A 137720-nucleotide genomic window follows, 5' to 3' on the forward strand; every position below is an offset into this window, starting at 1 on the left:
GTTGTCTGAGATACTGAAGTCCTGAGGCAACAGAGCCACTATGTGGCCCATGTGATTCTGTGCTGGTTTTCATCTCATTGCTCTGGCAACTCTCCTACAGGCTGAAACAAAATTCTTAGCAACAGTAAACACATATGTTACTCTAAATATCTTGAACAAGGAACATTGTCTTGTTTTAACATATTGCTCAAAGTAGTCATACCAAGACAAAAATGTAACTACAAAACATTGACTAGTTAAGTCATTGAATGGAATTGACACAGGAACGTTTTTTCCTGAAGGCTGAAGACAACTGTTCTCTAATATCCCCAGTCTCATCATTAAGCCAATAAGAGGGTGTTATTTAAGACAATGTTTTCATTTCCACTCTAATTTCTTTGAAAACAAGGACGCAAATCCCTGTCCCACCAAAGTGAAAGTATTGACTGAAGGTTCATGTGTCAAGAAGCTGAGGAAAGCTCTCCAACAGATGTTTCAATTCTAAGTGCTGCAAGTGCCTCAGCACTGCTGGCAGCCAGCGGCACAGAGCACTCAAGTTTTATTCACAACTATTTGCCATCATAACCCAATACTCTCTCTGAGCTGACTTTATTTTTTTCCACAAGAGTCCTCCACAAAACATGGAGGAAGTTGACCTCTAAAAGACCAGGAAAGTGTCTAGAAGATTTAGAAACACTTTCAGAATTAAGGATTCCAACCCAATAAGGCAGTGTTAAAGGCCACACACATGTAGATTTCCAGTTCTTCTACAACAAATACTTGCAATGACCTTTCTATTCTGCAACATCGAAGAAATCCAACACATGGATTGAGACTTAGTACCTGTTGCAGGTGATTTAAGAGAAGTCATCATTATGGAGTTAACTAAAAGGGTTTTATTAATGATTAAAGGATGATCAAATGATAATTAATTGATGACTGGAAATTAAATGGTAATCAAACAGTGATTAAGTGATCACTGAATGGTAATTAAACAGTGATTTGACAGTGATTTAAACGATGATTTAAACAATAATTTAGACAGCAGTGAAACCTCTACTACTTACTATGTTTTCATATATATCCCAGTATAGCTTAATTATTACATGTCGCTAGCATACAATAGACTTTCAGACCAAATGTAAGAAGGCTGCTTACCTCGCTGTAGATATCAGGTGCCGGCTAATGGATCTCTCAGCCTCGAGAAGTAACCTTGAGAGCGTTTCTGCTGAAGAGGAGATCACTGCTGTGCAGCCTGCTGCCGTGCAGCCTGCTGCCACGCAGGAGAGCTCAACGGGCTTGAGGAGGCTACAGGTATTTATAGTGTGAAGTGATGGACTGTAGTCAAACCCCGCCTTGGTGTCTGAGTAAGTCTGTAGCAGGGGCAGCTTTAGTTTTGTCTAGTCTCAGCTCAGGCTGATGCTGTTATCTCCCGATAAGATGTAGCCCAGAATCCTTGGTGCCCGAGATCTGGCCTCGCACTGTTCTCACAGTTTGCACCACAGGGCTCGTATCAGTCAGGCTTGCTTGTTGGTGATGCCTGAACCAAAGAACTGCTCACTCAGCCAGACTGGGGGCAGCCATCACAGTATCATTTACAGACTTAACAGTATACACATATGCTGCACCAACCTATACTGAATTATTACTTAAGTATTGTTGCCAACACAGAACTTGCATTTAGTAGCCACTTACATAGAGATTTGTCTGAATATTCGTTAGAGAAAATATAACAGTTATTAAGAATTACGGAGGTTTACCCAGAAAAAAAAAATCTCACGTTTCTCAAATATTACATACACTGTTGAAGATTTACCAGCAAGTTCTCAAACTGTTTTACAGGAAGGTTTTCAATTCAGATCTTGTATTCTCCTAATGTGAAAAGGGTTATTTTATTCCACTTCTTTACACCTTCCATACATGTTGCACTTAAAAGATCCATAACGAAAAAGAGATCTTGGCAACAGACCAGTATTACCTTACCTTGCACCAGGCCTCTCATCCTAAATGCAGTATTGATCGACGATGCCTATGGAAGTATACTAGCAATGACTCAAGCAGAAATGTAACCAGATGCAAAACAGAACTGATTATCTAAACAATGTATTAATTACAGAATTATAAATTATTATAAATATAAATCTCAATCCTCTTGAAGACAAAACCACACAAAATAGAATGTTTAAGCTAAGTGTCCATCCAAATTTGACTTCAATAAAATAAATACACCAAAACTCTAAAAAAGCCATTTGTGCGCTTGATATTAGCAGACTGCTAATACCAAGGCTTTGAGGCAATACTGACCTAAAGCAGATCAAACTCACTGTCCAAAGCACACAGCAGCCTCTTTGTCCATGAACATCCACACAAAAGTTAACAGGTTCTTCCTTCAGCCAAGGATGCGAATTCCATCTGTGGAAGGCTCCAAAGTTCTCAGCCTCACAGAAATTTACCTATTCAGCTAAGATGAATGCATCAAAGTATCAAAAGCACAAATAAAACCAATTTAAACCTACATATTGGTATAGATTCAATTTTCTTTAAAAATTTTGTGGGGCTAAACATAGCATTTATCTAGGCAGATTTCTTTTTTAGTAAGTCATTGCTATAACTTTTCCAAAAATACTGCATAAAAAATAGCACATCTTATGAACTCATGTTTGAACAGAAGCAGTTCCAAGTTTAAGCTTAATGTTTTTTAACAGCTTTGGGTTTAGTTTTTTCCTACAAAATGAGAAACTATTCTACAGGGCGACCTGCTTATTGGATGAGGGAAAGGATGTGGATATAAGCATGTATAATAATTGTGTATGAAACAGTTCTTCTTTAGGTAACAAGTAATGGTGATGTAAAAAAAACCCAACTTACCCTTTCTTTACTTCAGCAGTTTTTCCCTCATTAACTTCCACCCAAGTGAACTGATAACCAACAGTAGTCCACTAGGCATGCTGGCCAAGGTGGCATAAAATGTTTTTCTTACTTAACCTTATCAAATACACCTCATTCACCATCCCATCAATGACAAGTATATGGATTCATTGAAAGCAAAAAGAAAGTACAATGAAAACCAAATTAAGCAGTTTTTACAAAAAATTATACATTTTTGTGCAATGAAGCATAGAACAGCTGTCACCTAGTTCTCAGCCTTTAAGTTACTTCTATGACTAACGGCATGTCCCTCTGCTCACAAGACAGCATGATTTAAACCTTCCCTGATAAACCATCAGTAAGCCAAGGACCATTTATTTCAGTTCTTCAGAGGTCTTCACACATTTACATAACAATATTGACAGCAGGGAACATACAGACTTGATACACAACAGGAAAAACATTGCCTATCAGATCGCTCTTACACACACAGTCAGAACAGATACAGCCAAAGATGAATCCTATCTCTAAGTGGATGTCAGTGAATGAGAAATAGTAAGACATGATGACCCTCCATCAACTCCAAACTCCATTTCTTCCCTTTGAGTCAGACATGTTTCTGTGGCTATAAATTGCTAAACTAATCAAAATTAATTGAAGAAAAACCTGTTAGGTTCAAGGCCACAGTCTGTTAATCCACTCCCTACAAATTGGTCACAGCAAGCACATGAAAAATAAATACCCTTCATAAAGAAGCCTACACTGACCTAATTGACCAATGATAATAAATGGGTGAGATTTTTTCTACCTAATCCATTGTTACACTTACTGTCAGATCAGAAAAACTCCACTGGAAAATATGATCAGCCATTTTCTTAACAGTAGTGACTTACCAGGTGCTTTCCTTCTGTTTGATGTTTGAAAGTGTATTTTTATCTGCTGCGTCCACATTAACATGACACTTGTTTTTCTACCATGGTGGAAAACTTCTATCCCGCTGGGCTACAGTCAAGCCACCACTCGCAAACACAGACCAAGTATGATTAAGTTTTCAAATTTCCAGATTACAATATTTGCAAGAAACAAACAGCAGTTTCCATAAGAATTTAAGAAGTTTTAGTGCTGCTGAATTTCTATTAAAAATAACACTACATCAACTGAAGTCTTCATTTATTTTCAAGTGTTCAAATTGTTATTACACATATGCCATTTAACTATTTTTTATTTGAACATTAAGGTAATTACAGTTGGAGGGCTCATATTTCCAGTGGGCTCTCTGCAGTAGATACCACCAGAGCAAAACATGAAACATTCCACACGGTTAACAATATGACATTTGAGTTACCGGAATTACAGTCATCAATTTTTTTGTTAACATATCACATAAGTACGTAACTGAGGCATTTCCTTTAACAGAAATATCAAATGGTACTGCAGTTGTTTCATTTCAATATGAACATCTCTACATAAGAGCAACATCGTACATGACAGTTTGATTTATCACACATAAGGTACTTTGGCAGTTCTAACTGTGATGTGTTTTTCCTCCCAAGCTCCATAGTAGGTTTAATTTATAAAACATATTGCTAATATGCCCTGCATAAACCTCAAGAATCAAACGCATCTTTCTTTTGCCACTTCAGTGGGAAAGAGAGCAGTGTTTTTATCTCATATTACACAGCCTTTTCAAACATGCACGATTTTCTTCCATGGACACTTCTACATGTACCCTAACTACCATTTTGTCTTCAAGAAAATAATCTTTATTAAAAAATCTGAATTTTCTTCTCAAATTAGAAAGACTACAGCTGTAGACAATTACAAGACAAATCACTACCAACTATTTATTTGAAAGTAACATTGAATGTGTCAAGTTTTTATCAAGTAACAAGCAGAGTCATCTGAGGTACAATGAATTCCCTCACAATTCAATTCATCCCATTTTGAGTTCATTTGGGAAACTGACTGGTTTATTTAGTTACCTTTTTTGTAGGACAATCATGCAGATGTTAAGGTTGGCTCAGGTAAAATACATGATATTTTATCATTATTAGAAGCAGAAACGTAACTGGAAGATATAAAACTATTTTTAAACAGACAAGTTAAGTAAAATCAAACTGCCCCAAGTTTTATCAAGTAAGGTGGGATAAACAGTTCCAGTTATTATCACCACATATTCAGCAAGGGGGTTATCTATAATAGGCAGTAATAGATCTTGGTTAATAAATACTAATTTCTTTGAACACCTCTACCATCAGTTTCCACATGAGAAACTAATTACTGTATTAAAACTTTCACTTACTCCCAAGGGAATGTATTTAATTCTCCACCTTTCTGTACACAATTATATTGTACTCTGATACGCAACTGCCATCCAATGACCTACTAGCACAGTAATCTGAGAACAATGTTCCCTCTAATATAATCATGCACTTTAAAGTAGCCACATGAAAGCTTTCAGGTAAAATGGGTGAAATCTAGTTGCAAAATTTCGTATTTAAAGGAAAAAAATCATATATATACATCACAAATAAAAAACGCCTACGACCTGTCAATAGTGATCTGAAGCAATTTATTTCATTCACTCATCTGTGAAGTTTTACCAAATATTTCATATTTATTCTGTTTGGTCCAAATATCCCTACATGCCCTTAGGAGTCATGCAAAAAAAAAAATGTTGTGCTCAAAAAGGCATCTGCTACCACAAAATATCTCTTCACCCTTTTATTCACCCTCAAGCAGTTTGTATAAACTCAAGATTTCCTAAGCTATATAAAAACAGATCTTAACTTTATCTGTATTATGTCAACAAAGGGTAAGTTGAAAACCAGGTGGAGGTATCTGACATAACATTTAAATTAAATCATATGTATTTAACTTGATGAAGTCACCCTTTCATATGTATTTGTATCGAATTATAAACTCTGCAGCACAGAAACAGTGTATGGCACTTCCATGCATGTCCGCAATATAAACAATTAAGATATTCCAAAATTAAACAAATAGTCAAATTTGTCTATCCATAGAAAATTTTAAAACTACTTTAACATCAAATGGGATAATTACAGCTGAACCAATAAAGTTGTACATTCACTACAAAGTCTTGAAACATCAATTTTCATGAAGTTGTTTCATCTTCTTCCTTTAACTGAATTATGGCAGAAAATGAACTCTTCTCCAATTCTGCTAACATACATTTCTTCACTGTAGTCATTATGTGTCAGCTAACATTGATCTTTCACCTTTAACTTCCATACTGGCATGCCCCTTATCTCTCCAAGTTCTACTCAAACATCATATGCTCCCTTCTTCATTCCATCGTTTGTGACACTTACCAAGAAGCCCTTCAACTAGGGCAGCATCTAGTCTACTAGAGCTTCCACTGGACAGAAGCTTTTAACAGAATAGTACAATGTTCGACAAGCGAAGTTCGCTAGAGTCATGATCCACTATGTATCAGCGCTCCACCATAAGCGCTAAGTATCTCTGTACAAAAGATAAAACAGCTGTACACATGTAAGCCACACAAAGCAAGCCAAGTTAAGTGGTCTGGGCAGGCAGTGTGGACAGGACAGAAGCATGATAGCCAGATACTTTGGCTGAAGCAATTTTAACCCTGTGACTGTTTAACCTGTGTTACAGCCTAGTTTAAGCATCATTGTTTACACAATACTCTCAAACGAACAAAAGCCCTACAAAGACAGGTTAACTGTTCTTTTCTATAGAATAACTAGTTAGTATGTGTTCAAGAATTAATTTAATGCAAAGCTTGGAAAGGGTACCTAACTAATAACCACATTTGGAGCTTTTAAATACTATCTTACTCTGAGGTATATGTCTATTACTGTACAAGTTTATGCATCACATTCTAGAAGTCTAGGGTCAAAGAAAAAAGGCTAATTGTATTTTCTAAGTCAAGCAAGCTATAGAAAAATGGGAAGAAATCGCATGTGGCTTGTGTTCAAGTGTTATATTTAGCATAACACTTCATGCAAGTAATGCAAAAAAGTCTATATAACCAGGACTGTTTACATCTGAATAAACAGGGTAAATTAGCAAATACAGTATTTAAAATTATCTACAAAAATGTGTTTTACCAAGTATTCACTGTATCAAGTCTTAAAGCAGAAAGCTATCAGGGCAATACCAAAGAGTATGAAATAAAACAAAAAATTAAACTGAGACATTTTAAGAAATCTCCTCTGAAAACAAATTTATATTAACTGTTATCTGAACTGAAACAAAGACTAAAGCTATTAGGTGGCCTTATTAAACACCTTCAATCAAAAGGCCATAAACAAATATGCTTTACATATTATTTGATTTGTTTATTATACACCACGAGGTGAAAGCAACACATCTCCTTTTAGTAAAGTATGCACAAATAGCCTCACTCAGAATACACTTTTAATGCACATAAAAAAAGTATTCATCTTACAAATTGTTTTGCAATCCAAATATACAATAGCTTGGAAAACAATATTTTAGAAAACAAAAGCCAATGTAAAAAGACCTCTTGAAACAACTAAAGTGATAGAAGTTCCTGTATGGCTCTGTCTTTACAGTTTTCTTACTGCATCATCAATATCAGAAATTTGTTCCTTCAGCTGGTTCCACTGTTCTGGATTTAAAGAAATACCTGAAATGCATTAAAAATAAACACTTAAGACAAAAAGAAAATTGTGGTGCAGGACCTTGCATAATTACTATGAAGGCTGGTTTCATTATGTCGTAACTATTAATGCTTGAGCTACTTCAACAATCATCTCAGTTACAAACTGAAACTACTCATTCAGAACACTTTGGTTTAACTTTAGACTTCAGCTCATCTCTGGACAAATTGAAATTACAAAGAAAATGAGCACAATCTAACAAATTCATTCAAAAGTATTAAGCTAAACACAGGAGGGAAATACAGCTCTGGCCTTGATAGAAGGCAGAACAAAACCCCTGGGAGCAAAGTAGGAAATCATTTGAATTCCTATTGGCTCCTAAAAGCCATACCTCTGTGGCCTGAACTTCTACACACTTTTAAAGTACCATATTTCTGAGGGTTTCTTCCTCCTGTTTCTTAAAGAACTCCCTAGCACTCACAAACCAACACTGAAGTTATGTTTTTCCTTCCAAGTTTACTCTAGTTTCTAGTGACTTTCAATCAATAATGATTTAGTGCCCCATAACCCACCTCCTCAGCTCTAAATTTGTACTTCCTCAAGCTTGAGTCCAGGCACATTTTGCTTTGTGGTCCTCATTCTTTCCCTGTAATCTCTACACCAGCTCTATGCAAGTACAGACTCACAGGCCTACATATCACACACTCTCCAGCCAGGTTCTTTTACTATTTACCCCCAACTCTCACCCCTCAGTGATCAGGCTTCCTTCACTGCTTTCTCCCTGTACGTGGAGCAGGACCTGAAAACAGGTGAAACTTTGAATTCCACTTTTGGGGCTCATTGCCTTTTTCTTCTTCTACCATCACTGAGCACCCACCATAACTCTGAGCAGCAAACCAGTCTGCATGGAGCTACTCTAGGCTGTTTTCCACCAGTCTTTAGAGGGCAGGTTTCTTTTGAAAAAAGTTAGGTCAGGTGCGCTAACCATTTAGGGGATCAAACATTATCAAGATGTCCCTGAACCACATACCAGATGAACTGCACGCAGTTCAGACCTGCTCTGACACAATTTAAACTGTTGGATTTTTTTTATTATACAATTTCAACTGCTTATACTGTTGTCATGAGCTGCTTATCTAGCTAACCTAAGTGCATCAACAGAACATCAGACTCATATACGCTATCAGATCATTAATTTTATCTTAATAAAATTCAGATCCTTTTGCCACATGGACAAATATTTCTATCTACATCATGTAATTTTTGTCACTTGGTCTACCCATAAAATCTCAAACTGCATACACTTTTGACTTCCACATCAAAATACAGCAGGTTAGAGCCTTAGACATTAGAGGAATCTTTTTTATGAAGTAGCAACAACAAATCCAAAACAAGAAATTTTCCTGTACAGTACCAATACACCTGTTCATACAAACCTATTCTCAACAGTTATTTAAGAAATGCTGAAAATGCTTCTCAAGCTTTCCATATGTCTATTCACTGAATTGCTCCTGGACAGACCAGAGGAATGTAACAAACCTTATGCTGATTGTACATTAAATGCCTTCAATCTCCAGGGCAGAATGTTTCATGCCTACCTCCTTCCTTGCCACAATATGATAACTAATTAAAAGCAGGCTTTTCTAAGAGAAGCAACATGATGTTAAGGAAAGCACTACTACTGCAACCATCCCTGCATCCTCATCTTACAGGTGGCAAAATTCTGAAACTGGTTCAGTGAAGGCATGCCATACAAAACAGGTATGGCAGCAGCAATTAAAGGTACAATGGCTTATGCTGTGCTGCAGGTTAGAAACACAGTACCAAAACATGAACGCTCAAGCTATTTCCACCTCAACTAGAATCTTGACATGGTTTTCCCCAAATTAGTCACATTAGATGTCTTTATTATTTTAATCTAAAATTTGATAGAAATTGAAGGACATAATTGTTCTAAAGACATAAACATCTTATCACAAGTGAGTAAATGTAATAGAAGAAAGAAACTGCATTAAGTTAATCAATGGGGGGGAAAAAAAAAGTATGGCTATGCTTATAACTCCCATACCAAATTTACTTGTATTTGGTGCCTTGTCTTGCATAAATCATGGAGGATCCATTTAGGAAAACAGACTCCGGCCAATGAACCCACTTTGCTTTTGTTTATAATCTACAGATAAAACCAACCATTTATTAAAACACAAAAAATTATTATTAAAAATTTATTAAAATATAAAAAGTAAAAATATTACTCTAAAAACGTCATGTAGCAACAAAGTATAAAAATCTGACACACAAAATTCTCCAGCAAACTACAGACAATGTTTTAATACAAAATAACATGAAACAGAACAATACCTTTTCTGCCAGGCTTCATTTCACCTTCTTGATCCATCCAATATTCTCTAATATCAATTAAGACTTTTCCTTTAAAGTCACGAACACTGACATACCTCATTTTGCCGATCTGTCAAAACACATATAAGGGTATTTTACATATTACAGCAATCATTTTTCCCAGCAGTATCAGACTCAGACATGTGACACTGCACACTGCATCTTATTTTAGACACCAGAGAAACAGCCAGATCAAAAGCTTAATCCAGAATAGTCACTAGGCTAATAAGTAATGGCAGTATAAACACATGAACGACTTAAAACAAGTTGACCATTCAATGCTCAACGCAAAAGTAGTTCTCCTAGAATAAAAACACCCATATTCTTAACACACTTACTTCTTACAAAATTTACTGTTTTATGAAATAAAAGTTTTGCCTCTATTATAACCATCTTTGTTTGCAGCAGTTATAAACAAACAGGGAAAGAGGGAGCTCTACTCCCAAATCTAAATTTTAGTCCATTCCAGATGTACAGAAAGCAAATGAGATATTCAGATAAGATAACCACAATTTCTAGATGGGTGTTTGTTTTTTTTTTTTCTTTTTTTAAACACAGTAAATACAGATGGCAATGAAAGTTAGCCAACTCTCCCATGCCTGCTCCCAAGTCCTCAGCACATCACTAGAACTGTGGTTAAAAGACTATCGCATTGTACCAGATGTTCCAAAAAAACATTCAAAACCTTTAAGTTTACCAGCATCTAGCGTAGTATAAAATGACTTCCGCATTCCGTAATTCCTGCACCACAGTGGCTTAACTGAATTATAAGGGTGAGTTACAAGGGGCGGGGGAAGCAATCACACTAACAGCTATGTATTACACTACATATTTAGGCTCATTAAAGACCTTTCCAAGTTTGATACAAAAATGTTTGTTCACATAAATTCAAAGTATAATGTGGACTTGAGAATCAGAAATTATATAATAAAACCAAATACAGTTCATGTAAGAAAATCTTAGAATTCTGTACGCACCTTCTGGATACACTATATGGAGAAAGAACACATCCTAAAGCAAGCAATTTTAAATCAGAATATTCGTTCCTGATAAAACATTTAGTTCACACATCTTGTCTTTTGATACAACTTAATGAAGGTCCAAACACACCTTACTAGCATTAAGTCTGACCAGAAAGGTTGAACAACTCTCCATAAACTAAAATCATCCACAGAAAAACGTTTGAGTCATAAGCTGTTATCTCACAAAACAGATACAAAAAAGGAACTTTTATGTTCACTTAAAGTCATTTTTCTTCTTCTACAGATCATGTTAAATTAATCCTAAAATTGATTTTTAAAGCAATCAGGATATCTTTACATACCACAAGCCTGAAGCAGTTTTCCTACTTCAAAGCTTCCTTTAAAATAAGTAGAACATTACAGTTTATAAGATAGTTATTTTTTGATTGATTTATTAAATACTTTCACCGTACTACAAATTTAGCATTCAAAAATAAGGTATGTCGTCATGGTAGCTTAGTTCTTTCAGACCAAACTTGGGACCATGCCCAGGTCCACCAGCACTGCTGGCAAAGTATATCCTAAATAGCCTAACACAAACAACATTTCTTGGTTTTACCCTCTAACACTTCAGTGACTTTTAAGGCCACCTCTGGGAACAGCTTCAAGTAGTATACCCTGCAACACTTTTTTTTCCAGGGCTATCAAAGAATATTAGTGCATTGTCAGGTAATTCAAGATTTGCTTTAGGATTTTAAGGATAAGACTATATGTCTTAACTTGACTACAGTAAGGCAAGGGGCAATAATGCAAAGTTCACATTTAGTCAGTAAGTCTAGCTTAAATGGAAGCAGCTCCATAGGAAAATGTCAAAATTAAATTAGGTTTTACATCACTATCTAGATTTCAGCTGAATGTTCACATTTAATTTTGAATGTTCAGTTGAACTCTACGCAAAAGCTGCCACTGCTAAAAGCTTTAAATAGGCTGTTCTAAAATACAGCTTTCAATTAACATCTCAGGTTAAAAACCTCAACCAAAATCTAGCTTTAACTATTTAAGTAAACTGATGTTTCCTGATGTTCAGTTACCTGCAATTGTGGCACAGATCCATTTCTGAACCATTCTTTTCACACAGCAACTGATAGTCCTAGAATAATTTCACTGATCTAAGACATCTTTGTATCCCTATAACCACAGCAGTGATCCAAGGGTTGTAATCATTTATAGCAGCACAGTTACTAGAGCTCAACCTTCACAGACAAGTGCATATGCTTCTTACTAAATATTACACCTCCTTATTCTACTCTATTGAATTACATAAATGAGAAGACATTAAAACCATTATTTCCAGGTTTCTGTTTCTTAGAATAAAACACACTGAACTGTGTCTCAGTTCCTTTCACTATGCAACTGACTTCCTGTGTAAGTTTCACCAACGACCTTCTTCACTCTGATTTCCAGTTTGTCTTGATTAAACTGTACACACACTGTGGAAACACAAACAGCAAAAAACCATCCTTCTTTCTTAACTATATGGATAGCATTAGAGTGAACACAATAGAGAGTCCTGTTAACAGTCAGATCTGCAAACCAGCAAATTGATTGTGAAATGCATTGGTGACCCCCTAAGTTTCAGAATTAATATGCTAAACCAATCACCTCCGTGAGGGACTGAGTTAATGCCTCAAACATTGTGGCTGCATAGTGCCATGAGCCACAGGTGGAGGAGAGGGGGCACAGGCACCAGGCAGACAGCTCACACCTGGCACAGGGAGATTGGTTCCACATAACTGGGCAAAAACAACTCAGTGTTTATCTGAGGAAGGAGCTCCACAACCCGCCCCAGTGGCACCTGCACAGCAGACTGAGTTACATAAACTGAACAGGTGTTCCAGAGCCATGTAAGGCCTCAAGGGGCCTGACTGCACAGACCAAGTAATCAGCACACAAAGTGAGACTAGAGGCTGGGACTGGCACCTGAACCCCACCCTCCCTCACCTCACATGTAAATGAGCCCAGGAAAGCCCACCCTTTTCCTCTCCTCACATGTAAATGAGCACAAAAGGATCCACTCCACCCCGCCTCATATGCAAGTGAGCCAACATATTTACAAAACAGAGAGCCATACCTCCATGTACACCCACCACCATCACCAACAAGACCACAAACTGGACCAGAGACCTCGCTGGAACTCAGGGTGGTGATTCAGATCTCTACCTCTATTTTTCTATCCTTCTCCCTTTCTTATGTTACAGAACATTCAGTTCTTTTTCAAAGTAACAGAGTTTACTATCCACTGGTGAAAACCGTTTCTAGAGTTCTAACAGAGTTTAGTTACCTCTACAAAGGTTGAATTGGCTCCTGTTAAGATACAGCTTCTGCTGTTAATAATTCTTCAATCAATCCTTTGGTGTTACATCATCTTAATTTAGCCCAAGGGTATCTCAAGTCCTCTCTGGCACTAGCTGGCCTACGTATTAAGAGATAGGCCCAGCCATCCCTAGCCCCTCTAATCTTTGAGGACTGGATAGAATGCAAGGCAATCCATCTCTTATAAAATTGATTTATTGCTACGAATGCAACATTAATTGGCATCACAGACAGGATACCCTTGTTTGTGCTGAAACAATCGACTGGACCAGGGTCCTTAGCATGACACCTGAGAAGTGTCATACTCTGTGGAGAAACAGTGGAGTAGCCCTCTGAGGGTTATTAAGTTATGTGATCCATAAACTCATAGGTTTTACCATGGCCTCCCTGGGAGGTTTAACCATGGATTGTACTCCTCTCCTGGAGAAATTAGAGGGCGACAGTGTCCAACCTTCTCCCCCTGGAATGGTTTGGGCCCAAAATAACCAGCATAATCCACAGGCAGTAGCTGACAGAATCACCATCTTAGCTAAAGAGCAGAGGCTGAGATGGGGAAAAGGAAAAGCACTGGTCTTGTGCAGTATTGGGGGCTGCTTTAGTCACTGCCCACAAAATAGACACATAAACCAACAGATCTCAAGTCAAACAATGAAATCACTACAAGACATAGTTAAAGTTCTGCAAGAACAACTAAGAAATGAGTAACTAATGAATAACTAATCAGAAGCTGCATACTGCCTTGGCAGAATCACTGGAAAAAGAAAACATGCTAAGCAAGCAATTAGATGAAACCCGCTCCGAAGCTGATGTAGAAGCCATGAATGCAGATCCTGACAAGGGAAAAGAATCACAATTGTCATACCCCCTTAAAGACCTAGACCATATAAGAAAAATACTTCCCCTTGGGTGTGGGGGGTGCTGCACAGACAGAGCACCCAAGGCACTGAGCTCTGCTCTGCCACCCTGCTCAAGACAGGGGCCACTCCTGTTTAACATCTTAATTGATGATCTAGACGAGGGGATCGAGTGCACCCTCAGTAAGTTTGCAGATGACACCAAGTTGGGTGGGAGTGTTGATCTGCTCGAGGGTAGGGAGGCTCTGCAGAGAGACCTGGACAGGCTGGAGCGATGGGCTGAGGCCAACTGTATGAGCTTCAATAAGGCCAAATGCCGGGTGCTGCACTTGGGCCACAACAACCCCCAGCAGCGCTACAGGCTTGGGGAGGAGTGGCTGGAGAGCTGCCAGTCAGAGAGGGACCTGGGGGTGTTGATTGACAGCTGGCTGAACAGGAGCCAGCAGTGTGCCCAGGTGGCCAAGAAGGCCAACGGTATCCTGGCTTGCATCAGAAATAGCGTGGCCAGCAGGGACAGGGAAGTGATCTTACACCTGTACTCAGCACTGGTGAGGCCACACCTCGATTACTGTGTTCAGTTTTGGGCCCCTCACTACAAAAAGGACATTGAATGACTCGAGTGTGTCCAGAGAAGGGCAACGAAGCTGGTGCAGGGTCTGGAGCACATGTCGTACCGAGGAGCAGCTGAGGGAACTGGGGTTGTTTAGTCTGGAGAAGAGGAGGCTGAGGGGAGACCTCATCGCCCTCTACCTGAAAGGAGGTTGCAGAGAGCTGGGGATGAGCCTCTTTAACCAAGTAACAAGTGATAGGACAAGAGGGAATGGCCTCAAGTGGCCAGGGAAGGTTTAGACTAGATATTAGGAAGCATTTCTTTACAGAACGGGTAGTTAGGCGTTGGAATGGGCTGCCCAGGGAGGTGGTGGCACCCCAATCCCTGGAGGTGTTCAAGAGGCAGGCTGACATAGCGCTGAGGGATCTGGTGTAGTTGGGAACTGTCAATGTTAGGTTAATGGTTGGACTAGATGATCTTCAAAGTCTTTTCCAACGTAGACAATTCTGTGATACCTGCACCTGAATGCCAATACAGGTCCCTTAACGGCCACTGTGCCAAATATAGCAGAACTGATTGCAACCATTCAGGAACAAGCCCACAGAATTTTGGCCACCACTGACGTAAAAGATACGGTTTTTATGGTTCCCTTGCAGGATATGGTCAGACAGTGTTTTGTTTTCACCTGTGAAGGCGTACAATACACATTTCCCATCTCCCCCAGGGATATTGTCATTCACTGACTATTGCCCACTATGCTTTAGCACAAGAGCTTGCCCAAATTATCCCCAGGGAAGGGAGTTACAAGTATATCTGTATATTGATGACATGTTGATTGGTGACTCCAATGTCTCTGTGGTAGGACAGACTCAAAAGGATATAATTACAACTCCCATCCTCTGAGATAAAACTTTTAGGCACCTGGTGGAGGGGAGGGACAATGTGTATTCCTCCCCAAATTTTAATTACCCATGAACAGGCGAAAGTGCCCAGGAACAAGAACTCTAACATGCTTTAGGCCTATTGGTATATTGGAGAAAACACATTCCAAATTTTTCTATCATAATTCAACCTCTGTATGATCTAACAAAAAGAAAGACATCTTGGACATGGACCCCCGTCTACAAGGAAGCCTTAAAATTGCTGATTTTTGAAGCCAGGGTATACGAGGCCCTAGGGCCAATACACCCAACCAACCGCCTCCAAACTGATTAGGGCATTGCAACCCATGGGCTTTCAATTTGTATGTGGCAACATGGACCTGAAGGCCCCACTTGCCCCACTGAAATTTACTCCTGAAGTTTCAGAGGTGCCAAAAAGCACTACTCTACCTGAGAAAAGGGTCTTTTTATAATCAATCTAGTCTTACAGAAGGCTGACAAAATTATAAAGTGGCAATCAATTATTCTGCGAGGGCCCTTCAAAGCCCTAAGCTCTGTAACTACCAGCACTCCACCTCCTGCTAGAGGAGCACAAAGGGAGACTGAGAAAATGGTACACAAATAGATCGCTATTGTCATACCCACAAAGTAGGGGAAGGAACACCTAAAATCCTTCCCCTACAACAACCAACAGATGCTAAATCAGATGAGAAACACCCTTCATCCCCCATTAAGCCCAATGACCAATTTAAAGAACATATTGTTTACTGATGCATCCTCTGAGAGAAGGAAAAGTGTGGAAATATTGAGCAGTAGCACTGCATATTGATTCATGAAACCAAGTTGTAACTGAGGGGGAAGGAAGCGCACAGGTGGGAGAACTGACAGCAGTATGGAGTGCAATAAAAAGGGGAGTGAAAAACAAGGATCCGCTATACATTTATACAGACTCCTATGCAGTGTTTAAAAGGTGTACAGAATTGCTTCCCTTTTGGGAGCAGAATCAGTGGGAAGTTAACTGGGTGCCAGTATGGCAAAATGATAAATAGGAAGAAATTCTGGACATCGCTAAGCATAAGCCTATTTTAGTGGGGTGGGTTGCAGTCCATCAGAAAGGAAGCAATCAAGCTCGCCTTCTTAATAACGAAGTGGATTTCCTGACTCACTTGGCAGTGATGGCGATGACAGAAGGGAGAGGAGAAGTGGGAACCTATACTAGAGTGATCACACGTTAATCATGGCCACTCAGGAATTAAAGATCTCCTTAGAGAAGCGCGGAGTTGAGGGTGGCCCATGAGCTATGTGGTACTGTTATTTCCACATGTGGTTAATGTCACACACATCTTGATCACTATCCCCCACAAGACCCCCCACTTCATGGGAGCAATAACAAGGGTCTATGGGAAACACGGCAAGTAGATTACATAGGTCCTTTCAGAAAATCAGAATGAAAACAATATATTTTAGTTGGGGTAGAAGTCGTCTTACATCTCATTCAAGCCAAAGCAGTGGCACAAGCCACTGAATACAATGAAAGTGTTGAAGCAGTGGTTCGGTTATTTATCTAAACATGAATCTATTCAATCCAACAATGGTAGCCATTTCACTGGCAAGGTGGTCCAAGAATGGCCGAAAGATGAGGAAATTCAATGGGTACTTGATACCCACTACTATCCCCAAGCTATTGGGATAGTTGGAAAAACAAATGGATTATTAAAACCTGTCCTCAAGTTACACAGCACCAGGTGGCCTGCAAGACTTCTGGATGCTATGGCAAAGGTTAGTAACAGGTGGGGTTAAAACATGGGTGTCCTAAACTGCTTTCTATCCTGAACCCCCTTCCTTCTTAGCAGAAGACAAAGATCTGGCAAAACCCCTTCACTATCTGGGACAGCCAGCCCTAGTTGATATGCCAACTATAGGAGAAGTACCCACTGAATCTTTATGCATAGGTAGCTACCAATGCAGACAGAAAAGACCGTCATATTCATACTCTTAAGGATCAGAAGGATGGAATTCTTCATACGTTTTGTATATGTATATATTACAGGTTATCAGAAGAAGCAATGTGGGATCTACGTTAACTTGAACTATATTAATCATTGTGTGTCTCTTTTGTTTGATTACATTTGTGATTTTTGTGTGTTATAGGGAAAGATGTTTAGGGCAACCATCCTCATCACCTTCAACCTTGTTAGTAGTATACAAGGGGAGGGATCCCAAAATCTAGCTTGGGAATTGACACAAGGATTTATAAGTGTGTGGAACTACACAGACCAATGGGTATGTCTGACCATCCCTAGGTCAGCTGAGGAGGGGATTGGGATGTGACTGCTTTCCATAAGTCTCACTCATTTCCTACTGCAAATGGAATGGAGAAATTCATCCCCGATTCTACCACCCATGTTAAATATTAATGGTAAAAAGCAATCACATAAGACATGGAATGGATGGTTAAGGCTCACAAGAAAAGATTTAGAATGGACCCCCTCCCTCTAATATCTCCCTAGACAACTTACAGAATAGAACACAGTGCCATGTCTCGTGGCCATCAATGCAAAGGAACATTCCAGGTGGTAGGGCAGACTTATTCACAGGAACTGCTCTTGAACAATGTACAAATTATCCCTGGAATCCTCAAGAAAACCCCATTACAACCAGTTACGAATTTGTGTTTGACTAACTTCAAATGGAACTCTGCGTGGTGCACCCAACTCCCACATGTCTATAACTGGACCCCTTCTAGGGACAGGACACAGTACCAGTACCAGTGGACCTGTCCATGAAACAAATTAAACAAAACCAAACACAACAAATAGATGCACTCCCCAACTTGAGACCAACACCCCCAAATAACCCCCTATTTAATTGCAAGCAAGTTATAAATTGTACCCATGGTCCTGGGGATCCTGCAGAGACATGGTACCTCACAGAACTTGGAATTTTCATCTGATATATGTGTATATGCTGGGGGTATCCCTCTATGGAATTTGAAAACTCTGACCCACATTGTAATGGGACAACAAGGAACAAAAATGGTGGTAGCCTAGAAGCATGCAGAATACCTTTCATGTACCCTCCTGAAGAAGGAGCACCAGCAGGTAAGATCACCGATGCCATTAATCAGCACACAAAGTGAGACTAGAGGCTGGGACTGGCACCTGAATCCCACCCTCCCTCACCTCACATGTAAATGAGCCCAGGAAAGCCCACCCTTTTCCTCTCCTCACATGTAAATGAGCACAAAAGGATCCACCCCACCCCGCCTCATATGCAAGTGAGCCAACATATTTACAAAACAGAGCCATACCTCCATGTACACCCACCACCATCACCAACAAGACCACAAAATGGACCAGAGACGTCACTGGAACTCAAGGGTGGTAATCCAGATCTCTCTCTACCTCTATTTTTTTATCCTTCTCCCTCTCCCTTTCTTATGTTACAGAACATTCAGTTCTTTTTCAAAGTTACAGAGTTTACTATCCACTGGTGAAAACCATTTCTAGAGTTCTAACAGAGTTTAGTTACCTTTAAAAGGTTGAAATGGCTCCTCTTAAAATACAGCTTCTGCTGCTAATAAGTTTGGTGTTATGTCATCTTAATTTAACCCAAGCGTATCTCTAACATCAAATATCGGAGTCAGTTGTCCAGGACAGCCCTCTCCAGCAGTAAATGGCCCACCTATTAAGAGACAGATCCAGACACCCCTAGCCCCTCTAATCTTTGAGGACTGGATAGAACTCAAGGCGATTCATCACCTTGAACACAACAGCCTTTCCAGAGCATCATAAACTTATATATTTATGTGCTTTCAGGAGCCTATAATAAAGACATTACACTGGGAAACCGAAGAACTTATTTCTCCCAAGTCAAAAAGCAAATAAGATCCCAGGGAGGCAGGATCACACACAGATGGACAACTTTTGAAGTAACAATTTCAGTGAAATGCTTGATCATGCGATGTGGTTCCACTCTGGGTAGTCATTAATACTGCATCCTGACATCATTAACAAACCTCACCCAAATCACGCATAGGTAGGTGACAGCATTTGTCAAGCTAACCAAAGCACATGATGCAGAGCTCACGTTGGCTTGAGGAATCCAACCAACACTAAACTTTTCCATGTTAACATGAGTAACACTTGTCCTTAGGGACTGTAGTAATACATCACAAATGGGAGTAAGATAAACTTCTGCAGCCCAGCTGCACACAAATCCTGTAACAAATCACAAAGTATACTAGGCTACCTATAAAACTTAAAAAGGCCAAGACATTTAAATAAATACAATTAAATAAAGACAATAAATAAATTGGGGTTTTATACTGAATTAATTCCCTGCTACTTATATTTATACTATTCTTCATAATTAGTTTCAAGAATAGGATTACACCAACATTAGTCTCAAACAAAAATAATAAGATGTAGATCTTTTATGAAAACGCTGAATCTTCTGAATTCAGCAGTCACAATGAGCTCTATATTAAGGAAAGCTGTATACTTTGAGAATACAGCCTGAGGGCGTAGAACAAGAAGCCTCCAAGTTTCACACCATTTGCTGTCACTCCCACACACAATATGGACACCACAGAACTTCTGACTATCCTATGAATGCTTTACAGGCTGATTTCCATCAATTGATGCCACACTTGTAAGTTATACTGCAAAGTCACTTGCACATCAGATCATTTTACTGCCATGGGAAAGCAGAAATGGAGTTTCTAGTATTACTAACAGTCCCAGGACAAACAAAAGCATACCTAAAAAATTAACACGCAACTAGATCTTCTAGCAAGCTCTCGGGGGCGGGGGGGGCAGAGAGGGGAAGTATCCTCAGACCTACAGTGCTATTCCTACACTGAAACAGTTGAAACTTAGTTAATGCACATAAGCTGATGCAGCATGAAAAAACTCAGAACAATAACCATCTAAAAAAAGTTGTTGATTAACTCAAAGGCAGGCAGAGACTAAGTAACACTGATGGTTTAGGTCAAGGTGATATTCAAGTATTTTTTCTGTATTATACTCAATACTGGAAGAATTCTGCTCTTATCAGACTAACAGAAGTCCTCTACTGTCTGTTTTTAGTAATTTTATTATCTTAGGTCAAAAAGGTTGACAGAAATGAGAGCATGCAAATACTTTTGCTTTTGTTTGAAAGGGTTTGGATTTTTTTGCATCAGGAGAGCACAAAAAATGCTTGGAACTTACTACAAGCATAGCATAAAGTTTACACACAGCTTTTTTTGAGTTCTAACTGCAGTTCACTGCTTAAGATCTAGAAGACACTATCTCATTCTTCCTATATGGTTCAAAGCATGCCTCATCAGAAATAAAAATATTATATTCTTCCTTCAATGGGGAAGTCAGGCATTGCCTTCAACTGAAGCTCTCCCTCCCAACTAAGTGAAGAGGAAAGTGAAAACTGATACATTAAAAATAACTGCCCTGTATTACACTATCAGTTAAGCCAGTCTTCTCTCTAGAAAAGCCTTCTTTTTTTGCTATATTACTTTGCACAGCTACAGCCCAAAACTATTTCTTTTGCTTTACTCAGTGTTGGGGCCATCTTATCAGGCACCTCTCCCATACCCTTTCAAACTTAAGAATCAAAGTCTAAGAATTTAAATTCCAGCCAGCTAGAGACATTTAGTAAGTCTTGATTCACACCCCTAAAATGGGAAATTCTGAGCTACCTATTTCTTGCACAGCTTTCAGCTCACACTGCTACTGACTCTGCTAACCCCACAAATTCACTGCAATACCCTTAATTCACAAATGCACCTTGCTACTGAAAAATGTACATTCATCTTATCTCAAAAACAAAGGACAAAGCCAAAAATAACAACCTTTCTGGATGTTCAGTGAGAAAAACCTGCATCATAAAACAAAGCTACCAGCAAAATGTATTCCAAGACACTGTCTCATTTATAACACAGGAGCCAAGTTGCCCTTGACCTGGTTAAATTAGAAATGAAGAGTGCATACTTTGTTTCCAAGAACCTTTCTTTCCAGAGCCCTAACTAAAAAACATTTTCATGTAGAGAGAGTCCTAATCCAATATGTACAGTATACCCACAGTAAGTGCTGTACATACCAACAAAATGACTACCCAGAGTTATCATGGGCAAAGACATGAGGGTTAGATCAATTGCTACAACTCAGATTCTTTTACTCTGCTGAAGCCTGACAACATTTCTTCTGAGCATCTCATCTGCATGCTAGCATCATAATCCCCTTTGGCCAAGGCTTCAGGAGACCAAGCACTATGCTGTCAAGATACTCAGATCACCTCATAAAATTCATAGTGAATATGATGTAACATGTTACCTTAACCAGGCTCTAAGAGTCATCAATTTTACCTGAAACATATTCTCGTCTCTGTTACTGCTTTGCTTAGAAGAAGCTGCACCTTTTGAACTTTCACCAGTCTTTTGTTTCTTTACAGGCTTTTCTGGAGCTGCTTGCTTTTTCCGCTTTGCCTTGGAGCAAGAATAAAAAAGTAAAGCATGAAATAACTCCTATAAGTTACAGAACAGTTTATGTTAGAGGTCACAAACTACTACTATGCAATGCACATTATCACCTTCCTGCTGTGAAGACAGGAATCCAGTACTGTACATTTAGACTGGAATTTTAAAAAAATAATCTTTAAACAAGGCCTAATTCTTCTTGTCAGTGAGGTTTGCCATAACACTCTGGCTTTAAAGAGAACTGAACTAGACCAAAATAGATTTCAAAAATCCTACTCTTTCTGCACAGTAATACTGTCAGTTCAGAAGTTTTGTAAAAAAATGTAAAGTCTGATGGAAGTTTCACCTTCCTTTCCACTGAGTGCAACAAAAAATGCAGGACAGCTTACAACTCTTCTAAAAAAAAAGATGATATAATGAAGAAAGGATCTAGGTATCACCTCCATTGGACAAATTTTTTTCTAAATCAGTGCCAAGTCTCTGTCCATAGCATGATAAATTAAACATGTTTTTAAAACATTCAGACAATATCATCTGTAAATCAGATTACCTGCAGATGCTACAAAGTTACTATTTCTACTAATGGTTATCTAGTAACAATGCCTGCCCGCAAGAAAGAGTAATACAAAGACACCAAAAATTAATCTCACCTGATAGAATCATACTGTGGAGAACCTCTTTTAAAGACAAACAGTTCCAACAAATATGGGAGGTTATAACAGAAAAAAAACCAACAACCTACTGCCCGTTAAACAGATGGTTAAGACTGCTTTTTCAGGAATACAGTTACCTCAAAAAAAAAAATCAACCTACCATTTTCTCTTATATTAAAATCTGACAGAACACCTGATTTGCAAAGTGCAACCAAGTCACATTTGAACTAATTCAGTAAAGCGGACTGAAGTCTGTTCACATACTACATTAAAAGACCTGATGTCTGCGTTACCACCTAGCATTTCTTAAAAAGATAAATGCACTGTTTTTTTCTGGCTTTGTTTGCAATGTCTGGTACATCTATACAAACTTGCAAATTAAAAAACTGTTAAAAATAAATGACAACACTCAATTTATACATTTAAAACAGTCGACATGTTAAAATTAATCAACTCAGAGTCATGCAGGTTGGCTCAGCTTTTAAGTGAGAAACTAGCAGATAGTATTACAGTAAAGGTAAGAATCAGAGAAAAAGAACATGCAAACAAGGTAAGCCAGTGGCACAAGGAGGACAAGGCAAGTGTAAGTTTTTTATTTTGGACAAGTAATCCAGATACTAAAATGGGGGTAGAGAGGGAGTGTGTGTGTCCTCAAAATTAGTCCAAATTCTTGACACCAGGGGCAGCTTATACAGAAACCTATCACTTGCCAAAAAGGAGCAAAGAATTCCAGGAAGCTTGTGGTAAGATACATCATATGGAAAATCCTGAAGAGAGCAAAATGCAGCTTAAGAAAAAAGTTTACTGCAAGGCAAAAAGCTTCCTATGCATCCCAACCCTAATCTTGGGAGTGGGGTTTTTTTGTTGTAGTATGGGGGGAGAGGTGAATTTTGGATTAAGTGATAAATTGTATGGAATGACATGCATGTTGTGATGTAATGCTCACCTAATTCCTTGACCCCAGCCTGAAATACAAGGTTAATACAGTAGTAATAAACTGCATATAATGTTCACCTTTTTGTCAACTTCACTATCTGAATCACTGGCAGATGAGCTTGAAGACACAAGTTCCTTTGATTTCGGCATTCTAGGAAGAGAATAACATGAGAACACTATACAAGAAATACATCCCATTACAGCTGGAAAGGCATCTTCAAACATGTTTGTAAAGGCTCAACTTACTAAAAAACCTCCTAAAGACCTTCCTGCCTTTTCATATAAGCTTTAATACACATTGTAGATGCGATCTCACTTTTCCCTCTTATATCTCTTACCATTTTTGCTGCAACTGCATTAAATGCAGTGGTTTAGTTTTTGAACTGTTTACAAAGGGACAATTTTTCACCAGTTTTATATACCCCAGATATGACAAAAACCATAATGTAAAAAATACAATACTGTCCTCCAGTGGAATTCTTTATATTACATTCAAAAATATAAACTACCAAAGCCCTAGCATTATCTATACTCTCACATGGGTATTTCACCCAGTTGGATTTGCAAGCAACACGCTGCATAATTGTCATACATGAAGCTAAAGTTGCCACCAATAATACAAAAGTCTGAAAAACACCTCAGTTAGAGTGAACCACAGTATTGCAGTTAATATTTCCACTGCAGCTTCAACACATCAGTCACTCGAGTCTATTCATTCACCAGACAAGTGGATATTCAACTTTCCTTGAATGCTGCTGCCAGGTGTGCTTCTACATCTCTAGTATTCAAACATGTGATTAGATATAGCAGTTGCACATCTTGCCTGCTACTAGAAACTCTTTGCAACAAGTAAGTAGCTCATCTGTTCTTTCAGAATAAAAATAAGCATCCCAGAGAAAAACTATATAAAATTACCTACAGTTAAGAAAGGCCAAGAAAAGATTAAAGAGTGTATCTCAGGAAAAAAAAAAAAGGAATAGCAGTGTTTTTAAGCTGGCAGTGAAAAAAACATCTGTAAAAGAAAAAACAGAGTCTGAATAATGCTAATGGATCGACGTGGTTCTAAAGTAGGGTAAGTTCTTGCCGTGATAACTTGGAGCACGATAGAAGCTGTAGTGCTGAAAATTAAACAGGGCATGGGGAAGCACGCATAAGCCACGCTGCAGGATGGAGGCAGAAGAGCGCTGGAATGGGACAATATAAAAAAAGCACAGCGACAACATGTAAATCAGGGAGCCGAACAAGACAAGACTGATTCGCAGAAGGCATGGGCATCAGCAGGGGACAACCTCGGGGTCCGCATCAGTATGAGGGAGTGACAATATGGAGGAAGGTGGAAGCGGAAACTGGAGAAAAAAGAAACGGGGGGTGGTGGGTGCCCTCGGGAGAGACTGGCAGGCAGAGCGTGAGGAGACACCGCAGCACCGGTGAGAGCGAGGGCGGAATGAGACGGGCCAAGCGAGGACGAGGGAAAGATAGAGGAGAAGGACAAGCCAAGAGGAGCTAAGAACCAGCCGCCATTTTCCTCCCCTATTTCTCTTTTCCACGGCTCGTGCCGCCCCCCAAGAGAAAGGAACGAGAACTGGGGGGTGGGCAAGGACGCCCAGGTCCTCCCAGAGCAGGGTGACAGCAAGCGGGCTACAGGTCACCGGCGGCGGAGGAGAGAAAAGGCAGCACAAAAAAAAACGGTGGGGGGTCCTCAGCGGGCAGGGTCAGATCCCAGCGTGGGGGGAACAGAGCCGGGCGGTTCCCCGCCGCCATTTTCTCCCTCGCACAAATCCTCTTTGCCCCCCCAACATGGCAGCTTCTCCTCGACAGCAGCTCCTCCTCCCGCCCCAGGCCCGCTCCGCAGCGGGGCATCCCTCCCGCAGGGCACACCGGGCAGTCGAGGAATAGGGGAAGCCTCGCCACACGGCCGCCCAGCGCGCCCCCCGCCCCGCGCCGACCAGGAGACGGCAAAGCCCCCGCAGTCGGCGACAGGGTCGAGGGACAGAGAAAATGGCGGCAGCCCCGATGGGGCGTAAGGGGGGGACCCCAACACTCACGTCCTACTCCGCACTAGGCTCCTCTACCGCACGAACGAAACGGAACTGACGCACCGCGGAATCCCCGCCTTTGTCTTGCACCACGTGGGAGGGGGCGGGGGAAGTCTTTAAAGGGGACGCGACGGTCAGCTACTGGTCGCTGGCTTGTCGTCCCGGTACGGGCAGGGGAGGTTCGGGTAGGCGGCGGCAAACGCCTCCCGCGGGGCCGGTCCCCGTGTCTGCTCCAACCTCCCGCCAACCAAGCACTGCTCTTGCCTCCCGCCAACCAAGCACTGAAGGGACAGAAATGCGTCCTCCGGAAGGAAACCTGTGGAGCTGACGGTAGGGCCCTGCCCGCCTTGTGGCCCGGCCGGCAGCCCTCGGGGCTGCGGCCCCGCTGAGGGAAGGCGCCGCCGGGGCCGACCCTTCAACCTGACCTCCGCTGAGAGGCTGCGAGAGGGGGTCGGGAGGTGGACCGTTAATGCTCGAAAGGAACCCTTAAAACAAAAACAAAAAAAATCTGTAAATGGCTGTTTTCTGTCGCACGCTGTAGCGGTTCCTCGACCTCGCTGGGAGCCGCCCGGCCAGCAGCCGTGCTCGAAGAAACGCCGAGCGGCAGTTGTCGCTGCGGTGGCTTTGCATACCGAAACCGCAGCCCCGGGTGGCACCTGAAGCGCAGTTTAGGAAAGCGCCGGTTCCCCTTTCTCTTACCGGCTGACTTGGGTTTCATTTTCTTCCTACAGGGCTTTGCGGCTGGGGGCGGGGGGGCGAGTATTAGGGCTCCCATCTTGGCAGCCACCTTGGGTCAAGCGCAGGTCTGAAGCGCTGCGGTCTGAAGGTTAAACGAATCTTTACTCTTACTTTAAACACCTGCTTTGTAAAAGCCTTCTAAGAACAATAAAAACAACTTGAAAATATAATTTTACAATTTTGCCTATTTTTGTAGCATGTTTACACCAAAACGCTGCACTAGAAGCACCCTGCTGATGCCGTCTCCTGCATCAGAACTTGAAGAGGGTCTGTTCGTCTAAACAAGTATGTAACAGCTTCTGAGATAAACGAAAATGCTAAATAATAACCAAAGGGTCCCTCTTTGGAGGGGAGGTGGGGAAAGGGTCCTTTGCCCCCAAATTTGTGAGAGAACTGCAGTAGGCCAACCATGCTGTCAGAGCACAAGTGGTTTCATGTTGTGTCTTCCTGTGGTACCTGTTTGAGCCTATACTTTCAGTTTATGATGAGGTTTCTTAACATTAAACTATTATTGTAGTCAATACAACTTCACACAAAACTAGCACTGCCTGTCATTGTTTGCTTATCACTATTTGCACCCATGGGTCATGTAATTGTGCTGTAAGCATGGCAGGATGCCAGTGCTTTCCATTATTGGTTTAAATACCCATTAACAGTTTAGTCCTTTCTCATTGTTGTTAGCTCTAGACCTGTGCTTTTGCTATCATGACAATGAAAGTTTTTTGTAAAAAGTGCAGGCAAACTATAATAGAAAGTGGACTCTAGTCCCAACCCTAGCTTCCAGATAAAGCTATTGTTGGTACAGATGGAGTAGGGTGGTGGGCAATCAGCCTCTGTAGTTTCAAGAGCAAACACCTGTGAATTAATATTGAAAGTCTTGGGCTTTTTAAAATTCCAGAGATCCCTTTTCATTAACATGAGCCTGAAAGATAAATATAATGTTTCAAGAGGGGGTAATCCCCCAAAATCATCATGAGAAGCTGCAAGTGCTAAGCAGTGTTTCTGAAAAAATACTTACAGGGTAATGAGGTTTTCAGAAGGGATCAGTGAGGTCTTTATAGCCCTGGCCGTGAACTGAGGTAAACTGGGTCTCACCATGAGAGCCAGTTCTACACTTTTTCACTTTAGTAGCAGGAAAACAGGAAGCTAATACCAGAAATTAGATGTGCACTTCTCTAACTAATTCTTGGAAATTGGCTGTTTCGTAACATTACATATCTTGCAAAAGAAAAAGAAATTTGTAAAAATATACAGTTCTTATTATATGCCTGACTTTTGGAAAATAAAACTATGGTTGTTTATACAGAATCAAAGCACAGTGAATCATACTCAAGCAAATATAGTAATTATCACCACTGTGCAAGTATCAGGCTTGTCAAGCCATATAACTGTGGAAGGTGAACAGGTGATCTTTTAATACTTAATGCTTAACTCCAACGACAACAAAAAAATTGAAAACTATTCCACTCAGTTTCCACATGTGAAATATTAATTTGAAAATACATAGCTCTTCTTTTCAAGGCTTATACTAACTTCTCATATTTGAGTAGTAATGGCAGTTCAGGTCTTTGTAATCCATATCTGCTTTGCTTTCTTACAGGCCAACACCTGGTATACAAAGAATGCTAAGGTTTTTGGAGCATCACATTCAAATTGATAATTCTTTATGCATTGTTAATCACATCCTTCAGCCTTGAAATAAAATTACTAAAAGAGATTTTTCTGCTGGATCTTAAAAGAGTTAATTTCTCCCACCTACAGCATTTCCTCCAAAGCTAGCACCAAATTTATTTTTAGAGCTGAATTCCCAAATAACAGGACAGTGAGGGGAAGGGAGTGTTTGCCACAACTGGGGATTTCATGTTCTGTTTTTCAGTAATGATAGGGTTCTTTGAGAATTATTGTGGTTTTTGAGGGTAGTGGCTGTTTGAGCTTTTTGGTAAATGACTCCTACTGTATTTTATTCTGTTTAAAAAAGAAGAGGATACTAAGAAAAAATGCTGGCTTTAGAAGAGTGTGAAAGGAGTCTTAATTTTTCCAAGCTAAATTTCTTCTGTTACCTTCTGAGTCATCTGTCCCCCCAAGGGGTATAGTTCATTTTCTGAGCTCTTAAAATAGATTTTTGTAATGGGTTTGTTCCCTCATCAGACACTTTGATTCTGTAGCTGCCTTAAAAGGGCTTAAATTCTTCTAGTTACTGCCTGATTACCTCATTTCATATCACACATGTCTTTGGCTTTTTTTTCAAAGAGAAATCTTAGCATACAGATTTGAATGGGAATGCTGAAAAGTACAAGCTCGTGCTTCTGATCACATAGCAATTACTAACTGCAATGGTTGACTCCAGTTACAAATAATAGAGCTGATAGGAAGCACATTTTGGGGCAAGCAGAATGAGGGGCAGTTCTTCAAAATTTTAGTATTCAGTGCTTATTAGTTTAAAAGGTGGATGAAGAAATCTGCTGAGGAAGGGAAGGTTAGCCTATAATATGGTCACTAATTTTGCTAAAGTCTCAGGAAAGAAAGATTAAGGATACTGCCAGACAGTATTTTCGCTTCTCTACTGTAACTGGTTCATTTCTCACGTGAGTATGATGTGTAATTTGAGTTTGCATTAACACTTGCATAATTTTGTATTATGTGTGGGTTTGGGTGGTGGGGTTTTTTGTGTTGCACTTTGGTATTCTAAACACTGATAGCTTCCATTTGTGGTTTAATAAATTACTTTTATTAACACTTCTGTTGCTACAGTCACTGTTCAACGTCTAAACCTTGTTGTTAAAAGGTAACTCTAATCACTTGAAATGTTGGTGAAAACATCGGATCTTTGTCTTCACAGCTTAAAAAATGTAATTTCACTTTAAAATAAGAAGGTTGGTAATGTCTTGTCTCTAGCTATCTGAAATAATTTCCAGGTGAGAAGATAGCATTGGACTCCTTGAGTCCCATTGAGGCCGCACCTCGATTCCTGTGTTCAGTTTTGGGCCCCTCACTACAAAAAGGACATTGAATTACTCGAGCGTGTCCAGAGAAGGGCAACGAAGCTGGTGCAGGGTCTGGAGCACAGGTCGTACGAGGAGCGGCTGAGGGAACTGGGGTTGTTTAGTCTGGAGAAGAGGAGGCTGAGGGGAGACCTCATCGCCCTCTACAACTACCTGAAAGGAGGCTGCAGAGAGCTGGGGATGAGTCTCTTTAACCAAGTAACAAGTGATAGGACAAGAGGGAATGGCCTCAAGTGGCCAGGGAAGGTTTAGACTAGATATTAGGAAGCGTTTCTTTCCAGAACGGGTTGTTAGGCATTGGAATGGGCTGCCCAGGGAAGTGGTGGAGTCCCCATCCCTGGAGGTGTTTAAGAGGCGGGTTGACATGGTGCTTGGGGATGTGGTGTAGTTGGGATCTGTCAGTGCTAGGTTAATGGTTGGACTAGATGATCTTCAAGGTCCTTTCCAACCTAGATGATTCTGTGATTCCTTACACCGATTTTAAACCCTTTCCTATCTAGGGCTTTGACAAAGAGAGCACTAAGTATTAAATTACCTTTTCAGGAAATAGAAGTGCCACTTTTGTTAACATGGTCTGTACTCATATTGTGTAGGAAAGCTTTAATCTTCTGCTACATCTGCCCTGCCCTCTGGTGGTCACACTAAGGCCAGCTGAGAGTCTGGTTTTAAATAGACTGGAAGGTTGCCCCTGAGAAATCTTACCTCCATCTGCTACCAAAAAAAAAAAAAGAAAAATCTATGTTTACTCACTTTTAGAGGTTTACAGAGAAGGTACAAAAGATTTGGAGTTTTCCCCATTGTGTTTCAGATACAGCTTTGAACTCCTGTGGCAGCAGCAGAGATGTGCGCCTTGGACATTAAAGTAAAATAGTAAGATTGATGAGACTGCATGTTATATGGTGCTTTCTTCTCACCATATTTTAGAGATCTCCTTTCATACAGTTGAAATGAATGTCAAAGATTTGTTGTTCTGAATGCTAGCTTGCCATTTTTGTCTGCGATATTTTTAGATGCGTTGAACTTTGCACAAATAGAGTAGCTGTACTATTTAATTCCAAATTAAAGTTTTGTGTTCCAGTGCGTTTTCATTCTGGACATTTTTGGCTGTTCTTCCGTAATCTTAATAGGAACAGAGATGGAGAAGTTTTTTTCCTATTTAAAAAAAAAAAATCTTTTGAATGTTTCACTAAAGCTTTTCTGCCTTTCTCCCTCTGCCACATGATTTGCACTTTATCACTCCATTTATTTTCCCTCCAGTTAAGGATACTCAAATCGGTAAAGTTCAGAATGCCCTAAAGGATCTAATCTGAATTTATTGCTGTTTCATTTTGAAGCAAATCTGATACACGTCTTACAGAGATACAATCTTGTTTTATAACGCACTGAGGTTTTTTAAGTATAGGCTATGAATCTGATCCTGTGAGCTAGTAGTAACATAAATAGATGTTATGTAATGGTTCACAAAGTCACCAGGAAGCATCAGGTTCTTATTAGGAAGCTGCTGAGGGAAATACTTGTATAATACTACTAGGGTTTTTTTCCAAGAAAAGGAAACATTGTTGATTTTTTTTTTTTTTGGTCACACTTAGTAAGTGTGACTTCTCATAAAGTACGTTGTAATCTTTTTAAAGTGATATATGCACTGAAGATTCCATATGCAAAATTCACCCAGAAAAGTAATCTGAAACTTCTGCTGAAATTGCAGCGGAATCCAGCTGCCAAATGGGAGCTTATGCTCAGACATATGCAGGGCTGAAATCACAAAATATGGGGTGGAATATTTGAATTAGAACTACTAGAAATTGTTTGAACAAAACAAGTTATAAAACCTAAGACAGAAATCTGTATTGTGAATAAGAAGGTGTTTTTTTCCCTCAGCTTGTGGAGCCAAAGGCTGAAAAGAGTAAATATTCCAAGTTTACCTCCTCAAGAAGCAATAAGCAATTGCAGGCCTACCCACTTCCAAAATATAGCTTTAGTGATACACTGTTAAAAGGTGTGTGAGGAATGTCTATTTGTGTATATAGATGCTTATATTTTTAATTAAATGTGTATTGATTACTGTATATTTATCAGTATATTGGAAGGCTTATAACTGAAAAAACTTGAAAGACAGTGGAGCAAAGAAAACTTCCATTTCATTCTTGTCCAAGCACCATAATCCAGTGGTCCAATTATGAACAATTTTTAAGAAAAATAAGGAGGGGAGAGTATAGCTATCTCTCATTTGTGTATCCTGAGTCCATTGAGGTTCTCATGGCAGAGGTCATGCCCTGCAAGTTCTTCTGTAGAAGATTTGTGTAGAGCCCTCTCCTGAAGTACTCTTGTATGTTGCTTCAACATTAGGGCTTTTGTTTTTAAAAACTAGCAATTAAATATCTTCACCCAATAGCTGGTTTCTTCACAGAGAAGCACTTTGAGTGGAAGTGCACCACAGAGGTTGGAAATTCATTCATTTTCCCATGCAGGTTCCTTTTCCTACTGTGCTTGATTAGGATAAGAAGGAACAAGAGGTACAGTACTATTTAGTTCCTATCTAAAACTAATAATAATGATGAACAAATGATGTTCAATGAATTGGCAAGGATGTTTGGCATCTTAAGTGACTGTATTTCATATGCAGCTGCAATAATCTAAGCTTTAGATGAGAAAGGACTTTCCTCTTCTCATTTGTTTTGTGAACAATAGTATCTTTGTTGAAGTCTTTCTGCCTAAGATGACTGCGGGTACTGTGGGATAAGGGAAGCCCTTATGCTGTTGTGAGGACTGCAGGAGATCCCAAGCAGTTTTGAATAGGTGTGGCTTGCAGAAAACAAATACTTCTAAAATGATCACTTTTTAATTAATCCAGAATTGTTTTATAAGTCTTGATTAGTTTATGGCAAATGCACATCATAACACAGATGAAGTACACAAATGAGATGCAAGTATTTAAGGTTTTAAGTTTTGCTTTGTTCAGAGCTTTGAGAAGCATCTGCTGCTCAGAAAGGTTGCGTAAAGGCGGAACATAGTCACGGGGAACAGATGCAAATCCAGTCACTTTCAACGGGAGGTTACTGCACTGGCTGCAATATGCTGCCCAACGGTTTTTAGGACTGCTGGTGCCTAGAAACTGCTGATGGACTGCTGGTGTGTAGAAACTTGAGGTGAATGGGTCCTGTATGGGTGAGGCTTTACGTCACATGAGCAATAAGCACATGGGAACTATTGCAGAATTAATTTGTGGATGTGTCCCCACTGTGGTGCCTTGGGGATGGGTCGGACCACGTGCACATGGCTTTAGTTGGATCACAGCAACACTGCTCTTCACGTGTGTGGTTGTGGTGGTGCAGCTGGGGGCCCAGGTGAACCTAAAACTGGTTTTAAATGTAGACAAGCCGTAGGTCCTGCTGTGAACTCTGCACGCGTGCACTAACTGCAGCTGCTGCCTTTCAGCTCCGTGGCCTTGCAAGAGTGCCAATTATGTACCTGCTGTGTATGCCAGGCTTCAGCTGACCACGTGCTTGCACGGGAAAGCCGGTGAATACTGACACGTGCAGCAGGTGCGTGGGGACAAACACCAGAATGCGGCAAGAGCGGTGACCCGCTTCACCTGGACGACTGTTACCAGAGCTACCTACTGCGACTCGTTGTGCCTGTGCGAGCAAGAACAAGAAACCAACCCAATCTTTGCAATATGAGTCGGCGGCTAGGGGTGTGGTGTGGCTACGGGCGCGGAACGGGGGATGATGGCGGGAGGAGGGGGACAGGCAGGCCTACAGGCAGCGCAGCCCTCGGCGCGACTCTCCATCCCGCCTGGGCCTCGGGGCGGCGGACTACCGCTCCCAAGAGCCTTTGCGACATCCCGCGCCTGCGCACAGGAGGGCTGGCGCCTCGCGCGCGGCGGCCAGCGCGCGCTCCTGCGGGCGGGGGTAGGGAGCCGCCACGGCCGGACTACAGCTCCCAGCAGCCCCTCGCACATCCCGCGCATGCGCACGGCGGCGGCCCGGCCGCACTTCGCCGTTGTCGCCGTAGGTGGGTGGGTGGGGGGAAGGGAGCGAGCGCGGCGGTGAGGAGGGAGGGGGGGGTGAGAGTTGAGAGTTCAGCTGCCGCTGTTGCTGCCATTAAGGACTCATGATTCCCATATGCCCCGTAGTTTCGTTCACCTATGGTAAGTAACGGCGTCCGGTATATATATATGTGTGGGCGGGGAGGGGTAGGCGATGTGGCCTACCCGCAGGGCGGGGGAGTGGGGTGGGGGTCGTCCTGAGGAGCTGTGTCTGACCAGGCGCTCGCGCGCTCTTTCTGTCCCGTGTCTGCCTATTCCCTTCTCTTCCTTCCCCCGTCCCTTTCTTCGCCCCCCCCCTTCTGCTGGGCCTACTGTCATGGCCCCAACCGTCACCGCCGTCGCCGCTGCTGCCGTCGCCGCTTTTTGGTTACCGTCGCCACAGTGCCCAGCCGGCTGGGAGAAGATGCCAAAATGGCCACCGGCAACTACTTTGGATTCACCCATAGCGGGGCTGCTGCCCAGTATAGGTAACCACCGCGACCCCTCCCTGCCCTGCCCCGCCCCGCCTCTCCCTCTGTCCGGGCCCGCTGCTCCATTTCCCCTCTTCGACTCCAGTCCCGCGTCCCTGACCGGGATCTCCGTGGTCCCTCGGGGTGAGGTCTCGGGACGGTTCCCATCCCCCGCCCCGTGCGGAGGCCTCTTCTGCACCCCGCTCCGCCGGGATGGTTCTGCCTGGGACCCTGCTACTTAGCTGTCCTGCCCACGGGTGTGTTTTCTTCCCTTCCTAGTAAGGACCTCCCTGTATCCCCAGTGGTGTGAGGGTGGGGAGGTGAAGCTGGGCACCACGGTGGTGGAAGAGAATCAGCGGCAGCATCAGGTCCAAGGCCGTTAAATTAAAATGGCCACTTGCAGTCAACATCACCAGCGAGTTAACTGTCTGCTGCCCTGGCTCTTCTCCTCCTTCAGCCTTAGAGAAGATAGGGCTTGCTCCCCACGTCCTTGCCCCTACTTGTATCAGTGTGGGAGGACAGAATCCTTTTTAACATAGGCTGGAAAACTACCTATGGGAGTCTGTATAGATAAGGGAAGAGCTGAGGCACCAGAAAATACAGGGGACCTGATTCCATTGAAGCAATGTTATAATTAATGTCTCTGATTCCACTGAAGCGATGTTATAATTAATGTTTCTGAGAAAGTAGAGAAGATACTTTAAGTGTCAGACACCTTTTAAAAAGATTTCCTACTTTGATATCTAAGAGCAGGAGCAGGTCTTCTAGTGGGGCTCAGGGACCTGTAACTGTATATCTTGTACAGGCGCACTGCCATAAGTCTTTATCTTTGTAGTGTTTGTGTGTCCAAATTATGTATCAGAGTGCTAAAAAGTAATTGGTAGCATTTATTATCTCACATTTTCTGAAATCAGATTACTTAATTTGGCAAAACCCAGATACAGTTAGGAACATCTTCACATTTTTGGCTTGTATTGGAGTAGCACCTTAAAGTCCACATTTGAATCTACGTTACTGATTTCATAAATCTGTAATAAACACCTTCTTTGACACCTAAGTCTTGGTTAATGGGAAAAACAGGAGAATAAATCAAATATATGAGGGGTTATTAAAAAATGAATGCAGATGTGTGCTACTGTTAACTAGCTAATAAAAACTGCATACCTGACATAGTTTCAGGAATGTGCAATTTTTTGAAGGTCTTGGAATGACTCCGAATCTATTCTTTCTATCTATTTTTTCCTGGAAATGGTCAGAAACTAAATTACATTTTGTTTACTCCAATGTTTAATAGTTAAAGGAGAGGATTAAATTTAGCTTGTCTTCTAGTTCTTTTAAGATTAGGTGCTCACAGTATGTTTGTATTTTACTTGACTGTTACAGTGAAACTTGAAACTGAGTTGCCATGGGGTATGAAGGAGCCTTTAAGTGAATAATAAACCGAGATCCTTATGTCTGCAGTTTTGAAGTGGAGATGAATTTTTAACATTATTATTCCTTTTATTGTGTAGCTGAGGTGGTCTCTAGACTTACAAACCTGAACAACTCGTTTGAAATTTCCTTTTGAATTGCAATATAAAAGCATATAATTGGAGTAACGTTCAAGTTCAAAACTTGTTTGCATAGTTAATCCTAAATGTGTCCTTGAGAATGGAAAACTGATAAAAAGAAGCTTTTTCCTTTGCTATCGCAAGTGCAAGATACTATTTCATTCACTATCAGTAAAAGAAACTACATCCTATAAATGGTTGATTTACCACATCTGAAAGCGAAGAGAGACAGTGATCAGTGTTAAAGCAGCCCTTTCATAAGAATGAATTTACTCTTTTGAGCAGAAAACACAGGAGCTTAAAATGTCTGAAAGGGAGCTTACCTTCATGAAGCAGACTTGGCAGGTCCTTACTAGTTTGTTTATAGAGTGCTACAAAATGTATATTTCACTCCAGTATATTTGAGAAAGATGGTGGTGACAGGATTTCTCAGTTTCCCATGGTCTGCCTGCAGACAGGTGTACAAGGGGAGACTATCACCAGGACAGCTGACCTGGATTAGCCAAAGGGATATCCCGTAGCATAGGAGGTTATGCTCAGTACGTAAACTGGGGGGGTTGCCTGGGGGCTGATGTCTGCACAGGCATCCATCAGTGGGTGGTGGGCAATTGGGTTGTGCATCAGTTTTCTTTTCTTGGGTTTTATTTCTCCTTTTGTTCTATTCCTTTCCATTACTATTACTATTCTATTTTATTATTATTGTTATTTTATTTTAGTTATTAAACTGTTCTTATCTCAACCCATGAGTTTTACTTTTTTATTCGATTCCCCTCCCCATCCTACTGGGAGAGGGGAGGAGCGAGCGAGTGGCTGCTGGTGCTTAGTTGCCGGCTGGTGTTAAACCACAACACTGCTGTAACAGTGTAAGCAGTATAGTTCCCTGAATTGACTAGATAAGGAAGGGAATAGATGTCTATCTTATTAGTTCTTAAATACTACTTTTCATAAAACACATTTGAAATCTTGTTTCATATTTAATCAAAGGCACCAAAAGAGCTTTAAACCTGTAAATAATGGATTAGAAGCATTCTTGTTCCTTTCAGTGTTGTCACTGCAGAAAATTTCCTGCTGCCCTGCTCATCAAAATTCTTTGTGTGCACTACCCAGTAATAATATCGTGACTTAATGAGAGAACCATTAGATTATGCAAATACTAATACAGGAAATTTCTCTGAATACTGCAATACCTTTACAATTTGTGCTTTTTGCTAGTGGTAGTATTAGGGCCTAAGGTTATAAATCTGCATGCGATGCAAACTTCACCTGTTACTTATTTAAGTAACTGCATTAATCCCCCTATTTAGGAGCCTGAAATAAATGTGGAATTTGGTTATAGGAATCCTCTTTTCTTTGTGTGTATGTGCTCTGTAGGTCACCTGAACCACTGTGTGTCTGTTCAGTTTGAAACAAACAGCCTAATACTGGCTTGTCTTTCATGTGTAAAAAATATTCTTGATTCGGTGCTGAAGAGAGGCATAGTTATGCTTGTATTCTAAAGCTGGCTGATTGAAATGTGAGGGTGCTGGTGGAGAGATAGGAGCATTGAGAAATGTTTGGACAGAGAAGTGTGCAAATGTGGTAATCTCATTTAATTAACCTTGTGTTAAGATTTCAGTTTCTGTTAAAAAGCTGAAGATGCTCTAAGTGTCTGAGTTTCATCCTAGTGATATTCATACTATGTCCTTGCTCTAATGAGACAGAACACAGATGGGACTTTCTTGGGTAGTTAGGAGTCACTTGTTAACTTTGCATTACCTTCAAGTAGTGAGACTATTACTATGTATGGTGAGCCTTTCACAGATAAAGGCAATTTTAGCAGTTCAGGTCCAGAGCAGATCACAGTGCCTGTGATCTTAGGTTAAGATGCAATCTTCTAGGTGGTCATATGGAAGTAAACTCTTGCAATCATAGTTTGTTTGGAATTCAAGTGCGTTGCACTATGTTACAGGATATTTGAGGCTGGTGGAGAACAGCAAAGGAAGGTGAAATTCTGTGGATGGTTAAGTTGGCTATTGAGTATTGTTTGGCGGTAGAGTGTTTGTTTCCCACATTTGCTAGTACTTCTCATTTACTTTTGTCTTCAGTGTCTGCCCCAGTTACCTCTTCTTCATCTAGATATTGGTTTCAAAAGTATGCAGTCTTTCAGAGACATTAGGGCTGTGATTCACACAGGCTGCCTAGCCCAAGCTTAAAGTATCACTAAACACAATTCAGATTTTTACTGGTGGACAACAGGAAGATAACGGTAATAGTGAATAGGACTTACAGCTTCTTCTGAAGTGGAAATGTACTACTAGACTTAAACCTATGTTAGGAAAAACATTTACTTATCTTACAGTATTGTGTTATATGCACCCCACTGTAAAATGCAGGAGCAATAAAGGTAATCATAGTTTTATTGTAGGATGGAGGTACCTGTATCATAGTATAAAAACTCCAAATACTTCCTTTCTGCAGATTTTATGCCCGTGCTATCTTGAGTTGCATAACACGTTGAAGCATATGTGTTCTTAGCAAAAGAGACTTCACTGAATATGATAAAGCTGCGTGGTGCTGATGCTCATGTTCAACCAATGTTAGTCTTAAGTGCTATCCTAAACATGCTGTTCTAGCTTACTTAATGTATGCAAGAAGCCTTCAGCAGGTTACTGCTGTTTATAAGAAGATTTTGATAGACTTATTTTCAAATCAGTGAGGTCCCACTCTCAAAGGAGGTATGTCAACATTAGAAAGGCAATAAGGAGCTCTGAGTTTGTTAACCTGGGCTCTCTGCCAGTATTGCAATTGACCAATGGTGAGGAGACAGAGGAGGGGATGGTAACTGGGGAGGAAAGGTGCCTCACTCATCAGAGAAGCCTTTGCCGTTTTTAGGGAGGAAGTCTGCTAACTAGCTGAAGTTTGCAGCAGGCTCATGTCTTTAGGAATGGAGTACTTAACGAAGCTTTTCTGTTAATGGTATAGTTATGTCCTTCATAGTTGTAACTTCAAAATGGGTTGACAGAGTCTTAACTCTGGAGTGTTAAATTATGTGTAAAATTTTGCTACTACAATGCAACAATGGTAGGTTGAAGTGCAGTTGTAGTATTGGTACTAGAAAAGCAAAGTAGTAGCTTAAGTCAGGAAACATAGAATGTTTTAAGACTTGTATACAGTCTTCCATACTAGTGAAGTTTCTTTCCTTTTGTAGAGAACTTGCCAATTTTAGCATTTTTTCTGTTTAATATCTTCATTAATGATCTGGATGATGAAGCAGAATGTACCTTCAGCAAGTTGCCCAGGGAAGTTGTGGAGTCCCCAACCTCAGAGATAGTCAAAAGCAGTCTGGACACAGTCCTGGGTGACTGGATGTAGGTGGCCCTGCTTGAGTGGGGTTGGACCTCCAGATGTCTTCCAGAGGGCCTTTCTAACCTCAGCCAATCTTTGATTCTGTGATTTTGACAGGGAAAATCTTAGTAGTTGGTACTTTTTCAGGCAGACATAACATCTCAAGCTCAGTTCCTTTTGTGTGTTATCATTGTGAACATGTCTGTTGACTAGATGAATAAAATCCATGTTTTGATAATGAAGAAAGTACAGGCAATAAGCTGTCCATTTTGTGCAACTGAGTAAAGGAGAGTAGATACAGAGCATATATTACACTCTTAAGACACTTGCAGTTATGTTGTGATGTACAGTGAGGAAAACGTTGAAGATTTTTATTGGATTTAAATCAGGTCATGAGACTAAATGTGAAGATTACAAAGCACTAAGGGTGTATTGAAAACATGAGGATATTAATCTTTGAGGCGAGTTATTGGTAATATATGGTTTAGCTCTCTAGTAGCAATCAGTATTTTTTGTTTGTAATGGAATGATGCAAGGATGTTTTTAAAAACAAGGAAGAGGAAAGGAAACTCAAAATTGCTACGAAGAACTTTTTTAGGCCTTATTTAGTTAAACTGTAGAATATGTTATTAGGAACTGTTGAAATTTAACAGAATTCAAGAGGGGATTGCACATATGCACGCCTTCAGGCCCCTCTTTGGATTCTTAGTGAATTGCGTTACAAACTGTTCTGTTCACAAAAGTGTGATAATAGGAAATAATTTTTGTTAAAGTTCTGAAAAGATACTTTATGCCCATAGTGAGTCATAGGCTCTAGAAAAACAGAAGTCACTTCTAAAGTACAACTTACTGGGTGTGATATTTCACCATTTTATGCTGTTTATTGTCAGGTGTGTTTAGGAGGGAAAAAGCTAACTTGATTTGTTATTATTAATTTTGTTTTTACTTTGCCCAGGTTCCATTAACACTCCTGAAACTTCATCTGACCAGTTACTCAGTAGTGCCTCTTCCTAGGTTAGGATCTGAACAAGCAGCAGACTGTAGTGGTGCTTTCAGTTTTTGTAGAGTTAATTCATACTTGTTTTAGTCTTCATATCCCTGAAAGAAAAACTGCAAAACTGTATTTTTGCTATTCTGCTACTAATAGAGTAATCTATGAAGCTCTGAGAAATCTGGCAGTTAGGTGTCGACAAGTATGGTTTCCTTAATACTAAAATGTTCAGATGTTCTTAAAAGTTAGAATTCAAGAAATAAGTCTTAATTTTTTTAGTTCAAGATATTTCTATTTTAAAAATTATTTTAAAAGTAGCTTAAATGTTGTGCTAAGCTAGCCTGAAAATCACTTCTTTAAATGAAAAAAAAGCCTGCAAGAAATGTGTTTTAAAAGTTGTAATTTCTGAGGAAACTTGTAGTCTGGATAGACACAAAATTGGTTTTAGTCCTGATCTTAACTTTTGTATCAAAATAGCACTCTTCAGAAAACTAAACCAAAAAACTTTAAAATGTTCTTTACTTCTAGGAAGACAGTTTTCAGTGTTCAGCACCCTAAAAGAGCTGGAATACCAGCAGTGTTAATGCGTGTGTAATGGGTGTTAGTACGGAGATGCACTGGAGATCAGCATTTTTGTTTTTCTTTGGCTTACATGTACATGAGTTACAATTTGGTTTTGTTTTTGAATTAAATCAGTCAGTGTAATGGAAAGCAAGGCTAATAGGGAAACTTTTATGTGCTTCCTCTATATGTATCTTTTAATGCTATATATGTTATATGGAAATAGACTGCTTTTTCCTGAAAATGTATTCCTCAGACAATAATTGCTACAGATACCTTATTAAATTTCTTAACATGTGACTTACTCCATAAATATCTTAATGTGGAAAAGAAATCTCTTACAATTTTAAGTTACTTGAACCTATTACCTGGCAAAATAGATATCAAGAAAATACAAAGCTTTGATATAATGCTATTGTTAACATGCAAAAAATAAAGCTTTCTACTTTCAATTTAGTTTTTTACAAAAAAAACCTCAACACTTTTTTACTAGAAAAGGCCAATAGCTGGAAATGAAAAAGGACATGAGCTGAGTGTTCTATGTAAGAGAATTCAGTATTTGTTTCTTAATTACTCTTAATTCTCTGTCATTCTTGGGCCGATAAATCACAGGAAATCAAGACCTTCTATCAGTGTTGCTATATAAAAGTAACTAGCAAGTGAGGATTCTGCTATATTAGGTCTAATAGTTACAACACAAGTTCTCATCTAAGGTTTTTTGTGAAAATACGTTGCTCCTTTGCAAACCTACATTATATAGCTATTTAAGTTAAACCTGTGTGGTTTTGGAACAGGAAAACAATGTTTTGCTAAGTGGACACCAGTACTTCTTTTGAGCAGCGATTTCTGCCTCCTAGCCAGTTTCGGACTTAATAATTTTAACTGTGCTGTCCGCATTTTTTAACTTGGGAAGTCCTTATTTCTTTTTCTATATCAGAAACACTGCTACACTTTCCTTGTTGAAAATCTTTGTGCAGTTCAGAAAAGGTTTTTAATTGCTGCTTGAATATTCTGGGTTTTGACAAGGGGAATAAAAATTACTGACAGAATTAGAAAATTAATCTGTTTATTTTAATAACTAATATAGAGTAGTGATAACTAACCCTTGTTTTGAGAGCTTGTTCTCAAGGTGTGGACTTTTTGTTGCTGGTGTTTTAATACAACTTTGGCAAATGCAAGTGTTCAGGCTGGAATTTTCCTGGCTAAGTATCTACCTAGAATTTCACTTTTTTGAGAAGCTATAGTAATAGCTTAATTGATTTTGTGGTGTAGAATTGGGCAGGGAGATCTTCATAACTCTTTGATGCTTCAGTGTTTTTGAATGGAGACTTTCAAAATGAGAAAAAGATTTTTACATATTATACAGTTCTCAGTGTACACAGCAGTATCAAATGTTGATGCAATGAAAGCAGCTGCAGTCTTAGTCTTATGTCCAGCTTGCAGAGTGTCGGGACAAAACATGCACCTGCCTTGGGAAAACGTATTTTCACTTAGTGAAAGGCGTTTTATACACCAGACAGCAACGTGGACAAGGCCAATTTTTGCTGTGGCCTTTGTTCTGGGATGAAATCTGCAAGACTGTGAGCCACTGTGGCCACTCGCCCTCTCCCCAGAAAACCAGATTGATAGGGAATTGGAGGTTAGTGTGGAGAAAGATACATGGTCACAGCTCACTGCAGTCAGTCTTACCTAGGAGGTTTAATATGATAGTGATATTTCATAAAATATGGCATTTGTTTTAATACTAATGCATCAGAAAGATTAGTATATCTCATCATTAATGACAGCAGAATTTAGAATTTGTGTTATTCAAAGATTTGAGTCAAAGGTGTTTTACAAAAAATACTTTTTTCATGCACTGTAATACAATAACTGTGAATACAGAATTAATTATCTCAGTCTTGAGGTTACTTAAGTAGGATGTGGAACATGAGGACAAGGTAGGTATACACTGCGGTGTAAAACTTTGAATAGAAGCAAACTTATTTGGGAGGAGGAGGCAAAGAGCATGGGGAAATAGCAGTATGGATGTAGCAGTTTAAAACAGAGAAAGAAAACACACATAAGGTACTCAAAGAGAACTTCGGTAGCTGACTGAAACATACATCCACAGAACCTGGAGCAGGACAATTGAGCGCAACATGTAGACTGTAAACTGGCTCTGGCTGGGATAGTGAAAACAGTGAAATAGAAATCTGAGCTGGAAGATGAGTGTTGAAGAATGTGTGTTGTTCCTAGAAAATAGAAACTAAAGTCAGCTTGGTGGGGAAGTACTGTTGATATTATGATCAGATAAAGAAACAGGTGTGGTATGAATAAAGTGTATTATTTTTGAATGAAAATTTCTGGCACAAGAGCTAATGTGATAGCAATACAGCAGAATACAATTTGAAGCTGCCAAGTCCTTCACTCACTTCTTTAAGAACGGTGTTTATTTTGATAGTAAGTTAAAACACTATATCAATTGTAATTGAAGCTGCAGTGAATGGAATGATCACAAACTGGGTTTGCCTTATATAAATGTTGGTCTAGAGCTCGTTTTGTTCTGAAACTGAAGCTTTTATAAACTAAGGCAAAAATAGTTGACAGTGAGGGTGCTCAAACACTGGAACCAGTTCTCTGGAGCAGTCTTGCAGTTTCCATTTGTTGGAGATGATCAGAACCTGCCTGGACGAAACCCTGAGAAACCTAATGTAACTTTGAAATTAGCTGTGCTTTGAGCACTGGGTTAGAACAGATGAGTTCCAAATCTTTGTTTCAAACGCAATTACTCTGTGATTTTTTTAAGCTCCACCTAGTTAATAAAGCTGGTTGAACTGAGTATCTTTCCATATGAAGAGAGCTGGAATTCCTTGAACTCAAAGATGCTAATAAGAATATCAGAATTTATTTTGGGGAAGAAAATTATTGATCTACAAATAAAACTGGCTGAGTTACCAAGTCAGTAAGTTAATTTCTCTGTCTGCGGTGCTGCAGTACCTGTTTGCATGTCCTTAGCCCATAGAACATACAGAGGAATTAGGTTCAAGTTTTTCCCACTGTGTTGGGGAATTAAACGAAATTGAATTACTTCCTTTGTTGTGGTGAAAAACACACACGTGGTTTGTTGCCATAGCTCAGCTGACATACTGTATTTCATTGTTGCTCTGATAACTTGATCATATGCCTAAATCTTTTGGAGTTTTATTTATTGGGACTAAGTTGAAATACTTGATGTGGTGCAGTATGGAAAATTATTACTTAAAGTAGAGATTAGTAAAAGAATTGTAGAGAAGGAGCTGGTAGATGTGATAGAATTAGAAGAGTGGTTATCAGATAGGAATAATTGCAGTGGAGTTACCTAGGGATTGGTTCTGAGTCTTACTTGCTATTTGTATTAGTATGATGTGTCATGATGCTTGATGTAAGGAAAATATTGTTAATACACAGGTAACTTTACAAGAATCTGCCCTGAAGAAGCTAGGCTGTTTGGAAAGAAAGCAGTGTCTGGAGCAGAGTGGGTAGCACACCTAAAACTTCATCTGAATGATGCATACGGTTCTTGCCATCTGTAGTCAAGTAAGAAGAATAGATAATACTAGGATAGGTGCACAGATGAACTGCAAGAAAGATCAATGGAATAGGGAGTCTGGCAAAATAATCCAGGGGGTGGTAAGTTCATCTCAGCGGATGTGATGAGGCAGTAATCACCAAATAAGGATAAAAACTCTTGTAAGTTAAATGAAGTTGGCATGAAAATCTTTTCATGTAAATTAATTACATGAAAATTATCATCTTAATGTTAAAATGTTTCAGTAAGACCATGGAGAGAAAAAGGAATGTCATAAATTCAGAAAAGATGTCATCATGAATTTCTATAACATGATGTAACATAACTTTTTAAAAGGAGGAAGCAGTCAATTCTAGAATATTTTTCTTGCAGTCTTGCAAACTCGATCACTAGCTCTGCATGATGTTGCAGAAGCAAGGGGAACAGGTTTGCTAAAGTAAACATGGTCATAGAACTGTATTAGCCTTAGAAATCAAAGTATTTGGGCTGTTCATTCTATACCATGATAAGGAATTTCTATACAAAAATAGCCAGAAGAAATTAAACTCTCTGTACCAGAATCTTCTTAATGGTCTTCCTGATAATGATCATACTTAAAACTGTCAGGTAACTTTAATCATATTCTGAGAACAAAAGCATATTTTTTGATAAACTGGCTGGTACTGTTACTTCATAGTGTGTTGTGAGCACTGTATCATGTTTTGTAGTAGTAATTTAAGTACAGTTTCATGAAACTTGGAAGACCCAAGTTAATGCTTCCTGGACAAGTCCATGTTCCTTTTCCTCCTCCCATTTTTTTCCCCCCCGTTTCGCTGGGTATAACAGTGTGGACTCTGGCACTCAGCAGAGTTGTTTTTTAAGCTCCAATGTTTCTAATATTTCTACCATGTTAGAAAACATGCCCAGCAAAAAAAAAAAAGTCTCATTTTCTGCTGGATTAATGAGTTAAATCAGTGCACTGAATAGCTTGACAAGTAGCAGAACTAGCACCAGGGATGGAATAGGATGGCATTGTCAGGTTTGGTATATGAGAGGGACGAGTAAGAGTGGGGATAAGGTGGAGCAAGACTTTCCTTGTTGGCAATATTGGACTGCTGATGTGTTCCACTGCAGTCTGAGTTAAACAGTCTGCTGTCTCTTTTCTCAAGTTAAATGTGTTTTTAGTGGATATATATGATAATGATAATTACTTCAAAATTTGTGAATATTTTACACTTCTGTACTGTTAGTTTTGTAGATAATGCAGCATAATTGTATAGACTGTGATTAATTTCTACCATCATAAAACAGTCTTCCTGAATTTTCTGGTGGAGTGCAATTTCTCACCTTAAATTGACAAAACACCAGAATCTTCCTATGTATGTCAAGTAGAAGGAATTGTTTCAAGTGGTGATGGGAGCTACACCAAAGTGGTTTAGATCTTTTCCTTCTACTGTTATGCTAAGAAATTGAAAATAAAATGAAACATAATTGTGAGTACAACTCACAACTGAATTAAATTTGGATGGAATGCAAGTGGTCTTTTAGGCAATCAAGGGTCTACAATGGGAAGAAGGTAGAGTGCCAGCATAGAGGTCCAATGGTAATACATTTTCTCTGTTTCTGCTCTAATACTGTTTTTTTAATACACTGAAGTTCATGGGTTCTGCTGTAATTAAAATGATGAAATCAGTTTTCCTATAAATAAATAACAATTTCTAAATGCAAGGGAGTTATGGAAATGTCTTTTGCAAAAATAGTATGTATAGTTAAGGTGCTTTGTTTGTGGTAGTTACGTCAGAGAGAATATTGCAGACTTTAGGAAAAAATACTATAACTTCTTCCTTTTGGTTTTGAGTATAACCAGACTGCAATTCCATTATGCCACTGAGTATGTTTGCTTCAAGTGAGATTTTATTTTCCTATTTTCTTCTGAAAAATAGGAGATACTGCCTTCTTGACAGCATGGAGTTGGTTTTGAATAATTTTCTAATGGTGCTGTGGAGATGTGAAACCCTATAAAGATTCTTAAATATTATTGAACAACAGTGCAGGAAGTGTACTAAAAAATTGAGAATAAACATTTGATCAGGACTTGATATCACTGTTCCAGATAGTGATATTTCACCCGGCTCACTTTATTTGTTTAAAAATCAGAATAACTATTCTAAGTTTCTAATCATAATGGAGTTACATACACATCAGTATAGGACAGTGTAATGCACAGTCACCCATCAATATAGGACAATAATATTAGTTTCTGTTCAAATAATTAAACCTTTGAGGCCATCATTTTTTATTTTCGCTGTTAATATTTACTCATCCTTAGTAAGGAGCCACATGCTAATGTCCTACCTGCAAACTTTATAGAGGCAGATTAGTCTCAGCACGTGCTTGAAAGATTGCCAGAGCTTTGGTAGCAGTCGTCTTGCTTGATCTGATTGTTCTTTGGATGCTCCATGTTGTGAACTTCTGTACAAGTGAGTGGGGCCAGCTTTTATAATTCTAAACTTTTGTGAGAGAAGTCCCCTATCAGAGATGTGTGTTTAAAATGTCTCTGCCTTAAATGTAAGAGTTCTGAGCTAGTTTTCATGGAAGTCTTTAAAATATCATTACTTTAATATGGTTTATTGAAAAACTTCATGCAAGTGCAGGTCAGTAATGAGCTCTCACAGAAAAGTAGTATTTTTCTTAATTTGACAGGTATGTCAGTTTTACTGAGGAACTACTAAAGCATTTAAGAACTAGTCAGCCATGAAGAGATAACAGTTTAAGACTTCTGTATTATTTTGAATGAAAGACTTGTGAATGAGTGAAAGACTTCCACTGCTTGAAAAAAAACAACAGAAACACCTCCCCTTGCTAAGAAAATCATCACCTGCATGATATGTGTGCATCCACAGAAACTTCAAAATGATACATTCTTTTTAATGAGGGTGGAAGAGAGGTAATGAAAGCCATTAAAGTGTATGCATAGATAGCTGCTCCAGGTCTGTTTGTAGCACAGACAAGTATTAATCAAATCTGGGATTTTGAAATGTGTAGGCATTATCTTAGTATGTTGGATCAATCTAATTATTTACTTACTGTCTTTTTTCAATATAGCCAGCAGCCAGCTTCGGGTGTAGCCTATTCCCATCCAACTACAGTTGCTAGCTACACTGTCCACCAGGCACCAGTTGCTGCACACACTGTTACTGCAGCCTATGCTCCAGCAGCAGCTACAGTTGCAGTAGCCAGGCCTGCTCCAGTAGCTGTTGCAGCTGCTGCAACAGCTGCGGCGTATGGAGGCTATCCTACAGCACACACAGCTACAGATTATGGTTATACGCAGAGGCAACAAGAAGCTCCACCACCACCACCTCCTGTCACTACGCAGAACTACCAGGTGGGTTCCAAAAAAAATTACAGAATCATAGATTCATTCAGGTTGGAAAAAGACCCTTGGGATCATCGAGTCCAACCATCAGCTGTACTCTACAAAGTTCTCCCAAACTTACTTCTGTTGTATGATTTTTAAAAGATATATTAAAAGGGAGAAGCCTGTTTGGATGGAATAATGTGATGCTATTTGTATTTTTTTCTTCTGTGAATCAGTTTGAGTGCAATTCAAATTACTTAGTAGTGAAAACTGATAGAATCTGAGGTGACTGCAGTGTCATATGACCCATATAGAGGAATATCAGCACTGGTACTGCAGGAACCAGGATTTAGACATGGACACAATAAGCAATGAACTGGTGTTTACCTCCAAGTGATTTTGTGAAACTACTGCTGAAAGGAGTAGTACTGTGTTGTCTCAGCTAGCTTAGATGTTCAAGTGGCATGCAGTAAACTGGGTCATGGAACTGGTGCAGCTGAAAAAAACATTCCAATAGAAATTTTCAGTGGATATGGAAATAGTTCCCTTGTAAGATTCCTGGGTGCCACAAACATACAAGGATGGAAGATTGCCCTAGGAGCGAAACTACCCTTTGAGTAGTTTTTGGGTACCCTTTGTGAGATCAGTGCCTAACTTCATGTGGGTTCAGGCTTCTGCAAAAGGAAACTGTGATCAGTTTTCATCTTGGATGTGGAAATAGTATGTCTCTCGTAATAATTTTTTAACTTTTTAGTCCTAAACTTATCAAGGCATTATCTAGATTCTAAATAGTATTTTAGTTTGTTTAAAAGAACTGTTCTATTGCTGCATGTTCTCAATTCTTTTGTACAGCTTTTTAATTCGTTACATATAGTAATGAATTGTAATGTACAAGGCTTTCCAGTAGCATGTGTACTCATAATTATGAGGTCAGTTATTAGATTCATTCAGACAGAAAAGAGAGTCCCCTAAACTAAATAAAAATAATTGCAGTTTACACAGGTTGGATGGAAAAAAGATTCTATTGTTATTTCTTGGAAATAAGAATTTTTATACACTAGTACATTTCAGCTATAGTAGTTCATGCCTTGCTACCCCTCAGTTGATCAACTCCTTACCCTTTGCCATAAATATGGTGAAGATGAGAGAATATATGTACATACATATATGTGTACATACATTATACATATGTGTACATACATATGTACATTCCAGGCCTTCCCCTTCTAAGCTTACTAGCTATCTCACGAGTTCTAGAGGTGTGAAATGAGCTACTTGCCTTGCCATTATAGACTACATGTGGTTCTCTAATGGACTAGTTGATACACCAAAAAGTGAAGAACGCTTTAAAAGTATCACTTCCATACTCTAAAAAATATAACCAAGAAAAGTATAGTTAATGATGGGATTTTTAAAGCCAATATAGAGCCGTGTTTGTAAACTAGTGTATTTATTATGGTCTGTAGAAATTCACATTTTGTGGAGATCTGTGATGGTTTTTCCCTTAATATTTTACAGACATGTAATCTGATACAGTCATCATGAAAAACTAGTGAGAGTAGTTGCTTTTCAGTAACAAAAATAATTTGTTAGGGAAAGAGATTTAATAGTGTGAAGTTAATTCCTGTACTGAGTCTGAAAAAGACCAGCAGGGTGGTTTTCAGGCCTGAGGTATCTGTAAAGATAAATTTAATGTCTTTAATGCATTTGTTTGTATCTACTGTATCTGTAAATACTCTTTTAATTCGTGGACCAGAAGAAAATACACTGTTTCTTTGGCTGTGCTAATGACTTTTATTACTCCAGGTATATACTTAAAGGAGAAATTTGCTGGTTTTTCTTTTCTGAATTTTTAGGATTCCTATTCTTATGTTCGCTCTACCGCCCCAGCTGTAGCTTATGACAGCAAACAATACTATCAACAGCCAACAGCGACTGCAGCGGCTGTGGCTGCTGCTGCCCAGCCTCAACCTTCAGTAGCTGAATCGTACTACCAGACAGGTAGGTGGCATGATTCAAACTGCTGTCATCATACAGTCTGTGTACTACTTTAATACCATAAAATTTTTTTTGAATATTTCACATATCCAGATGATACTTTTTTTTAGTTTTGTCATGTAATCACTCTCAGTGTATAGAAGAATTTGCTGCACCTAGAACTTGAACATTATTTTGACATTGCCATAAGTATCTGTCTATGAGGTTACTAAATACACTCAAAACATACTTCTAGGCAAGCTTCTTGTTGATTTGTCTAGAAACCTTGCTGAAGTAGGTTCAAGTAGTCAGTGGTGGGTTCAGATGATAACTGGATTATAAGGACTTTTTAAGTTCTTAGTTCTTTTTTGGTATGATTGCAACAAAGCATAAATCCTATTTACTTTTAATTAGAAATAATAGGAAAGTTTAGCTGTACTTTCGTTTAGTGTACTCTAGTAAAACCATTGAATGAGAAGGTTGTTTAAGAACATGGCAGCACAGTTAAAAATAAATAAATCTGAGGCTTACTAGTGTGAGCTGTGTATTAAACAGTTGTGTGATACATTGTACACAGTGCATAACCATGACTGTAAAAAAAAAAAAACCAACAAAACAACAAACCACAACACAAACCCAAACAAAAACCAAACCCAAACAAAGACCGCTTGTTATGTATTTATTCCCCAGCATGTTGATAAGTATCACTTAATACAGTTTGCATTTCATTCAGCAAAAGCATATCAATGTTCGTACACTTTTATTTTCTATCCTAATTAGCTCCAAAAGCAGGATATAGCCAAGGGGCAACTCAGTATACCCAAGCCCAGCAAACACGACAAGTGACAGCTATAAAACCTGCAACCCCAAGTCCAGCAACTACTACGTTTTCTATATATCCAGTATCATCTACTGTGCAGCCAGTGGCAGCTGCAGCTACTGTTGTTCCATCCTATACTCAAAGTGCAACATACAGTACAACAGCGGTTACTTACTCTGGTAAGAATTTTGCATATTATGTCTCTGGGATCTTTGCAGTTGCTACAGGAGAGGCTTTAAATACTGAGAATTTTAACAGTTCAATTAGATCATAGTCTACAAAAAAGTATCAACCAGTTCAGTCATTATAATGGCAAAATATTTTGCTCTTTCTTCAAAAAAGGTTTGATGTTTATATGTGCCTGTTTTCTTGCATGTGAGAATATGCAAAGTGTTGGCATCGCTACATGCGTGGTGTTTTGTGACTCACTGTAAGGTTTGGAAAGAAAAGATGGGGGATATTAAAAATAAGGAAATTCATCCACACAAATATTACTCAGGGAAATTGGAAGGGAGCATGCTGCCATCAAACAGCAGTTAGAGACAGGAAAGAGCAGTCCAATATAAATCTTGTAAGCTTGGGCTGTCTTGACTGAAAATGTGAGGAGAATGGGTGCTGAAAAAAAGAATTTTCTTCAAACATTAGAAATCCAAAAAGTAGTTGAAGATGAGATGTTGTTAACTTTATGGCCAGATGGTAATCAACTGGCATGTTATAGCTACTTTGAACTTCTTGTTTTGTTTTCTGTTTAAAAAGGGATTTTAAGACTTCCCTGAGACAGAACCTGATCAGAGGATTAAACTAGTTGAACCAGTAGATGTAGAAAGTTTATGGGAAAACTGACATAAAGGTGTGAGCGCCCAGTTTTCTTGATTTATTCAACTTTGATACTAGAAATCAAGGAATGCATAGGAAGGTTTTAGCGGGCAAGCAGTTTCTCTCTACTAAAACAAATCAGTGAAATAGAATGTAATAGCACTAGCTGTTCTGTGCTTTATCTTCATTTTTTTTCCCCTTCCTCTACATGATGTCTGTCCTCCTTGCCATTTGGAAACTTGAACAGCAAACCTGGTTCTAGAAGACTGCTTACTTCAAGTGGCCCTTGATAAATCTTTTATTAAAATTCTTGTTACATCATACTCAGTCTTACCAGGTGTACCAGGAAATTTCACATATTCTTTAGGGATGTTTTGATGTATCTAAAGTAACTACATGTCTGCAAAGGTGTGTCTAAAATCAAATATATTCCTGATACAATAGGTAGCTATTTACTAGTGTTATATGAAACATGAATAAAAATTCATATTGCCTAACAAGATCTCAATAAATTGTTCATATCCTGCTCTGCCCCACCCCCAACTATTATGCAACATGTTTTGAATTGGTGTATTATGTAATTGATACATGATGTACAGTGATGTAACAATTATTTTATTTTGATCTTTGAGGTACCTCTTATTCTGGCTATGAAGCCGCAGTGTATTCAGCTGCATCGTCCTATTACCAGCAGCAGCAGCAGCAACAGAAACAGGCAGCGGCAGCAGCTGCTGCTGCTGCAGCAACAGCTGCTTGGACAGGGACCACCTTTACTAAAAAGGCACCATTCCAAAATAAGCAACTGAAACCAAAACAACCTCCCAAACCACCCCAGATCCACTACTGTGATGTTTGTAAGATCAGCTGTGCTGGACCACAGGTACCCGTATTATGTAATACTCTGCTATACACTTTAGTCATAATTTCTTCAGCTAAAAAACGGACCCTTTTAAGAATATTTATTAATTTTTAAAAACATAATTCTGTACTTCTATTAAAGGAATAATTAAATGAAAATGCGTGCTATTGTAGAAAGAGTTCCTGTGAGAAGCCAAAAAGGTACATCCCCTGAGCTTCAGCAGAGAAGCTTCAGCTGTGCTTTGGACTTCAGAAATATGCTGAACTTTGAATTTGATTTACTTTTTTAGCATAGCAAACTTCTTAGAAAATACTTTTTTTCAAAACTATGGAATTACATAAATTTTGTGAATGGTAAGCCTGAAAGTTTATTCTTCATTGTATTCCAGTATCCCAGTTTAGTTTTGTAGTGGGTGCAAGTGAGTAGAAAGTAGGTATTAGCTCATGCAGAGTGTTAATGTGTATGCCTGACCAAACAACAGCTCTTACTCTTTAGGTAAACTTGTCATTATTTCCCACCCTGTCTGCTCTCTAGATTGCCAGTGTTGGTATAGGAACAAATACCAACTTCCGCATTTCATTTTCAGCACAGCTTTATTTGTACACTACCTTCCTTAGAACTGATTTTTTTTTTTAAGTTCTCTAGATACACTTGATCACTGTGATCTTGTAGTTTGAGGAAAATTGAAACTCAAGAATAATTGAATGCAATGCAGGAAACTGCAATTTTCTAATCATATCAGGTTTTCAGTGGTAATACCTGTTGACCAGTACTTGATTGAGGATTTGAGAAGAGAAGAAAAGCCCATATTTTATTACCTAGAAGGGAATCCTGGTGGTGGAAAAGAAAACTTCTTGGTCTTAGAAGTGTCTAAGGCTAATGCCTTAGAGCATGTCATATGGAAGAAATGCTCAGTGTAGGATGTATTTCTTACACAAAGCATGTGTTTTATGCTATGATCTGTATTACATATATTCACATGAATGATGAACGAGCAGTACAAAGACAGCTTATTGTGTGTGTATTGTTTATTTAAACAGACTTACAAAGAGCACTTAGAAGGCCAGAAACACAAAAAGAAAGAAGCAGCATTAAAAGCTTCCCAGAACACCAATAACAGCAGCACTTCTGCTCGTGGAACTCAGAATCAGTTGCGCTGTGAGCTTTGTGATGTGTCTTGCACAGGGGCAGATGCTTATGCTGCCCATATCCGTGGAGCCAAGCACCAGAAAGTAAGAGTTTTCTCTTGTTCGTACTACACAAGTCAGTTGTATATCTCATTATTTTTTTCTCATCTTTGAGAAGAGAAAATATGCAGAAACAATATAATTTGAATTGTTTAAAGACATTTAGTTCTGCTTTTTGTTTCAAACTTATCTTTAAGCTCACTATTAGAAGGGTCTTGTTGGGGGAAAGCAGGGAAAAATACTGCCATGGTATCAATGAGAAGACAATGAATTGGGGAAAGTATGTAAATCGTAGGAAGAAGGTGTGTAGAGTAAGATGAGGAAAAGAGTCAATGAGGACATGCAGTAGCATGCTTGTACCCCCTGATGCTTTTCAAGACTTTCTTGACATATGTCTTATTTGTCTGGTGCTGTGAAGCTTTCAGTGTACTTTGAAACACCATAAGCTGAGTCAGTGCCAAGTGCCAGGACTATTATGCATCACTCCCTGGTATTTCTTGCAAAGCAAATTGGCATATGGGAGCAAGAAATAGTGTCCTGTAGTAGACTTTATAATGAGTATGTTTGAAAGACTTTCAGTAAGCGTGCTTTTCCCTACTGTTTGGGTGCAGTTAGATGGACATTCTGAAACAAAGACTGTAGGCTCACACCCCTGTGACCTGTGTTTTAAATTTGGCCATACAATAGTAAATGCAATGGCAGTGTAGAATGTGTATTTAGATATTACAGATTTTCGTCATACCTCTGGAAAGATTAATGTCAGTAACAAATACAGTATTAATATTCAACTCTTACATATTTGGATGTAGCTTTCTCTTCTTCATAGGTAGTTGCTAGCCACTGCTACTTTAGGTTGTCATCAGTGTAAAAATGAAGAGGACTCTTATTTCTGTGGTACACTGAAGAATCTTGTGCGTTCCACTGGGAAAAAGTAATTTTGAAGAGTTGCTTGAACTTAAATTCGTAGTATTGTGTGACACTAATATGTCTGTATTCAGATGGGCAACATGCTTTAAAAAATAAGAACAGAAGTCTAAGAAGTGTATGTATACAGTTGTGTGCATGTCATGACTACGTACATGTGTTTACATTAAAGGCAGGTCTCGCGGATTTGTATTTTTTTACTGCTATTTTCAAAACGCAGTCTTTAGTTTTGATTTTGCATGTTTTGTGCTTATAGACTACAAGCACTACTTTTTCAGGTGATGGTCAGCTGTCACCAAGAAGTCCTCTATCTCAAGCATGTTGTGGAGAGGCCTCTGCTTATTACTTCTAAGAATAAACATGTACCTCTTGACTTCTTATGAGATTACTAAAGAGCTCTGAAATAAGCCTCTCATATCCTCCTTAACTATCCTTGCAGATGTGTTCTGGTTTTTTTAAAAAAAAAAAAAAACCTTTGGCTAAGGAATCTTTTCAATTTTGCTAGGTAACCTGGAAATTCTTTCAATATGAATACTCTTAAAATGTACTGATCAAAAGAGGCACTGTTGTTCAATCTGAATTAAATAAATCTTTACAAATGCTATTTGGAACTAAAATTATCCCATCTACTACACTTATGGAGGGAGAGTAAAAAGCAACCAGGCAACAAACCATCACATTGAAACAGTTGAAGCGAAATGTTTCCTTGAGTTGTACTGGCTTGTGAGTTTATTGGCTTTCTGTTCTCATCTACGCAGCTTTTGGAGTAAATGTCTGAATTTCTAATGGAAATAAGCAATGTAAGACAACTATTAACTGTTTCCTTATTACAGATGACAAGAGCTTTTACGTGTCCATCTTTTTTTTTTTCCCCCCCAAGATCACTTTTTGTAAAGAAGCAATAGCTGACTTTGTAGTTATATTGACTTTTTTAGTTATATTGATGTTTGTGTATCATCAATTTTTATAGCTATCCGAGGCAGATCATATTATGAATTTCTCTCATTCTTGCAGGTAGTAAAGTTGCACACAAAACTTGGCAAACCCATTCCTTCAACTGAACCAAATGTGGTTACCCAAGCTACTTCCTCAACATCCACATCTGCTTCCAAAGCAACTGCCTCTGCTTCAAATATAGCAACTAGCAGCAGTACTGTGAACTCTTCTGTTGCATCCTCTGCAGTGAAGATCCTTACTCCCACGGCAAACACACCACTTAACACTGCGTCCAACAACAAAACATCTTCAACTGCTGCTAATATAGCTGTAAAGAAAATATCTACACCGAAAATAAACTTTGTTGGCAAGTACAGAAGTCAGTCTTTATTTTGAAACCTAACCTATTCTATAGTGGTTTTTTTAAGACTTAGTGCAGCAAATACAAATGTATTTAGTGAACTTTATGCATGAGTAACTGTGTTTAAGAGAATTACTGACAGGTGAAAATAAGAATGTGTATAAATGTTTTGCTTCAAAATCTATGGTGTTTTCTGCCTGGTTGTCTCCACCTGACCTCTCTGGCAGCTTCTCCCACCTTCATAAGAAGCCTCCCACCTTTGGTTTCTTATGTAGTAGCAGCTGGAATATTGCAGTTTATTGTCCAGTTGGTCCTAATTTCAGTTTACAGCCTGGACTGTTAAGGCAACCTGCAGTAGCTTGGCAGTTGATAATTGGGTAACTGAAACATCCCTGTGACAGTGGAAATCTAACAGTGGAAACTTTTGAAATGAGCATGACAGATGTTTAGAGATGGGAAACAGCTTTTCACAATAAGCTATCCTCCTCTTGAAGGAAAGACTTACGCAGTTGCAACACTGAGAGTATACTACCTTTATTAGTACAAACGTTACAAAGTTTTGAAGTACTTTTTTTCATCCATTTACCAAAAAAAAATTCTCTGATGACAAAAAAGAGATTATTAAAATATATTCAGTGACTTGGTCCCATTCAGTCCTACCTTTTTGAAAAGACATGAAAATGAACAATGAAAATTGCAATTACATAAAGCAATAGTTTTTCTTATTAAAATAAAAAACTGAAGTGTTTAAATAACTTGAATGTTATTAAACTTATTTTAAAAAATCCTTAATTATATTTAAAATATGTTTAAGTTTTAACTAATTTTAAAAGACTGATAATGCTTTGGCCAGAACATTGATGTTTGCAAATAAAGTCTTCAGCTTGCAGATCATGTGTAATCACATTCTCATTTTATAAAAGTTAACAATTTAACTTTTTAAATTTGTAGGTGGCAATAAGCTTCAGACAACAGGAAGTAAACTGGAAGAAATGAAATCAGCTGAAAGTGTTAAAACAACTCCTGCTGCTACAGTACAAACACAAGAAGTAAAACCAGACACAGCAGCCGAACCAGTGACTCCCACAACTCTTGCTGCCTTGCAAAGTGATGTCCAGCCAGTGGGCCATGACTATGTGGAAGAGGTATTGATATGAAAATGTGTATTACTTTTTAACTATTTTAGTGAAAATTTGTTCAACATGAAACAGAATCGTAGAGGGGTTGAGGTTGGCATGGACCTCTGGAGGTCATCTGGTTCCAACCCCTCTCCTCAAGCAGGGCCACCTAGACCCGTTGCCCAGGACCATGTCCAGACAGTTTTTCAATATCTCTGAGGATGGACATTCCACAGCTTCCCTGGGCAATCTGTGCCAGTGCTCAGTCACTTTCATAGTAAAAAAGTGTTTCCCAATGTTCAGGCGGAGCCTCCCATGTGTCAGTTTGTGCTCATTGCCTCTGGTCCTGACACTTGGCACCATTGAAAAAAGCCTGGCTCTGTCCTCTTCGTACCCTTCCTTCAGGTATTTATATATGTTAAGAAGCAACCCCTCAGCCTTCTCATCTCTAGGCTAGACAGTCCCAGCAATCTCAGCCTTTCCTCATAGGAGAGATGCTGCAGTCCATCATCTTTGTGGGTGCTTTGTTGGACTCTCTCCAGTATGTCCATATCTTTCGTATACTGGGAGCCCAGAACTGGACACAGGACTCCAGGTGTGGCCTCAGCAGTGCTGAGTTAAGAGGGGAAGGATCACCTCCCTCAACCTGCTGGCAGTACTTTTTCTAATGCAGCCCAGGATGCCATTAACCTTCTTTGCTGAAAAGGCACATTGCTGGATCATGTTCAATGTGGGTGTCCACCAGGTCCCCTAGGTCCTTTTCTACCAAGCTGCTTTCCAGCAGGATGACCCCCATCATATATTGGTGCAAGGGATTGTTCCTCCCTGGGTACAGAACTTTGCACTTCCCCTTACTGAACTTCATGAGGTTCCTGTGAGACCATTTCTCCAGCCCCTTAAGGTCCCTCTGGATGTCAACGCGACCCTCTGGCATATCAGCCACTCCGAGTTTTGTGTCATGAGCAAACTTGTTGAGTGTACACCCTGCCCCATCATCCAGATTATTAATGAAGATGTTAAACAGGACTGGACTAAGTACTAACCCCTGGGGTACACTGTTAGTTACTAGCCTCCAACTGGGCTTCATTCTACTGATCACCACCCTCTGGGCTTGGCTATTGAAGCAGTTTTCCGTTCACCTCACTGTATGCTTATCCAGCTCATACACCAGCAGCTTGTGTATGAGGATATTATGATGAGACTGTGTCAGTGACCTTACTGCAGTCCACGTAGACAATATCGACTGCTCTCCCCTCATCTACCAGGCCAGTCATTTCATTGCAGAAGTTTATCAGGTTGATCAAGCATGACTTCCCCTTCATGAAGCCATGCTGACTCTCCTGATGATTTTCTTGTCCTTAATGTGCCTGGAAATGGTTTCCAAGATCAGCTGCTCCATCGCCTTCCCAGGGATCGAGGTGAGGCTGACAGACCTGTAATTCCCTGGGTCCTCCTTGAAGATAAGAATGACAAGGCATTGAACCTGCAAAGAGCTGTGCATATGGTTACATTTTTGTATTGTTCACATTTCTTTTATGCTCAGTGGGGCATTCTTCATGTGGATGTCATGAGATACGTGGATGAAGTCTGACGTAAATTTTTCATGATTGCAGGTTTGGAATTATTCAGCTCAGTATGTTCAGGCTCAAGTTTAAAGCTGTGGGCTCTTTGGAATGGAAGAACCCTCTTCTTTGTTTATTATCAAGCACAATGGTGTGTCTGTCAGAATTGAAAGTTCTACTTTGCCTTCTTTCAGTTATTGTGTGAACTTTTTAGCATGTTTTGAGACAGGAAGACATTATTCACTGTCACTGAATTAGATTTGGTTTTACATCAGCTTTGGTTTTTTTTTTTTTTGAAAAGAAAAGCCAAATGTGTTAACTTTATTTTCCAGGTAAGAAATGATGAAGGAAAGGTGATCCGCTTTCACTGTAAACTTTGTGAATGCAGTTTTAATGATCCCAATGCCAAGGAGATGCACTTAAAAGGGAGGCGGCACAGACTTCAGTATAAGGTTAGTAGAAATGGTAGTGCTTCTGTCTGAAAATCCATCAGATGTCAGCTGACTGATGATACATTCTTACATTTAAAGACTAGATAAAAGTAGTTACTCTGAGTAAACAGCATATAAAAAAAGGTAGATAAATATATTTATTAGGGAATATAGTCTTTAAAGAAGTAATGCAGACTGTGAAACTGTGTTTTGGTTTGGTTTTTTTTAAACATTTTGAACATTGCTCCCAGGCAACCTTTGCAACATTAAAATATGGTACAACGTATGCAAACAACAGTAGATTCTTTATGTTGTTAACCGTGAATTTCAAGTAGTGTAAAATAGTAGTGCTCAATGTTTTTGGCAGGATAAACCACACAAACCCTTTGTGGACACATTTGAGAAACAAATGTTGAAGATTTTTTAGTCATGAATGGAGACAGCTGTACTGACATATGGTGTGCATTTTGATTATTGTAAGATTATACTGAATGAATCTAATGTGGTGGTGTGGTTTAGCCCCAGTCAGCAATTAAGCACCACACAGCCGCTTGCTCACTCCTTCCCCCTCCCAGGGGATGGGGAGGAGAATTGGAAAAAAAGTAAAACTCGTGGGTTGAGATAAGAACAGTTTAATAAATAAAATATAATAATAATAATAAATATTGTAATAATAATTGCAATGAAAAGAAATATAGCAAAAAGAAAAATAAAACCCAAGAAAAGACAAGTGATGCACAATGCAATGTGCTCTCAAAATTGTTCTCATGTAAGTGAAGAGGGAACTCATGCTATGTGTAATATGTTGCTATTTCTTTAAAATACTGGACACATATTTTTTTCTTTAACTACTCATTCAATGCAGTTCTAAAACTGCATTTTACTCCCCTTGATTTTATCATAGACCCATAGTATGTATTAAATATGTCAAAAGAACTCTGTAATCTTGAGAAGAAGAAAAACAGCATTTCATTCATTATTTTTCTGAACTAGAAAAAAGTAAACCCAGACTTACAAGTAGAAGTAAAGCCCAGTATTCGAGCAAGAAAAATTCAAGAAGAGAAGATGAGGAAACAGATGCAGAAAGAAGAATACTGGAGAAGGCGAGAAGAGGAAGAACGCTGGAGGATGGAAATGAGGTAATGCGTTCTGTTTTATCAATGAATGAGACAAAGCTGCAGTCAGATTATCTAAAACTAACTCCGCTTCTGTAGTTACTTCTTCTGAATACTTGTTTTGGAAACTCTGTACTGTCTTGTTTTAAATTGTCATTATCCTTCTGGGGTTTTCATTTGTTAGTGTTCAATCCCCCTGAGGAATGCAGGCTAATTAGAATTATCTGTTATAAATTCAGACCCAGTTTCAAAATAACCATTCATTTCAGTTACCCTCTGGAGTTCACTGGTATTTGCTTATAACTATTAGAAATGAGTTAGTGAGGACATACAGGAATTCATTTAGAATGGTTGCAAATATTAACTGCTATATAAAGAACACTTTGATTGGTGCACTTCAGGCGATACGAAGAAGACATGTACTGGAGGAGAATGGAGGAAGAGCAGCATCACTGGGATGACCGTCGCAGAATACCAGATGGAGGATATCCTCATGGTCCTCCTGGACCTCTAGGCCTGCTGGGAGTTAGACCAGGAATGCCTCCTCAGCCCCAAGGACCAGCTGTGAGTTTCTTAACCTGAGGAAAAAAAGTGAAGTCATACTTAACAGGAGGCACAGTTAAGAACTATAATTTATTCAGTGCTACTTCAGTTGTCTCCAGTGCTTCTTAATAAAAGATTTGGGAAAGTGAAGAAGAAATTACATGCTAATGAAACTGTGTAGATGGACCTGTCTTCCAAAATACGTCCACTGAAATGACAAAAAGATGCCTTAAAGACAAACATTGTTTCCTCTGAAATACAGGTCACTCTGGATTTGTGTACTACTTTTTTATTTTACCTATTTGCATTATACAGCATTATTTATCTAATTGTGGACAAATGGATGGAGAAAAACTTGTTGGATCGTCAGTCCCAGAGGACAGTGGTTAGTGGTGGGTTGTACTCTACCTGGAGGTCAGTAAAAAGTGCAGTACCACATGGGTTTATCCTGGGTTTTGTCTCAACACCTTATCAGTGATCTGAAAGGTGATGTTGTGAGTGCACACTCACAAGGTTTGCAGCTAGCATGAAATTGAATCAGCTTCCGGTGGGGAGAATAGTTGCTGTCTTTGAGGGCAGGGCTGCCATCCAGAGAGAGACCTAGGCAGACTGGAGGAATGGACCAGCAGGAACTTTACGGAATTCTGCAAGGACAAATGCCTAATGCTGCACTTGGGAAGGAATAACCCCTTGCACTGGTATAGGCTGGGAAATGACAGGCTGGATAGCAGCCCTTCTGAAAGGGAACTGGGGATCTTGGCGGGTAACAAGCCAAACATGAGTCAACAGTGTGCCCTGGCAGTAATGAAGGCCAACAGCGTGCTGGGTTATATTAGCAGGAACGTGATCAGTAGATGAAGGATCATCTTTGATTAGACCCAAACTGCAATACTACATTCAGATACTATAAACCATAGGAGGCTCAGTGTGGGGCTACTGGGATGATCAGGGGTCTGGAACACATGCCCTGTGAGGAGAGACTGAGGGACCTTGACTTCTTCAGCCTGGAGAAGAGAGAGCTTCAGTGGGAGATAATAGCCTTCTAGTACCTGTGCATTTTAAAGACAGTGGAGCCAGGCTTTTTACGGTCATGAGAGGGTGAGATACAACCAGCTTAAGCTGAGACCAAAGAGGTTCAGATTGAATACAGGAAATAATTTTTTTCACACAGCTGTTGTGCTGCCTCCATCTCTGGCAGTTTTCAAGAATCAGCTGCATCAAGTCCCTGAGCAACATGATGTAGTCTTACTAGCTGACCACGGTTTGCACAGGAGATTGGACTAGAGGACCTCCTGAGGTCCCTTCCTGTTTGAATTCTCCTGTGATTGTATGAAAGCAATCCTGGATACTTTATTTTGCAGCAATATGCAAGTATTTCCCACTTGACAGAAAGACAATGCATATTTATGTTGGGGAGATACTTTTGATCCTGGGATTTTGCAATTTGTTTAATTTTGATATATTTCATCTTTTTTTAGATGTGATTGATTGTGGCCAGTGTAAGTTGTTAAGGACACTTCAGTTCATGTTTTGTTAAATTTCAGCAATTTGAGGTTTGAATATTCTGTTTAGCTGAATGTTTGGGTTTTGGTCACTTATTATTTGCGAACTTGGAAGTGTACCCAAATTTCAGAAATACGCTTTTTCATCTGTGTAGCCTCTACGCCGCCCTGACTCCTCTGATGACCGCTATGTGATGACCAAACATGCTGCTATATATCCAACAGAGGAGGAACTTCAAGCAGTCCAAAAAATTGTTTCAATTACTGAGCGTGCTTTGAAACTTGTTTCTGACAACATGACTGATCATGAAAAAAGCAAGAACAAAGAGGGAGATGACAAAAAAGATGGCAGTAAAGACAGGTATATTTTCTTTATTACTTTTTAAGAATTTCATCATTTGTTTCTGAAGTTTTTCCTTACACTGTTACCAGTGCTTCCAGGGATTCTGTTCTTTTTGGGTTTTGATGTGGTGCATGTCACTATGGCCCCAAAAGTATGTGGAATACTCCTATTTTATTGCACTTTTATATCTTCAGGATTAGTTTTAAGGTTTTTATATTATTTTAAAATGCAACTTCTAACTATGATTCACAGAGCTTTGAAAGGAGTTTTACGGGTAGGCGTTTTGGCTAAAGGTTTGCTACTCCGTGGAGACCGAAACGTCAATCTTGTTTTGTTATGTGCTGAAAAGCCTTCAAAGACGTTACTCAGTCGTATTGCTGAAAGTCTTCCCAAACAACTTGCAGTAAGTAGAATTTAGATTTTTGGATTAAAATTTTTTAAAAATACTGTAAGAATCTGTCCTCACTGTGCTGCGTTTCATAGCTCAGGTTCAGTTCCTTTCTGTTTTCTGAGTGTTTCCTTCTGAATTCAGGCACTATGCTGCATGTTTTGCTTTCTGTATATTGTATTCATACAAGTGTCTGGGTGTTTACGCTAGGGGTGTAGTATCAGTCATCATTGAATAGATTTCATTTAATCAAGGAACAGAAATGAACAGAAGAAGGGCTATTACCCAGTTACCAGCAGCTATAGAGCTAATTTGTGCAGTGTTGCAGGAAGCTTGCTACCTGAAGGTCAAAGTTCTCCACTGATGCCAACCTGTTTGTACTTATATCTTGTTTCCAATTTTTAATGTCAGTGCTTTGTAGTTCCACAGTTAGTTAACTAAGTCTTGTGTGTTTGTGTTTTTTAATTTGGCACTTCTTTAAAAAAAAAAAAAGTACAGGCAGTCTTAGACCATTCAGTGGAATTCATATAAACTATTTGCTGTATTTCCCCAAGAAATGAAAGTATGGAATAAAGTCCTTGCTCTCTGCTGAACAAAGCCTGTCCACCATCATTATAGAATGCTTGTTATAGCATTAGAGTATCAATACTGTCTGGTAAAATGTTTGACAGAATTGATGACGTGGTAGAGCTTTAGCAGGATCAGATTAATTAGAAAATAATCTTGAGTTGGCTCTTATTTGAAGAAAATTTTAAAACTGCACACCTTTGACTTTGTGGAGAAGTCACGTGTCTTCTAGCTTGTGGAAGAAGGTGACAGGTGCCTACAGCTTCCTTTTTGGGGTGTTTAGAATTATTAAATCTAGTTGCAAGAAGCAATTCTGAATAACCATCTTGTTAGTTACTCTTTTTTTTTTTCCCTGGTGTTTATCTTGCCCTTTGTTCTTAGCATGTTGTGACAGACAAGTATAGAATGTACCTACCAGTACCCATCCTGTAACTGCGAGCTTGAAGAGCAGCCACTGCATCTTTGTGGTTTTTAAAGGCTCCGATGTTCCAGTGAGAAACATATTCAGCTGACATTTTAAGTGGCACTGAGGCTTTTCTTTATCTCAAACACTGTCAAGGTTCTTATTATGTAACTTGTATATGAATTTATTTTCTGGGTATTTTTTTTTTGTTTTGCATGCTTGGTGACCGCTGTGTATTTTCATTAATGATTTGGAAACAGATGCAAGTCCATGTATATGTATCTTAATTGTGTATACGGTGGTCTCTTTGAATACAGAGGTATCTGCTTCATATAATTATACTGCATTTCTATCTTTCTGTTAAAAAGACTATGTGGAAATCCGTTTTCTTCCCTATACTTTTGTTGGCCACATGCTAACAGAAATTTCTGTTTCTCCGTATTTAGGTAATAAGTCCTGAGAAATATGATATCAAGTGTGCAGTCCCAGAAGCAGCAATAATTTTAAATTCATGTGTGGAACCCAAAATGCAAGTTACTATCACACTGACATCTCCAGTCATTCGGGAAGAGAACATGAGGGATGGAGGTTGGGAAGTTGTTAAAAATGTTCCTTCTTTCTCACCCATCTTATTTTTTTGTTTATCTATTCTGCTTAAGATGGCATTAAGGTCCTGGAAGGCAACATGCTGGCACATGTATTTGATCGAAACCTTGTTTTCCAACAACCAGTCTTGGTAGAGAACAGTTGGTTAAAATAAATGCTTCTATAATGCGTTTAACTTTTAAAATTTCTAACTTTATATCCAACCTCAGCTTTCTGGAAAAGGTACAAATGACTATTTTTTCCCCTCTTTTAAAATTATGTGGAAAACTATGTGTTTTATAGCAAGTGGCTATAAACTGGCTTTCTAGAGCAGTCTTGCCCTAAGAGAAAGATTGTATGGTTTTAGAAAATCAAATCACAGGTTTTTGGGTTTAAACTGGATCAGTATTACTATCACTTATACATTCCAAATAGCAGCACCACTTAAAATGCACTTTTATAATATTTTTGATGGTAACAGTGCTTCTAACTTTAAAAAACGATGCGATTTTTTCCAGCTCTCTGAGGTTGCTTTTTGGTCTGGAGTGCTTTTTGAGTATATTTAGGCTCCTGGTATTAAAATTAGTCTTCGATCCAACTGGCAAACCCAGACTAGTACAATAAGAAATGGCTTTGTCATTGAGCTGAAGCAGAAGGTGAAGCTTGTAAATCAATTTACATTTGTGAAGTCCACAGTTTCTCTGGTGCCAGCAGTGTTGCTTTAGGGTCTGTTCTGTAACACTTTCAAAGCTCCAAAAGCTTTTAAGCCAACAAGCATGATTAATGTCTGCAGTACATTGGTTCATTTTGTTTATGGGTCAGATAAAACTAACTTTTGTTTCCTTTTAATCCTGTATTTTCATAGTTGAAAGAGATCATAGCAAACTGGGTTGTGGTGTTTGACAGTGAACCTACAAATAGGAAATTTGAGGCTATCTTAACACTTCTCATATGCAGGCTGAAAAAAATTGTATGTGTATATGTATACCTGTGCTTGTGTATATACGTATTTATATAAGCCACGGAGGTTTTTTTATTTCATCTCATTATTACATGTCCTCTAAAATACTTAAGGTTTTTATATTGCATTAGTGAATGTCCTGTAGCTGTGACTAGTGCATTGTAACCAAGCTGTGTTAACAAAGTCATCCTACATAATCAGAAAGAAAAATTTCAAGATGCATTCTCTGGTTTGGATGACTTCTGAAGCGTCTTTAAGAGTGCTTTGTACATGATTTTTAAGCTATGCATATTATTCGTAGCTATAAAGGCTTTGTACATGTACTGTCACACCCAACTGATTTTACTTGTTTTTTGACAACCTAAGTGTAAAAGACTTCTGGTTTGTCTGTGCTGAATACAACTTCACATATTATTTAAGCTAATAAAGAATACTTCAACTTAAATTTGATTATTCAATTAGATTAACTATTAAATGAAGTTAACTTTAAACACCATGTTAATTTCTTAATGTACTATGTAATAGTGTAATATTGATTCCTGCCACAATACTCAATTAAGTGGTTTCTGGCCTAAAATTCTATAATGTGGGCTAAAATAAATTTCAAATTGCTACCATGAATCCCTTAATTTATGCCACCTAAAGGAAACAAATCTGTATTTTTGTCTGACCCACACTTGAGTTAAAATGATCTTTATGAGTTTACTCACTGCTGAATGCAGTACTGCCTCTAGGCAAGCAAAATCAAGTTAGATTTCTCTTCAAGACACTGAGCAGTATAAAATGGATGTGCAGAAAAGTTCGCTTTTGGAACTAGAGCAAATAGAAGACTGAATTGCAAATTATTGCAGCAAAGAAGGCCTTGTTACGAAGACTGCTGCTTATTTGCTGCAGAGTTACAGTATGTGTTTGTGTTTTTTCTTACTGCAGCTTCTCATGCTCTGTGTCTTACAATGGTGTAAAGTTTTCATTTTCTTCAGCCCGCTTGGGAAGCTAGTTCAGGTGATAAGGAAGGCTTTACCGGAAGAACCAGTTTGAGGAAAGATGAGACTGAGACTTGCATGTGGAGTAGAATCATGTTTGATGTGTAATAAACCTATTACATGATGAAAAGGCTAAAATAAAAATACAGTGAAATCAAATTGTTAACCGCATAGCTACTGTTTCTTACAGTATTGTGCGTCTGACAGTTTACTGAATCTGATATATTCGAAGTGCTCTAACCCCTGCTGTGGAATCTTTCCTTCAGCAAAGGAAGTGTACATACTTACAAACGCATAGATGTGTGCGCGCATGACTTTTTTATCCTTAGCTTGCAGCTCCGGTCCAAAGCCTTCTAGCAGAGGGACTTGATTTCTGTCAGGGGTTGCTGCCAAGACATTGGAAGGATTTTTGACCAAGGTTTTCTAAGGCTCAGTGTCACACCTGCCATGCTTTACAAAGGAGGGGGTTTGGATGCATAGTCCTAGCATCTACTGTTACTTTGTGTTTGTTTTTTTTTTTTTCTTTTCGTCTTTGTCTCTCCCCTAGAATTAAGCAGTGTTCACACTAGTCTTGAAATAGTTGACTGGGTAAAATGTATTTCACACAATAAAACTTAACAAAATTGATATACCTGTTAACTTTTGATGAAGAGGTAGTGTGGACACAGCATATCTAACTGAAGATTAACCCCTTATATTTAGGCTAGTAATAAAGTTATGTAGGTTAAGAATTCATGCTTGTATTTAGTAAATTAATTCAGTTTTTTGTCTTAGCTTAACAGTGTGGTAGGTTAGGCATCTGAATTTAGTTAAATAGTCTTTAAGGGGTTAATCCTGAAATGTGAAACAGATGCAAAAATCCACAGATTAAATATTACAAGAGTTTCCTTGATACATTTTTTCAGTCAATGTATTCTCAGTGCAATAGGTGCCTTGGCAACTTCTGACTTCTAGAGTCTTTTTAAGTTTCAAGGTATTCATATGAAATCTATTAGTAGCACGCTTTAGATTGACATTTCCAGCACTGAGTAAGATTTTCTTCTGTACATTTAAACTGTAATTCTCTTTAGAAAAATTATTTTCCAAATTGAAGTTTTTCAGAGTTAAAAGTAGTTTGAGCTTCAAATTCTGTAATGAATTACTGTGCTATAAGTTTGCACAATTTCACCTATTTGGATATTAGTTTTAGAAGGTTATAAATAATTGACTGGTTAGGCTACTAGTCCCAACAACCCATATTTTTATTTTCAATTTCTCAACCTTACTTTGCCACTTCTTCCCTGCTGTGGGTTTCCTCTAAATGTACTCTTTGTCTCTTATATCCAGCTTGTACTCATTTCATCAGTTATCTTACCTGGCACATCTCCTGTATAGGTTTGGGTTTGTTTGGGTTTTCTTGGTTTTGTTTTATTTTAAAGGAAATACCACTTTAAATGTCTTCATTTGCTCTGTAAAAGCTTTGTTAGTGCAGATTTTCATCTTTGCACTTTAACATATAGTCCATTCTTTTGAATATCTGTGTGGGAAGATACCTGTGTTCTTCTCAGCTTTATTTTTATTTTGAAATCCTCCCCCTTTTAGCCATGTGCAGAGCAATGGGACTATTCTGCAAAAATGCTCAAATCTGAATGTAGTACTTCAGACTAAATTTAATTACTATATTGCAGAGTTGTACCACCATGTTCATTCATGGCTTTCTAGCTTCTCTGTATAGTGAAGTATCCTACTATTTATTTTACATTTGTGTAAAGTAGGTGGTTTCAGAGCTGTTTTCTGCAGCATCACTAAAAGCCTCTCATTGCTTGCATGTTTCATTAGTCTCAATATATTTTTTTTTTTTAATTTTGTTCTCTGACTTACCTAAGTTTATATCTTACTGGAGTAAACTGTATTGTTCCATACAGCTAGCTCCTGTGAAATGAGTGCCATTGAGTGAGGGCTTTTTGTTTCATCTTACCTGGTGTATCACCAGTTATGCTACCGATGTACTTTGTTACTAGTCACAATAGCAATTTTCATAATTATTAAAACAAAGAACTTTTAAAGGTGATCACTACATTATATTTTTCACTAACTTGAGGATACCATTTCACATTATCCAGTGGTTTGAGTTTCATTGATTAAACCACTTCCAAAAGTGCCTGTGGTCTCTTCATTTTTGCTAACAAAGCAATTAGCTTGGTAATTAAATCCTTTTCTGAACAATTAAATATACAAGATCTACTGTATTTTCTTTCTTTTGGGCATTCTGCTTTGTTTTTAAACTATTCTTTTCTTTTTCCTGCTGAATCTTAAGTAAAGCAGGCCCTTTTCAGATCCTTTCTTGCATCCTGAACAATACTGGAGCACGTACATTATGACCTGGGAAATTTTATTTATATAAGTATGAGACAGGGTACTAGAAAGTAATGGAACTCTGTAATATTTAAGAACATTTCACCTTCCTTTAGTCAGGTTTTTAAAACAAAATAATTTCAAGTTTAAGGTATGATAAAAATAACACCATTACTAAACATCTAGCGCTTTTAAGATTTGTTCTACTTAGTTTTCCTTTTAATTATAAGTCCCAAATAACACATGACCATTCAAATCTACAAGAAACTAAGTTTAAATGTTTCTACTTGGTTAAAGTGGATTTTTGTGTTCCTTCTGTCTTGTGTTCTCTGTGCTGGTGCACTGTGTCCAACCATCCTTCCTTCAGTATTTAATTTTAGGGGATATGTGTTTTTCCAGTGTTAGCTTAAATACAGAAGTACTACGCATTGCACAATTCGCAATGCATTTGAAAATAATCTCAGAGCTGAAGTATAATATGCTCTTGATCTTCATACGGGGTTGATGCCCTAGTCCTAATTGAATGGCTTTTGTTGAACACTTAGATTTGTTGTTCAAGGGTTTAAATTTTAAATGGCATGTGTGACATTGAAGCTACTTTAAGGAAGTGTCTTGCTCACCTGGTCAAACACCCATTCCTCACTGCATTTTGCCAATTCAATCCATTTTAGATGTAACCTCGGGTATGGTGAAAGACCCACCGGACGTCTTGGACAGGCAAAAATGCCTTGACGCTCTGGCTGCTCTACGCCACGCTAAGTGGTTCCAGGTTCGGAACATCATTTTACTTTTTTTTTTGTAGCCTTATGAGAGATTAGTTCAGTTGCAATATAAATGTTTAATTGTGTGAAAACACTCAGCGTTGTTCATGCTAATAATACTTAATATTTTTCTGGTCCCTAAATTTAAATGTAGAAGGTTAAGTACGGAGGAACTGCTTTATGCAGTTATTGCTCATTTGACATTTTTTTTTTCTGGTCATTGAGAAGGCGACGTTGAAAGCTTGACTCGCTTGGGGTGATCATATGTTGTATATTTGTTATATATTCCATAAGGCTGCAGAGTAACTTTGCTTTAAATAATGGAATATGTGTTTAAAGCTTTACGTTTAGATTTAAGACTTTTTTTCCTATTTCTTTAAGTGCATTAAGTGTAGGGAATGGAAGGCGAGAAGCAACTGTTTGGTTTAGTGACTTTGCATTCTGGCAAAGGCACAATAAAGAAACCAAACAGATTCCCTTGACCTTTCAGTCTCTATACCTATTTCTTAGATCTTTACTTTATCCTTTTTATTTCTAATATAGAAAGATACTGTATTTATTGTTACAAGTGAACATAGGTCAAAGTGTACAGGGAATCAAGAAACGTTATTCTTGTATAACCTGTGCACTTTGACTTCTACCACCTTAAATTACTAACCCTGTATAAAATACTGCTGTAAATGGCAGCTCATGGAATAAAGTTGTAGAATGATTTGTTTCAATCCTGTATCTGAGCTTCCATTGAACAGTGGTGTTTTAGTCTTTCAACAAGTCCTATGTGCTGTAGGTGCTAGGATTAATTAATTTGATTTTGTATTGCTCCCAAGGCTAGAGCTAATGGTCTGCAGTCCTGTGTGATTATCATACGTATTCTTCGTGATCTCTGTCAGCGGGTTCCAACTTGGTCTGATTTTCCAAGCTGGGTAAGTAATGTTCTTTTGAATGACTCTTTTTAATACACATGGTACTGCAAATAAAGTACAGGGAAGTGTTACTACAGTTTTTAAATGTAGACTTTCTCAAGAAGTAATGCGGGGGTTTTTTGTCCCCGTGTCCCATCCCCCCCCCCCTAGTAATCCAGATTCCCTCTAAAAATGTAATTTTCTGAGGTTTTGTCATCTGGAGCTGGAATTTATTTTTTTTTCCCAGAAGGAATTTTATTGTTCTTTTGTATTCTTTGTGGGTAGCATTCTTATTCTAGATTTTAGTGCTTTTTTCCTTTACTCTGTTTAAAAGAATCTAGTATTTTCTAACCACCTACTCTGATTGCTTGGGGCTTACTGAAAATTATTTAGAATAATGTCAGCTGTGCCCAGATAGTTCTCTGATAATAGAAGGGCTACTTGAAAGATAAACCACAGTAATTCCTGTGACCATTAATATGTCTCTTCTGCAAAATGAATTACCACAGTACTTCAGTGCAATCTGTGGATGTGTCACCATTAGCATTTTAATCAGTGTCACTTAAATCTCTGGGTTGTACCAGGTTACCTTTATTCTTGCAGCCAGTTGTTCTTGGAGCGTTCCTTTTGCATTGACTATCTTAAATGATGCTCTCCAGGAGTTCAACTTGTGCTCCAAATATTAACAGATGTTCAGTCTGTGGACTGGACAAAGTTAGTCTGAAACAAAATCTCTGAAGCATGTATCTGACTGGTCTGTTTCACAGACCAAATCCTATTGCACTGCATGCTGCTTCCTTTTCAGTTTTGACAGGAAGAGCACTAATATTGTCAAGACAGTTTGAGCAGTTGGTGTTATTTCAATGAGAAATGTTTTACAACTGTACTACGTTTGCAGACAGTTTTATTAAATTACTTCTGATATTTATTGCTTCTGGAAAAATGTGGAGCACTTATTTCTGGTTTTTAAATATTTAAAGTAAAAAAAAAAATAGTGTCAGTTTCTGTGCTACATTTCCTGAGATACACTGTACAAATATAGCTTAAAAGAAGCTAAGAAGTATGTAAGTGCCCTCTTATGTCACTATGATACTGAGTTGCCAAAGAATAAACGCCAGCATACTTTTAGAAAAGCATCCTTAGAACTATTGCAACACACAGCAGGCGCATAGATGAAGAACAAGGAATGTTGTTTCTTATTTCTCTGTTCTAAGGCACATCCAGAGGGGGAGAGAGGTATGAAGCAGTGTATCAGGCCTAGCTGTGTCTCATTTATCTCCAAAAGTGATTCCTGATTTGCTCCTGGTACCTGATGAATTGTTAGTGACATGGGTCAACATTGTTTAGTCACCTGTTCTTTTGGCCTGATGAAAATGGGGATAGATGTAATCTCTGCCAGTCACAGATGGAATTTCATAGATTGAAGAGATAGATTTTTCTGGATACAGAACTTCTCCTAACATGTATGCTAGAAGCCTGTTACAAACCAAAATGATGCCAGAGCTTTTCAAAAAGAACCGAAGTAGTTGTAAAAATAGAAGATATTAGGAAGTCTAAATACAGACATTAGTAGCACCCTCTTTACGTGCCTAAAAATAAAATCTAAATTAGAAGAATTTTGTCAAGTTCCTACAAGTTAGAAGGAACTATTATTCAAGGTTGATTTTTTTTAAACTTGAAATCCAGCCTTTAGTGCACATAAACATCAGGGCATCCTAATTCGCATTTTCCTAGGATTAAGTTGTAGACTTTAGTGTATTATATAAGGATCCAAAAGAACTAGACTTGAATAAATGCAAAAACATGATCTGCTTTTTTTCTTCCCTGCTTCATACTTGAAAACAACTAAATTACTGTTACTAAATTCTGAGTGATACAGTGAGAGTATGGAAATACCATGCTCAGGAATTGAAATTTGTCAGTTAAATGGAGCAGAAATAGAAAGGAATGGGCACTCTTAGTGAAGGACTGTGATCAATATTGCCTGTAGTTATTTGCATGCATCAGAATAGGCATTTACTCCTGGAGAGTAAAAATAAAAGGCAACATTTGAACACCTGTAAACTCGGTGGGGAAGGGAAGGACCAAAATATAACACCCACCCCCCACCCACCCCCCCCAAAAAACCACACCAATAAACAGGAGAGATCCATTGTTTGAGAATTAAACTTGTCAAAGAGGTAGTATTGAAACATCCATTAAATGCTGAAAAAAACCCTAAGGAAAGCTATTATCTACTTTTACAAATAACTTTTATAGATTTTTCTGGAAAAAATAGTGTATAATAACAATGGAAATATTCACAGAAAAAAAAAGTATTTAAAATACAGCTAATCATTTAAACCATTTTAACTAATACCAAAAAATCTATAAATTTTAGAAAACCTGTTTATCATCAATGTTATTGTACACTTGTTTAACATCTGAGTTAGTGTTAGCCTATATCCAGGAGAAAAGTTGCTGTGAACTTCAGTTTTGGTAAACTGAAGAACTAGTAGCCACTTAAAAATGTAATGATCTTTTAACATTTGATGATTTAAGTTTCTCTGCTTCTATAGAAATTATTTTACTATAGCATCCTGTTAATTTCATTAGATATGCCTTGTGCTGTTCATTCATGTGGCTGGCAGATTTAGGTGACACGCCATGTTTCATACTCTCTCAAAAAATGGCTGGACAAGTTGTCTACCTGCATATGCACAGTAGGCTACTACTGCATCAATTTCTAGAAAACTTATGAGTTTGTAATGAGAAGAAGCATATCAGTATCACTACTCAATGTTAATCTTGCACCAGCTTTCTTTTTATTCATCTTTATAAAATATCTGGGTTTTTTTTTCATTTTAACTGAAAGTGTTTTATGATGTATAATGTTCTTCAAAAGTTCTATATTGACAACAGTAGCAGCTTTTTTCAATATTTTTCAGTCTTCTAAATTGGCTGGATTTTCTTGTTGGTCTAGGCTATGGAGTTGCTTGTGGAAAAAGCAATTAGCAGCGCTACTGGACCACAGAGTCCTGGGGATGCACTGAGAAGAGTTTTTGAGTGTATATCTTCAGGAATCATCCTTAAAGGCAAGTTGCATTTGATCACTGTCTGTATGCTTATGCTTATCTAATATAAAATCTATAATCTTGGTTAAGTAAGGTAGAGATGTGCTACTAATTAGCCTAACCATTGTAGGTGGTCCTGGCCTTCTGGACCCTTGTGAAAAAGATCCTTTTGATACACTTGCTGTAATGACAGATCAGCAACGAGAGGATATTACTTCAAGTGCACAGGTAAGGAAATATATGTGTAAAGTAACTAAATTTTGATGGCTGGTTTTTGGCGTGGTTTTCGTTTTGTGGGGTTTTTTTTTTAATGGAGCTATATGGTTTACATGAATTTTCCTTTCTTATAATACAGTCCAGTTTTATCAGTCTTAAGCTAGGCAATGTACATGTCACAACAGGGGATGTATAATACTGTTCATTTTTGCACTAAAATTAACATCTTTTCCTGAAAAGTTTGAAGCACTCGCATCTGTATATATCTGTAAAGATGCTCACTCAACGGCAGTATGTTATTAGATTTAAAATTACCTTGGCATTTAATATTTTATAAAAAAGTCTCTATAAGTTTAATTTTTAATATTTATTGTATCCACTTACAGTATTGACCATTCATGCTTGCAACCTAAGAGGTTACTGCCCCTACCTCTTCATTTGATCCTTTTGCTAAAGATTGGACATGTGACGAGCCTTGGCTGCTTCAGTGCGAGTCCAACAGTTGAAACACATGCACATTATTTCTAAGCCTTAATGTACTTTGTGCAGAAGCAGCAAATGTGACATACACATTTTATTGTGTTGACTTCGTTGTGGGAAGGAAGGAGGGGATTATGAGAGCTAAGAATAATATCATACAACACTGATGTTCTTCATTAATTGTTTGATAAAGTACTCAAAATTGACATTTGTTTGTAACAAATACCTTCTTTTTACCCTTTTTCCAGTTTGCACTGAGACTCCTTGCATTCCGTCAAATACACAAAGTTTTAGGAATGGATCCATTACCACAGATGAATCAACGCTTCAACATCCATAATAATCGTAAAAGGAGAAGGGACAGTGATGGAGTTGATGGATTTGAAGCAGAGGGAAAAAAAGACAAAAAAGATTATGATAACTTTTAAAAATGTTTGTCATCAGTGCTAAGATTGAAGGCGATAAAAAGTCCATTTGTTGCCTTGCTTTTACTTCATTCATAATGATGTCTGTTTAAAACATACAAAACCAACTCGGGAATTGGATTTGGAAGAGAACAACCTAGCTCTTCTATGAAATTCTGAATATTTTAATGGATGTACTTTACCAGACAAATTATGGATGGAAAGACTGCAAATGGAAACTCTGTTGTCAAAAAAAAAAAGCTTTCCCTCATTGCATTTTCTTTAAATGTGTTTCTAACTTTAGTAACTTTTCTTTTTTTGTCTTTTTTATTAACAAGTGCGTTATCTTTTCATCTTGATTGTATTTAATGCAGCATTTGTGCTTCTGTTGCTATGTGTATTTTGACTTTTTATTTAGAAGTTTTTTTGTTTGCCTTTGACACTAGTTGTGTAAGTTACTTTGTGTTAGATAGTTTAAACTGTTCCCCTCCGAATTAATATTTTACAGAACTTTTTTTTGTAAAGTGAGACTGCAGGATTATGTTTTTTTCTAAATGTGAAGGGGTTACAACACATAATTATCCTGCCATTTTAGTGCTCAGAATTAAATGTTTTTGCCAATCTTGTGGCATTTGTCTCCTTAGTGTGATATAACGGTGTAATTAAGACAAATTTGTGTTAATCTAATCAAGTTTGCTGTTAGTTGTGCATTAGCAGTATAAAAGCTAATATATACAGTATGGTCTTGCAACAGTTTGGAAGCAGCTGCATAATTGATCAAAGTTTTGCATGATGTTTTTGTTTAAATAGAAGGGCTTTTACAACCATCGTTTTGGATTAAATGCATAGGTCTTTGTATGATTGACTTCGTGACATAGCAAGGCCAAAAAATAACTTTCTGAATTTCTTTTCTCAACATACAAGCAAAAATGGGCATTTCCCATTTAGACAAAGTTAGTCATTCTTCTCAGTCAACTTTGTCAATATGATATTAATGCCTCTCAGCCCTTAAAATAAATGTTTGTCATATCAGTGCCTGTGAGGTTATTCCTTATAGCTATTCCTGTATAAACTTTCTGTGAGTTTTTTCAATAATTCAAATTTAAAAGTGAAGTATTACTGAAAAAGTGAAGGTTATCAAAGAAAAAAAACAGAAAATTATTTGATGTGGCCATAGTGTATGCTTATGTCTCTTTCAAAAAGCTAAATATAGCAGTGGTGTAAGTAAAGTTACATCATACTGTTGATGTATGCTCTGGTACACAGGTGTGATTTGTTGTCACAGCACTACAGTGGAATACACAAATAAAAACTAAAATTTATTAAATGACTAAAATTCATTATACACTGCAAACTGGAGTTTCACTCATTCTGTTCAATGTGTATTATGCTTTGTTGCAAACCCATAAAACACAGATTAACAGACTAACATTCCAGTAACTACTTATCAATGGCTGTAGGAAAGTATCACACATTACAAAGATCATTTGTTAGTTCTGGTACCATTTATTAAAAAGAACGTTTGTTCTATTTTGAGATCAAATTTATCTTTGACCTTCTTAATGAGTAACTCTTGGAGTAGGGGGATGTTTCTGTTTGCAACACCTACTGCTGACAGCTTGGGCCTATGGAATAAAAATACAGTATTTTAGAGAAACAGTCTAAAGACTTAAAGAAAAAATTCAATACAGTGTTCTTCAAGCATCAGCATGCAATTTTTAAGGGAGTGATTATTAGTGGTTATCAAATAAAAGGAAAGCTCTCTGGTTGTAGAAAAGATTTCTTACTAATTTCAGCATCAGAAATAGAGAAAGCAGAAATGCTTTAAAGTTACTTTAAAAAAAAGATTACACTAGTTTATGTTGTCCAGCCTTCATGCACAGCTCTAAGCATATGCTTGTTCTTAGTCTTTTTTTTAAGAGGATATCTTGCTGCCTAGTGGTGTCTAGTTAGCCATTATTTCTTTTGGAAGCTACAGGTGCTATTCATGTGGCTAGTTAACTCCATACCAAAGTTTCTTTCCTTGTAAAGCAAAATGGTTTATTCAGGCATGTGACCCTAAAATTTAGGATTAAAGAGGGCAAAAATCTATTTTGGATTTCCTGCTTTTTGTTCTACTGGCTTTTAACTCTTAGCCAGTTTCTGGATCTTTTGAAATACTGTGTATAGCTAAAGTGGTTCTACATTTAATATGAAGCTGTGACCATGATTTTTTTCTGTGTAGTGAAGAGTGATTTTGCAGTTTGTTTCTGGTTTTCCTGCCCATTTTAATGCGCTATTTCAGGTAATTTCTAACTCCTGTTAATCTAAGAAGAATGGAAAAATAAGGTTTTAAAAAGTACAAAGCTACCTTTGACTTCAAGTCTTACACTGCACTTAGGAAGGCAAAACCAAGACCAAGTAATCAATTTATGAACAAATAATCACTTTAATATCCTGTGTTTTGGTAATGCTGGAGTTTACTAATTAGCATCATTTGCCTTTTTTGTTCATCAATGCTGTGTGTTAAATCTCAAAATCCTGAACACCATAGTGATCATGCGCAGAAGAGAAATGTATGCAGCAAGAATTTTCCACTCAGTGCTCACCTTAGAGGAACAGTTTGTGAAAGTGTGAGCTGCTCTGTTTTGAAGCTTTATCAGATTTGACTTGTCTGCCTAGTTTATAAGTGTGTCCTGTCTCTGAGCAGCATGGTTTCACATGGATTCCTGTATAGAGGCATTGCTAGAAAACAGTCTGTTGGACATAGTCCATCAACTTGCCCTTTTATGAAATTTTAGATGAACTGCTAATCTTACAGAGCTATTGAATATGATGGGTTCATTTGCTGCTTGTATTTTTAGGCCTATTTCACTACTCAGAACTAGTTTATTAGTACTAAAATTGTTGTACCTAGCAAATTTCTGAGAGTTGGAATCAACTTTAAATATTCCTACAATTTGTGTGCATATTTAACATTCTCATTGCTGGTTGAATATCTGCTGATCATCTGTTAAGTATTTACACATTGCAAATTCATTTCTTTATTAAACAATTAAGACTTGTTTAGACTACCCGAATGGAGTTTAATAGCATAGCATTAGTAATTGGAAAAAAAAGTAGTAGGCACAATTTGCAATCTGTTTTTTTTCCACTTACATTTTAGGTTTACAAAGTACAGTGATAGATTCAACAAAAACATCTGTTTTCCATTTGTTGGGTTTTTTTCTGACAGCTGTAAGCCAAAGAGCTTTCTAGCCAAAAAGGCAAGCAAATACAGTTTCTCCTGAGAGATTCTTTTATAAATCTTCTCAAGAGTTCTTTTTTTCCTTCAGCATGGTATTTCTCAGCCTTTTTAAAATGAAACAGATAAGTGATCTTTTGGGGAGGAAAAAAATCCAAGGAGTGTTATCTACAGAGTTACTACAATAGTTTTGATTTACATCCAAATAAAAATCAGCCTTCATTGTGTAAATATCTTAATTTGTATTCTCCCATTTTGTTTCACTTTCTCACTTGGATTATGAAAATGTGCATATATATTCCTAGTGCTGAGAGAAGTTTGCTGTTGTTTATTGAACTGCTTTCTGATGTTTTACAGTTTGCATTTTAAGAAATGACCTAATAACACTTGGCAAGTGTAAAGTTCCTAATGGGGTGAAGGTCGTTGTCTTTCATGGGGACATGATTGGCAGCTGTTCCTGGGGATTTTTATCCTGCACCATGCAGACTTTCCCATTTAACGTAGCCTTAACATAGCTGAGTTAGCAGGGGTCATTGTTAAGAGTCATATTCTTTAATACATGTGTTCTCTCAAACTATTTTGTAAAGCCATTGCCATTAATATTTATTCTGAAGCCAGTGATGCATTTATTGCAGGGTAGTTTAAAGCCTATCAGCTTTTAGAGGCTCAGCCTAGCTTAAACACTTTCACACATATTCTACATCAATCCTATTTCAGGTTGATATCCTAAATCCAAGCAAATGTAGAATGGCATCAAGAAACCTCTATGGATTTTCTAAGTTTCCTATGTTTAAAAATCTAAGATTGCAGAATGGAATAGCTGACCAAGAGAAAATAGAACTTTTTCTACAGTAAAAGCTTACTTTAAAACAGACAAGAAGCTTCTTGTTTCTACATGAGAATCACACACCTTGCGCCTTATATAAGCTTTTTTCTTTCCTATTCTGCATTCTGTTTGTATTAATTGTATGCATATGTGATTAGGAAGTTCTGTCCAGAATATGCAAGACATCCTTATCACAGACTTAACTTCTGGCATACATTTAAATTTGCCAGTAATTTGCTGGATATACAAGTTAATGTTTTCTTACCAAGACAGTAAGCTGAGCTGCATTACTAACAATGCAAGTCAAAGAAAAGTGGAAGAGATGAAGGTGCCTGAATACAGGGATTTACTGTCATTTTGCATGCTCCTAGGGTACGTGCTGTTCCAAAAGGGGACGGGTTTCTTAGAGGTCCAGGCCCATAGCTGCCAGCCCCATATGGATACCTCACTATGCCTTAGGATGTCTAAAATGGCATTGTTGAGGTGACTACCGTGTATTTATGTGTGTGAAAGAAAAGTGCAGGTACTTTTAAAAATTGGAGCCAGTGTGATCCAAAGTATTGCCAATATAGCCATATGAAACTGCAGCTTCAGGAAGGTGGGATAATCATGAAGGAAGCATTGTGGTATCAGCAATAGTGTGCTTGTTGCAGTGCATGCAGTACTTGAAGTTATGAAGTTACCCTGGTAACTTAAATAATTTTTTTTTAGTGTGTTTTGTAAGTGGAGATGGAATAGAATAGACTAGACTATTTCAGTTGGAAGGGACCTACAACAATCATGTAGTCCAACTGCCTGACCACTTTCACGCTGACCAAAAGTTAAAGCATGTTGTTAACGGCTTTGTCCAAATGCCTCTTAAACACTGACAGGCTTGGAGCATCGACCACATCTCTAGGAAGCCGGTTCCAGTGTGTGACCACCCTCTCGGTAAAGAAATGCTTCCTGATGTCCAGCCTAAACCTCCCCTGGTGCAGCTTTGAGCCATTCCTGTGTGTCCTGTCACTAGATACCAGGGACAAGAGACCAGCATCTCCCTCTCCACTTCCCCTCCTCAGGAAGCTGTAGAGAGCAATGAGGTCGCCCCTCAGCCTCCTTTTCTTTAAACGAGACAAGCCCAGAGTCCTCAGCCACTCGTCACAGGACACGCCTTCCAGCCCTCCCACCAGCTTTGCTGCCCTCCTCTGGATGTATTCAAGGACCTGCACATCCTCCTTAAACTGTGGGGCCCAGCACTGCCCACAGCACTCAAGGTGAGGCCGCACCAGCACTGAACACAGCGGGATAATCACCGCTTTTGACCGGCTGGTCATGCTGTGTCTGATGCACCCCAGGCTGCGGTTTGCCCTCTTGGCTGCCAGGGCACACTGCTGGCTCACCGTGAGCCTGCTGTCAGCCAGCACCCCCAGATCCCTTTCTGCAGGGCTGCTCTCCAGCCACTCTTCTCCCAATTTGTATCTGAGCCCAGACTTACTCCAACCTAAGTGCAGAATCTGGCATTTCTTCTTGTTAAATTTCATCCCATTAATCACTGCCCAATGCTCCGATCTATCTGTATCCCTCTGCAAGGCCTCTTGTCCCTCAAGAGAGTCAACAGCACCTCCCAGTTTGGATCATCAGCCAACTTGCTAATGGTGCATTCAATTGTGCATCCAGATTGTTGATTAAAATTGAACAGAACTGTGTGTACATGACTTTTCCCTTCTTTCTTACATGGAGCAACCTGCTTTCTATGGCTGTAAGTATCAAGAATGTCACCCAACACATTTTCATTCCCAAATGTATTGGTTTTGATAATGTATCCTGTTTCAAATTCATTATAATTTTGGTGGTGTTTTACAGAACCAAGGGCACACACATTTTTGAAGGAAGATGTCTAAATGTCTGCTCTTTCCAGCCTTCTTCCCTTTGATGGTCAGTCATCTCAATAGCTGCATTTTTTCAGTGAAAAGTAGTCTTTGAGTGAATTACAACTTTGTGAAGAGAGAAGAAAGGGAAAAGAAAAAAAAAAAAAAAACAGGAAAAATGGTATCAGAAAGAAGACCAGAACTGACTAAATGGGTCCAGCTGAAGAAATCACAGAATTGTCTAGGTTGGAAAAGACGTTGAAGATCATCCAGTCCAACCATTAATCCAACATTAACAGTTCCCAACTACACCAGATCCCTCAGCGCTATGTCGACCTGACTCTTAAACACCTCCAGGGATGGGGACTCCACCACCTCCCTGGGCAGCCCATTCCAACACCTAACAACCCGTTCTGTAAAGAAATACTTCCTAATATCTAGTCTAAACCTTCCCTGGTGCAACTTGAGGCCATTCCCCATTACCTCTTGTCATAACATGAGGAAAGTCATTAGAGAGCTACAAATCAAAGCTAATAAAAAATTAAGTTACATCAAGTAATAAAGCAGTCAACTACAAACTACAAAAACAGTGTGAGAAAATTAAGAGAAAGGCTTTATTTCATGCAGAGAGAAGACCTAGTCCAGTACGTGATTTGTCACCCATGCAGCAAGTGCAGTGCTCCACAAAAACACAAAAGACAAAAAGAAGTGCCAGGTGACTGAGGAGGTTGAGACTGAAATGATTTAGGCTGATTGTGACTGAAATGTTACATGAAATGTCATTGCAAATGAGCTGGGAGGAAAGGTGAAGGGAAAGATGAAAGGCATGAACTGACCTTTCATTCATCTGTCCTACTTCACAGACAAAACTGTACATCTAGTGTCCATGCCTTGCTCTCTTACATGTGAATGAAGAGGAGACCGTCAAAGAATGTGTGAGCACAGTTCTCCAAACACTTGGAAATCAAAATGCATGCTGCACAGCCAAAAAAAAAAAAAAACCAACCAAAAAAAACCACTGCAGTTTTATGCAGCAAATCAACAGGCTTAGCTGGGCTAATTGAAATGTCTCTGTGTGCTCACAGCAGCAGAGAGCGCTGTGTCGCTAGCAGCAGCTTCCTTTCAGAAAGGCAGAGTTAATTTTCACCTTGCTATGACAAGAACAAAGTGAAAAATGTGATGTTTTAGCTACTCCAGTGTTCCCCTCTATTGTCAAAGAATGTATTTTAAAAGAATTTTAAAATAAATAAATAAATAAAGTTGCCATGGCAGCAAAATCCAATATAAAACCTCTGCTAGTGCGTAAGAAGAGAGCAGTGGTTGGAAACACAATCAGCACTATCCTATGAATAAATTAGAAGGAAATACTTTTGGGAGTAAAGAAATGAAACATTTCAGTGTAGGCATAGGAGAAGAGAGAAGATAAATTCAATTTGTCCAGAGTCACTGCAGGGCTGCAAAGACAAAATGAGCTATAGAACTTCTCTGAGGCAGAGATTCCCACTGAGAAAGGCAGCCTGAGAAAGAAGTTATAAAGGAACACTTGATAAAATGTTTGTCAGAAGATATGGCAAATCATTGAGAACAAGAGGAAAGGGATATTTCAGATGCAACTCTTGGGTGAGCATTTTTGCTTTCTTGAATCCATTTCTTAGGAAACTTCTTGCAGCTGCCCCCAGAGGTGACTTCAGGGCAAGAGATTCAGGATAAGTATTCCTCATATGGCAGCGGTAAATCATAAACCAGGATTCTGGATGTTTTAACTAATGTACCCAGCATGTTCTCCAGCATATCCAAAGGCATAAGATGTGACAATTTACAAGCTATGTGACCAGTTCAGAGCTCCTATTACAGGAGTAGCCAGGGCTGAAGTGTTTCCCAAGGAGCAGTGAAGCAGAGTGAGAGAAAACAGATCTGAAAGCCAAGGTCTTGGAACAAAGTCCACACAAGAAATTTCCACCAACCCTCTGCTCATTTATATATTCTCCCTGAGGAATAGTACCTCTACAAATGTCACCCATGCATCAGAAAAGAGTAGAAGAGTTAAAATAACGTATCCCCGTGGAAAAACCTTCTGGCATTCTGGAAGCACGGGTTAGTTCTGGAGTCCCCAAGACAAATGTTTCCGAATACCCATCTGACATTCAGGCATGCCAATTCCCATGCAGGCATCAGTGTGAATATGTTTTAATTCTAGAAAGTTTGGTCAAGAAACTTTCCAAAGTCCTGGAGCTGAAAACCACAGCAATTCTGGAGAAAAATGTTCTAGCAAATCAAAGACAGTTGTTAACAGGGAAGAACATATGGGTTTATGAGATTTCTTTTACAAGATTTGCTGCTTCTACAAAGTTTGCTTCTTCAAAGATTCATTTGTCTTAGCCAAATAAAGGTTTACCGGACTCAGACAAAGGCCTTTCTGGAGTCAGGGACAAAAATGGGAAGCTAGAGCCAGCCTCTAGTCTCCCATTTGTGTTTTACCATTAGTTTCTGCTAAGGAGCATGTAGCTTTCCTTAAGGGGTAGGTTTGTGCCTGTTTCTTAAATTATCTGGGCTGGATTTTTTAGTTACAGCAGCTGTATGGAAACTGGGTACGACAGCATGAGCATTTAGCTGGATGGCTTCTCTCAATACCCGACATCCACGATTAGTGACTCACACATGCATATTTCATTAGAAAATAAAGCCAAGAGTATGTCAAGGGCCTGGTAAGCAAAGTAAAACAAGCACATTTTTTACTGCAGTTATGCACTAGATACAATTTTCACTGCTAAAGGAAAGAACAGAAGAGACAGGACCCCGCTAGCAAAAGCTTCATGACTCTGTGTACTTTTTTTAAAAAGAGAAGGGGCTATCGTCTAGGCATAATACCGAATATTTCTCCCTACGGATACGCTGGAACCTGCCTGTCCTGTACTCCGTGAGTTAGATGCTGGATGGTTCTCACTAGCTTCTCTTTTCCCAGAGCAGGAGTCCTTATGCCCAGTAGGAAGAGTCCTGCAGGGAACGGCTATTTAACTAGATGCTTTCCACTGGTGATGGATAGCTGGAAACCTTCCCCCAGGACTTTCCATCCACACTGTGTTTGGAGAAGTTACTTGGGCAGAAAGAATCAGGGCCACCCAGTAACTCCAGCATGGATGCCTTGGCAGCTTTTTCCACCACCCAGCCTAGAGATTGGCATCCAAACTGGGAGCTGAACATTGCTCTTTTCTTTCCTGGGGTTCATTCCAAGACAGAAGAGGCAATTCAAGCTCTTTGATATCAGGATGACCATATAACTATTTACCATTCTTGTTTTCTAAGAGCTCATGATCTTTAGTACCTCCCTTTGAACTGCAGGTTGAGAACTGAGGGTGAGAGGTGAGCCCTGATTTAACTCTGCCTCACATCCAGCCGTGGTGTAGGCTTTCTCCTGATATGGATGGGGTTTGGCTCACCTTTTGGGTACTGTTAAGAAGCCTCCAGCCTGAAGTAATCAGGATTCACAGCCCTTTGGAGAATAAAAGGAAGAGGTTTACCACACAACAAAGAAGTCTGTGTGTGCCCATGAACAAGTAATTGTGCTTGCTTTCAAGAGAGCTAAAAAAAGGTGGGGAACTTCTGTTACTGATACCCATGCTTCCTTGGGTGAGTAGAGTTATTAGTTACTCACTTCCTCTTCTCCCACTTGTAGCTAAGAAAAGAAGGTAATTTTGCTGTTAGATGTGAGGTGCTTTGTTCCCTCAGTTTTCACAGCTTTCATAGCAATTCTTTGTTTTTCATCCTCAAGTATAAAACAGCTGCATCTCTATGACTAAAGTAAACACTCTGGTCCAGGGTGTGTTCTCAGCAGTTAATGCCTCTGTCCTACTCTTCATTATGTACTTGTTAATTTGGTCTTGCACTCTTCTGCATTCATGTTTTGGCACTATATGCCCCAAATGGCAGATCAACCTTTCTGGTAAATGGTGGGATGCCCCCATGGCCCCTCTCTACAACCTTTTGATATCTAGACTATCACTTGACTGAGACTTTAAATTTCAGTTTGCTCATTAGCTCTGGAAGGCCCTTGTAGAACAAAAACATTCAGTAATTAGGGGATAGACATTAAATTGCAATGGTCTGTATTGCTGCCACTGAAGGAACCTCTGTTTGCCATCTGAGTCATGAACTGGACACATGGGACCTCCCAGACAGCTTTACTTAGAGAAATAAAATGCATCTCTTCAACCACCTTCAGGGAGGAACTGGGCACATCATGTCCCAGGACTGAGACATGGGATGGTACAGGAGTCAGAGCCAGAGGTTTCAGCTGAGGAAAGCTAGTATAGAGCTGCTTTCCCTTTACTTGGGAGATTTACATGAAACCTCTCCAAAGAAATTATGTTCTCACAACAATGAATAGAAAACTCTGCTTAAAAAATCAAAATGCACAATATAGTCAGTAAAGAAAGAACACTGCAACAAAGATAAAAGATGAAGAATTCATATAGGACAGTATTACACAATCTCTGACTATATACTTAGTAAATGAGAATGAAAACAAACGGTTATATTCCACAGCTCTAAATACTAGCTTGGAGTTCACTATGAAGATGTCAGACTGTAAAGGATGAAATCTGAACCGAGTTAGGAGGCTAACTCCCAAAGGACACCTGAAACTACCAGCAGATGAAAATGTCAATGTGAATTCAGTGCTAAAAGCATCATCTTAGCCCTTTTTTAATCTTCCTTTTTTTTTAATATAGAATTGCCTTAATTTGCATAAAGCTAACTTACATGATGTTCAGTAGGAAATTATCTTAACCTGTGTAAAGCCGAGATAGCTGCCGGTTGTTTATAGGCAGACTGATTTGCTGACCTTTCCCCGAAGGACATCACAGTACATTCCTCATTTCCAGTTTTTATTTTGAGAGTTTCCAGTAATCTGACTTCCAGCTTTGTCTTAAGTCTTCTACATTTCTTGTATACTGATTTCAGCTACTTTAATGTGGTCTCATACTGTTTAATATACTAAGCCCTAAACTGAGTTTTTTAACTGAACCACAGAAATAGGGAGTATCAGACCCAGCATACATGGCTGATCTCTGTATACCTGAGGTAAATCCAACACTTTTGGGACACCTCCTACCTTCTGAGCATGCATTGGCCATTTGTGATGCTCTGGGAAGTGTCAGGCTAATTATGCATATACTACAGTAATACCACAATTTCTACATCTAAGGGCAATTGTTCTGGTAATGCCCAGAGAAGTGTAAAAAAAAGAAAAATCTTCAATTTCTACCCAGGTAGCTTTTCTGGATAGAAGAGGAGAATTGGGAAACCTTGACAAATGGTAATTTTGAGGGATTCTCTTCCCAGCTGCTACTTCAAAATCTTTACCTGTATCAACTTTGAAAGTGCATTTACTAAAAGCAGTCTCCAGACCTGGATCCAGCCATCATGAGGGGTCAAAGGGGAAGCACAGCCTCAGAGCCCTGCCAATGATTTACCACCCTGGAATGGAAGCTCTGTACACACCTGTGCCTTTGCAGGGCAAAGATTCCTTTTATTTACTTCAAAAAGAGGAAATAGGGAGTAGAAAATCAGATGTAGTCATGCAAGTTTGCTCAATACTCAGGAATGGCTTTTAACACTTAATTCACTACACTTGCCCAACCTACACCAAAGTGCCCACAACACACAGTTGACCTGCAAACCCTGCCCATCCGAGCACCTTTGGGACTCCTCAAGGCACCAAAGGTTTACAGAGTCCAAGGCTCAGAAAAGCTGAAATGTGATACAAAGCTGTGTTCAGTGGTCACCAAAGCTCTCGGTGCTCTGTAATCTGTTGGGGCACAGTGTCTGTGTTGCAGCTGGCCTTTTCAGATACAAATGTACTTTTCTGAGGTAAGTTAACTTGCATGTGTGGTAGCTTTGTTTCTTCCATTCCAGAAAAGATGAACACACTGACTGATGAAGTAGGAATCTGGATCCAGCCCTCAAATTCCAGGAAGAGGTCTTCAAATCTCTTCCACAATGGGTTCAGCCCAGCACATTTGGCAGCCTGGGGACCAAACCCCAGGAAGGGGCACTCCCTGCCCATTACCAGGAACATGACATGGGGCCATGTGGATATTCTGCTGATGAAGAATAGCTGTTACATTCCAATTTTTTGCATGTAGAGCTTTTTTTGATGAGATGTTGCAGAATGAATTCCCATGTGCTATGTGGGAATTAAAGCTCCTTTTGCACTTCCCATTGGAGTTAAGACTCTGGCCTGGTGTCAAAACATCCCTTCCTCTCTGATATGTGCTATTCCAATAAGTAGCTGCTTTTTGCCTTAGTCTGCTGTAAATTTCAGGGCATGCTTGGGGGTAATCCTGCTGTTGCCACTGCAAATTCAGATGCTTTCAAAGATTAAGTTTTTATAGTGCTATTCTCTTTCTTTGTGTATTATAATACACTGGTGAGTGTGGAGGTGCTCTCCTAATTTTCTCCTCACCCTAGATTCACACCAACGTAATCTCATGGGCTGTGCTTTTGACCTATACAGCTGAGGTTGGATGCAATGTAAAAGAATTATGTGGAAGCAGCTGTGGAGTGAAACGTGAGAGCTCATCTGCATGGGATCCCACACCAGAATAGCCTCTGTTGTGAAACTACTAAATAAACTTAATCTCTGAGTCTTCTTTTTTTCAGGCAGAAGGTGATTAAATCCAAAAGACTTGTCATTCCTTGAGTTTGAGACTGAAACTAGGGCAATTAATGTATTTATGAGTTAAAACAGTCACTCCATTTTATTTTTATACATGCTGTCTTATGACTCCATGTACCTCTTCCTCCTTTAGTTTTCCTAGGTCTGGTTTGGACCAAGGTAAATAAAGTAAAATATTACAAGAAAAAGAGGGGGAGTGATATGAAAAGTGCTTATAAATAATATTTGAAGGAGCTATTTATTTTCACCTCCTGTGGTCTATTGAAGTTTGTAAAATATGTTTTATTTTTGTAAAAATATTTCCATAAAGCCTACTCTGTACGCAAATTGTCGCCTGGGTTACCATTCATCATTTAAATTGCTGGGTAGTCCTGCTGCATTGCCACAGGCAGCTGACAGTATTTGCATTGTTCTGTATCCACATAAAAGTTAAGCTTTTAAAAGTAACCTAGATACCTGGTAAACCTGGTGTTTATTTACAGCTCTGATTATACAGTGTCCAAAGACAACATTCCGGGGAGGCTGTGACTGTGACACTTTAACAGACATTGAGCAGAGGACATCTTGGGGTGTATCAGCAGTCAGGTTTTTGAGGACTTAGAAGGTTATTTAATGGAGAGCTTGTTTCATGTCATTTTCCTTGCACCTCTCCTGCTGAATAAAACTCAGCGTCTCAATGCTTTCTTTAGATTTTACCTAACAGAGAGTTTTCTTACGAGCGTGCATGTATACAACACAGGCACTTTGCGGCTGAGTAAGAACCTGTGCGATGGACGATTTAAAGAAAGAGACAACTTGACCACAGAACAGGCAAGAGCGGGCAGTCTGCACAGTGATGCAAAATAGACGCGGTTACCCTGGAATGAAAACTTTTCAGTGGGAACCCGGTGAGCTCGACCCGTGCAGCGCAGGCCGAGGGAAGCGCGGCGCAGGACGCGCTGCCGTCACAGGCAGGCACCCGGCAGCAGGCAGAGCGGCGGGGGTACCCCGCGGGAGAAACCGGAGGCCGCGGCTGCTCCCTCACCGCCGCTCACGCGCTGCCGCCACCCCGCGCGGGTGCGAAGAGCGGGTGCTCATCACCAGCACGGGCACAGACACGGCTGCCTCAAGCGCACCCGGTGCTGGGCGACGCCGCTCCCAGCCCTGCGGCGGCTGCCCCCGGCGGCCCGGCCCGGGGATAGACGCCGCCGCCGCCGCCGCCGCCCCACATCGCGCTCCCTCTCCTCCGGCCACCGACCCGCCTCCTCCAGGCGCACTGCCTCGCGGCCAATAGGAAGTGGGGCGCACTTATGACTGACAGCGGATTCGCCCAATGAAGAGGGGGGCGGTGGGGAGGCGGTGCTCCAGAAATGGCCGGCGGCAGGGCGAGTGGGTAGGCGCCGGGTATGGGCGGGGTCGATTGCGTGTGCCGGATACTGCAGCGCGTGCTGCCGGCTCTCTCCCGCCGCGGCCCCCCGGAGGAGGAGCCGCCCTGCTAAGCGGTGCCGCCGCCGGCCGGTGCCGCCGCGGGCTCCAGGAGCAGACGGGAGGCGGCCGGAGCCATGTTGGGCAGCGGGGCCAAGGCGGCCAAGCCCTCCTTCGTGTCCTACATCAGCCCGGAGGTGCGGGGCGGGCGGGCGGGCGCGGCCTCCGCCGCTGAGGGGGGCTGCGGCGGGGCGCCGCAAGGGAGCGGGCCGCGGGAGGTGCGGGCGGGGGGAGCTGTCAGGCCGCCGCATCCCCGGCCCGCAGGGCGGCGGGGAGCCCTGCGCGGGCCGGCTGGCGGTCTCGTCAGAGCCGCGGGAGCCGCCGTGCACGGTCGGGCCGGGCGGGAGGGGTGAGTGGGCCGTGGGGGGGAACTGCGCGGGCTCCACCCGTGCTGCCGCTCCCCTCGCCCCTCTCCCGGGTTTCGCAGTCTTCTGCGGGGGGCTCTGAAGAGCTCGGTGGTGGGACGGGGGCGGGCGTGCGGCTGGAGCAGGGCTGGTGCGAGTGTTGTTAGGGCTTGTATGTCTGGTGCCTCGAAGGTGCTTCCCCGAGGACGAGGGGGAAACCTCTTGCTTGTTGCTTCTCGAGGAAGCTTAAAAAATGTAGTTGACTGGTCAGTCTTAAGCTGGCAGTTTTTCTGGTACTTCGCTTGCATTGTTTTTTGTAAGCAGTGACCAGATGTCAGGCGGCTGTTGTGACTGTCAGATTGTATTTCTTAATGACCCTCAACATCACTCCCAATGTATGCTCTCTTTGTAAACTCCTTCTTTTCGGTTTTGTCCCTGTAAAGCCCTGAGTCTCTTTCCTTAGCAGCTTGATGTTGAACTCTTGGCCGTGCATATCTTTCATATTGTTCTTCCTGTTGTCCTTTCACTTATTTATTGAACCTTATGTTGGTAGTTTGATTGAAGTGGCTTTAGACTCAATTTACTGAGCTCATGTTGTTAGCAGATGGTATTAGATTAGTATTGTTACTCAGTACTCCTTCATTCTTATTCCTGTTTTCTAGGAAGACCAATCTTCATGAAAACTAGCCATTTGTGGGCTTGTTTTTTTTCCCCCTCTGTAGTTCTTTATAATCTGTGTCAAACTGCTTGTTCTTAATTTTTCAGTGCTCTTGAGAGCTTCTTGAGGAAGAGATTTTTGTTTGTTTTTTTTAATTAGTATGGAGTTTCTCACTGATAGGTCGTTGGAGAATCTGCTGGTTTTATTTTTCACTGAATCTGACATAATGCAGAGTTACTATGGCTTAAGTCATCTGTGCTGTTTAAAACTTAGGTCCTTATTTTGTGGTAGCAACTCTGGTTTTATATGTTGTTCAGCCCTGCTGACTTGTAGGTTTCATCAGTTTGTCAAAAGTTTTCAGTCATGTGACTTGTATTTCCCAGTGTAAATGGATGTAAATGGTAGGTGCAAATATTTCTGGAGTCAGCTAATATATCTGTGTGAAGTCAGCCTTTCACATTAGCAAAGTACGTTGTATACAAAAAGGTGTGTGCTCAAGGAATGGAATTTTGTGAAGGCAAGAACTTCACTTGTTGGACTTACTGAAAGACACTTCAGTGTTTAAATGAGCATACTGGATGATTAAAGCTTGCTAGGAAAAAAATGGCTAGTGGGAAAAGGTGCAAGTCAAATATATGTAGTGCAGTAAGATACCAAATAATAAAGACTATTTTAACTTGATTATAACTACAGTAATGTAACTCTTCAAGTATGATCCTGATAGCTGCAGGTAGAATAACAAAGGTATTTATTAATGGAAGATGAAGCTCTTAATGGAATATCCTGATCCACTGGAGCTTGCAGTCATTCACTCTATATATTCATGCTGCTTTTAACCGTCTCCTTTATGCGCTTAAAATTAACAATTTAATGGACTTTTGCAGCAGAAGCTTTGAAATATCGACCTGACTTGTGCCATAGAATTGATGTCTCTTTTGCACCTTCAAAAGCTTAGTGTAACTGAGGTCTGATGCCAGTAGAAAGTAAAGCAGGATAACTCTTTGCTTTGTTAGGTATTCTCTTTTGACAGCCTATGACTTGCCTTAATGGGATGGTTACACAGGAAGCTGAAGACTTCAGTGGGTTTTATGAAAATTAAAAATGAAATTTTAGATATACAATGAAACCTGTGAGGCTATTTGGGGATCTGGAAAAAGCACGTTGATTAGATAATCCTAAAATAAGCAGAAGTGAGCATCTCTCAAGGAGCTGTATTCTATATGTACCTGAGAAAAATAGCTTTCTGAACACAAATTTCCTGTACATGTTAACTTTAATGTAGCTGAGTTATCAAATTGGAGCTAGACCGATCAAACAGTGGAAATACTTGACCAAACTATGTTCCACATAAGATGGATTAACTGGGAACTTTCATCAAGATAGCATAACTGCCAGATGCCTGGGGAAGAGTACAGGTGGCAGGTATGTTCAGTGTGATGTTTCTTCTGGTAGATGCTGTCAAAAGGTGGGAAACAGCACCTCCGGGACTTCATGAGCTCAAGGTTACATCTAGACAGCATTTGGGTTAATGGTGGACTTGTCAGTGAATTAATGGAGCCTTGCCTTGAATCTCTTTATACTTCTGACTTGCAGCAAGGTTTTCTGTCAACCACTATGCAATACAGAGCAATATAGTAATGTTATGCTGTAGTCCCCCTTGCTTGCAACCTCCAGATTCTTTGGGCTTGTCCTTGTTTGCCTGGAAGGTTGTTTGAGATCTTAAGGGTTAGGAGAGCCCTATAATAAGAAAATGCAGCAGGCAGAGCCGAGTTTTGTTCTAGCCCCATCTTGTTTAGTCCATCCTCAGATACCTGAGAGACACACTAGGGTAATGTTCAGAAAAATATGATGAAGCTAGCTTTAAACTGCTTTTGGGCTTGGTTTGTTTGAATATGAAAAGAAACAGGAACTGTATTCATGTTAATATATTGCAAGGTGGAAGTAAGGAGTGAACAGAAAATGTTGTTTACTAAAGGAACAGAAGTAATTGCTGCTGCAAAGCCCCAGAATGTCTGGAGAAGCAGCGTTTTTGACATCTGACTAAATATAACCTAGTTATGCTCTGCTATATGGAACCACAGATCAATCAGTGGTCTGTTGAGAGCGAGACCGTAGGATGTTGATATTAATGACACACTTCCCCTCAGGACAGACTTGGCTACCCTGCAGGAAGTGGGGTGAATACTCATGTATAAAGTCAATGTTTTGACATGTCTGATCATAGACTAATATTTGTCTGTAGAAACATAGAAACAAGAACCAGTAAATTACTTCGTGATTTCTAACTCTTAATATTTCAAAACTGAAAGCAGTTACAAAGTTAACAAGCAGGATCATATTTTCCTTCAAAAGTTTTCCTTTGAATAAAAATGTAGATATTAAACTTGATTTGAAATTTAATGTTACTTTTTGTGCATGATTTCTTAAAAGTTAAACCCTTCATGTTTGTTCTTACAGGATATTAGTTCTTGTATTAGCCCTTAAACTTTAAGAGTTTGTTCTACTTCGTGCTGCTTATCCCTGAAATCTGGGGTACACATCAGGCTGCTGACTTGTGAGGGTAACTTTCATACCTCTTGTGCTTTGTCTCTCAAATTGTGCATTGTTCTTAGCTCATAACCACTATGAATACTTGTTGTTTTTAAATCTTGGGACAATACTGTGTGTTCTGTAGTGACAGCTTTTAAAATAGTATGGTGCTCCTAAATTGGAGTGATGGAATTGAAGGGTGGTATGAGGAATGGGAGTTAAAATGGACAGCTGGACTCTGGACTGACATGGGAGAAGCTGGGGGTTGAAGTCAGAGGAGATGGACAGGACAATGTAAGGAAAGAGGAAATGATAAAAGATGAAACGGACATGGAAAACATGTGCTATGATCTAATTGGTTAATGTAGTGTGAAAGGAAGGAGAACAAGCAGTTAAGAGATTATTTGCAGCACTGTTATTAAAGTGTAGTAAGTATCTCTTCTGGATTGTATGGCATACAACATGGGATTAGGCTTGTTTGACCAAGAAAGTCTTTCAGAAAATACCAAGTATGTGTTGTGGTTTGTTTCTGAATACATAATATATGCTCAGCAGGTGCACAGGTATTTCCTCTTTTGCATGAAATTCCATGCTGTTAGACAAAAGTTTGATTTATTTTACGCAGGAAGACTATATTCACTTGTTGGAGCACCACAACTAACTTGCAAATATTTCAGTATACAGTTTTTTACAACTGCTAAAGATTAATGTTTAGTTAAGAAAATGATCTTGGCCCTCTGTTAGTCTTTTATTGAAGTATAAGTAAATGAGAAAAAAATATTCACAGCAAGCCTCATGATGATGTAGAGCTTCCCTGTGCAGATATTACTTGTGGAAAGCTATATATCAACATATATCCTCTGTTCTCATAGCCCTACTATTTGGTGTCAGCTTTGGAAGAATGTTTTAGCCAGTGCTTCTGAAGCCCTGGAAGTGATAACTGGTTCCTTCATTACTTGGATCTAATAAACAGTGTTTTTTTCCAGTATGTTTACTAAAAATCTTGTTGTCGATTGTGGGAATTATCTCTAGCACAAATGTCTAGCTATCGATAAATGGAAACGTGACCCTGGGGTAAGGTAGCTTCAGAGTTCACAGCATATAATTTGGAGCAGCAGACTGTATACACAGTCTCTGCTGAGAGTGATGAGCTACATCCAGTATGAATCGGTCAATATACATATTTTGCAATACCGATTTAAAAAAATCCAAAGTCTCTGACAAGATCTGGTTTCTGGCATGTAGGGAATGTGTTTCACTTTTTACTCCTTTTCTGTCCAGTCCACAGTTGTTTACCTTCCTGTGGAGTGGGAGGCAAGGAATTGCTCTCAGTTGTGGTGAGGCTCTAGGACAAAGAGCAGGAATTATTTGGTATCTCTCTCCTGCCCTATTAGGGGATATGGTGCAGTTGGGAACTGTCAGTGTTAGGTTAATGGCTGGACTAGATGATCTTCAGGGTCTTTTCCAACCTAAATAATTCTGTGACTCTGTTAATATAGCGTAACTGCTACTTGACCTTCCTGCCTTCAACTCAGTGGTGAGGCTTTTTTATGCTTCAGCACTTGGGGAAGACATGTCTTCCCAGACAGACTTGGGGAGTATATTTTAGCCCCTTTAAATAGAGAGCTGAATGTAGTCCCTGGGTATTGCAAACTGTGCAGTTGTTCCCTATACTCAGGTAAAAACCAGGAAGAAAATAAGAGGTGAGCCTTTCCTTAAGAATAACAGTTTCTCTATTGTGTTGTCTCCCTCCCATTGAAGCAGAGAATCTGCAAGGAGCGTGGTGTCTCCTTTCCCCGGCACTTCATGGTTTCATAGTGCTATCAGCTGAAGTCAGTTTGAACGAACAAGAAGGAAGATGCAGTATGAACTAGTATGGTGTGACATGTCAGCCTGAAGTTTTTGTATGATATGGTAGTCTGTGCTGTTACGGGGTGTTGCTGTATTGCCTGTTGCTGTTTGATAGCCTGAAAAAGGGATGTTGCACAAGGTAAGTGCACAGGTGAGAAGCATCTCTGAGAAAGAAGTTTCTGAAACCTTCAGCAAAATTGAGGTCTTTGTTTCTATCATTTCTGAGGCAATCTGAAGTTAATTTTTGTCATTTACATGGTGTCCTACGGGTATCTGATTTTAGCTATTGCTAGTAGTAGGGTTTCCTGTGTTGTATCTTGAGTAAGAAGTCCCACGATGCTGCTTGGGGCCTTCAGAATGGCGAAGCTACAGATGAAGTATTTATCTAGAGGTGTGCATGGCTTTCAGTGGTCATATATGGAAAGTGCTTGCATGCTTAACTTCCACAAATGCTCAGAGGGTGAAGTTTCCTGAGGTCTCGGTGGATTTAGTTGCTTGTGGAAAGAGACAGACTTGCTTCTGCTGCTTCCCTTTCTTTTGTTTCTGCGCTCACCTGACCTGTTGATGAGCCAGTTTTGTTAACAATAGGCCATAACAACAAAGCCAAATGTAGCACAAGTACAGACTTCCCAGCTGATATTATGAACCAAATTACCTCATCATGTAGTCAGACAAAGCCAGGGATGAAAGGGGTGGGTGGGTGAGTATGAACTGTGTGACGGATTAAAGGGGTGTTGAGAAGCATGGTTGTAATGTCAGCAGGCTATTAAGTTAGTCCTAAGATCTGTGTTGCCCCAAAACTGAAATCTGTTAGAAAATAAAGTTGAAACAGAATAGAGATGTTAGCTAAATTTACAGGTTCCTACACAATTTGCACTGACTAACAATGAGTTAACAACTTTTCTTTGTAAAGATCTTTGCCTTCTCTCTTAAAAGAGCAAATACAAAATGTGACATTAGTAGAATATCATGTATTTTAATATCCTCCCTTGGAAAATGAGCATAGCAGCACAGACTCTTCAGCGATGTTCATGGCTTCCATTCTGGCTATCCATAGTGCATATGTATGAAAACTGTTTTTAAAATATTTATGATTTTATTTTGGGAATATAAATGTTGACTTTCAAATAGAACTCTTCTGGAGGCTCAGCTCTTGGAAGTTGTTGTATCTTTTAGGAATTTTGCCCATAGTAAGCACTTCAATGTCTGTGGGTTTTTGTCAACAAAGAGTGAAACTGGATTTTACAAGCTGATCTCAGTGTTTGGATGGAGGTCTCTATTCTGCTGTGATGCTATTTAATTAAAATTCTAATTCCTTTCAGAAGATAACCAATTTAACTTGCAACCAAAACAGAAACCACTTGTTCAAAATTACTTGCCTCTGATACCTGTTATAAAAGCTTCACTGCATTTTAACAAATGAGTATAAGCTCAAAGAACTTCTTTGGGGTCAAATATTTTTTTTACTCGGGTCTTATCTGCCAACACTAGCATAAACTGGTACACATGACACTAAGTACTAACATTCAAGCAGTATATATACACAAACAGTAGTTTTTACATGCCTTATGATACCTCTCAAAATAAAAGTTACTACAAAAGCACCTAGTATACTGCTTTACTGTTCTGGAGCAGTGATGGTTGATGTATACCTTGTAAGCAAACAGTGTTGCATTTAGTTGCACACAAATAGTGAGAGTAGAAGGTATAGCTATATGCTGTAGAAGCTACATTGTTATAGAAGGCATTAGTAAACCCAGTGTTTAGCTTAAAGCTACCAGTGGTGAAGAGACAACATTGGGAAAACGTGTATGTATGTCTTCTCTGAATGCAGCAGTGTTGAGCTTGAGTTTATTTAGCTGACAAGCGTGAACTTTGATTAAAATTCACTTGTACAACATCCACACTTAGAAGTTGAAGGCAGCAAACTGTTTTGTTTTCTGCATTAGCTGCCAGCTCTAGTTAACAGATTTCTTTCTTCACACCACCACCACTTTCATTTTATAACCATTGCCTCTTTTCAACCTGTCTTGAACATCTCTGCTGTTCTTATGACATGGTTTTCTGGTGGTTTTAGTTTTGCCGTGCAGCCTTCAAGCTTTGTTTTGGGTCTCTGGGTGCTTAGAGCAAGTGTTTATATGAATTGGCTAAGGGGGATTATCTCAGGGGCTTTTGTTTCTCTGTGTTTAATCCAGCAAAACTGTTATTGCTTATGTGTCCTTTTGATTGCTTGCCTTGATTTGCAATATCTGGCTCTGGATGCTGGTGGCAAACTAAAATTAGCTTGCTTACTGCTGTGGCCCCAGGGGGGTTTCCAGTTAACTAATAGTTTTCCAGAAAGACTCCAATGCATGAAGTGATTTGGACTTGGAGGAGGAAGTTATGAACTGGCTGAGCAGGAAGGGTGTAGCATGTCCTCTAGTTTAATAGTTTTTCGACTGGAGATTTTAGCCTGTCAGTGCCTCAAGGCTAGAATAAGTGATACTGAGAGTTTAATAGGTTGTTTTGTGGAATTTGGGTCCAAACTAAAGGATATCCTGTGAGTGGTTTTACGTTTTGGCTCTGAGATTCTGAAATGCCTTTCTCTATAATGTTGGTAGTACTGTTTAAGTAACTTCAGTACTTTGATTGCAGTAATATGTGTAAGAAAATCAGAAACACATAGTGAAGGATGAGGCTTGAAAAACTGTGAAGGGTACATTAGAAACAAATGTTAAGTCATATGTGGAAAAGCTTATGAATGAATTCTGGGAGATGGTGTTGTAATACTAAGTTTATGCTTACCCGTTTCAATGTGCTGAGAGAACTCAAAGTATTAGTAATGCTTTATTTCCCTCAGTTACTTATACAAATAACGCATTTCCTTTTTTACCTTTGCAACAGCATGTAACTGACACTGTGGGTAACAAACCAGTGAATTAGCTAGTAGACTACTGACCTTTAGTGGAAGGAGCACACTGCAACCTTATTAATTTTGGAAGTTTTTTACTTAATTTTAATTTGCCTGTTTGCTAGAATGTGAGGAATTTGAGAGGGAGAGTACTGCTATTTACAGCATGTGTTGAAGGTACGATCTTTGCAAAGTAATAATTACTTTTTCTCTCTTTAGGAAATACACATAAAAGAACCCATAGAAAAGGAAGTAAATCCTCACTTATTACCAGGTAACTGTTGAATATAGTATTATTAGAATTAAATAATACAAAATCATGGAAACAATATTAAATTGTATTTAATAAATAAATTTAATAATAAATTGTAATCATGTAAACAAAATTAAATAAAAATTATGTCCGCAGCAAACACTTATGTGACATCATTGTCCCAGGTAGTAAAACAGAGTGGTGTAACAACCCACACAGCTTGAAATGTTTTGAATACGTGTATCTACCTGAGCTGTTGAGAAACTCTATAAAAATTGAAATTTTTATGTAGTACAGTATCTTCAGGTAAGTTGCGTGTGGAGAACTGTCTATATTCCAGTTTGCCCTGTTTCTTAAAGTAAGTTGGGTCATTTTTTGTTTGTTTGGGAGCTGCAGACCAAGAACTAGTGGAAACTCGCTTTCTAGTTGTTTTGTTTCTGCTATGAGTTACTTAGGCCTTCTGATGACTAGGTAAATAAAAAAAAACCCTTTTACTTTTTTAAGTTTTCCAAGATCAGGAAAGATGAGATCACCAAGGTAAAATGCAAATAAAAGCTTAGAATAAACTAGTATTGTTCTGTTGGGTTTTCTGCACTTTATAGGAAAGACTAAGAGTCTGGCTGATCATACCTATTAAAACCTGGTTTTACTTTCTTAAACTTGAAGTTCAGTTCCTGCTGATTTGAAGATTAGAACTTCATTGACCATTGTTTATGCAAACTTGTGTTTGAGAACTTTGCAATAGCGATGGGATCTGTAAAATAAGCAACATCTCCAGTCAAAGCTATGAAACACTGTGATGAACTTGTAATGATCAACTCAAATATTTCAGCAGTTTAGAGTTTAGCAGTAAAGCAAATTGGAACAGTTTTCAACTTGTTTATTGACTGCATAAACTATTCTTGGGCTTTTTTTTTTTGAGTATATGCTTGTATGGTTGCTCTTTGCAACTCCATGTGTTTTTCTCCTACCACTTAGAGTAGGCCATGATACAGGTGCCTCTGGTTACGGAACTCCTAAACATGTGCAGTTGAACAGTCCATCCTGATGTTAATAACCTGGAAGGCTCTCAGCGTACTGATTCTAGGAGCTGTCTCTTAGTCTGTTTGTATAACAGCGATGAAGTATCTTCAGGCATACAGTTACGAGAAGCTGTCAGGAAATTAATGCTGAGTTTAAGATAACAGTTGAAATAATGCAATTATAAATGTCAGTTATGTTGCAAGTCAGTGTTTCTTTTATACAGGTGAACTGCTGCTTTGCGAGGCAAGCACGGTATACAAGTATATACAAGAAGATGGGTCAAATCGTGGCACCTGTGGGAAACTTGTATGCACAAACTTCAAGATTGCTTTCCTTGATGATGATTCTGCTTCAGATGATAATGTAGGAAGCCAAATCTTCTAATTATGACCAAACAGGCTCTGAAGACATAGTGTCTCTGATTAAATAATATCTTTCCCTTATATAAGCATACAGAATGAATATAGATTTATAAAGAAGTTTTAATGGGTGCAGACTAATTTTAATCAAGTCTGCATCTGCTTGGTCTGTGCAGATCCTGCCTCAAGCCCGAATGAGTATTTAAGTAAAAATGGTGCAAGCCTGTATGTGGACGCTTACATTAGATGTAGTTTGCAACTCTTCGTATCTTGTGAGTTGGTAATTTTGTGAAGCTTAAGTTAAAAGAATGACTTAGTTTGAAAATTAAATCAACAGTTTCTTTAAACCTGATTTCTGACTGCTTGTCTAGTAGCATGTGTGAATGTCAAACATACTTAAAATGCTGTGTAACCTCTGTCTGACTTGACTTTGGGCAACATCTGCAGGACCATTTCAGAGCTGCACAAGACTGAGTAAACTAGTGGAAATCCTCTAGATAATTCTGTGTGGCTCAGTAAAGCTCTGAATTATTCCATTCTAAGTCAGGTGTTGACTGTAAAGATTTAAAAACCTGGTACTGTTGAATGGCAAACATTTAAAAAGCTAAGATGTTCCCCCAATCTTGGAAATTAGTTGAATTTTGTTTCCTTTGTTTCAGGTGCTCAAATTGAGCTGTCAAAGGGAAACAGTAATGCCACACCTTTTTTGATGTGTTTAAGCATCTGGAACTGTCTGGTTCTTTTAGGTGATAAAATTGAAGGAGAGCCTATTATATGGCTCTGAGTGCAAAGTGGTCTTGACATTGAAGAATGAGAAGAATAAGATTTGACACATGTTGATTGTAGTTGGAAGCTTCTTGGGGTAAAATTTCAGAGAGTTTAAATGTTAAACTAAGGCTTCTGCAAGCAAAAAAGGGTTTTTTTGACCTTCTGAAATTAATTGGGACAAAGCTGCAGAGCTGTTTCCACAGATCACATGAAATTTATGCTAAAGTTGGTAGAGACCATGCTAATTTCTCTTCCATCGCTAACTTTGAATCTTGGGTCTATAGCATGACAAATAGACTGTGTTTCTCTTAACAAAAGTTCAGTATTAGTCACCTTATTCAGAGTACTGCAGATCTGGAAATAACTTGAATGAGGTTAACTCTTCTCACAGCTGCCTTCAAGTAAAATGTAATCTGCTGATGTAGTGTACATCAGCTTTCTGCTAATAATATTTAACTTCATGTTAATTGTGCTGTTGCTCAAATGTCATTTTTAACTCCGAGCTCATGAAATGATAAAAGTGAAGGGAGCCCCAAATCACTTCCAAGTTTGGCAGAACAGTAGACAAAAGAATTGCGTTTTGTGTGTCTTCATTTTAGCCAGTGATAAATCTGGCTGTTACGTTGGAATATTCTTGAGATACTTGTTCTTTTAAGAAACTTTCTATTTCCTGCCAGGTTCACATAGCAAGGAAACTTGTCATAAAAGGTCTTGGATTACATCAAGTTACTGTATTTCCTGTTTACTGTGATGATTCTAATTTGAAAAGTGATTCTCAGTAGAAGTGCATGCTTTGAAGCTATTTGAAAAGTAAAAACTCTATCTACATTTCAAGCGTGACTGAGACTTAAATGAAACTGGATCTGCCATTTATAAACTATGCCTACGTAACCTGCATCTGTCAGTTTTAATAACTGTTCTTCAGTGTTCTGCTTTATGTAGCTTATGAGAACAAGAAGTAATGCTGATATTAAAATATGTACTGAATACATCCTTTACTTGTGAGAAGGTGCTACTGTTTAGTAGTGTGATATTTCCAATGATTTTTTTCATGTTCTAGGAGCCACAATTTAAGAATAAGATTGTAGGAGAAAATGACATAACCCTGCAATGTGTAGACCAAATCTATGGAGGTAGGTCAGCTTTCTCCTCTTGCTTTAATGTGCCTCACACTTCTAAGTGTCTTTGTGCATGTGCTGGTGCTCTTTGTACACATATATCCTCTTTGGAAGACTGATTGAGTTGTCACTCTGGAAACTAGGATTGAGTAGTCTAGAAAAAACAGCTGCAGTTATGTTTAATGATTGACAGATAAGAGATCTCTCAGAACCCAGTCTTATCCCTCAAGCTTGTCAGAGCTACATTCTGATCAATTACCTTGCTGGGACAGACAAAACAATTCCTTCAAAATGCCATGATTCAAAGCAGAGTGTACTGTGAAAAGCCTCTAATTAAGATTGGTGCAGTATATAAACTACTTGTACAAGGCCAGGTTGGACGGGGCTTTGAGCAACCTGGTCTAGTGGAAGGTGTCCCTGCCTATGGCAGGGAGGTTGGAACTAGATGATCTTTACGGTCCCTTCCAACCCAAACTGTTCTGTGATTCTATAAATACAGAGCTATTCACTTCACTTGAGTCATAGCACTGCAGAGCAGTACAAGTACCAAATTCCCAGACAATACCTTTTGTTTGTTTAAGGGAATTTTGTCTTATGAGATTCATGATGTCTTCAAAATATCAAAGGAGATAGAAAACAAGGTTTTCATTTACAAGTTACTCAATGAGTGTTTTGCAGCGGAGCTTACAGGTATGCCTGTATTGGTAAAAAAGCTAAACAAGAATGGGGCTGGTAATTTCTAAGTAGTGGGGAAGGCTTTATTGAGAAGTCTGACCTTGGACTAGTGTTTATGAATGGTGGTGTAGATTCATGAAGGAGTGGACTAGGGGGAGACTAGTGGAAGCTGATTATGAGACACTACTTAGTTTCATATACAATGGCCTAGCTGGCAGCACTTGAAGTTGTGAAATAATACATCCTCAAACAGAAGTGAACAAAGTGCTCTCTTGGGGACTTCATAGTGGTTAAAAAAAGAAAAAATTTTTTTAGGAACTTAGAATGATTTCACTTGTTTGGGGACTTTACCTCAGGCAAAACTACTCAATTATGTTCTTTATGCATCTCAGAACTTTCAATTTACTATGCAGTCAGAATGTGAACAGAAATAATCACTGAGCAGCTGACTTGTTGCAAGTTTGGCTTCTATCTTGCAGAAACTAGTTTGAGTAGATTTGAAAAGAAAAAAAGTTGAGTATATTAGCACAAGATCTTGCCAGCCTGTGTTGTATGGTGCTTGTTTTGACTTGATAAAACTTGGGCTTGAATTAAGATTCTTGAGAATTTCAGAAAGTCAAACAAGGATAGCTTTATCAACAGATGGCAAAGTTCTTTTTGATATTTACTTAGACTTTTCAATTTTGCAGTTTATGATGAGAAAAAGAAACTTCTAACTGGACAACTGAGAAAATACCCGGAGAAGCTAATTATCTACTGTAAAGACCTTAGAGTATTTAATTTCTGCCTGAGATACACAAAAGAAGAGGAAGTGAAAAGAGTAAGTATAGTAACTTAATTTGTTTTCCTTTTTTAAGCCTAGTGTTAGGTGTTCAGTTGTGGAAAGGGTGAAATTCACCCTGAGAGACCCCTTAAACTTGAAGTGTTTTCTAATGATTCCCAATTGGGAGAGAAAGTCAGACTGATTTCTAGCTGACCTTACTCATTAGACATCATTATGTGTAGCAGTTAAAAAGATCAGATGCACTGGCTTCTTGAAGAAAACTGGAGCTGTAAACTACTACATGAAATTAACTTCAGCTCAGGCAAACTTGTAAAGCTGTTCTGTTTGTAATACATAATTTTATTACATTTTACACTTCAGCCTTTCTCATATGATAACTTGAGTTCTTTTGACAGGTTAATCTGAACTCCAAACTAGGAGTCTGCTACCTTTATTTAAATAATAAGAGTCATTCTGAAAGTTGAACATGTATAACACTTCTCATTAAGCCAAGTAGGTATAGTGTTTTGCAGACAGTGGAGAAAGCTTTCTAAAAGTCAGTTTTCAGCTGTTGGGGATAGAACCCATTGAGCAGTTTTGTTTAAAACCTGGGGAGGAGGGTAGAACACATTATTTTATACTGACAGTCTTAGTCTGTGTTTGGGTGTTAATTTTTGGTCCTTTCCTAGATCGTCAGTGGTATAGTTCATCATAGCCAGACTCCTAAGCTGCTTAAACGCTTGTTTCTATTTTCTTATGCATCAGCTGCCCCAAACGACACAGGTAAACATTTTTCTATGTTTGATCTGTATTTGTTGCATATTCTTAGTTTCTTAAGCAGTCTGGGAACCTTAATAGTTGAGTTTGTGCTTGTCTTATGATTCTGCCCTGCTGGCAGATAACCTCAGAAGAATCATTTTTCCCCTGCTATACATTGTTAGACTTGCTGCTAAAAATCTCTAAATTGTCTATTACTGGTTTCTGTGTCCTTCAGTGTAGTTGCACAGAAGTTTTTGCAAGTAAAAGTAGCATCACTGGATTGAAAACCTACTGTGATTGATATGTGTAAATGCTTTTCATGTGCTTAACTAGAGTACTCTCATCTAGAAAACATTTTGCTTATTTTATCAATGTTTTTTCTGTACTATTGCAGTGAACCAAACTTCCTGCTTTTAATTCTTAAATTATTATGTTTTCAGTGGCATCTGACAAAGTATTTCCCTTTTTGCTGTTGTTTGCAAGCAATCTGCTTCTCCCAGGCAACAGCAAGATTCTAGTAGACATCTGACTTCCTCTTATAGCTAACTTACTACATAATCTTCCCATTTGATTAAACTTGGCTGAATAATATAGTAAGATGCAAAATTCAATATAAAAAGTTGTCAGTGCCCTTCCTAGCATTTCATGGTTCAGTCTTCAACTGAAGTAATAGCGCTGTTCTGAGTTAGGAACCTGATTCTTAGTGCACCAGGAACACCTTTTCCTTTCACAGGGGGAAGTTTTGATGTACCCAAGGTATTTATCGGACATATTATCAAAATATGTCAAGGAATTACAGAATCATTGAGATTAGAAGAAACCTCTGGAGATCATCTAGTCATGTTCTTGTCCATCTGCCCCTGTTTAGAGTAGGGTTAACTACAGCAAGCTTATCAGGGTCATGTCCAGTTGGGTTTTAAGTATCTCCAAGGGTCAAGACTCCACGACCTTTCTGGACAGCCTATTTTCATTATTTGACTGTCCTCATAGTGAAAAAATTTATTTTTACATTTAAATGGGATTTGCTGTAGTCCATCTTGTACACACAGCCTTTTGTCACGTCACTGGATTCCACTGAGTCTGGATCCATCTTCTTTCCTCACCTTCCCTGCTTCCACCCCCAGTCGGGTGTTTATACACACTGGAAAGATTTCTTGCCTCTCCATGCCTCCGCCAAGCCTTCTCTTCTCCAGGTTGAATGATCCCAGCTCTCAGTCTTTCCTCATATCAAATCCTTCAAGCCCTTTAATGACCTTAATGGGCCTTCACTGGACTTGGTCCAGCAAGGCTGTGTGTGTCTTGTACTGGGGAGCCCAGCACTGGACACAGCACTCCAAGAATGCCCTCACCAGTGCTGAGCTGAGAAAACAATCGCCTCATTCAGCCTGCAGGCAATGGTTTTCCTGCAGCCCAAAAATACTCTGACTGCCTTTGCTACAAGGGCACATTGCTGGCTCAGGTAGTTCCTGCAGGCTTCTTCTGTAACTGGTGTTCAGTTTGAACTACAAACATCAGAAAGACTAAGTTTTTCCAGTTAGAGACTAAGCAAATGTGGGAGAAGCCCGGTCTTTATAGTAACATTAAAGTGTTGTGCCAGAATTCTTTCACATTTTGATAACTGTCTTCAACAATAAATGCCTGGATCTTGTTCTTTATGAAGTTGTTACAGGACAAACCAAGTAGACTTTAGAAATTGGGTTTTATGCCTCTTATGGTCTGATATTCTTAAAATCTTAACTTGTCCTTTAGAACTCATTAATAATGCTTTGTTTCCAGCTGTAAATTTTTCATCTACCTTATCTTCTTAGGGTGGAAACTTTTAACTTGCTATTGTATCTTCCATGGAAATTCTAGCTCTGTTTGGTATTTCAATATTGATGTTGCAGGATACTTAATTACGATGGGTGCATAAAACAATTGACCTTACTCCATAAATTATATGATTATTATACAAGATCTGAGGCTAAATCAACTTTCTGTCATAACTGTGGCTGGGGTGGCTAAATAGAAATACAGGAAAAGTTCTCAGCTGAAATGATTGAGACTGAATTGCTATAATCAATTTTCTGCTATAATCAGTTTTCTGCTCTTACCAAGTGCTTGAAATGTTTTATTTGGTGCAAAACTCCTATCCATGTTAAAAGAATGAACTTTAAATGAAATGGAATATCTGAATTGCAGAAGGGCTTTTGGTATGATTCTTAATACTACATTTAAGCCTGTGTTATTAGATGCCAGTCAGCTGCACTAGTATACAATGGTATTTGCTGCACAGCATCCTGGATTTTAGGCTGGATGTGAGGACAGCCTCAACTGTATGGAAGTTCTGTAAGAACTGATTAGATTCTATAGGAGAAACTATGTCTGAAGTTATTAAAGAAGTATTTGACAGAAGATGTTAAAAATCAGACAGAAGCAGTGTGGTGTACAAAGGCATTTTATCTTTGACTTGAGGCTTTCTGTACACAAGAAGTTTTACTTGCTTACCTTAATGAAAACTAACAACTTGATTTTGGAGTGCTTTCATGTTAGAGTTCCTGATAGCCTGCAAAGTTAATGTTATTGATGTCTGGCAGATGGAAGAAACCAAACTGTGATGTTCGATACTCTCGAGGACTGGCGTGATGAGTTGGAGCGGACCAAAGGAAATGTGAAATACAAAGCAGTGACTACCAATGAAGGCTACAGAGTGTCTGAAAAGTAAGCTTGCCCTTGTTAACTTTGAATATATGTCTTATTAAGATTTGCAAAAATCAGTGCTACCTTTGAGCATTATACAGTTGTTTAGGGCTTTTTAGGATCTGGTTTCCATTTATGGGATACGTTGATTTAGGACCTCAGGAGGTCATGTTACACAACTCCTGCTCAAGCAGGGTTAACTTCAACATTAGGTCAGGCTACACAGGACCTTGGTCAGTCAAGCTTTGAATATCTCTGGGGGTGCAGAATACCACCTTAAAATGGAACAGAAAATATGTAGGTCTGGTACCTATGCTTCTGTCGTACTTACTGGTTAGGATGACATTTTTCTCAATCCTGTACCTTTACTCTGGTAAAATTTCAAGTTACACCCACTTGAGATTGTCAGTTTTAGTTGGAGGACTGGATGGGAAGAGAGCAACTCATTTAAAGCATATCTGCAAAATGTGCTGATGGAAGTTAAGTTGCAATGGCATTAGTGGAAGGTTAGAGATAAAGCTACCAGTTTAGCTACATACCATCTATCAGTGAACCCTTTGGGATGTATACAAGGCTTTGTGCAGTACTGTTGTTTGATAATCAAATCCTGAAAGGTTTCACAGACCTTGGGAACAAACACCAATTTTCAAAGAAGTCTTAATTATTTATAATTCTGTAACTCTGTCTTGAGAAGCCTAAGCTGAAGTTAAGTACTTATCTTTGTTGCTTCTGTGGGCTTTAAACATAAATAGCATTGCCTGATACTGGAAATTCATGGTATATTAAATGACATTCTTGAATAGTGATGCAAACTGCTTACAAGACATGGAAACGGAACTAGTTGTCTAACACTACAAGGGTATCTTTTGAAACAACAAAGAGTGAAAGAACCAAGGTGGTCTTATCAATCAGGCTTAGATGTTACATTAAATGTAGGACTTAATTGCAGCCTTGGAAAGGCAGGGGAATGTTGCGGTGAAACTAATGAAGAGCTGAAGATTGGAAGAACATACCTTATCCAGCTGAAAGTAAATGTAGGGTGTTGAGGCCAATATAACTATCTACTAGGAAAGATTATTGCAGCAGTAAGAGTGAATATATAATTAGCGTGTGGGCTAGAACACTTGCAGTCATTAAAAGGAGCTTGGAGGTTGTTCTTTGTTCGGTTTTTAAGTGCAAGAAACTCTTTTCTTTGTTATCTTAGGCTGCCTTTGTATTTTGTTGTTCCCATATGTGTTTCTGAAGAGAGTATCTTGAAGTATCAAGGCAGAGGCGTTCCTGTAAGTATGTATGTATGGATGCATGTGTGAGGGTAAGAAATCTTACTGAGAAGACAAAATTTCAACTAGCATTTTAGATGTTACTGCATATTATTTTCAGAACTTGTTTTTAACAGCTCACATCTATAACTAGTCATCTGGAGAAGGGGGAACAGATGTTGGAAGGAGAAGTGCTCAAAGTATTCTATATTGCCCTGAACGGTGTAAAACAAAATATATATGTATGGTTCAGAGCTCCCATTTACTTATATCAGATGTCTAATATCCTATAGTTTACATATACTACTAGTCTGTCTATTCATCAGCCCGTTTTTCATGAGACTGAGTACTGACTGGCATCTAGCTGGACCAGGATGTAGGGCTTGAAATGCTATTTAGGTACTGAGAAGACCATGCATGTAGAGGTATAGCTGAATACCTCCAGTTATCTAGCTTGCATGCTGGTAAGTAGTATGGCTGTGATGATGCAGCACTTTTATGAAGTAGCCCAACTGAAAAACTAGTTCTACCAGTCTCAACAGAAAATGAAGTTAAATATACTGTTTTGTGCCCTGTAACAAGCTGGCTTTGGCTTGCTACCTTGTACCACAGTTTAAGAACCAGTAAGACAGAGTAGTCAGAAACAAGGAGCAAAGTAACCTCACTTATGAGGTTGCTGAATGTCCATCAAATTTGCTAAGGAAAACCATGTTCACTTCATGCTCTTAAATTAATCAGTCAATGGAGAAGATAGTGCTGTACTGTCCTGCCTAATTTGTTCTTTCAGAGAGTGAAGTTCAAAATAGTTTGGTTAATTTTTTCTCAGATACTCAACCAGACAAATTAGTGGCTGTTACACAGAAACAGAAGTGATTTTTTTTTAATTGCATCTTGCATTTATAGAATCACAGAGTAGTTTGGGTTGTCCAACCCCATCCTGCAGTGTGCAGGGACATCTTCAACAGAATCAGGTTGCTCAGACCCTCAAAGCCAGGAATGGGGCATCTACCACATATGTGGGCAGCCTGTTCCAGTGTTTCACCACCCTCATTGCAAAAAATTTCTTCCTTATAGCTAGTCTGAATCTACCCTCTTTTAGTTTAAAACAATTACCCCTTGTCTTATCGCAACAGGCCCTACCAAAAGTCTGTCCCCAGCTTTCCTGTAGGCCCCCTTTAAGTATTGAAAGGCTGCAGTAAGGTCTTCCTGGAGCCTTTTCTTCATGCAGAACAAGCCCAGCTCTCTTAGCCTTTCCTCATAAGAGAGGTGTTCCAGCCCCCTGATCATTTTTGTGGGCCTCCTCTGGACCTGCTCCAACAGGTCCATGTATTTCCAGTGCTGAGGACTCCAGAGCTGGACACAGTGTTCCAGGTTGGGTCTCATGAGAGCAGAGTAGAGGGGCAGAATCCCCTCCCTTGGCTTGCTGGCCACTCTTTTCTTGATGCAGCCCAGGATATGGTTGGCTTTCTGGGCTGCGAGTGCACGTTGTCGGCTCATGTCCAGCTTTTCATCCACCAGTACCCCCAAGTCCTTCTCCTCAGGGCTGCTCCCAATCCCTGCATCCCCCAGCCTATTTTGAAACTGGGGGTTGCCCCAACCCATGTGCAGGACCTTTCACTTGGCCTTGTTGAACTTCTTGAGATTCACATGGGCCCACTTCTCAAGCTCGTCCAGGTTCTTCTGAATGGCATCCTGTCCCTCAAGTGTGTCAACTGCAGCACTCAGCTTGGTGTTGTCTGCAGATTAGCTGAGGGTGCACTTGATCCCGCTGTCTATGTCATTGATGAAGGTATTAAACAGTGCTGATCCCAGTATGCACCCCTGAGGGACACCACTTGTCACTGATCTCCACCTGGACATTGAGCTGTTCACCACTACCCTCTGGATGCGACCATCCAGCCAGTTCCCTCATCCACCAAACAGTCCATCCATCAAATCCATATCTCTCCAGTTTAGAAAGGATGCTGTGTGGAACTGTCAGAGGCCTTACAGAAGGCCAGATAGATGGCATCTGTAGTTCTTTCCTTGTCCACTGTTTAGAGGCCTTGTAGAACTCTTCTAATTATTTCCAAATTCTTTTTGGGAAGCTAGTGTTAAAATAGCTTGACCATATTAAGTCAGTTTGTGATGGTAGTGAGAGGGCAATATAGTAATTTTTTCTCCTCTTGATGATTGTGAGGCTTCTCCATCCTTCTGAGGTGTACTTCTTGGCTAGTATAAATTGGTAGCAGAGTTTTAACTTCCTGAATTGACTTGTGTAATATTCCTGACGAAAACTATTCTGACTCCCTGTTTCAAAGTGAGTTTAAAGATCAGCTTGAGAGCTTCAAGCAGTAGGTGTGAGTTAAGAAATTGTGTACTGTGAAATAAGAAGCTTTGAGAACTGATTTGCTACAAGGAATACCTGTAACTATGCAATCTAATTTAGTTGTGGAGTGTTTGTTTAATATCTTACATCATATGCCTAGGTGACCCTTTATGTGTAGCTCACGTGGAAAGGCAAGACAGTGTATCTATTGTGAGTTATCTTAAGGCTGAACTATAAGAAAAACACTACTGTATCTGTGCAGAGAAACTGATGGCTAAGATATGTGTGAGTTAGTTACAAGAGCTGTCTTGCTGTAGCACATCTTCCAACATAATTTGGCCATAGACATTTTGATCAATTTTTTTACCTATGAGAGCAGTTGAGAAGGTAATCTTCTGATCCAGTCTGACATTTTATGTTTTCCTGTGCCTGTATAAAGCTTAACTTAAAACTTGCAAATGATAAGAGTGTACTGAGGCATGTAGTTTTGGTGCAGATGTAGAAGTTTGCTTCTACTGATGGCTTCGTTGAATACATCAAAAATTCAATGAAGCACAGCATAGCGAAATTTCTTGTAATCACTCAGTCAGTTAAGCAAATACTTTGTATGGGACAGTTTACCAATTTTTATCACCTGGTAAATGTCTTTCTGCAGATTTGGTGTTGGTCTTGCCATAACGGTGCTGCTCTTCTCAAAATGTCTGCATTTCCCAAAGAACAGGATGACAGCACTTCACAAATGCAAAAAGCCTTCTTGGATGGGTCAGTAATAGCTATTCTGTCCACAACACTTTGCTTGGTATGGACCTTGCTTCTCTTTTCCATATATGCTATATCTTTAAGCTTGCACGCATCAGGAAACAAGTTCTAGATCTAAAAGTAGTTTTCTGTAGTGGAATGGGTTTAAGCCCTTGGCCTAACAGCATTGGTCAATTGTGCAGGACTGTAACATCACTGAAGGCTTATTTGCGGAAATACATGTGTATATATATCAGATGAATCTCTGTACAAACTGTGGCGTTTTATTAGGTAAAGCAGCACCAAAGCCTGTAGGTCTTCGGTACAGTTAAAGCATTGTTAGCTGATGGGCTCAATTATGTTTGCAAGTAAGGAAATCTAGACTCCATCTCTACACATGGATTTGCAAGCTGAGTTTTAAAACTCTCTGAATTCTGCCATCTTCTGAGAACTAGATTCGTGTTCTTAAATAACTTCAGATAAAGTGGCCTAAAATGACTGAGACGATCTAGCAGTTCACTACCGCTACTTTCAGATGCGATGGCAGACAGTACTTTGTTTCAGCTGAGTTATTTCAGTTTGAGCTGATTTAGCTCAGCAGTCTGAAAAATGCCAAAGTTAATGTAAGGGGAAGAGCACAGCTGCCTAGCTGAGAGTTACAGCAGTAACTTCTTGCTCTTTTTCTGGCTTTTTTTAACCTCTCTAAGAGATAACTTCTCTCTTAGCAGCAAGCTATTAGATCAGGCTAGTATGTACAGTTTGTACTGCTTTGCCGCTAGCTCCTTTCTCCTCATAGGTGGAGAACCTGTCAATCACACAGAACTAACAGAAAATAGCTTGATTAGGCTCTTAAAACCTCTTTTGTTTATAAGATCACACTTGCATGGGAAAGGCTTTTGAGCTTTCCTACAGATTCTCTAATGTTTCTCCTCTGAAATGGGGCTAGTTTACATGACTTGTAACTCTTTTTAATACTATTTCATAATGTGAAAGTAAGTAAAACTAGCAGTAAGCTGTAACAAGGTATTAACTAGTATTTTGATGCCTTGTCTGGGGCCATCTGAACTTGGGGCAGTATTGGTGGTTTTCTTTGCTATGGAGTAATTGTGGTTAACCACTAATATTTAAAAATATATCTACAAATTGTCCATTAGGCTCTGTTAACATGCCATTGTAATAGTAGTCTGAACTCAAGCACACAGCAGATGTTTATAATTCACAGCTTCTTTTATTGACAAAGATGTTCAGAGCCAGATCTTCTAGCACAGATTGTTTACTTCAATTTGGAAGAAGTATTGTAATTGACAAATTATTGCTTTTCCTCAGTTCCCTTATCTGATGCATCTTCCAGTAGGTCTAGTAACATGCATTTCTGATGCAGACATCTGTAGTTCTCACTTAAAGCAGGTCTCTGTGCTACGACATACAGGAAACAAAGTACTCTGTCCTGTCTGAGCAAGTCCCTGCAAGGCTTCACTTCTGAAGTATGATCTAGAGCAGCTTTTCCCAAATCTTGACAATAAAAAGCCAGCATGACAACAAGAGGTATTTACTAAACTGATGCTCATCTGAGCTCTGGAGCCTGAATGAGAGGGGGGTGTTCTGGGTTCAAACCAAAGCTTCATCTGGCCTGGTATTTTTTCCTCTCCTCCTAGGGAAAAGTTTAGCAGATATGTAGGGAAGTACAAGGCAGGTATGTTGTCTTGTTTGACTCCAAATTGTTTTTTCTTTCTTTTTTAATCATGTGTTTCATTAGCAGACCTGGCAGCTAGAATTTGATTTGTAAAAGTCAGGAGAAGTTGGCAGTGTCTGCTGGGAGGTTTGGGTGTTTCTATCCATCTCTTCTTTCTGGATTCACCTCTAAATGCCTGCTAATAAAGTAATTTTGGTGTGTCTAGTGAAGACAATACTAAAGAATCAGTAGTAAAAATCCAAGTAGTGCTTGTAATAGTCATAACTGCACAGATATGCACAAATACAATTTTATTGGTGTAGCCGTTAAGAGCAGCAAAACTTGTCATAAGCTTGTAGGCAAGCTTCCAGCCAGTACTTAAAAATGCATAGAGGCCATTAGCTTTCCAGGTTGTATATCTTTTGGTATTACAGCTGTTGCCCAAACCATGCCTATTAACTTTATCTCCAGTGATAATAGTTGGTGCATTATTTGACTTGTGAAGCAGAAGGCTTTAATCTCTTGATGATTTGATTTAGAATCTATAAGACCATTAGCAAACCTCCTTATGAACTCCTGAAGATGGATGACTTGTCAAGCAGCCTTCCATCTCTGCAAGATATCCAGACTGCATACACGAGATTTAAACAGCTGTTTTTGATAGGTAAGTCAAACTTTAAAGTAGTCTTTTGTCTCTAAAGTGACTGAGATGCAAAGCATAACAATGCTGGTTTATGTCTCATGAATACAGTCCTTGTCTTGATTGGTGTCTTGGTTTTGGTGGTGGTTAAAAGCAGACTTTTAAATATGTAACTGAAGACTGTGCTTATGAGTGGCATGTTCATGGAGGTTTGTAGTTCTTATACTTACTACCTCTTGCTAAGCAGTCACAGTACCTGAAAATTACTTTTAAAAACAGTGACTATGGAGTTTAAATGTTAGTTGGAATACACTACCTGGATTGGAATCTATGGCAGAAATTTTTCAATCTTCTGTGGTCTGTTGAAATTGAATATTAAGTGTTAACCTCTTAAACCTTTGTGCTATGTCAAGAGTTGAGTCTAAAAGCTAATTTTTTTTCCCCTAGCTTTTGTTACAAACTAGTCACATTTCAAAACATACAAAGTGTGAGCTTGCTTAAAATTCTGCCACTCTGGCTATAGGGCTAAACATGACTACTGTAAATAGTAAATCCACTTTAAAGGAGTAAAAATGGGAGCTGTGTGAAAGTATAATCTAGGCTTTCAGACTTTTTTTTTTAAGGACTCTAGCTATTTTGCTGTCATGAAACAGTACTGTGACCTCACCTCTTGACATGAAAAAAGCTCCACACCACTTTGCAGCTGTGTAGTGTGCCAGTGGGCCTTCTACAAGATAATGAGGCTAAATGTTGCAATAACCTCTGTCTGGTGGCATGCTGAACACTGGGGCAGTTCACCTGTGGCTATTGATGTTGGACATAACTGAACTGATCATCACTGAGGAACTGTATATTTGCAGTGTAGCCTACAGACAGTAACCAAGTCCTATTGGGTTTATATGTGGTATTTAGCTGGTAAGTTGATGTTGATTGCAAATTAGTAAGAATGGTTTCTGGCAAATATGTAGTAAAGATCTCAGTGACACTCTGAAGAGAAGCCCAAGATACATGAGATATTTGCCAGAGTTTCACATTGAGGATTTTGTCCTGAATACACTGTTAAACCCACAGTGAATCTTAAGAGCTAAAAATAATTACCTATATTTTAATATAGTTTCTAGTAACTTACTGTCTTATAGGGAGAAGGCCAAAGCTTCAATTTAAGTCATTTAACATCTCTTGGGATACACTGCATATTTCAATGGTGTAATTGTATCGTCTTATATCACATGAAGCAAAAGGGAATAGGTTAAAATGGCATTCCAGTAAGTGTTCTTGTCTTACAACTTTTTAAAGAAGCTAGTAGACTATAGCTCACTGAATATAGCACTGTGCATTAGCAGTGAGAAAATCATTCAGTTAACTTTTTGCAGAAGTACTAATCGTACAGAAATTGACTACCTTACTAGTATTTTTCAAAGTCCGAACACAGCCATTATTTTTGATCTGTATGTGCTTAGTTAAATTGATTTAGGTAACTTGGTGTGTTGGTTGATTAGAAGCTCAACATGAGCTGGCAATGTGCATTTGCAGCCCAGAAAGCCAGCCATATCATGGGCTGCATCAAGAGAAGCGTGACCAGCAGGTCAAGGGAGGGGATTCTCCCCCTCTGCTCCACTCTTGTGAGACCTCACCTGGAGTTCTGTGTTCAGTGCTGGGGCTCCCAGTGTAAGAAAGACAAGTGACCTGCTCAAGTGCATCCAGAAGAGACCGCAAAGATGATCAGGGGACTGGAGCACCTCCCCTATGAGGACAGGCTGAGAGAGTTGGGGCTGTTCAGCCTGGAGAAGAGAAGGCTCTGGGGATTGCTTATAGCGACCTTCCAGTACTTAAAGGGGGCTACAGGAAAGATGGGGAGGGACTCTTTATCAGGGAGTGTAGTTATAGAATGAGGGGTGATGGTTTTAAACTGAAAGAGGGTAGATTTAGATTAGATATTAGGAAGAAACTCTTTACTGTGTGAGGGTGGTGGGACACTGCAACAGGTTTCCCAGAGAAGCTGTGGCTACCCCCTCCCTGGCAGTGTTCAAGGCCAGGTTGGACGGGGCTTTGAGCAACCTGGGCTAGTGGAAGGTGTCCCTGCCCATGGCAGGGGATTGGAACTAGATGAACTTTAACGTCCCTTCCAACCCAAACCATTCTATAATTTTTGTGAACTTCCAGTGTAACTTAGATTTCCTGAACACATGCCCAAACTGAAGTTTCAGTTAAAAAAGAGCCCTATTAAGCAAAACAGAAACCATTAGTAGTAGTTAGCTGCTTTAAAAGAGGATTGTGATGGGAACAGCTTAGGTCCTCTGAAATTGTTCCTCTTACTTGAAATGTTGCAAAAACATGCTGGTTTTGCTACACTGCTCACAAGCCTTATTATATGCCATTTGCGCACATACATATTTGTACCCATTTGCCCACATAAGATTTTCAACTTTTTGGTTTTAAAATGCTAGTGGAGTATTTCTTTATTGTCCTAGAAGACAGGGAGGAAGGGAAAGCTTGCTCTGTATTGTGCTGTTATTAAGCCAAATTGCTTGATTAAGGGGTAAAACAAGCTGCGTGTGTTTTGTCTTTAAAAAGAAGTTCCTGTTTTGTCTTGGAGATCACTTTGTCGGAGAACTGCCATAGCAAGTAACTGTTTGTAGAAGCCTGCATACAAGGGGTTGAGTCTAATTTGGGTTGAGTACGATTGAACAAAACAAACAGCCATCCACACTTTAGCTACTCAGCTTCCTGGAGTAAACCTCTTCTGTACTGTCCATAATGTAAGAGAACTAAAGAAAACTTCAGTACAGAATGTAAATGTTACTGCTATAGATGAAAGCCTGTTATTTCTACAGGAAAAAAAGACAAAAATCTGTTTTTTCTTGCTGTCATGAGTTTTGGGTGGTTTTGAAAGACTAGAAATCGGTACTATAATTTTGCCTTGATTCAGAATGGACAGAGGTTTTTCCAATAGCAGTGGCAGACTAAATGGAATATGAGATTTGGGTGCAAGGGAATATTCTAGAACTCGAATGGAGAGAAGATGAACTGCGGAGTAAAGGGTACCTTGAAGTACTGTAATGTATGTACTTTAAAGGGTATCATACTTAAAGGTTGGAAGTGAATTTGAAGATGTTAATCAGAAGATTGAGAAAACTACATCTGATGTGAATAGAACTGACTAGGGAACTTTGAAGGTGCATTCTAATTCTTTTGAGAAAAACTAGTTTCTATGGCCAGGGTGAAATAAATCAGGGAAAGAAAGAATTTTTTTTTTTTTCAAATGTGTAATAAACAGAATGAGGGGCACAAGCAGGCATGGAGACAGAACAACTACAGGAACAAAATAGGTATATATCTGTGCACTTGAGGATCATAGATGCAAGCTGCAGAAGACAAGACAGAAGTGAGTATGTGTTCAAATTAAACATTGGAAGCATATGGAGAGACCTTGGGAGGTGAAAAGAACTTCCACAGAAACATGCATCCACAGAAGCTATTCAGATTGAGGGTAGGGAAGGAGGTAAGTGTGATGTATCTCAGTTGTTTCTCAGTAATAGAACTGTTGTAGACCTTGGGCTTCAAGGTTTGTGTCTTATGCAGGAAAGGTAATCTATTCTGATTTTAATTGACTGTATCAGGTGGTGAGAGCTTTCCAGTTTCTGAATGTTGGCTTTGATAAAAATAAAGGCAAGAGATTTAGGTTGCATTTTAAAAGCTACAAAAATCCTAGTGGAATTCATAAGAGTTTAGTGACTCAGTGGTGTTGTACTTGGCTTCCCAGTTTATCTTAGCTATTCCTTTTTTGTTGTATTTTCACTGCAACTGAAGAGGCATTCAAACTTCAAAACCTTTTCAGGTAGCCTGACATTCCATAAACTTGTTTAACCTCCTAAAATGCATTTGTGTTTGGCTCTAATGGTAATAACTTTCAAAATCCAGCCTTCTTATGTTAAGCTTTATATAGATCATACTTCAGAGTCAAGGTAACTGGAATTTGGAAGAACCATTGTCTTCAATTAAACTTCTCGTCTTTTCCTTTCCCATTTTGTCAACAGATTTATTTACTTGGTTTGATTGCTGTGAACCTACAGCATACTTCTAAAAGCCTGTGGTGCTATAAAACTTAAACTTTACTGGTGTTTGTAGGACTACTTCCTCATTTAGTTATAGGATGTTGACTTTTAACAGTGATTAGGATTTACTGACTCCTTAGTATTGGTTGTTTTATAACAGTTCATAACTGAAGAGTAATACTGTGGATGTCTGTTGATTAGCACTGCATATATGTGAACAAACAAATTTTTGGTTTTGTTTTTTTGCAGATAACAGTACAGACTTCTGGGCAACTGATGTGAAATGGTTTTCTTTACTGGAGAGCACAAACTGGCTGGAGATAATCAGGTTTGCTATATCTGTAACTTTTTGGGTTTCAAATTGTGTTCAGTGCCTTTGTAGTGGGTTTTCTAGCTAGTTTCTTGAAATATGATGACATTCTTCACCTCCAGTAGGAAAGAAAATTAAGACAGACTTATGGTCCCATTTATCTGTCTTATTTCTACAACTTCAGACTGTTTTTACAGTGTAGGCTTGTGTTAAGCCTCCCACATTAAAGGATGTGAGAAGCAGCAGATAATTCTAATTACAACTCTTCCAGCAAACCTATTAAAACTATAGATCCAGTAATGTCTTTCCTGCATTTAGTCGCCTTCTTTCCAAACTGAAGAATCCTATTTGTTTCTTGCATGACACCCATTCCATGTCTCTGACTAGCCTTGCCGTTCTTCTCTGTACTCTCTACTTCTGTAATATCCTTTAGGATGGAATGAACTGCAGTATTCAAGATGTTAGCCCACCAAAGATTTATAAAATGGCAGTTGTTCTCCGTTTTGTCCCCTTCCTCCCCTGATCAAGTTCTTTTTTTCTTCTCTCAGCAGTCCACAGTGAGTAAGTGTAGGAATGGTGTTGGCTAACTTAAGGCTTGTTATAGTGGAATGTTGAGGGTTTTTACTTGTTTTCGGTGTTAATTTGTGCTAGCTCTGTTGTCTGCCAGTTTATTCTGTGATCAGTGTGTTACCATGAAGTTCTTCTGCAGTCAACTTCAGTTCTTTCTAGTGTTAATGAATAAATATTGATAGCTATTCATTTCTTAATCCAGAATTTAAATGTGTTGAATGAGAGGTTCTACTGAAGATCATATGTTGAGGAATGCATTGACATAACCAAGATCACAAGTAGTTTAAAGTTAATGCCAGTCCAAGTTCCTATCCTTATGTTGTTTTGAGACTGGTTGTTTCCATATTTGGATCTGGTTGCTTCCTGGATCGGCCTGTTCTTGGCTCTTGCAGTTGGTAGGAATGTCTTTTTCAGCTATTCTAGATGTTAGAACAAAGAATCTGACAACTCCACACTTACAAAATAAACTGTCAGCTTCTATTAGTGACATAAGCAGTTGCAAAAATCCTAATTTGTGTGCACGCTTTTGCTGAAAATAACCAACTTTATGAAAAGTTAGGTCTAGAAACCAACAATGTTACATCTGGTTTTATGTTTAATTCCATTCAGTCTCCCTGTGCAATAATAATCTCTGAATAAATTGTGTCTGCGTGTTTACAGAAGCAGATTGCTGATCCTTCCCTCTGCCTCTTAAAACCAGATTATGTGAGAAATGTAGTAGATTAGAACATAAGTGTAGTGATGTTAACTCTTTCCAGGATAAAGATCTGGCTCTTAGCAATTGTAATACTTTAGTGTGTGGGTGTGATGACTGCTATTGATCCAGAATAAAGTATTGTATTACAAATATATGAAGATAACAACTGGAAATGCATGACCAATGGCCAAATAAAGATAGCTCTTGAAAGTTTGTTCTTGGGGCTAAACAGTTTTTCATTTACATGAGTTGAGCATAGTTTTCATTGTTTTAAAGGACTAGTCAAGTTTTGGTAGTATGGCATTCTGACCCCTTTTAGGGGAAACTAATGTAAGAAATTTACATGTAAAAATGCTATGAAAATGTTCAGTTATCTTTTCCTGTACCACAACAGGCGAGTCTTGAAGAAAGCAATAGAAGTTGCTGAGTGTCTGGAAAGACAGCATACAAATGTTCTCCTTATAGGTAAGAATTAAATGAGATTATCCTGTACATTTTTTAAAAATTCGTTTTGAATTTCTTTAGATGTAGCTTGATCTGTACGTTTATAATTATGGTAGAGGCTGGTAAAATTCAGAGAGTACTCAAAATACCAGACAACTAAATCTCTTGCACTCCTGGAAGTGCTTCCTGTAGTTAAAAAAACATGGTAAGCATAGTTCCAGGCGAAGAGAAATATGTTGTGAATGAGAGTGCTGCTGATAAATTGGCAGGAGAGTCATGCTACCTCTTGTTTATGCATTCCTGTTTCCTAACTTACTTTATTAAGTCTCCTAGACCTTTTGCTGTACTTCAAGGGGGTGGGGGACAGACCTACACAAAGAACATAGAGCATGAAAATTTTCTAGAAGTTTTCTGTGTTCTAGATACACACTGAATACTATGTAGTCCCTTTATTAAAAATACATGAAAGAATATGTTTATTGTACACATCTGGAGCAGTGTTTTCCTAGATTGAGTAAAGTAATCACATAGAAAAACAAACTCAATGTTAACCATTAAGCTATTTTGGATTAGTAATTCAGTTGGTTTTTTTCCACACACTGCCATTTGAGAAACCTGGCACAGGAAAGTGATCTTTCTAGAAGGCACCTGAAGGGTGAAGAATGCATGTTGCATGAGGAGGCAATTTCACACCTTGTGAAAAGATGGATGCAGAATAGGAAGGGTGAGGGCAAATAGCTGGCCTGGTAGCATAGGGCAGGAGGGGCAGTATACGCATTGTGGAGACTGAAGGGCATAGTCGTCAAAGTTATAGTAGTAAAAGCTTGGGTTTTGCAGGTTTTATTGTCAAAGTATTATTCTAGTATAAGTGTACAAGAAACCTTACATTTTTACAAAGGGAGGTATTAGAAACATGGATTAATTTCCCTCTGGTGTAACCCTTGCAAGAAACTGTATGCTTCCCTGATCTTGAAATACAATTTTGTTTATGTGAAGCTAGCTGTACTTTGCTTTCTTACTCAAAGTTTTAGGAATGGCTTAGTAGACAATGTGGTTTCTGTTCTTTTCTGTAGAAGAGAGTGCTACTGATCTGTGCTGTGTAATCTCTAGTCTGGTTCAAGTGATGATGGATTCATACAGCAGAACAAAGTCAGGGTTTCAGAGCCTTATTCAGAAGGAGTGGGTAATTGGAGGACATGGCTTTTTGGATCGTTGTAACCACTTACATAAAAGTGACAAAGAGGAGGTATAATTTTTATTACTGTTCTTAATATTTTAAGTTTACTTGGCATAAGGATTTACTTGTTGGTCCAGAAGTTCCAATTACTTTGATCTCTAATTTTATGTTTTGTTTTATGAGTTGGCTTTGTACAATGTCACTATTCTTGTTTGGATTTCAGCGATGTCATTATAACTAAAGAGAACAAATGTAAAATTTCCTGTTCAATCTTGGAGTCTTTTGAAAGACATGTATCTCCTGTCTTTTTAAACTGTGTTAAGTGGTAGTAGTGTCCATAGAAATAACTCAAGTGAATTGCCTGTTCTTGTCACATCTAGAGTTTAACTTTATACTGTCTTGCTAAATGTTGCAGTCTCACCTCTCCATTTTTGTTTATTTTGGGAATAGATCAATTTGCGATACAGAATGGAAATAGTAAGTGTAAACTGACTAGTTCTGATCAGGAATTTCTATAAACTCGTTTTGCCAGCTTTAAAAAGCTGCATAGGAGCAACTTTCATAGCAAATTCAGAAGGTATTCATCTCTTCTGTCAACAATTGGCCAGGGGTAGCTGAGATGATACTTCTTCAGAGTTCAGCCAAAGTTACGTGCAGTTCTGTAGTTAACCAGACAGCTTTCCTTAAGATTTGTATTTGGAGACACTAAATACTATAAAATAAATAGTCTGCATGGTGGAACATATTTTTTTCTGAAACTGATGCAGTATTTTCTTTACTTAGGCTCCTGTTTTTCTGCTCCTGCTAAATTGTGTTTGGCAGTTGGTACAACAGTATCCTCCAGCATTTGAGTTCACAGAAACTTACTTAACTGTCTTGTCAGACAGCCTCTATGTGCCTATTTTCAGTACTTTCTTCTTCAATTCGCAACATCAAAAAGACACTAATACGGTAAGGGTTTGTTGTTTTCTGGATGCAGTGTGTTGGAGAACAGGTTTGACCAACAAATAAGGAACACTCAAAAATTCCCCAGCAGCATGTTTTTCCATACTTATTTGAAGGGTGGTGCCTTGAAGGGTGAATGAGTGCAACTTTGGGTATAAGGAGTCAAGTTCAGGACTTAGGAATTTATGATGATGAAAGGAAGATCACTTAGGAATATATTTTACTTCTAATGTGTGGCTATAGATCCAGGTTTATTGCTCTTCAGTGAAAATGGAGCTCCTTAACCTAAGATGAGTATCTTGCTGTCCTGCAGAATAAGTTGTCTACAGAAGTCTTTTATAGCATTTTCTGTTGTATCCCAAAATCAACATTTTCTGAATGTTGATTTACATGATGTTTTTCTCCAGTCTAAGAAGCTGGAAGCAATAGGAATATCCTCTGCAAGGCTGCACAGCGACTGGAAAAAAGTGAATATCAGTGTCTTGCATGTAAACAAAACATTGATGATAAAATTTCAGGTAGTAGCACTGCATAACTGCAGTTAACTTTTGAAGTTTGGAGAGGTTTTAATTCACAGTTGCAACATGCCCCCTGTGTTTGAAGAATTCAGGTGCCTGCCTCCTGCACAATTTTCAAAACTTTTTATTTTTTTCCTTAGATTATTTAATCTGATTTTCAACTGTGAAAGGCATTCTTGGTAGTGTCTAATTCTGCTGTTGAAATGGAATACTGTCTGAAGGTAGAGATTAATGCACAGATAACCTTTGTGTCTGTACTTACTTGCATCCAATAATGTTGTTCAGCTATTGAATACATAGAAGTCATGAGTGTTGTTGCAACTCTGTGGCGTCTTCTGTGAAAAGCCAGTTTCTTAATTTCACCTTGACTTGGTCAGAATTCCTTTCTAGCATTATTAATTGTGACCTGTTTATTTTGGCAGAGTGGTGAAAGCCTCAATACACAAAGTGGTCCTTTCAGATTTCTCACTGTGTGGGACTGGTCTGTGCAGTTTGACCCCAAGGCCCAGGCTTTCCTGAACAACCCTCTTTATGCAGAGAAGCCAAAACCAGATAAAAGTCAACGGAAAACTGCACGATTCAAAGTAAGATATGTGCTCCTTAACTATTTTTTTTAAATGATAAAAATATTTTTCACAACTCATACTTCAAATGTAGTTATAGTGGAAGTATTGGTGCAAAGTTTTTCTAATTGACAAAATACATCTACATCTCATACCCACCTGGATCTTAAGAATGCGATTTGCACCAACCTCAGTTATAAATCACTGTAAAACAGTTACTGTGCATAGCTGTGAACTTAGGGGGCTTTTCTTCATATTTTTGTGCAAGTGTAGTGGTAAATCATGGGACTCTACATCCAGGTGAGTTGCACTGACAAGTTTGAAGTGAGTTTATTTTGTTGTTCCATGGAGTACCTAACTGAAATAGATAGCAGGTCTAAAATTGCTTCCCTAATTTTGAGTATAATTGGAGTGTGTGCGTGCCCTTGAAGGGGGAGGGGGACCAAACACAACAAAAAATGTCTAGGGTAGGGAAAATTATGGGTGGACCGACCACCTTCTTACTGGAAAGTAGCACAAATTCAGTAAGAAAAGTTTGTTTGGAGCAACCTCTTTCGATTGTAATATCCCTGTTGGTTAAATTCTGTTCTGTAAAAGCATTCTCAAGTGAGATGCTGTCAGTATAATCTACAGCATTAATTAGAGAACTCTTACGCAGTGGGATGCAATGAGGAACCACTGGATAAAAACTTCTAAATCAAGTGCTTTTTTATTTGGGTGGTTAGCTTAAACTAAACATGGAAGTCTGTAATACTTGAATGTATGCAAAGAACTCTCCTTTTTCAAAGAAAAATGCTTTATTCAGTGTTACTTCATTGCTATAGTTATAGTGCAGGGAAGGTATCTGGGAATACTAAGTATGCTGTGTGAAGTATTCGGTGTATTAGCCATTGAGCAGTAACAGTTTTGGACTATACAGCAAAGCAGTGGCTGTGTTTAAGTGACTTTGCTTGTAAATATTTTCTGAATACAAGTTCTGTTTTTATTCCTCTTAAGATGTTTTCTAAAGTCCCATCAATATTTACCTTGTTTTTTTTCTCCTAAAGCATCAACGGCAACTATCTTTGCCATTGACGCCAACAAAATCTTCCACTAAGAGAGGATTTTTCAGGGAGGAAACAGATCATTTAATTAAAAACATTCTGGGTAGAAGAATTGGCAAGTTCATAAACTCTTCAGATGAGCCTTCTAACAGTTTCAGGGAATTTTATGATAGTTGGCATAGTAAACCTGTTGACTATCACGGTCTTCTGTTACCTCACATCGATGGCCCTGAAATCAAAGTCTGGGCACAACGGTATTTACGATGGATTCCTGAAGCTCAGCTTCATGGTGGTGGTACAATAGCTACGGCTGCCAAGATTTTGGACCTGATGGAGGAAGTGCAAAGCTTGCAGGTGAAAATGGATGAAGAACATAGTCAAGCTATTTCTGGAGATGTACATTCTGTTCCTGTGTTGAGAAATTCTGCCCGTTTGTCATCCTTGTTTCCATTTGCATTACTTCAGAGACAGTCTATCAAACCAGCTTTACCCACTAGCACCTGGAAAGACTTGGAAGATGAAGATGACTTGGTCAAGAGGGATGATGAATTTGTTGATCTAAGTGGTGGTATGTCATAAAGTGTATATAAATGAAAGTATGAATTGTATGTGGCTGAGCTCTGAGTTTAAGATGTTGTACTGTATTCTCATATAAGGAACTCGAGCATCTGCAGCCTGTTTAATGGGTTTGTGGGGTTAAAAAAGCCACCTTGGTTGGAAAAAACTAGTTGCCATGATTGAGCATATTTTGAACCTCCATTTCACTCTAACAATATTTATTGCAGAAACACATTTTTAGCATGGGGTAATAAAAACAGAAGTCTAGGCTGGTGTAGCTATATGGCCACTTTGTCTAAAAAAGAAACAACAAAACTTTTTTCTGATGTAAAGGTGGAATACCAAATATGTACAGCCACAGCCACTATTTTAACATAAAACCTCTTCCCCCTCTCGTAAGAGCACTAGAAGTGGAAGTACTGTCACTAAGAATGTAATATTTCCCCCTCCTGTGAAATAAACAGGGAAAGGTGCAACTATCACAGAATCATCTAGGCTGGAAAAGACCTTGAAGATCACCTAGTCCAATCATTAACCTAACACTGACAGTTCCCAACCCTACCATATCACTCAGCGCTATGTTGACTATACTCTTAAACACCTCCAGGGATGGGGACTCCAGCACTGCCCTGGGCAGCCCATTCCAACACCTAACAACCCATTCTGTAAAGAAATGCTTCCTAATATCTAGTCTAAGCCTTCCCTCGTGCAATTTGAGGCCATTCCCTCTTGTCCTATTGCTCATTACTTGGTTAAAGAGACTCATCCCCATCTCTCTGCAACCTCCTTTCAGGTAGCTGTAGAGGGCGATGAGGTCTCCCCTCAGCCTCCTCCTCTCCAGACTAAACAACCTTAGTTCCCTTAGCTCCTCCTCATAAGACATGTTCTCCAGACCCTTCACCAGCTTCATTGCCCTTCTTTGGACACGCTCGAGTAATTCAATGTTCTTTTTGTAGTGAGGGGCCTAAAACTGAACACAGGAATCGAGGTGTGGCCTCACCAGTGCCAAGTACAGGGGTAAGATCACTTCCCTGTCCCTGCTGGCCACGCTATTTCAGATGCAAGCCAGGATACCGTTGGCCTTCTTGGCCACCTGGGCACACTGCTGGCTCATGTTCAGCCAGCTATCATTCAACACCCCCAGGTCTCTCTCCGATTGGCAGCTCTCCAACCACTCCTCCCCAAGCCTGTAGCGCTGCTGGGGGTTGTTGTGGCCCAAGTGCAGCACCCGGCATTTGGCCTTATTGAAACTCCTACAGTTGGCCTCAGCCCATCGCTCCAGCCTGTCCAGGTCTCTCTGCAGAGCCTCCCTACCCTCGAGCAGATCAACACTCCCACCCAACTTGGTGTCATCTGCAAACTTACTGAGGGTGCACTCGATCCCCTCGTCTAGAACATCAATAAAGATGTTAAACAGGAGTGACCCCAAAACCGAGCCCTGGGGGACACCACTCGTGACCGGCCGCCAACTGGATTTAACTCCATTCACCACAACTCTTTGGGCCCGGCCATCCAGCCAGTTTTTTACCCAGCAAAGCATGTGCCCATCCAAGCCACGAGCAACCAGTTTTGCCAGGAGAATGCTGTGGGAAACGGTGTCAAAGGCTTTACTAAAGTCAAGGTAAACAACATCCACAGCCTTTCCCTCATCCAATAAGCAGGTCGCCCTGTTGTAGAAGGAGATCAGGTTTGTCAGGCAGGACCTGCCTTTCATAAACCCATGCTGACTAGGCCTTATCACCTGGTTGTCCATTATATGACTTTTAATGGCACTCAAGATGACCTGCTCCATGACCTTCCCTGGCACTGAGGTCAGACTGACAGGTCTATAGTTTCCTGGATCGTCCTTTCTGCCTTTCTTGTAGGTGGGTGTCACATTTGCCACCCTCCAGTCCAGTGGGACCTCCCCAGTTAGCCATGACTTCAGGTAAATGATGGAAAGTGGCTTGGCGAGCACATCTGCCAACTCTTTCAGCACCCTTGGGTGTAACCCATCCGGTCCCACAGACTTGTGTGCATCCAAGTGGTGTAGCAGGTCTCTGACCACCTCCTCTTCAACTGTGCTGACCTCAGTCTGCTTCCCCTCCCCATCTCCCAGCTCATGAGGCTGGGTGTCCAGGGAACAGCCAGTTCCACTGCTAAAGACTGAGGCAAAGTAGGCGTTGAGCACCTCAGCCTTCTCCTCATCCTTAGTTACCATGTTTCCCTCTGCATCCAGTAAGGGAGGGAGATTTTCCCTAATCCTCCTTTTGCTGTTAGCGAATTTATAGAAACATTTTTTATTACCCTTAACAGCTGTAGCCAAGTTGAGCTCTAGCTGTGCTTTGGCTCTCCTAATGTTCTCCCTGCATAACTTCACTACATCTTTATAGTCTTCATGAGAGACGAGGCCCCTCTTCCAAAGGCGATAGATTCTCCTTTTGTTCTTGAGATCCAGCCAAAGGTCCCTGTTTAGCCAGGCCGGTCTCCTTCCCCGCCTGCTTGTTTTTCGGCACACGGGAACAGCCTGCTCCTGTGCCTTTAAGACTTCTCTCTTGAAGTATGTCCAGCCTTCCTGGACTCCCATATCCTTCAAGGCAGCCTCCCAAGGGATTTTGTTAATCAGTCTTTTGAACAGGTCAAAGTCTGCCCTGTGGAAGTCTGAGGTGGCAGTTTTACTAACCCCTCTCTTTGTTTCTCCAAGGATCGAAAACTCAATCATCTCCTGATCACTGCACCCCAGATGGCCTCCAACGTTTACTTCCCCAAGTTCTTCCCTGTTCACAAGAAGCAGGTCCAGGAGGGCACCTTCCCTGGTCGGCTCACTCACCAGCTGTGTGAGGAAGTTATCCTCCACACATTCCAGGAACCTCCTGGATTGTTCCCTCTCTTCTGTGCTGTGATCCCAGCAGATACCCGGGAGGTTAAAGTCCCCCACAAGAACAATGGCAAGTGACCACGAGATTTCTCCCAACTGTTTATAGAAAGCTTCATCCACCTCACTGCTTTGGTTGGGGGGTCTATAGCAGACTCCCACCACAAGATCTGTGGTCCTTAACCTAATCCAAACACTCTCAACCCCGTTATCACTATACTTGATTTCTGAGCTGTCATAGCATTCTCTTACATACAGGGCCACTCCACCACCTCTCCTTCCCTGTCTATCCCTCCTGAAGAGCTTGTAGCCATCAATTGATGCACTCCAGTTGTGTGAGGCATCCCACCACGTTTCTGTTATAGCTACTATGTCATAGTTCTCATGCTGCATCATGGCCTCAAGCTCCCCCTGTTTGTTGCTCATACTGCGTGCATTGGTATAGATGCACTTGAGATGAGCTAATGAATCCAACACTTTTTTGTGAGTGTGAGCCTCATTCCCTACCAGACCCTTCTCAGGTGCTTCCACGGTTCCTAAACATCTTTCCCTTCTCTCAAATTAAGTGACAGAGGGAGAGCCCTCACCAGTCCACCATCCTTCAAGCTTTGGCATGCCTCCCTTGAGCTTATTCCTAACAGGCCCAGTCATCTCCCCATTCCCCCTCAGATCTAGTTTAAAGCCCTGTCAATAAGCCCTGCTAACTCCTGCCCCAGAATCCTTTTCCCCCTCTGGGACAGCTGCATCCCACCTATCTCATTTGTTGCCAGCAGACCAGGTGCCTTATAAACCTCGCCATGATCAAAGAACCCAAAATTCCAATGGTGGCACCAGTCTCTGAGCCACATGTTAATCAGATATGTTTTCCACCCTCTTTTAGTGGTTTTCCCTTCCACTTGAGGGATTGATGAAAACATGACCTGAGCTCCCGAGCCTTCAATTAGCCACCCCAGTGCCTTGAAGTCCTTTTTGAGTGACTTAAGACTTCTCTCTACCACCTCATCGTTACCTGCCTGGATAACCAACAAAGGGTAGTAATCAGAGGGCTGCACCAGAGCAGTGATCTTCCTTTTAATATCTCTAACCTGAGCCCCAGGGAGGCAGCAGACCTCTCTATGGTATGGGTCTGGTCGACATATGGGCCCCTCTGTACCCCTCAGAACAGAGTCACCCACTACAATTCCCCTCCTTCTTACTTGAAGAAGTCGCAAGTCATGGGGCTGAGGGACAAGCTGTGGGTGACTCACCAGATGGGTCCTCGTTCCCATCTTCATTTGGCTGGCCGTCTAGTTCCAAAGCCTCATACCTGTTGTATAATGACAACTGGGAAGGTGAGGGGGGCCGAGAAGGTTTTCTCTTGCCTTTCCGAGGAAGGACCTGACTCCATTCCCCCCTGTCCCCCACATGCCCTCTTTCTGCCTGGTGAGAGGAGGGGAGGGAGTTATGTATTTCTTGTGGAGCCTCTACCTGCTGCCTTAGTCTCAGAGTGTGGCTCCACCAGTCAATCTTGTTTTCACACTCTTTGATCATTCTCAACCTTTCTACCTCCTCCCTCAGTTCAACCACCTGCCTGAGCAGATCGTTTACTTGATCACACCACACACAAACGGTGTCTCTGACTCCCTCCGATTCAAGTGCCAGGCTCAGGTACTCTCGGCAGGCAGAGACCTGCACAGCCACCTGTTTGTGCAGGACCTCTCTGGGTTCCCACATTCCTCATCACTCTGCCTCTCGGCCATGTTGTGACCATGATCTTCTCTCTGGCCAGGAGGGAACCAATCCCTGGGTGCTGTTTCCCGCATGCTGTGCTCTCACATCCCTGCAGTGCTGTTCCTTCCCTCCCCTCTCTCTGGCACTGGACAATGGCTTGCAGGGCTCGAACGTATCTTGTGCAGTGGCAGAGACTCAGCCCTGCTCTACAAGCTGCCCTGGGGAACTCACAGTCAAGTACTAACCGATCACCCCGAGCTCTGTGGGTGTTAGGGTGATACCCCACAGGGTTCTTATCACCTGATCAACGGTGGTGGTGCTGGCTCCACCCATGCTAACTCGGTAGCCCACCCAGCTCGTTACTGAGGGGTGGGGGGTGAACTGGTCTCCTCGGCGAGTGACCGCCAATGTGGTTACACCTCGTTCAGAACAGGTGCCACTGGCACTTGGCTCCGTCCTCCACCCTGCCGCCTCAACTGCCCACCCAGCGGCTTGCCAGCCTCCTTAGAGCCAGCTAGCCGCCTTCTTGGCTCCAAAAGATTCAAAAGCCCCCCAGAAAAGCTCCTTGCCGGTCCCTTTTGCCATGATTCCCCCCCAGTGCAGGCTTACCTACAGCTTTTTACAGCTGAGGAATAAACTTGTCACCAGGGGTTTTCTATCTACTGTGGCATCAACTGAAGTCATTGTGCTTGTCAACTTCATCTTTTCTGACAGTGTTCATCTTTGGTTTGCAGCACTTCACCTTGTGTGGTATTATAATAGCAGCTTGACTGCTGTAAGCCTGTGCATGCACTTAGCTTAAGGATCAGATGCAAGAGCTTAACTACACATTTCAAGTCTTGCTGTGTGGCTGCTGTGCTATATGCCCTTGCTGCCTTGGAATATTGTCCCAAATGTTTGCTGTTAATTGTGAGAAATGGCCTGACTGTGAGATTCTAATTTGCCATGAGTATTTTTTCTCATTTTAATAGTGAGACTTTAATTTTTAATTTCCCCATTTATGCCAGTTGCCTTTGAGGCTTTCTGTAGCTTTGCACTGAGACCCTCCACACAGAAGGGAAGACTCTCTGTAATCCTGCAGTGAAGCTGGATTTGCAGTCTGTTGCCACTTGTCATGAGTTGGTGGTACAGCTTATGAATGTGGTGTTCATACCATATGAACACTTGCATCCTGTTGCTGGATGTTATAACAGTACCTCAGTGAAAAAAGCCATAAAGAAATGCCTGTTGACTTCGATCTACTGTGTGTGTGTTTATATATAAAGTATTTTTACTGCAAATAATCGTCCTTTGTAAAGCTGAATATTATTTGACTGTCAAATCTATTTTGAACCCTTAAATTCTAGAATACCACAAGAATGGATGCAGGTCATAAGATCAGTTACACTGAGGGTAGACAGTGACTGTTTTCTCTATTGTCCTACCAATTTAGAAATCCATGCTGGAGAACTTAGCTCGTGGAGAAACTATTGCTTAAATTGGATCACCTCAGTGTAATCAGGGATATAAACAGCGTTACTGATTAATCACACTGAGTTGTATTAATATGTATAGCAAAAATTTATCAGCAGCACTCTAAAAATAAATATGTTAAAATAAATGTATTAATGGGGAAGGGGGAGAGCTTAATGCAACTATGCCAAACTGAGGCTTCCCAACTCTTGATTGCCTTAAGTCTTAGTAGTGTGAGGACAATACTTGAGTTTGTAGCGTTTTATTTAAAAATACACTAGTACTTATGCTTTCTTCTGTGACACATATGATCTTACAGCTAGCCCTTGCTAGAATGGGCTGTCCAGCACATGTCCTTCAGACTTTATTATTGTAGTTCGAGTGACTCATGTATGCAATAATACTTGGCATGTTGAATGACAAATGCATTTTTATGGTGAAGAAACACCTGTCGTTCTAAGGTCATTTGTGTTCAAGGGTTTTTTTAAACACTGCCATTAGAGAAAAAATTAAATGGATTTTTCTATACTTTTGATCAAGCTGTTGTAATGTTTCAGTCATGAAGATTACATATTTATGTTAAAGAACAGATGTTGGACGTCTTATTTGTACATAAGTTATCAAAAGTTTATATAGAAGAGAAACATGTATGTGGAATTGAACATGGGGATACTTCTAATGTAGAGTAAATACCGTTGTTACTGGTTTTCTGATCTGTGGGATTGGAAATGTACTTAATATTTTTACTCCAGGCTTCTGTTTATACCTCCAAGTTTTTACACTGAATGCAAGCTAGAAGCTTTACAGTTTGGTTTTTTTTTTTTTTTAATACTGTCTTTTCTCTCTACTGGGCTGTTTGGAGAGTGTCAATAAAATATACTTTATTTGTCCTGAAACGAGAATGTATGTTAATGTCATATTTTGCAAATGATGCTTTAAATCACACTTGACAGTCTGCAGTGACAAGGCTTTTCTAGTTATATGCTGGGTTTGTACAGACTGTTGCAGGGAGGAAGCTGTGCAGTTTTGACCTGGTTGTACTTATTGGAGAGGTGCTGTCAGCTCAGGAAACAGGAAAGTTCAGTGCAGTGTAGTAGGATGACTATGGAAAGCTAATAAGGCGGTCTAGAATGTGTCTGCTGAATGGCAGTGAGGATTTATTAAAGTTTATTTCAGTCTTAGCAATGTACTTGTCTTCCCTCATTTCAAGGGGCAACATTGTTCTTACAAAGTTCAACTAAGCAATTTCTTGAAATCACTACAGCAGGGTATTTCTCAAACTAAATGTGTGTTGAGCATGGATTGGGAGATGGTCACAGTAAGCCATAGAGTACAAATTTTAAACTTCTATTTTTTTCCAAATATTACAAATTACTAGCTTCTGTACAAAACCAGCACTAGCACAAATCACACATTCAAAAATCATGCCATGTTGGGTGTTCCACGACTGACAGATTTGTTCTTGAAGTCTCATAGAGCAATAGCATATGCAGTGGCTGTGAAGTGCTAGGTCACGTTGTAACACAAGGTATGCCTCTGCCTCACCCACATCTTCTAAAGATCAGTGAGTGTACTTTGACCACTTGACTTTGATTTAAGACTGTGTTCACTAGTGAGAATGTTCAGCTATTGGTCTACACCATATTGGAATGCAAACATATACTTTATAAAGGTATGTACAGCCAACTTGGCCTCCTGATCTGTCGCTCCACTTAGAGCTTCTTCCATTCATGCTCAAAGCATGGAAGGATAACTTCTTCAGGAGGTAGTAGAATACTTTCTGCTGTGGATGTCTTATGATGGATTAGTTTTGTCACACCAGTTACCTTCATCCTGATCTTTAGCTGAAAACAAGTGCAGTATTTACTGCCTGGTACTCTCTTGAAAAGAGCTAGGTTTTGCATAAAGCACTATTTAGAAATTATGTGGGATGGACTTAATTTTCTGGGACAGGGAGGAGATGGATTAGTGAACTTGAGTCTCAAAAAAGCATTCTATATACAGAAATACATATGTTCTTTCAGGGTGAATTTAGTGCTTGGGGGGTGGGAGGGGCAAACCCCTTCTCATGGTCTCAGGTCCTTTATCTTGGTTTATAGAAAAGTTGACTTGTGACAAATGCTTTTCCAGCATTTGCAGGATGTCAGAACTCTTACCTGGTGGGATAGAATTATCTTGGAAAGGAGTGGACACAGAAGGTAAGGATAGCTGACATTTGAGCAGGAGAAACAATTTTGTGAGGAGGGCACCTCCATGTTGACTACAAAGGGAGTAGAAATAAGGTTGTTCAAGCTGTGTTAGAAGAACATGGTAGAGACCGCAAACAGTTCTGAGTCCCAGAGAGGCTTGCTTGGGATATAAGTTTGACTTTAAAGAGTATTACCTTTAAACTAGTTATGAAGGCTGAGAAGAGGTTAATAGAGGACTGCTAACACTTTTGCAAGTGTTTGTATGGGCAAGGGATGCTTGATGCTGCCACATTTTGGACTACTGTGAAGCCTTGTCCTTATGTGGAAACCCTATGGAACAGTTAACACTGTTGCTTGATTGCAGCGTGTTATTCCACTTCCAGTGAGCATTTGGTTTCTCAGTTTTTTATTTCAGCAATCCAGTAAAATGAGATAGGTACTTCCCTTAATGTTACAGCTGGATGCTTAAAGCAGGCAGATACCATCTACCTAGGAAGTGTGTTTGTTAATTTATTTTGTGAACAGCAGAACTATGAAGACTGATTTCCCATGGCGTTGTCTTGTCTTGCCGTATCACAGTTGCCTCAACTTTGTCCTTCTGTTATGTCCTACCCTTGCTTATACCACAGCATCTTCCCTCCACCCATCTCCTCTCTGTTCTGAAGTCATGTGCTGTGTCAGCAGTTGTCATTGCTACTAACTTGCTGGATTCAGTATCTCGGTTCCTGGGGGACCAAGTAAATGGAGATGACTTGAGGTGGCCAGGCCATATAGTCTCCAGACTGCCTGTTGGAATCTAGTAACTTCTGAAATCTGTGTCTGTTGAATATGATCAAAATTATCTAGGGGTTTCCAAAGCTTTGGTGCAGGTGAGTGGAGGGGAACTGATGAGCTGCCTTGTGTGGTTCCTAAGGAAATCAAGGTGGGAGAATGAAACCAAAACCCCTGTACCTGCAGCTCAGGCATGATTCAAATCTGCAGTTTTCAAGCAATGCTACTCCCAAATAGGAAAAACATGCTCATTTACAGTCAGATCATGTATACCAGTTTCATCTTCATGCAACAATTTTTTTTTCTTTATTTTGGGTAATGTTTGGTTTTGTGTTCTGAAATAAGCTTTGATTATACTGTAGGAGCCAAAATTCAGGCTAGGGAGCCATTGAGTTTCCTGGAAATCAACTGACATTTGTATGACTTCTGAAAGGTCACTTATTTTTATTCCCATCCGAAGAAAATTTCCAAGAACAGTTAACACAGCTAGACTTAATGTACAGTTTTGCTAATTAATGGTGTAAATCTTCAAGTATTTTATAAATACTAGTAAGCTTCTAAATGCCAGAGCTTTGTGGGCTCACTAGCTAGCTCAGTTTGCAGATAGTGGGTTTCACTTCCTTTTGAGTTTCTACAGGCTTTGATTTAAAGTATGTTTATGCATGAATGTGATGACAGAAAAGCAAATTTTATGCAGACGGTGCAGTGCTCATTGCTTCATGTTTTGGTAATGATGCAAGAAGATATTTCAACTTTCACTATGACCCCAATTCAGAAATCAAAACAGGATGCTCCTTACCAAGGTCACTGCATTCCCTACACAGATGAACCCTGTTTGTAGGAAACAAATACCTTCCTGCATTTTCCAGTTTCCCATCCCTGACTTTCCACTGTGGGTTTACTCATAAAAAAAAATCTGTCTTGACACGCTTTTTTGGTGGCAGTTTGTTTAAGTCTGAAAAAAATTGTTTTTATACCTGCCCTCTATACTTGTTTTTTCCTGATGCATTCTCCTGAGGTGGTAGGAATGTCTGAAAGCCAGACAAGTACTACAGATGACTTAACCAGTCTTTTCAAAGTACAAGGTCACTCACTTCGCTGCCAGTATGGAGCATGGCAGCTCTGGAATTTGTCCTGTAATCATCATAATATTAATAAAAATAATTGTTTCGAATAAGTAAAATCCTCCTGCACAGCATTTTTCACAAAAACTGCATCAAAGAAAAATCAGGGTGATGATCCCAAACTGTTTTCTAATTGCAGTCTATCTCCTGAGCTTTCAGTACTTTGCTGTACTGATGCCTGCAGTGGAGAGTCATGAGCGGCCGAAGAGTGATGGTCTGTTCTCCCAGCAGCGTCTGGGTTTGGGTTACACCCGATGTGGGGCAACCACAGATGGCTGCCAAAGGGGGTCCTGCTGCGCATTGCCTAGTGGTGCACTCCCACCACCTTTGCTGTTAGTCTCATGTAGCTGCCAGCTGATTTTATGAAAATACGTGGTTTGCTTTCATGGATTAATTTTCTATCAATTCAGCTTGTTGATCCAAATCACCCCATGGGGGTGTGTAAGTGGAAATAACAGCAGCAAGTTGTTTGAGGATACCCTTTTCAATAGGCAACCCCCAGTTAGAGCAGACAAGATGAAAGATAGAACCACAAGTGCAGTGAAATTAACTCTTGAGCTGCCATGCTGTTGAAAGAGAGAAATCCTGGGAACCACATCTAATGTGTGGCTAGCTGAAAAGTTGTAAATAACATGCACAGCTGATTCCAGCAATTTAACACTTTGTGGGGAAAAAAAAAAGAAAAAAGAAAAAAACACAAGCCAAACCAGCTTTGGTTTGAGGTTGCCTGTAGAAGCCTTACAGTGTGATTTAAAGTATAGTTTCATTGAATCTGACCTGTTTGCTGCAGTAAGAAGGTAAGGTAAACAAAAACAGTTAACTCAATCTATGGCTTTCAAACACATTTTGATGCTCTTCAGGCCTGTAGTTCCTTAAACTGTGCTTTGGTTTGGACTGGCAGAGTTTTTAAATACCATCATGTGCCTGGGCTGTGATTAAGCAGTGATTGAGTGTGGCTGTTGAAAAGCAAAAATCATGTTCTGACTTGTAATCTGAAAATAACCATTGCTTGGAAAGGGATTTTGGATTCCTGATGCATTTCTGCTTTTCTCTTCTGAGCTTCAGCCATGCATAGCTAAGCTGATTGGTTACCCCCCCCACCCCCTTTTTAGTATATTTTACTTATTTACTTCTCATTTTTATTTAGGTTTAATGCAGGTTATGTGCTTTGTCCATACACAGCCCATTAAGATGGTTGTCTCAGGTGTAGGATGGAGCTCTCTCCATTCTGATTGAAACCCCCTAATTATCCAGGGAAATTTACCCACCTAGTGTCGTTTCTAAGGCAGCGGCCCTTTTTATGACTCAGAGTGCAGCTGAATAGCTATCTGGCAGAGAAGATGATAAAAAGGGCTAGTTACTGAAATGAAATACAGTAATAGTAAGACCATTACTTAATGTCTTGGTATTAAGTAGAGACTGCATGAATATGCAAAGCCTCTGGAGTTCTGCAGGTAATAACGGATGCTGGAAACAGCTGAAATACAATTACCAAGGGCCCAGACTCACTTAGGCAGCAGGAAATTACTGAACATAAACATTTCTTCATAATCTTTGTATCTTATTAAAGTAATAATAGCCCTAGTGGTGCTGGCTGCTGACATTAATATTCTGTCTAGACTGGTAGACCCTTCCCCTTCTTGAACATTTTACCTCTCAGTTGTTAACATACAGCCTGCTGCCTACCAGCTCCACCCTCACAAGGCAAACGTCTCCCCCAGTGGCAATGCACACTCAGAGGGAAAAGTTGACTTTGCACTTGTCAGAGAAGCATTGTATGTTCCGAAGCCAAGAAATTTATTTTGAAAAGTTATATTCAGTTAGTTAAGTTATACCTGCGTGTACCAAACTGGAATTGAAAGGGTGAATTTAATTACAGGACTGAAAAGGAATTCTTTAATACACCTGAACTCTTTTAAGTGAGGAAACGAGGATTAGCTCTTACTTCCACGGACATGTGGGGGGAAAGAAACACTGTATTGGGTCTGGTAGTTGTCCCCCTGCAGCTAGTGGATGTCCACAGTGGAGCAGATCTCCACCTGCAGCCCAGGGAGGACCCCACACCAGAGCAGGGGGATGTGCCCGAAGGAGGCTCTGACCCTGTGGGAAGCCCACACTGGAGCAGGCTCCTGGCAGGACCTGTGGAGAGAGGAGCCCATGCTGGAGCAGGTTTGCTGGCAGGACTTGTGGCACCATGGGGGACCTACGCTGGAGCAGTCTGTTCCTGAAGGACTGCACCCCATGGGAGGGACCCACGCTGGGGCAGTTCGTGAAGAACTGCAGCCTGTGGGAAGGACACATGTTGGAGAACTTTGTGGAGAACCATCTCCTGTGGAAGGGACCCAAGCTGGAGCAGAGGAGGAGTGTGAGGAGTCCTCCCCCTGAGGAGGAAGAAGCAGCAGAGACAACAGGTGAAGAACTGACCACAACCCCCATTCCCTGTCCCCTGGCACCACTGGTGGGGAGGAGGTAGAGAAAATCAGGAGTAAAGTTGAGTCCAGGAAAAAGGGAGGGGTGGGGGGAAGGTATTTTAAAATTTGTTCTTATTTCGTGTTATCCTACTCTGATGTTAACTGGCAATAAATTAAATTAATTTTCCCAAGTTGAGTCTGGTTTGCCCATGCTGGTAATTGGTGAGTGATCTCCTTGTCCTTATCTCGACCCACAAGCCTTTCATCATATTTTATCCTCCTGACCTGTTGAGGAGGGGAGTGATAGAGCAGCTTTGATGGGCACCTGGCAGCCAGCCAAGGTCAACCCACCACAAACACTTAAATAGTTGCACCATTTAGCAGCATGTGTTTGGCTCTGTGAGTTTTTGGAAAGCTTTTATGAGGAGGTTTCAGTCCCTTTAGGTATGGCTGAGTTTTAAAGGTGTAGAAAATGTATTTCATGCATCTATATTAGCTTTTGTTCAATTTGTTTAACTATTGGTTTGCCAGTAGATACCACCCAGACAGATACCACCCACTGATTCGTATTTCCCAGGTCTCCTGATTGTCTCCCTGGGCATGCTGTGAGAAGGTATGCATTCCATTTATAAGTCAGTAATCTTGGTGCAGCTATCACCAAAACTTCACTGATGAGCTGTGGAAGTCTAAGCAGTCTGTCCCATGCTGGGGCAGGCAATAGCTGCATAACCACTCATCGGTAACTTTGGTGTGTCAATTAGATCAAATTTTTGAGATGTATTTGATGGCAGTGAGGAGCATGAGATGTATTGCTCTATGGAGAACGGGTAGGAGAAGCCTTGCAGGAGGGCTCTTGGGTCAGGTGCTGGCTGAAAGAGCTGTGTTTAAAGAAACTGTCTCCAGCTGTTTGATTTATACTGTGCTCAAAGGAGCAGGGCTGTATATTTTTATGAATAAACCAAACTGCATCAAAGATGCTTTATTCCTAACTGGAGTAACCTATCAGACTCTGAACTGGCCAGCTGCCCAGATAAGAAAGATCTCTTCCTGCGAAAGGGAAACTGGCAGATGGAACAGAACTAGGAATCTTGTTTGGTTTTTTATTTTTGTCAGCTGTGCTGAAGAGACATAGTAAAAAGTCTGCTTTGAAGTAGTTCTATCTATCTATCTATGTATTTTCAAATTTCAGAATTATTTTTGTGCAATAGGTCTTCCCAATGGAAAGTGGTAAAAATGGCATCTTCTTCCTTAAACAGTTTTTGTCCTCTTATATATTACATGCTATGCTTTCTGATGTTTATGGCAAAATAAAGTCCCTGCTACTGTCAGCTTGGAGTACACCTTCATAAAAATTATTTGCTTAAGTTTTTAGTTCCATTGCAGGAGTATAGCTAGGAGGAACGTGGCCTTGTGAAGCATCAGAAATAGCTCCTGTCATAAAACAGGATGTTAGAAACACTTAGCACCCTGTATTAACCTGAAATTAACAATGATTAGTGAACACATATTCAAACATAACATACTTATCTGAGGCCAATTTACAATCCCGGGGTTGTGCAGATGTAAGTAACGCTTTGGTTTTGGCTGCAGGACATTTATGACTGATGGTGAAGTGCCAAGTTGACTCTCCAGTTGCATGCTGAGTTCGCAGCTACGAAAACAGCCCATTTGATTTAAAGAAGAAGGAAAGTCCTTAATTTGTTTTTTGCAGAGCTGTATTTCAGAGTGGGACCATGGTTCCATGGTAGGAAGTGCTTTCTTTGCTTTGGCATAGTGCCTAGTCCTGCTCTCCTACTCTAAGCAGTGAGAGATCACCTCGCTGGATTTCAGCCACAGGTGCGTTTTGATGCCTGAGGCCAGTAAAATCTTGAGTGTCTTCTGCTTATGTGTTTTTGTTCTGCAGAAACAGAAGAGTTGCAATTGCTGCTCTGTAACTTAGGCTACAAACAATGAGACTAGTTCTAGTTTGGGGGGATTTTTAAAGGGTTGCTTTTTTTTCCTCTCTGAAGGACTTAACAGCTATTTACTACACAGTTAAGTAAAATCATTGTTTTAGGCTTTGACTAAGAGAATTAAGCTGGTGCCTAAGTAAACATTAGGGAAAACATTGACTGAGAAAAGACCATACATAGCAAAGTAAGACACCTTGATACAGATGGCTCTCATCAGTGTGACATATTCTGTGTTAAATATGGAAAGCTCAGTTGTCATTTATTGCATCTCAGCAAGAGCAAAAAGAGTTATAATATAAAATTACTTATAAACCAGACAGAGATCTTGACTTACTGTCTAATCAGGTGAAAATGCTGATATGCTGTGCAGCTTCTCTCATTCCCTGCTGCAGTCAAGGGCTTCCCTTGCAGATGCATCCATGTTGTTTGGAGGTTGCTGGACCATGCCAGAGTCACCTTCTTAGGCTGCTGGATGTATTTCTGTTACCAGTCATAGCTGGGTTTCTCCATTATGTTTTTGTTTCTAATTTCCATCTTAATTTGCAACTGGCGATAATTTAGCTGCTAATCCTTTTTTCTCTCTCCTCCTTGGGGAAGTCATTGGAGTCCTGAAGGTCTAATCCTGGCTTCAGTGACATAGCTTATCACTGTGAGCATCAGACCACCTCTGGTAGCTGTGGGAGGCAGATTTTTGGGAGCCCCAAAAGGTAGGCTGTTTTGTAGCTAGTCTGGGAACTGCCTGCATCAGCATTGGAAAGTGATCGGATGGTCACTTGCCACCCATTGCTGTTATTCTAAGTGTGAGGCTTTGAGGCAGACAGGTATCAGCGTCCTGGCTTGAAGTTAGAATTTAACTGTAAATGGATTCAAGAGAAAAGGAAAGCTGCTTCTGCCCTCTTCAAACCTAACTTTTGCAACAACTTAGTACATTTTAAAAATAAGATGATAATGCAAAAATAAGTGGCAAGACGGCAGTTCATATAACTGAATAAGTGATGCAAGCATTTTTTTGTACTTTCTTTTCTTTTCTTCACAGATACAGAAACATACTGGGGGCTGATGGGGTCCATCCATCAGAGAAGTGGAAAAGCATCTTCTGTCATAGGCTTGCCAAGCTGGTGAAGAGACCTTTAAACTAAAGTTGCTGGGGGAGGGGAACTTCAGTCCATCCCTCTCCTATCAGCTTGACACCAGTGCCAGCAACAGATGCCCAGAGCCTGGAGAGGGATCACAGGTCAGCAGGAGAGCACCTGAAGAGCAGCACAAAGGAATTCCAGCAAGTCAGCTTCATCGGGGGTCCAACTTAAATGCCTCTAAAACACATGTGGCATGGGTAATAAACAAGAGGAGTTAAGAGATGTGTGCACACCTGCAGGGCTAAAATCTTATTGGCA

The 137720-nt window shown here is 39.6% G+C and overlaps 3 protein-coding genes, 1 long non-coding RNA gene and 1 other non-coding gene across 10 annotated transcripts; 4 read left to right on the forward strand and 1 right to left on the reverse strand.

Moving 5' to 3' along the window:
* Nucleotides 1-4000: 4000 nt before the first annotated feature.
* SUB1 (SUB1 regulator of transcription) lies at nucleotides 4001-25672 on the reverse strand. Of its 2 annotated transcripts, XR_012626984.1 has the most exons (6): nucleotides 25587-25672; nucleotides 23620-23692; nucleotides 21842-21961; nucleotides 9819-9927; nucleotides 9529-9630; nucleotides 4001-7486 (listed from the first exon to the last, which is right to left on the reverse strand). XR_012626984.1 is itself a non-coding variant. In XM_074855245.1 (5 exons), the coding sequence occupies exons 2-5, from the start codon at nucleotides 23689-23691 to the stop codon at nucleotides 7407-7409; spliced, it is 381 nt and encodes a 126-aa protein (XP_074711346.1). In that variant the 5' UTR covers nucleotide 23692; nucleotides 25587-25672; the 3' UTR covers nucleotides 4001-7406. The 2 variants fall into 2 exon arrangements, 1 of the variants encoding a protein (XP_074711346.1); XM_074855245.1 differs by lacking the exon at nucleotides 9529-9630.
* A 60-nt stretch (nucleotides 25673-25732) lies between these two features.
* On the forward strand, nucleotides 25733-28032 carry LOC141937502 (uncharacterized). Its single transcript, XR_012626985.1, has 3 exons — nucleotides 25733-25907; nucleotides 26512-26600; nucleotides 27916-28032. It is a non-coding gene; the product is annotated as an uncharacterized LOC141937502 (long non-coding RNA).
* Nucleotides 28033-33364: 5332 nt separating this feature from the next.
* Nucleotides 33365-75015, forward strand: ZFR (zinc finger RNA binding protein). 4 transcript variants are annotated; one of them, XM_074854923.1, is made up of 20 exons: nucleotides 33365-33467; nucleotides 33748-33832; nucleotides 46875-47157; nucleotides 48987-49131; nucleotides 49888-50106; nucleotides 51376-51623; nucleotides 52643-52834; nucleotides 54728-55028; nucleotides 55962-56155; nucleotides 58023-58142; nucleotides 59115-59260; nucleotides 59638-59800; nucleotides 61437-61642; nucleotides 61877-62027; nucleotides 63429-63570; nucleotides 68517-68614; nucleotides 69434-69529; nucleotides 72471-72582; nucleotides 72692-72789; nucleotides 73506-75015. In XM_074854923.1, the coding sequence occupies exons 1-20, from the start codon at nucleotides 33431-33433 to the stop codon at nucleotides 73683-73685; spliced, it is 3216 nt and encodes a 1071-aa protein (XP_074711024.1). In that variant the 5' UTR covers nucleotides 33365-33430; the 3' UTR covers nucleotides 73686-75015. The 4 variants fall into 4 exon arrangements, with proteins under 4 accessions (XP_074711024.1, XP_074711025.1, XP_074711026.1 ...); XM_074854924.1 differs by having other exon boundaries at nucleotides 54728-55016; XM_074854925.1 differs by lacking the exon at nucleotides 52643-52834.
* On the forward strand, nucleotides 44165-44301 carry LOC141938446 (small nucleolar RNA SNORA66). Its single transcript, XR_012627292.1, has one exon. It is a non-coding gene; the product is annotated as a small nucleolar RNA SNORA66 (small nucleolar RNA).
* A 12631-nt stretch (nucleotides 75016-87646) lies between the features above and the next one.
* Nucleotides 87647-122129, forward strand: MTMR12 (myotubularin related protein 12). 2 transcript variants are annotated; one of them, XM_074856374.1, is made up of 16 exons: nucleotides 87647-87834; nucleotides 96189-96243; nucleotides 97469-97608; nucleotides 99433-99505; nucleotides 100855-100985; nucleotides 101618-101711; nucleotides 104264-104387; nucleotides 105571-105646; nucleotides 108589-108695; nucleotides 110883-111007; nucleotides 115288-115366; nucleotides 117010-117080; nucleotides 118133-118305; nucleotides 119020-119187; nucleotides 120122-120283; nucleotides 121309-122129. In XM_074856374.1, exons 1-16 carry the CDS (start codon nucleotides 87775-87777, stop codon nucleotides 121882-121884), a joined length of 2214 nt encoding a protein of 737 aa, XP_074712475.1. In that variant the 5' UTR covers nucleotides 87647-87774; the 3' UTR covers nucleotides 121885-122129. The 2 variants fall into 2 exon arrangements, with proteins under 2 accessions (XP_074712475.1, XP_074712477.1); XM_074856376.1 differs by lacking the exon at nucleotides 119020-119187.
* Nucleotides 122130-137720: the final 15591 nt, after the last annotated feature.

This window comes from Strix uralensis, chromosome Z (genome assembly GCF_047716275.1).
Source record: "Strix uralensis isolate ZFMK-TIS-50842 chromosome Z, bStrUra1, whole genome shotgun sequence".
In the NCBI taxonomy this organism is placed as follows: domain Eukaryota; kingdom Metazoa; phylum Chordata; class Aves; order Strigiformes; family Strigidae; genus Strix; species Strix uralensis.

What these genes read in the sequence shown, in the direction of transcription:
- SUB1 (XM_074855245.1), bottom strand. Translation starts at nt 23,691, where the DNA reads ATGCCGAAATCAAAGGAACTTGTGTCTTCAAGCTCATCTGCCAGTGAT. An exon ending in ATAGTGAAGTTGACAAAAAG is followed by an intron (nt 21,962 to 23,619) that starts GTGAACATTATA and finishes TCTTGCTCCAAG; the next exon opens with GCAAAGCGGAAAAAGCAAGC. An exon ending in GAGACGAGAATATGTTTCAG is followed by an intron (nt 9,928 to 21,841) that starts GTAAAATTGATG and finishes GTGTTTTGACAG; the next exon opens with ATCGGCAAAATGAGGTATGT.
- ZFR (XM_074854923.1), top strand. Translation starts at nt 33,431, where the DNA reads ATGATTCCCATATGCCCCGTAGTTTCGTTCACCTATG. An exon ending in AGAGAACATGAGGGATGGAG is followed by an intron (nt 63,571 to 68,516) that starts GTTGGGAAGTTG and finishes AATCCATTTTAG; the next exon opens with ATGTAACCTCGGGTATGGTG. An exon ending in ATATTACTTCAAGTGCACAG is followed by an intron (nt 72,790 to 73,505) that starts GTAAGGAAATAT and finishes CCCTTTTTCCAG; the next exon opens with TTTGCACTGAGACTCCTTGC.
- MTMR12 (XM_074856374.1), top strand. Translation starts at nt 87,775, where the DNA reads ATGTTGGGCAGCGGGGCCAAGGCGGCCAAGCCCTCCTTCGTGTCCTAC. An exon ending in TGTCCTACATCAGCCCGGAG is followed by an intron (nt 87,835 to 96,188) that starts GTGCGGGGCGGG and finishes TTCTCTCTTTAG; the next exon opens with GAAATACACATAAAAGAACC. An exon ending in ATTCTGCTTCAGATGATAAT is followed by an intron (nt 97,609 to 99,432) that starts GTAGGAAGCCAA and finishes TTCATGTTCTAG; the next exon opens with GAGCCACAATTTAAGAATAA.